Source organism: Conger conger, chromosome 15 (genome assembly GCF_963514075.1).
Source record: "Conger conger chromosome 15, fConCon1.1, whole genome shotgun sequence".
Lineage (NCBI taxonomy): Eukaryota > Metazoa > Chordata > Actinopteri > Anguilliformes > Congridae > Conger > Conger conger.
In genome coordinates this window covers 9,989,586-10,133,764 of record NC_083774.1, presented here as the reverse complement: position 1 = coordinate 10,133,764, position 144,179 = coordinate 9,989,586, and the positions used below count along the sequence as shown (strand labels likewise).

At 43.9% G+C, this 144,179-nt stretch overlaps 2 protein-coding genes across 3 annotated transcripts in view; both read left to right on the top strand.

The window, feature by feature from the left end:
• Nucleotides 1-63,092: 63,092 nt before the first annotated feature.
• rpgrip1l (RPGRIP1 like) lies at nucleotides 63,093-125,142 on the top strand. The gene is made up of 26 exons (XM_061221886.1): nucleotides 63,093-63,178; nucleotides 65,499-65,591; nucleotides 66,350-66,494; nucleotides 68,361-68,671; nucleotides 70,948-71,047; nucleotides 71,824-71,967; nucleotides 77,335-77,440; nucleotides 81,318-81,464; nucleotides 81,703-81,776; nucleotides 84,024-84,163; nucleotides 86,737-86,843; nucleotides 87,268-87,318; nucleotides 88,353-88,532; nucleotides 91,902-92,019; nucleotides 94,088-94,540; nucleotides 96,392-96,537; nucleotides 97,137-97,494; nucleotides 98,532-98,779; nucleotides 100,905-101,000; nucleotides 101,740-101,820; nucleotides 103,326-103,491; nucleotides 104,913-105,010; nucleotides 113,329-113,515; nucleotides 118,362-118,446; nucleotides 120,900-121,033; nucleotides 123,807-125,142. The coding sequence occupies exons 2-26, from the start codon at nucleotides 65,507-65,509 to the stop codon at nucleotides 123,929-123,931; spliced, it is 3,885 nt and encodes a 1,294-aa protein (XP_061077870.1). The 5' UTR covers nucleotides 63,093-63,178; nucleotides 65,499-65,506; the 3' UTR covers nucleotides 123,932-125,142.
• A 16,217-nt stretch (nucleotides 125,143-141,359) lies between these two features.
• Nucleotides 141,360-144,179, top strand: part of LOC133111698 (AKT-interacting protein-like) — a 6,684-nt gene continuing 3,864 nt past the window's right edge. Inside the window, exons 1-3 of one of the 2 annotated variants that reach the window (XM_061222242.1) lie at nucleotides 141,360-141,535; nucleotides 142,807-142,923; nucleotides 143,811-144,010. In XM_061222242.1, coding sequence (XP_061078226.1) covers nucleotides 142,882-142,923; nucleotides 143,811-144,010 — 242 coding nt within the window. In that variant the 5' untranslated portion in view covers nucleotides 141,360-141,535; nucleotides 142,807-142,881. Of the gene's footprint in view, nucleotides 141,536-142,799; nucleotides 142,924-143,810; nucleotides 144,011-144,179 lie in introns of both variants that reach the window. The other variant, XM_061222241.1, reaches the window with a different exon arrangement.

The window sequence follows — 144,179 nt, the reverse complement described above, 5'->3', positions numbered from 1 at the left end:
CAAACTTACAACATCAAGAAATTACAAGATTGCAAGATCTTTTCTCAAAATTAAGAGATCTTTTCTCAACATTATGAGATCTTTTTTCTGATTGAGGTATTTTCTCAAAATTTTAAGACATTTTTTTCGACATTACAAGATATTCATTTGAAAATGACAAGATCTGTTCTCATTATTATGAGAAAAAGACCTGTGCGTCATAGCCAGCAAAAAACATATATTCTGAATGAATGCCATATGCTTTCGTACTAGTACTGAGCAGACTACACCATAGCTGGAGTTGGATCCTTATCTGGTAGCCAAGCCTGAGTAGTTTGCTGTTCTCAGGGAGTTAAACACATAGCATATTTTTAATGTGGTAAAGGGGGTATCATTGAAAATTTTGACATGTTTTTTAATTGTCACAAACTGCCTGTTTTTCTTTACTGTGTCAATTTTAAAAACCAATATACCCAAGCCCAAAATTTTTTGGAAAAGTGTCAGAATGGTATTGCATTTACCCTGCATTGCATTTTCTATTGTTAATGCAGAAAGTCAAAAGGGGTTTGTCAATAACGACACCACTTCATTTTCAATCATTTGCATAGTTATAGCTGTTCCACTACCGAATGTGGTGGACCGGCAGGAGGTACGACCATGCTTGGTTAGTTTTATTTAACTTCTGACCAAAATCAAATCTGAGGTGATATTTTTCAAGCAATCTTGTATATTTTAAAGCTACGCAATGATGCCTCCCTTTACCATGTCCAGTCACTGATCGACGATGTCATGCTCCATTGCATCAACAGATAAGTAAGTGACCCTGCATGCCACTGCCTACCTTTGCTGCAAGAGGGAGGCAACTATATACACAGGCTAAACAAGATACAAAAGAAAACAAAGCAATAAAATGCGCAATATGTTTTGTATGACTGTGCTTGTTTTATTTTTGCCATGCTTCTAACTAAGCTGACTCAATAGAAGACAGAGATATAACAAAGAAGCCTGTTGGCATTGGCTATCAAAGGTTCTAGACTACCAAGCTAAGCCAAACTCATAATGTCACATAATGACCTCTGTTAGATCATGAGTAGGTAGTCATGAGATGTAATAATCACGTAATGAGTAGCACATGACATTATTTTATACTGTATGAGCACATAGTAACCCAGTGCCATTTAAACTCTTTGCAAATGCATTACAAGCTTTGTGAAGTAAAATGTTTTATGAGATAATGTGTTTATCACAGTGAGCCCCCCCCCCCCCCCCATTACATTAAATACGCCACATGTATCTCCACCAACTGTAAATCGCTGGGACAAAACTTCAACTGCTACTATTATTACATCCAATATCAATAGTCACAGCATTCATAATGATAAGTGACAGAATTATAAAAAGACAATAGTGTGTCTGGACATAATTGCATTAAATGGAGCTCAGAGGTGGTGTACATTGTGTCTGGCTGTTAAATATGTCCTGTCGAGAACCCAGCTGGCCAGCAAAGACGGATTCGCTTCAGCCCAGAGACCCCTGGACCTTCTGGGGATAAATATAGAGCTGGTTGGACCATCCCAAAAGCTTGGGTGCCTTATCAATGACATATTTAATCATGTAGAGATTACTGACAATGACCCTATTTTCAATGGCATTGGACTGCTTCCAAAAACACTCCCTCCAAACATGCCCACTCCTTTATTTATATTGGTGAAGCAATCTCCCGAGCAACCATCCCATAACGACTATGATCTCAAGAATATTAGCTAATAGTGGCTATTATGACTGTTATATTTGTTAAGATCATCTACTGGTCTTTGTTATATTTTTATGATGAGGTAAATTGCAAATACAAACATCCTTAGCTGCTTTGGGTTTTCGGTGAAACTCAGAAGCTTATTACATGTTTTTCTCTATTCTTCTACAACACCATTAGCATTTGAGCTTGTTCCAAAAGGCTTGTCTATAATGCATAAGCCCCTTTTAGGCTGTGTTTACCAGTAAACAATTTCCTACTCATGAAAATCCGTAGACGGTTTTGCTTAAATTGTGACACATGCAGTTTAAATAATTCAGTCACTCATCTCCTACAGTATGCTTAATTCAAAAAACCTTGGGTAGATGTTATCGTGGCATCCGGCAATGCCCAGCAGAAAATTAGTCCAATTATTCAAATGTCAGTTAAACCTGTCAGGCACCAACTCCTTGGGCAGTGTGAATATGTTGAAAAATTAACAATGCTTTGGTCCATTTAGACCTATTTGTGAATTTAATGGAGAAACCGTAGCCTGGACAAAAAGTTGTGGGATTTCGCGGGTGAACAAAAAAATAGGCACCTCTGTAGAGCATGCATAATTTACTCAGGCTTTATGTTAAACGTTGCTGAAATATACATGCAGCATATGCTAATTTGTGGTGGCGCGTTATTCCGCAGTGTTGCTGGAAAAACCGGGAGACACGATCAGCACGCATGGAAGTGCGGGGGGTCAGCGGGGGCTCGACGATGTCAGGGATTATAAATGGCGAGGAAACATCTTTGTCCCGAGTCTGGAAGTCCCTGGCTTTGGCCAAACTGACAACACCAAATCCCAACAACATCTAACATGCCCGCCCTGCCGAGCAGACAGACTGTTCTCCCAGCCTTAATTATATCCCATCTGACTCCTTCTCCCTGTGCCAAAAGCTCCGGCAACGAACAACACACCTTTACTCGCAATATGTTCCGCCTAACAGAGTGGCGGGGTGCGGTATCGGATAAAAACACGGGGACACACGTCAAGAGGGAGTGTTGGGGGACAAGGGGATGAGGCGGAGGACAGGAATCAACCCTTCGTCTGAGTTTCCGGGGGAACACACAGACAGCTTCACCCGCCACCCCCCCCCCCCCCCCCCCCCCACCCCCCCAGCACTCAAATAAAGAGTGTGCATCTGCCAGTACGAGGGTGTGCATGGCTGCTAACTGCCTCGCGCCAAGCTCTGCTGTTTCTCAAGCATGGCTTGCTCTCAACTAAAGCTCGGGAGATTAAATATTGTTAGCAGAGGCCAACCAAGTCCCACACTGCTAAGGCCATTATAATTAAAGAATAACAGCATGCTACAGTCTGTGACTGCAAATGGTATCATATGCTTTCCAGGCCAAATGGTAGAATGAGTGCTGTTTAACCATTTAGGATTTACTGTACCGGGTCCCAAAATGCTCAGCTTATCTCATAACAGTCTCATAAAAAGCAGAGAAGTCCCTTTCACAATAAATTCAGCTGTGGGTAATTTGAAACTACTACTTTATGACACAGCTGTTTCCTGTTCATTTTAATCCTTGACAAGGTATGTAGAATTAATGCCTGAAAAGTGGAGTGTTTTGATGTAAGTGCTGTAGGCCAATGCAAAGTTAATTCGCAAATGAAAAGCTTGACAGTTCTGGAATTTGGCACATGGCTGTATCAATCTTGCCTTTACTTACTTATTTCCAAGCAAAACGCACGATATGCCAAATTCGTTGGTCCAGGGTTTTGATATTGAAAATCGTAATAAAGTTCTATGAACCTTCTTCAATTCATGCAATTAATTCCAGTGCATTTTTTGAATTGACAGAAGTAAAGTGGAATTGACGCCAATCCTGGCTGGTACTGCTGCCAAAGTTCACAGATCAGAACATACTGTACTAGTAACAAATATTTGTATGATAGCCAATAAGAAGAAGTTATGTCATGCTTTTAAATCTTACAAAAATAGTCATAAAAGCTTTGATAAGGCTTTTCTCTACACAGTTTGGCCCGCAGGCCTGATAGGTGTTTGCACCAAGAGAATGTGCTGTGCTCCTCAGATGCTCCCATTTTTTAAAAGAGCAATTAATATGGGAACTTGTCAAATCTGTGCCACGTATAATTTGCTCCTCTTTTGGCACAAATATTCTTGGCCTCCGTCTGGTAACAGAGTGTTATCAGGAGCAATGAATCACTTTACTAATGAGAAAAGGCCTCTGTGCAAAACCAAAGATAAATATCAAGTGATAAAAGAATGTAAGTAAATACAGCCTATAATTATTGTAACATTGCTGGTTTAAAATACAGATAAGACAAATATCACCCCATAGGCTTTTCCAGGCAAACCTTCTCTCAGCAAACGGTACGTTTTAATCATGTTTCTGAGGCACATAATGAGGCAATACTCAGCCTGAATTATCTGATAGTACTAGTCTCTAATTAAAGTGATCAAAGTCCTTCATTGCAATGCTATTTTCCCTGGCTTGAATTGAATAGATTGTGTTCTTCAAGTGAGTGTTAATATGATGCTTGTGTTAACATTCTTCTTTTCTTTTTTTTTTGCTGCATGTGATCTCAGAACTTCACAAGCTGATAATTTTACCTTCCAATTTTCCAAGTAAAGAGCACATACTGTATACAGTACATCACACCAGAACTACACCGGGCTGTTTGGGAAAACTGGAAGCTTGACTGTGGGCCAAAGCAATATGTCCAGTACATTTTTTGATGTCAGTCTCACCATTAGCAAGTCAAAATACAGCATTTATCTGCATTCATTTGTGGCAATACCAGTCAATATCCATACCGTGTAAAAGACCTGAGCCCTACTTTCCACTATTTACGTATATATTAAACGTTGCATTGAAGAATGTTGTTCAAAAGATTCTTTCTCCAGTATCAACACTATTTCCACTTTTTTTTCTTTCATCAAGCGCCAAGTTGTGTGGGCTGGTTCTGAGCAATCTCACCTCACTAAGGATTGGGATATCCCTTAATGTCAGGGGTGTGTCAATTTGCAAAAGGAGAGGTAGAGGGCTTAACAGAAAGTTCTGGAATTGCCCTTTGGTATGTGCTTTGAATGACTAACTAAACAACCGTGATCCCATTTGAAATGCTTATTGAAAACATAATAATTATCTCAAGCTCAGATTAAATATACATATGTTGAGTGGTAATTTTCAGGTGAGCTAGAATGACTTGAACAAAATGACAAGAGGAGAGTCACGGGAATCAACCAGCAACCGTAAAGTTGACTATAATCGCTCTCTCCATCTTTGTGAAACGTAACCGCACCAACCAGCACACCTAATCCCCCTCTTGTTTGTTAGGAGACACCAAAGCGTTAGCTATGAGTGGGTCAAATGAGTCTGCACAGGCTTAGTCAAGTGAGGGCAGCAGACAGAGACGCTTTAATTAGGCGGATCGGCGTGGCTCTATCTGCGGGCCACAGGCACTGAACTAGAAACAAGTGCAAAGCGCCACTCGATACCGAACGCGGGCCAGAAACCGTGACAGTCGTTGGGGAGAGGGGGAGCTCCCCCTTTGATGGCGGGTCCTCTGGACGGCCGTGGCGTCAGTCTGGCGGTGGTTGCTCGGGACGCCGCACCGGGACAGGGGAGGTTTCAGTAAAAACTCATCACGAAACCTGTATTGATTTCTGCGTCCCAGAACCGTCTCCTGCAGCGCGATCGCGGTCCGCCCACCGCCCTATCGTATTTCCCTCTGTAGACGCGCAACCTTTGGTGGAATTTCTCTGGACAAGAGAAACCCAATGAGGTTTGGACAAGAGGGGGGGGGGGGGGAGAGGTTTATCTTTACCTGAAGTGTGATTGGAGGTCAAGGGTCAGGACTCACCAATGGAACGTGAAGTGGAGAAGTGCGTTATTGATGGCTGTCTGCCTGCAAAGATCAATGGTGCCTGCAGGAGGTCAGGGGGGCCTGTCTGTCACATTCAATACCTGTCACAGCATTCCTCCGCTTCTTAATGGTCACTTGTGCCCCCCAGAATCCAGTGTCCTAAGGCTGCCATTTTGCAGGCACTTGACCTGATATCCCAATGAGAAATACATGCTCATCCCTGTAAGGTTGTCTGTGTATTTTAGCTTTACACACAGGAGTTTGATTTGTTGAGGTTTTATGTGCAGAACTGTCAGACTCAACTTGGTTTCTTGGCATTAACTTAGTAAATGCACTAAAATATATCAGTGTCTAATTTAAATGGGTGAAGGAGCAGTTAGAAGAAGAAATTACAGAGGAGTTAAATGGCAAAAATGTAATTGTATAACACAGAGGCTTTGTACAGTACCGCTGTGGAGACTGTAATGCTGTCTCTTCACTAGGGAGAGAATATGACATCTCAATCTAACCTGTAATACCAAGAAACGTCGAAAATATTTAACTGCTCACAAACAAGACAAAGAGCACCGCCACCGCCAACTTCACTGCACCTGGATCCCACACCTGCTGCTTTGGAAAAGGCCGTCCCATAAATCAGCCAGAGATGTTACACCTTGACTAGTTCCTACAACTCCACTTTGTCAGCGTGTATGGGCTGTGAACTTCCCACTCTGATTCTGCTCAGAGGTGTCTGTGTACGTGTGGGTTTGCAGCTGGCTGCCCGCCACAGCTGTAACCTCGGTGACGAGCAGTCATCTTCAGTCTACAGCTGGAGAGGGCGTGGCCTTCCTGCCCTGGCGTGGCGTGTCCTTGTCCTAACGTACTGTGCCTTGGGACCCAGGGACTTGGGGACTTCAGTAGTTTTCAAATTGCAGGACGTAATAAACTCACACTGATCCTGGATCTGGAGCACTATCTTGAGAACAAGAGGTGATTTACCCTGTTTGTCTTTAGGCGGTAATGCCTGGAGGCTCTCTGTTGTTGACTTGTTTCAGAAATGTGGTTTGGCCCACAGGAGTCACACATACCCACACACACAAACACCGCACACACACACACACACACACACACACACACACACACACACACGTGCTCATGTACATGCACACACACACACACACACACATAAACACACACACCCAGGCTTAACCAAATAATTAGCAGTGGACATCACAGGACATGGACCCAGCCAGTGAGTTCAGTCTGCAATAACACCTATTTATCCTCACCTCAGTGCTCACGCACCTGTGTCGATTCTGGACCCCGCCCAGGGTTTAGCAGGGCTGGACAGAGGTGTCCCTGGACAGGACGGCCGGTTCATTACGGAGGAGCCAGCCAATGCCAGCGTACATCACCAGACGGCATGTTCCTGCACAAAATTAATGATGTTCGGAGCTGCAGCCTAGCAGGTGAAAATGTGCTGCAACAATTATTCTAATGCCGGAATACCACCGCACCAAATGTTGCTGTCAGCCGAGGGTTTAATTACCTTGGCACCCGTGCCACTTATAATCACCTGTCATTATCAACAACGGCTGCATCTGTTTACACGTCTGTCAGAGTTGCCAGGACGCGCACGTCTAAAGAGAAGACAGCTTTCGCTAAGACGGGGACCCAGACAGGAAAGGTCATCTTCCCCTCCTCTGTCCCCTCATTGAAATCTGTCAGGAAGAAGAGGTGCTGTTACATAAAGAGAATTTCACACAGTGGCATCAGCAAGATTAAATTACCATCAGGGAAAGATTTACAAGCTATTTTTACCACCTTAACCTGCTGTATTAAGGAAAGGCCTACTTTTTTTTTTGCTCTGCATGCTTGGGATGATTTTCAAAAAAAAAAAAAACATTTCCTTGTATGGTTTCTGCTAGGCAAGTCATAAAAATTGCTTTTGCACAGAACACGTCATTGGAACATAAGCTTGGGACAGTTAACTTGAGAGACATCTAGTACAGAATAAAAATTAAGAGCAATTAAATGTTATGCGTATTCGGATAGTTTTCATTTCTATTTTATAGTGCACACAGCGTTTGCTTGCCTGGACTTGAAAGTGCAGCAGTGAATGGCACTGAGTGTAAGTAAGTAACAGCACTCATCTTTTCATTGGTGAAACTTGCTTTTTGACAGGCTATACCTCAGGCAAAGTAAATTGCACTTCTTCAAGAAATAAAAAAAAAAACAGCATAGGCCATTATTTGAGCGGATCACACTAAAAGTGGGGAAATAAGTTAACGAGAAAGAAAGCAAAAATAATCAGACAGCAGGACCGGTTTCCTAAATTGCGCTCTATTTTGTGTCAGCGGTCTACTGGGGCACGAGGAATCCTCCAGTGCTCTCTCTGGCGCGGCTGACTGAATTAATTGACTGACTGAGGGATTGACTGTGCGGTAGAGACGGGAGGAGAGACGGTTTTGTTCTACCAGGAGCCACATGGGTGCCGGTCTCCGGGGCAGGCGTAAAGAAGCGCTTCTGCCCGGTGATGTATCGCTGCGGATGGGCCGCCCAGCTGTCGGGGGAGGCGGGAGCCAGGGGGGTGTAAGGTGGTTGGCACCTGTGCCTACTGACCCCTAATGTGGATCGTTTGCGGAGGGGGGAGCGGGTGGGGAGGGGCTGAGCGGAGGAAGGAGCGCGCCTGTGAAAAATGAACAGTGTCGGGAAATCAGGGTCTTAACACCGGGGCTCCAAAACTCCCCACTACGTCCAAGCTAACAGAGCATCTATTTTGTAGCAGCACGCCATTTGTGTTCAGTTCATTAATTACTATTCCTAATGAAGCTGTCCAGGTGATGCCTAGCATTACCTTTCCCTGGCCAATAGCAGGCGAAAACACTGATGAGCCCTTGCTTTAGCCTTTGTACTGCAAGGGTGCAGGCTTTTAACAAAAACAAAAAAATTACACAAATGACACATGCAGTACAATATGAGGGAGTGGAACTTTGTGAAGCTTCAACATTATCCTAAACTATTGCCTGGGTCATGTACTTGCATTAATTACAAGTATTTGTGCTAATCCCGAGACGATAAGAGAGTCATGACTTCCTAAGACATTTATCGCTTCTGAATTGATGACCCATTTAAAACTGTGCGTTTGTGAAAAGGAAGTGAAAACTAAGATGTTTCTCTATCCTACATCTGTAATGAAGCTCTCCATTTGTCAGAGACGCCGTCGTTGGAATTGTAATTAGCGGCCGCAGGTTTCTTGTAATAGAATTCTGCAGAATCCGCACATCGACGCGGAGAGAAAAAGTCTCGCAGACTAAGAGCCCTTTTCTTTTTTCTTTTAATTGCAAGCCTGAGCTGAGTGATTAACGAGAAACATCTCAGGCGTGGGAGCGGACTCGGTGACAAACAATAAAGCACCCGCTTCCCGCACAGGTAATCCTCCTCGTACAGTGCGCTCACCACACCGCACCTATCGGGCCTGTGCTCACACACCCACACACCCGCACACACACACACACACACACACACACACGTGCGCGCGCAGGAGATACCTCAGCTGATGACAGTGGGAGAAGACGAAAGGTCTCGCCACCTGCCTGCCTTAGCCAAGTTTAAGTAAAGTAATGAACAGAGACAGCTTGGGGCCCTCCCGCGTGGCTGCTGGCCTCACACCAGAGCCACAGGGGAGAGCTGCTGGAGAGGGGAAGGGGGGCTGGGGAGGGTTGACAGGGCCAGGAGAGGCATCCTGTGCGCCAGTGACAGGCCCTGCCTGGCCCCCCAGGCCTGACCCACTGTAATTCCTTCACTATACCGACGCTGACAGGAGCAGCTGCAGCGCCTAAGCGAGATGGATGAAATTTTCATAACTATTTCCCCTAAGTTACATTTCACCTTCAAGATAATTTATGACCTGCTCGGGAGCCTTGAAGAGACAATATGCTTGCCATAAAATTAACTGTAACAGTCTTGTAGGTTATAATTAACAATGGTGGAGGGGGTAGCGGCAACTGGATGGGAACACATGGCATAATTGATGGTGATGCGAGGTAAATTAAGGAGAGCTAACAATATCATTACCACACACGTCACTTTGGTAAAGTCGAGGCTTCTGAGTGTTAATTACAAATAAGGCCCCCCCCACCACCTCCCACTTCTCCCCCTAGGCCCGGCCCCAGTGAAACTTCAAACACTGTGAAGCAGGCGGTGGGGAGGTGTGGAGGAAAGGAGAAAGGCTTTCTCTTCTCTGGCAGGCCTGCTCTCCACCTGGACAAACACACACTGAGAGAGAGAGTGTGTCTCAGCTGCTGCCTGGGATGGAGAGAGGAGGAGGAGAGAGAGGGTGGGAGGGAGGGAGGGAGGGAGGAGGAGGAGAGAGAGGGCCCAGAGACGTCATCACCCGAACATCTGTCCACAAGCCTGCCGTCGCCCGTGCGGCCTTGCTCTCTCATAAAGACAGGGCCTTTCTTCTCCTGCTTTCCTCGGGCTGTTCTTAACCCCACTTTAACACTGCGTAAGCCACCAGAAAATCACTGTTATTAGCTATCCCATTACCAATAAAACATAAAACCCTCCATATCTCTCCATCCTAAGATGGGATTTGCTCCAGAGCACGGTTTTACTAAGTGCACACTGCAGGTATTTTTTTTCGTTTTGTTTTCGCCTGTTATTTTTTAAACAAGATAAACAACCCATTTCCACAAATGTGCACTTTTCAGCAGCAGAGACCATTTGGTTCACTGCAAGTTTAATGAGTCAATCCATATTTGCCACCAGGAGCCTTAAAAGTTAGCAGACTCTCACAGGAACTTGCTAGAAGGCTTACTGAGTAGTATCATGCGCATTTACAACAGTATTACGACATTAACACCTAAAATGCTATAGGGGAGTGACGTTTTATCTTGATTAAACACATAAACTTGCTGTTGCCCAATTCTTTCCTTCTACCGCTTCAGACATATCCATTCCAGTGCAATCTTCATTCATTCATCACAAAGAAAAATTGTTAAAGGGTAACACCAGTAATTACAGTTTTTTTCAGTATCGTCAACATATCCTATGAAAATACCAACATTGTACCGGACCAGTATTTTGTGTCATTTTCCCACCACATTTAATCAATCATGAAGCACATTAATTACATTTGTATGCTTAAGTGATTAAATACAGCTTAAAAATATTTTTTTTCATAAAATGTAACCTATTATCATCACAAGATTAGTTTTTACCAAATTTATTTTAAAACAGTAAATAGTTAGTTTTGATGGGCATGGGCGATGGATCAGCATGTACGGTGTCTTTTCAGTGTGTGGTGTTACTTTTCATGCAGTAGTGAAGAGGCAAGCCAAGGGTAGCCTGCAGCTGTTTTGGATGTTTGTGTAACTGAAAAATACAATATGTGCATTAGTACACAACGGTGTGCAATTCTCAAACTTGCCCATTGCCTTCCTTACCGTGTCCGTCTACCTGAAACAGAAATACGTTTTATATATGCCGTTTTATATTTATACATTGTTTTAGCTAATAAGATGTTTCTTTTTTCTCCTTAAAATAGCAACCATAGCTCCATGTAGTTGGTAACTTGTACCATGAATCAGATCGTGACAATCAGAGAATTTATGTTTTTCTTCTTGCCTACTCTTATCTCTATACATACATAAATACCAGCACTCAACCCAAAGGGCTTCATACAAAACACTTTCCCACACACAATCCATGCTGTAGTTCCAACCCCTCAGCCCTCTGAGGTGCTCATACAAGTTTAAAACAGTATTGAGTGTCATCCATAACTTGAAATGATTGCAAAATTGTAAGGGGGGTAGGCTTGTAAATCAAACCTCAAATATCATGCCTGCTGGCCTTACTGTTGCAGACAATTTGAAAGACCACACATGCCTCTTTCAGTGAAGGCTGACTAATTAGATAAGCATGTTTTCTCAACCACCACTTTTAGGGCAATTATATCTCAGTAAGGATGAAAAGTCTCTTGAGCATTCCATCTATTTAGTTATCTATTTAGAGAAATAAATAAAGTTGTGCAAGTGGAGATGTAAGAGATGCCTTCGCCATGACTCAGGAGTTCCAGGTGTAGCTAATTTACACATCTCTCCACATACTGTTTATCAAAACCACCAAGCAAAAACACCTCTGCTGCCAAGAAAAACATTACTGGAGAATTGCAATTGTAATCTAGGAGTGTCAACATGTTTGCACCAATCATCTGTCCCCTCCCCTCGGTGATAAAAAAGACCCGCTTTATTACATTTAGACACACCACGTGTGAAAACCAAGTTTTTTCAGTCCTGTTTTAATTTCTTTGCCCCTTTTATCTATAATTATAATTAAACTAGCGCATATACTAAGATCCCTTGTCCCGGTAATAATTTAAAGGATTTTTATACAGATTTTTAAAATTCTGTACGTAAATGCTTCGATTGATTGTATGCTGTTTATTGTTATTTGTTTGCCTGAAGTGTATCTGTCGGCCTCGATGCCTGTATGTTTTTTACCTATGTATATAGGTCTCACTTGAAAAAGAGATTCCTATCTCAATGTGACCACCTATTAAAATAAAGGATTAATACATTTAATTTGTATTATCCAACTCTATCTGACATAATTGGCAATGAATGAAATAAATTGATTTAGCACCAGCAAGCCGGTAATAGTGATGATGAAGAGAGTCATATCGTCCACCCAACCACTGTGTTTTTTTCATGGAAAATCATTCAGAAAAGCTTACGGGATCTAAGATACTCTATCTGGTGTAATGTCACTAAAATGTGCCTATTATATATTATATAATTGCTCCCAAGCTTTGATTGGGTAATAGATGACTTTGGATATGATGCAAAGTAGAGGGCAGTTAGGAAAGTTATCTCTATTGCAGACATTCGAAAGTGGTCCACAGAATGAGAAGGCATAATGGATGGCCTACAGCATACAATCCTTCTTTGTCCCCCGCTGTCATAGTCTGAGGCAACTTGGTCAGGTTTGGGGTTGTTCCCGTCTGTAATGGATGGATGTGTACAATCTTTTAAATTCCCATCAGGGACGAGGAGGAAGCCATTGTTCTGGCCTCTCTGCTCGGAGGATGCAGCCACGGCAGACACAAAAGGCCTTGTCATTAAGGAGGGACCCTGCCTCACCAAAGCAAGGGCGCAACTGGTGGCTTTCAAAATGAAGTGTTTAATCAAACCTGCACACATCTGCGAGCCAGAGCCCCAGTCGTATTGATCCCCGGGTTTATGGACTCCACCGCGTTTTATTCTAGATGAGTCTGTGCAGGTGAGGGCAGGAGAGGTCTGGGAGACGAGCACGGGAAATAAAAAGAAATGTGGCCCACGCTGGGGGTCAGAGGTCATCCTGAACAGCTGAACAGAGAACGCAGCTGTATGGCTAACGTCTTTACTTCGGTTGTGTCAAGGAGGTGGCACAGGAAGAGGGAAAGGGGGTTCACAACCACCTCACACTGACCTTAGTATCAACAGACTTTCTGCTGTGTTTATAAAAAAAAAATAAAAGGTACCAAAACATGAAGGCAGAGGTGTGTGTGTGTGCGTGTGTGCATCTGTGTGTGTGTGTGTGTGTGTGTGTGTGCGTGAATGTGCGCAAGTCCTTGTGTGTGTGTGTCAAAGGAATGATTAAGTAGGGCACCCTTAATTCAAGTGAGCAGAGTTTAAAATGAACTCTGAAATGTATGGTATTCTTTATATAATCCAGTAATATGGGAAGTATAGTACTTTAAGCCTTAGAGTAAATCTTGATTTATGGCAGGCTCTGTACTCTCCTCATCTTAACTAACAGAGCCACTAACAGAATCCCACCCAAATAAATATGTCTTGTGAGATGTTTGGCAGATATCAGATTTATGATGAAGAAACAGAGGTTTTCTGACCTGCTGCTGACCGTGATTCCAACCTTGGGTCATTAGTCTTTTTTCAAACATAGATCGAGATTTATAGATTCTATGAGGGTTGGATAGCACTTTTTTTGTAATACTTCAATATTCAATAATATAGTAATATTCCCAACACACTAGTTGCTAATTCTGCTGAAATTATAAAGCCATAAATAGTACATTTATTCTCCACTTATTGTACGTTTCTTAAAAGCGTCTGCTAAAGAAATGCAGTGTAATGTATATTAAATCTTAAGCTAATGAAATACAGCATTCATTGTCGTGCTCACTCTGTCAGACTGCTTCCCCTGTCAAAGGTCAATGGATTCCCGCTTTCCTTCCTCTCTCCCGAAAGGCCTGTGAAAGGACCGGGTTGGCATAAAACCGCCATGAACTCCCGCTGCCAGGACCTCTTCTGGTCTCTATAGCAATCCAGTGGGCTGTGTCTTTAAACTGTTAATCTTTCACTGAGCTCCACTTTACAGACCCCCATTCCTGCACCTTTTACAGGGGCAGAAGAAAGGGAATGAAAGAGAGAAAGGAGTGAAAGAAAAGGGGGAGGACGAGGCCAGATGGACCTTCACAGTCCATTTATCAAGCCCAATACTCTGGGCCCTCCCTGCCCCCTTCCTCCATCCTGCTCTCATGTCCTAAACCCCTGTGTAATTTGGTAATAATTTTCATTATCATATAATGACCTTACAAAGCCTACAGCAGTTTGCACGGCCAGTACAAAACTCGCAGCTGTTCCTTTTAGTGTTTGCTCGCCGCTGCGGTAATGCACATATTTTATTGGCCAAGACGCAACCTTTGCTTCTGGCAGGTCAGGGCAGGGTCACCTCATGGGAGGGTGGGTGGATGGGGGCTGGAGTGGCCCCCTTCACTGGTCTAATAACCTGTTCATCAGGTGCCACCAGCCAGTGAAAACAAAGCTAATCCTTTCGTAAATGCGCTCCTCCTTTGAACACTCGAGCACCCTCCAAACGCCGGCCCGCGCCCCCTCTGCTCCCTGCGGCCCCCCCTCCTTCCCGCCCCGCAACTTCCTCCCAGGGATTTAGCCAAGGAACTGTAGATCATTAGGGCACAGAATTAAATTAATTTCAACCCAAAGGAGACCGGTCCAGCCCAGGTCCCCCGGGAGGCTGGTGCTGGGAAGGGCTAGACGCCTGCCCGGTATTCATTTTAAAAATTGCAGCACATTGCACCATCATGTCACAGTATATTAAATCACTGGGATGGAGATGCAAATGATACTGCAACATGTTTGGAGAGCCAAGATTTATCCCAGCGACAATGGTACGGAGGCGGTAAATCTAAGAGCAGCAACTGCAGAAGGTAAACACGCTATTAGAAAATGAGGAATAATAAATGATGATGATGATGATGATGATGATAATGATTATTATCATTATCATTATTATCATTAGCATTATCATTATCTTTATCTTTATCTTTATCTTTATCATTATCATTATTATTATTATTATTATTATTATTATTATTAGTAGTAGTAGTAGTAGTAGTAGCAATAATAATAATAATGATAATAATATTCAACCTATATTTGGAGAAACTAAAATCATGAGGAACTAAATCAGTATTGTTTTCATCTGTTCAATGTTCTAAGGACTCAAAAGATACAGTGCAAGGTCTCACTAAAGACAAACCTGTCTTCAAATTGAAACCTACGTATTACTTAACATAGAATAGAAAATAAAAATAGATTACCAATTTAATTTCCAAATATCACATTTCAAGGAATGTTTAGTGTAAATAAATGTACAATATATAAAAAGTTTCAAACTCAATTGGTCTTCTCATGAACTAATATCAGTCATCTTGTTAAAATGAGTGATATTTGCCATTTAAGTTGTCATTTCTTCAGTCAAGCTTTGAAAAAATGACACTTTCATGTATTTCTTTTAATGTCAGAGAAGCTATCTTCTTAAGAATTGCATTTGAACATCTTATCAGAAGGTTTCCTAGCAGTGTGTGAGGCCATGTGTTTCTTTTCGTTTTATGTTTCTTAAAAGTTGCCTGTTGACAGGTACTTCACAGACGACCCTCAATCTTGAAAAAAAGAAAAAAGGAAAACACATTATCTACATGCGGAATCCTGGAGAGCAACGTGAGTTCAAATGCATTATCTACATATGTGCTGGGGGGGGTCTTACAATCTAATCGTTAGTCTCCTGCTGATGAAAGTAGCACAGAATAAACTATGGCCGCAGTGTTAGACAAGGACTAATTATTTCCTGTCCTGGACTGTGTTAGTGGCTCCTCGATAGCGCGCCTCCCCTCCTCTCCGAGCGACTCGGCGGGGTAGGATGGTTTCTGCCTTTCAGCACTCCGTTCTGGAATGTCCCAGCAGACCCTACACCAGAGCTGCGAGGCCCAAGCGTCAACAGGGCCGGGCCGCGTGTATGGCAACGCTCTGTTTACATGGGTCATCTGGATGGGCTTTCCTGATGGGCTGCTGACGGGGAAAACATCAAACATGGAAAGGAGGTGGTTTGGGGAAGGGGGTGGTGGGGGGTGTAAGGGGGTTTCTGGGTGTTTGGCAGGGCATTAGTTTATTTAATGCTCTTGGGACGTTCCCCCTTTTCGTGAGGAATCCGCTGTCGTGAAACCTTCCTGCGGGCGTTTTTTAATGCTCTCTTGCAGGGCCTGGCTCATGTCTGGCTCCCAGGCAGCTCCGAGTGGGGCCCGGGCGGGCTTCGGCCAGACCGAGACTCGGCGCGCTCCAGAGTTGGCTCCGTCGCCCGATTAAGCCGCCTGCAGAACACAAAGGTCAAACCCATTTGTAGACCGGCCTCGTGGAAGGTTTAAGTTTAAGTCCTCTCCGTTTACCGGAGGAGAACATTAGGACCTGGGTGGACAAGTGTGAGGAGCGGTGGCCCGGGGCAAAGGCGAGGCCTTGGATGAAGAAGTCAGAGCAGCTAAAATAACATGGTGCTGCAACGTCTGCTTTATCTGACTGAGTGGGGAGTGTTAAGATGTCTTGTCACTCAGACTGGGCCTTATCTATCAGGAAGGAAATGACTTAGAGTCAATGGGGGCAAACTTGTAGCAATGATCACTGCCAGGCCCAAATCTTCTGCTCCAGCAAGAACCATCAATCCAAATCAGTGTCTCTGTATTTGTGTCACTGTTTTTCAGTTGTGCTCATATTGCATCATCCTATTTTTACATGAAGACATCCCACCAATAATTCATGAAATACATATGTTTTCTGTTTGTTTCTGCAAAGACACAGAGCAATAATTTTATAAAATACATTTTCAAAACTCAATTCTTAATTGGGCACTTTGCTATGCTTATACACTGAATAATTTTTTCAAACCACCGTATTATGGTTGTACAAGGGAAAATGTGATATACTTGATATCGTTAAAGGTATAAATGATGTACTGTAGGATTTGGCAAATAAATTATGCAAGTCATTTTCAAATTCATTCTGTCCCATTGGCAAAGTATGACATGACTGTTGGAACAAATGTTAAAAACTCAATATTAGGAATATGTAATAAGACTAAATCTGCCTCCACATGTATAGTTCTTGCTGTGAAATACTAGGGGGTTTAGAGGAAAAAGAACTATGAAGACCCTTTCCATATCGATGTTTACAAGAAGGCAATATTTGCGCCAAGTGTACAGTATGCTGCTTCAAACTATATTGGATGTGCAAGTCAATTAAGCGTGTAGGAATATGTAATGTCAGAGTATTTCCATATTTAACATGAATTACCCAGCAGATGAAATGGGAAGCCCGTATGAATGCTAATCTCAAGCTGGTTCAGTGAGATGGAAATGAAGAGGAATTTGGCAGCACAAATGAAATGCAGGCCTGTCGCTCCCACTCAAAGCCCTCTTCTCCTTCCATCTCTTTCTGCCAGTTGCATGATGGATCTGTTACTCTGCTTGTCTCTGATGCCTTGTTAAGAGCAGTCTCGTTCTGTCACATCCACAAGCGAATCACTTTCATTTCTACCCATTACACATTACTCGCCTCTTCGTTTCTTAAATCTACAAACTATAAGGTTTCTATCTATTTCCGACAATCCAGCTGTCTGTCTTTCTTCTTGTGAGGACAGCTGTGAATGTGCTCCTTCTGAAGGCAAATAGCATGATTTGAAAAGCTCAATCATAGTCATTTCCAGTAAATCCCCGTACCTTCCCCCGTATAAGTGAGAGATGAGACAGATGTCAAAACATTTGATAACACGATTTGGGCTCCACCGATGTACTGCGCGGGGAATCAAGCGTCACATGAAGGCCTGACTGGGAAAGAGCAGCCACAGCCTGCCTGCCACCCATCCCCCAAACGAACAATAACATTCATTACACCCAAAGTCCTGATAGACAAAGTGATAAACAAAGTGATTGACAAATGTAGCAAATCAACACACAATACACAATTATTGAGATTATGAGTTTATTACTAACACATCGTTTCCTCGTATTGCAATTGCCTTTGTCCTGTGACGATAGAGTTAACGCTGTTTGAAACAGCAGGGAAAATAAGCTTTCGAATATTTCTAAACTGTTGACATTAAGCTTCGGTGAAGGACATCTCAGAAGTCAACCAGCAGTTACCTGAGCGCCAGGAGTCACCACTTCACCCTGGAGGAATGAACTTAAACACTGGAGGGGACATGCAGGTCAGAGGTTCAACTGGGTGCGGTGAGGATGCTGTTCCTTTTGTCCAAGCTGAGGAACAACAGCATGCAGAGAGTGCTTGAAAATCCCCCCCAAAAAACACAAACACTCCCCTAATAGCATCTTGTAAGCCCTGGCAAATATGATCAAGATGACTTCAAGAGAGGTTCTGTCTGTAGCTCTTTGTGACTGGCTCTGTCTGTTTGTCGTGCGGTATTCTGGCCTGGTGCTGAATGAGCCTTTGACGTTTAACCCGGTTGTGATCCCCGGGCCCTTTTGACTCCTGCCTGGTTGGGTTGCTCAGTTGGCTGAGTGGTCAACGAGGCCTTTGCAGAGCGTGCCTGGCTTATCTCAGCCTTCTGTTAGCGCTGGCCTTCCTGGGGTCACTGTGTTTACGGACAGATGACAATTCCTGTCCTCGGTTTCCTGAAACCGTCGAGAAATGTCCCTGTGACCCCGGCCACGACGTCAGGGTGAAAGAGGGGGCAGGTATGACCCAGCATTCTCAATGTGGTCCAGGTTGTATATTTTCTCAAGCACAGTCACCCATTTTTCCTCCTTCTAAAAGGCATGGATAGTAAACAAACACAAACACAGACAGGCGCTAGAGGACAATCCCAGGCACCAGTGTTGATAGAGCCTGGAACCTTCTAGATCAAACAAATTACTCCCTTGTTCCAGACCCCAGTATCGCCTGAGGCATTTAGCCTAACCATCACATTTGCTCCTATTCAGCCCCATCAACAGGGCAACATTCCAGTACCTGCCATGACCCCTACAGTGTAGTCCTGTGTGTGCTAATTGACCTCTAGATTATGGGTGGAAGAAATATTCAGCCTCATTTTCATGGCTCAGCTTTTCTTGGGAGAGATTGTATATTTCCTTAGGGAAGGCAATACAGTTTGAGCTATGGAATCTAATTGTATTTCAAACAATAAATATTTAAACTGAGGGGGCACGGATGGTGCAGTGGGTAGCACTGCCACTTCACAGCAAGGAGGTGCTGGGTTCGAATCCCCGTCGGCCGGGGCCTCTCTCTGGGGAGTTTGCATGTTCTCCCCATATCTGCGTGGGTTTCCTCCGGGTACTCCGGTTTCCTCCCACAGTCCAAAGACATGCAGGTTAGGCTGATTGGAGAGTCTAAATTGCCCATAGGTGTGAGTGTGTGAGTGAATGGTGTGTGTGCCCTGCGATGGACTGGCGACCTGTCCAGGGTGTATTCCTGCCTTTCACCCAATGTATGCTGGGATAGGCTCTAGCCCCTGCAACCCTGTTCAGAATAAGCGGGTTAGGCCAATGAATTAATTAATGGAGCACACATTGAACGCTACGGTTATCTTTCACTCTGCAGTCCATCAGCCATTAGCTGGGCTTAAGCATGGTCCAGGTGGCAGTACACAGTGAGGGACGGGATACCCTGCTCACTGAAACGTTCTATCTTTGGGGGCCACCATAGATAGTTATGCATCTCCCTGTGAGACTTCATAGGTAGCACTCACACATTCAATGCAGAACATAGAGTGCCCTGTACACTAGCACATCCTAGATTCAATCCAGACCATAGAGCGCATGTGTAAGTATGTAGCACAAGCACAACCCAGATTCAATCCAGACCATAGGGCACATGTGTAAACAGGTAGGAATAGCACAGCTTAGATACAATCCAGACCATAGAACGCATGGGTAAACAGGTAGCACTAGCACAACCCAGATTCAATCCAGACCATAGAATGCATGGGTAAACAGGTCGCACTAGCACAACCCAGATTCAATCCAGACCATAGAATGCATGGGTAAACAGGTGGCACTAGCACAGCCTAGATTAAATCCAAAACATACAGTAGAGCACTTCTGTATACAGGTGCCACTAGCATAGCCAAAATTCACTCCAGACCATATTGTACCAGAGCCAAAGCAACAAGGGCTTCAGAGGAACCTTTTAATAGACATATATGAACTATGTATTCCCTTGTATTTTGTGGGTCTGATTTTATAGATTTTTCAGCAAATTTATACTGGTATGTAGCAGTAGTGCTATACACTCAGCAGGTTGTGTGGATTAAAAAACTCAAAGGGAGGATTCAAGCGGCACGGATGGTGCAGTGGGTAGCACTGCCGCCTCACAGCAAGGAGGTCCTGGGTTCGAATCCCCGTCGGCCGGGGCCTCTCTGTGCGGAGTTTGCATGTTCTCCCCGTGTCTGCGTGGGTTTCCTCCGGGTGCTCCGGTTTCCTCCCACAGTCCAAAGACATGCACGTTAGGCTGATTGGAGAGTCTAAATTGCCCGTAGGTATGAGTGTGTGAGTGAATGGTGTGTGTGCCCTGCGATAGACTGGCGACCTGTCCAGGGTGTATTCCTGCCTTTCGCCCAATGTATGCTGGGATAGGCTCCAGCCCCCCTGCGACCCTGATCAGGATAAGCGGGTTCAGATAATGGATGGATGGATGGATGGGAGGATTCAGATGCAGGTACAGATCAGCAGCGCAGCAGAACGGATGGGGGGAGTTTGCTGCCGCAGGCTGATGGCTCCCTGTGTGTTCCCGCGTCTCGCGGACACCCCCGACACGGGCTGGGAGGACCCGTGTCCCCCATCACACCACGGCCACAGGAGCCAGTTCCAGAGGCGGTCTGGCGACAGTCCCTCTCTCTCATTGGACCGCCGCTCCCCTGCTGACCCCCAGACCCCTGGCACGCCACCGACTCCCGCTCTGGCTCCAGCGCTTTCCGGAAGCTCTCCAAAGATTCCCTACATGATTAACTGCCAACAACATGGCTGCCCATATGGAACAGAGGCAGCACTGAGTAATCCATACTCCTGTTTACAGTCGCTCTGCCTGTCCTGTTGTGTAATGGCTACACGCTGGAGCCCGTGTTGGACTGACCAAGTGTCTCAACCTTCAGATCCCCAAAGAAATCTTCCCTGCCAACATCCCATCCCCCTCCATAGACATGCTGTAACATCCATTTTTGTCTTTACAGATTGTGGCTCCCCCATACTAGCATAGCCTCTTTCTTTCTCTTTACATTGCCATTCCACCAAACTTGTAATTGCATTGACCTTTTCAGTAGGTTGGATAATAAGCAAAATACTTTAGATGCTAATGAGTGAGACATGAAAAATACAGAAAAAATGAGCAAGCTCCTTGCCCAAAGCTTTTCTGTCTATCATATGATCAGCAAGGGGGCTGTGATCCTGTGTAAACTACTGAAGTTACAGTTTGGAGAGATTACATCAGGGCTGCCCAACCAAATCTAGACATCTACTGTGCTGCAGGTTTTCACTCCAACCATTGCAAAGCGTATCTCAATCAACACCTAGAGATCTTGTTGACATGTTTATGAGTAGAAACGGGTATGCCAAATTAGGGCTAAAATGAAAAAAATGTCAGGATAGTAGATCTCCAGGAACAGGGTTGGGCGGCCTTGGATTACATAGTTTACTCAAATTAATTTTTAATTTTTATTACACTACGAAGTAGAAACTTTAAGAAGAAACAACAAATTCTCCTGGAATCAGATTTGTCCAACGAATAATTAAGTGTATTTATGTATCACACTGTAATATGCTGTAATATACGTTGTTTCTTATTATTTATATAGGTTATTTGGTTTTAAAAATGTCAATGTCACAGGAAAAAAGTTTTAAATGTGAAGTATTTTAAGGGGTAGAAACTAGGGAGGGGGAAGTGTCTTTGTAACCTTTGGCAGAATGCATTTATCACTGCCCTGACTGGAGAGGTTGAATTTTCCACTTTGAAGACCTTTGGCTGTTGACATGGCTAAAGCTGTCCAAGCATTGAAGCAAGTAGCCTGGGGGCAGGGGGGGGGGATGGGTTAAAGAAACAGGGCTTCTCTGAAAGAAACAGGGGGAGATGTGTGCCCCTTTAAGGGGTTCTGGAGATGGGGAGGATAAGGCTTGTGTGATCTCTGAGTGATTGAGGGGCTGCCTTTTCGGCCTGAGTTCCCCTTATAGAGCCACTGAAGTCTGCAGGACAACATCAATTACGTCAGTCATAAAGCGGGCCGCCATACAAGGCCAAATTATATGTAGTGTAAAACATTAGAGAAATGTGTTTGAAACGTGGAGGGGGCTGGGTGTGAGGTGGAGACACACAAATGGCACTCGTAGAGAGGGACAGATGACAGGGCCGGACGCAGTAAGTGATTACGTCGCACAATGCTGGGCACGCCAGCAATGGGACGGGCCTTTGTCTCCAGAGCTGTAGTCCATCTTAAACCCAACTGTTGCCCACATGGCTAGATGTGTGTATGTATTCAAATGACTTCAAGCAGAATGTGAAGGCGTTGTCATTGTTCTTTTGATGGGCTAGCGGGATGGGGGGGGGGGGGGGGGCGGGGGATGAAAATCTGTTCAGTTTGCAATCAAACATCCCCCATAAACAGTTCACGCTCGTAACACTTAGGTGGAGTCCAAAGGAGGAGCTAATATATTTTGTTTTTTTGTTATGGAACCACATACTTTGTCTAAATGTGCTTTACAGATGTCACTGTGGAAGCCCAGCTTGACGCTTGACCATTAGCACAGATATTCACGTCCATATAAAATCAACACAATGTCGTTTTTTGTTTTTATGTTGTTTTGGTGAACAGTAAAGTGAAAAAATACATTTCTAGAAAGGCATAGTTTGTCAGTGCTATCCCATAGATAGATGGTGTGCAACTTGGGTCCTGCCAAAGAAAGCTCTTATACTGGCAGAGTGTACTGAATTAATTACTCATTTCACAAAATACCTCCATTCTTCTTTCTTAGATGTAATATGAAAACTTGAATTAATCAACTGCGTATTGCTAAAATATTTCACAGAAGGTCTAGATTTCTGAGGGTTATTGTGTTCTGGCACCGAAAATGGAATTAGTACATATTATAATACCCTGCCACACTCAACAGGAACTGTTACACAGAGAATAAGAAGGCTTGAACTCAAGACATTGTTCGGGAGAGGGAGGTATGCGTTATAGAAAAGCTCAGCCCGCCAACCAACTGACACTGTTTTATAGGTTACAGTGGAGGGTCAGAATGCAGAAACATAGCAGGTCAAAAGAGTGAAACTGTTCTCTTCCCTCTGCACTCTGACCATTGTCGAGCAAATTAAATCGAATTTGCGCTCGGTTGCACAAGGCTAATGCTAAACAACTGTTCTATGGAGCCTCCAATGAGTTTCTTCTGTGTCTCCCCTACAATAAGCTATTTAAGCAAGACAGGGGCCTCTGTCCCATGTACTCTTTCTTGTATACTACGTTACCATACATTAACACAAATGAAAGCTGCCGCCTTTAAATTGTAACCATGCAATGGGGTTATGAATGTGACCCCCCCTTCCCCCCACACCCACCCCAAACACACACACACACACACACACACCCCTCCTCCCACTTGTCATACACACACAAACACACACACACACCTCCCCCTGGAGTACTTTGTGGAGCGGCACTTGACATTAAGAACAAGTATCAGCGCTGCTCCAGAAGGGAGGGGGACAATTCAGAACAACCCTGGAGTCGTGTCGCACAGATGCTGGAGGCTTAGGCTTCTGTGACCTCCAGGGCCACCGTAGCCGGGCGCGGCGTGATGAAAACCTTGATATATTGGGGGGAGGGGCCACCGCTCCGATGGCCGTGTCTTACCACAGCCGAGCGAAAGAAAGGCCCTCTCCCCTCTCCATTGATGCAGGTCTAACCTCCCGACGACGCGGGCTGGGACGGGCATTAATAAAGCCGTAAATGATGAGAAGACGCTTCCCCGCAGCTCCTACATAAATGAAAAAGTCATTCATCAGATTTTACATGACCCTCTTATTAGACACAAACTAGGAATAATGAGAGCTATATCAGGCAGCCCCAGCGGAGGGTGGGGAGCCAGCTACGGGACCAGCCTTAATTGTTTTGTCCTGAATCTAATTCCGTTCACATCTCTGTTGCGTTTAAGCATCTTTAAGAGCATGTTCACTGGATTGCAGTTGAGATGGTCTGCAACAGAGGTGAAACCACAATGTTAAAATTGTGTTGAATGGTTCTCAAAACTCAGTTGTCTGTGTCAAGCACCTGAACAGGCCCCCATTATTTGAAATGCACAGCCCATACAAAGCTCTGCACCCCCCTCACCCAACCAAAACAAAGATACGCATCACCACAGAGCTGTTAAATACGTATAAGGATTGTACTAGCCACATGAGTTGTTAGCTTGGAAATTCCACCCATAATAACCTTTCATCAGGGAAAATAGCCTAAAGGCATATTTCTAACAGTTGTGATTGAGGAAATGTAGTATTTGAGGGTTCAGTTGGCACATCCAGCTAAAGCCACTGTTTTCAGAGCAGTGAATCACCCACTGGTTGGGACCTAAAATTCTGACCTTAAAGAATCCACTTAGGCTTTGCCATAGCCGTAGTATCAGACAATGCATTCAGGAGGATCTATGTTCTTCTCTCAAAGTAAAGTCATTAGAAAAACAATGGAAAGGGGCTATGCTGTATAATGTAACTGGGTATTCAAAATTGGAGAACAAAAACATGACGACGTGATGAAAGTGACACATAGGTTGTCAAGACTCTGGGTATTGGCATCATCCATCTCTGGCACAAAAAGAATGATGTCATCACATTGATTAATACTCGAAAGGTGAGCCAATACTCTGTGCCTGCATGTACAGGCACGCACAAGTACTGCGTGTTCAAGATGTACGTGGATGACCTTGTGGTTCAAAGGCCCTCTGATCCGTTCAGCCGCAATGACATGCTGTAGCATCCTGTTGACAAATGGCAAGATCCTTTCCTAATTTCTCATCCTGTGGAAGTTTTCAAGAGAGAGACAAAGAGAGGGGGAGAGAGAGCAAGAGAGAAAGAGAGACAGACAGAGTGTGTACTGTGTACGTGTGTGCCTGTGAGTAAGTAAGTGTGAGTGTCTCTTCCTCCGTTAAAAATACGGGGGAACTGTCCTTTGTTTCATTGATAGGAATGGCACTTCCATCTTACCCTCTGATCTAAAGATCTGTCCCCTCTACACACTTCCTCTTCCCTTGCCCCCCCCCTTTGGTCCTGGTGTATGATATAAACAAGCTTCTTGTGCTGAGCAGAGAGGAATGCTGGCTAGAATAGATTAGCAGCAGCAGCAGCAGCAGGATAGCACACAACACACATGGACAGTGTCTTCTCAGCTTTTGCTTGTTCATTCCCAAGTACTTTCTGAAGAACATGTCACCCACCCTAACCTACACACTATCCTCAAAATAAAAACTTTGGTAATTCCTTTTTTTTATTATTGACCTAATAATAAATTCATAAATAGTAACACATGACTATTACATTCTTACCTTTCTTCAAGTGTAAATTGCATATTGCTTATAGACAGACATTTCAACATAACCAATGCTTGATAAGAATTTTTAAGTAATTTATGATGTCTGGTTAGTGTATACATTTAGACAGGCACCACACACAAAGCTGTGTGTATATAGCTTTACTGTAAAATGTGAATTGTAAGGAAATATGAATGCATTAATGTGTACCGTAATTAATAGATTATCGGGATGTTCACATACATATTAGAATGTCCTCTTCTAAAACTGTATTTATTATTCAGTTATTATGCTTTTAATTAATTAAGCATTTTTTAAATGTTGAAATCATGTAACTGTTTCCAAAGAAAAGTCAAATTTGTGACTTAAATTATGGTTTCCTACAAATATATGCTTCTGTTTCAGTGCAGGAGAGGCATCTGCTCTCGTCTCCAGTGGTGCTATCCACCACACATTCATCATCGAACCACATCTCTCCCCATAACTCCATAAGACAGCATCTGAAAGTGGCCCCCTGCAAAAAAATAAATAGAATTAAAATAACAAAGTTATGACGCTGAGTAAAAACAAGTCCGAGAGATGATCTGGGACAATACAAATAGCGGATTTCAACTCCTAGATATAAAATAACATTTCAAAACATAAGTTTTAAACCTGTGTACCAACCCCTGCCGCCTTGGCCGTATATAAAGTCAACTGTCGACTGTTCCATCACCATTTTCCCTCTTGCAGATATCCAGATATAGGTTTTTGAACTGATTCGAACTAGTTGAAAGGGATGTAATAATCACACTCTAAGTGCGCTATAATGACTATTGTCAGCAGTAAAAGGTACAATCTCTGCTGGAGAATTAGTCTTTAGTAACAGATGTCTTTGACTTTGGGCTCTTGGGCCGGCTCACCAGTGGCAGTTCTGAGGCTATGGGGCCTGTAGAATGCGATTAGTGTGCACAGTGATTAATCTATGCTGGCTTGTAATTCTTTTTACCACTCTAATGGATGTTATCTTCCTCTTCGGGAGACTTATCTTGCTGATAATTGGGAAGTGGAAAAACAACTAAATAAATAAATAAGACGAATAAAACAGCCGCTAAACAGACAAAGGAGATCATTCACTGTAAGGCATTCATTTATTTCCAAGAAAAATAGACAGCTGACTTCAAAGAGTGCTGATACAACATTAGAAATGCTGTCAGCATCCAGGTTCCAAAACAAACAATATTAGATCCATACACATCTGTCAATAATGTTCCTTTGCAGATAATGAAACCTATTGTGTGTGTTTATAAACTACAATATATAATTGACACCATAACAAGTGGTTATGTGTTCATTTGTAACTGTTAATAACAGTCAAAACATACTCTTCTACAAACATTGCATTACTGAGGATGTATCTAATTTATTCAGTCCTAGTTAATACGTCTTAAAATCTTATGGATATTGAATTAATCACATGCAACCTCATTCTGCACCAGCAGTGACCCAATCATTCAAAAACAGTCTAAATGAAAAGTTGCAACTATGGAATAAGATGCAATTGACAGGCAGAGATTATCATCAGGTCATTAAATGAAATGATAACAATGGTTTTATGAATGTTCTCTATGTATACTTTTTTCCTGCTTTTGTCTACTCTTCTTTATCATTATACTTATGATTCTGATTATTAATGTTATCATTATTGTTGTTGTTGTTGTTAGTATTGTTGCACTTAAGCGAAAATGTAAATACCAGTTTCACATTATATCTATGAAGCCTGAACTTCGCAATGCATACATGTGAATTTCATGAGATATTATGCGCACATTAAATCTTTTCATAACTGTTTAATATGTGCTTTTCAAAAAATCCATACATATATGGATGAGCTCAGCCCGGGCATGCACTGCAGCAGTGTGCAGTGTGGAATTGCGTTACCCGTGTGTGTAGGTGATTTGGGGGTGGGCGCACTAACAATGCTTTGAGGTGGTGTCCAATGACAGGTCCGTGGCAGGACACCGGGGCATGAGTGGGGTCTTTGTTTACCGCGCCGTGAGCACCGGTGCTTCGGGACACAGCGTGAAAGGGTTAAAAAACGGAGAGTCTGGCCCGCCGCGCTGTTTTGATGCTCCTGTAGATATTGTCACAGGATGTATCCTCGGTAGAATTCCATTCAATACCTCTGTCTTAAGGTACAAAGCTGTAGGCTGTAGTGGCTTTAGGAAACATAAGTGTTCTTTTTTTCACTGCCGCTGTATCTGTGCCTGAAATTCTCCAAAGGGGTTTAAGTATTTACCCAGAACACTATCAGGCACTTCCTAAAATTCTGCTTATCCTGTTGAATAAGTACTTCAAAGAGAATTGCCAATACATTTGCCCGCGACTTTTGCTACATCTTCTCTCCTCTCCTCCTTTTGCTTTATGTTTTTCAAGCGCAAACAGCTTCATAATGTAAAATGTGTTATCAGCTGCATGGCTGGTCTTAAAATGAATAACAACTATAATCTTAGAGTAATTTCTATCTTATGCACAGCAGCCTTAATAGGAAGCCGTACCTGAACTAATAAAGAGCTAAAAGTAAACACTGCCTTGCAATAATTAACCTTGGGATTAAACCTCTCTGCTATGTTACCTGATAAAAAAAAACTGGTTTTGCTACCAAGCTCCTGCTTCAGCAAAGTGTGACAATGAAGGATAAATGATTGTACATTGTTGCATTTTTCCACTCGCAGAAATACACATCGCTTTCAAATATGCGGGCTTGTGATATAAATACCGGAAAAAGAAATGCTCTTTCAATAATTTATGGCCTAATTCACGCTCACAGTTGGTTTATCTGGTGTGCACATGTGCACATAAAATTAAATAAAATATAGATGGCATACAAATGGAAAAAAAATACTGAAAATGCTGCCAAATTATTCTCTTCTATCCATTTCTGAACCCCCTCCCTTTCTAACAAGCCAAAAAACAGTCATCCTTTCAAATAAAACATTCCCCAAAAACATTTATGATGAAACGCACAACAGAACTGTAACATTTATAACATTTTACAAACACATTAAAGAAGTGGGTTGGGATTAATTGCCCCAGCCGACCTTAAAATAATTATATAGAGAGAGCAATTCTAAACCCCAATGAAATTGATACACTTTAATAATTAGAATCTTGGCTCTGACCCACTGAAGTCAATAAAGGTTATTAAGGCCAATTGCTGTCTAAATACATTATAGCTAGAGTAAACTGTCTGTCAGAGGCCAAGTATTTCATCGCCAATATGATAATTCATTCCCTGTCCTGGGGATTTTCAAGTCCCGCCTGTGTCTGCACTCTGCCATACAAAACCAGATTGGATTTGCTTAACCTTTCAGGCTTTGATCAAACGAGCTCGCATTGCAATAACATTTACATTGACCCCCCCCAGCTCGGTCAATAACCTAATCAGTTATCGATGCCGACCTTGCCAGCCAGTGTGTAATTGTGCTCGCACTGCCTGGGAGAGTCTGAAATTGTTCTTGAAGATTTCTATTAACACGGGGGGGATGAGCCAGTCCACAGCCACACATAAGTCACATTTCGTCCCGTGGCACGATTGCGAATGTGACCAAAAAGAACACGAGGAAAGATGATGGAATGGCTGCACACAGAGCCGTACATAATAATCTGTGCGTCCCTCTGCATTGTGTACATATTCAACTATATAAATATATTCAAGTGTACATTATATCTACTGTGAACTATATTTGTTTACATGCTGAAAGGCTTTAGGTCTTTTGCAAGGCGTGTTCTGCTGTCACTGAAAACCACTGAAATCTTTTTAAGTTTGAAGTCATGATTTGAGCAGCCAAAGAAATAAGGGAAAGTGACAAATTAACAATAATGAAAGTGGGAAATCAAAGTTGTTGTTTTTTTTTTTTTTTTTAAGTCACATAGAATGCATGCATCTGGGCAACAAAATAGGGCTAAATTTTGTCTATTATTTTGGCATCAAAAAAGAAAAAAATTAATAAAATAAAATAAAATACAAGGTTGTCTGCACCATTGTGTATTTAAAATACTGTGCATTAGCCTGACTCTCTCCTCTTTGTCAGGGGAGCTAAAGGTATTCATTGTTGGTAGTTTAAATAAATGTCACTTTTGTAAGGTCTGTACGATAGCAGACCCTGGGAGACACAGGCACGATCCACAGCATCTGCAAACTGCCTCTCCAAGCCTCCAGTCCCCATCATCAGAGACCACAGCCTTTATGCTTGCAGCCTTTTACCCCAAAAGCCAAGCATGTGCACCCCCTTTCAAATGGAAAACCAAGAGTCGGAAATTCACTCTGCTCCTTATCTTGATGTCGGCACCCCTGATAACGCCGCAAATTCCATCCCTCCGTTAAACAAAAAATGCGACCATTTGAATAACCTTTATTTTCCCCTTCCCTCTCTCTGCATCTCTTCACTTTTAAGTTTCTATTTAAGAGATCATCAATTCATCGGGTAATAGTTTGGGGGGAAAAGTAAAAAAAAAAAAAAAGACTGAATGTTTTTTATCAGTATGTCATTCAAATGGAAGGTTCAGCATTTCCATCACAACAGAGTGCGCAGGAGAAAGTGCACCCAGGGGAAGACACGGCCGTCAATAAACAGCTGCATTAGAATACACTTAATACAAGAGGTCTATTTAACCCAAATTTAAAGGACAATAATCTTCATATCAGGGCCACCGTATGCACCTTTCAGGGCAAATATAATCACATTGTTATGATATTAAGTATTTCGCCCTCAGTTAACATGAGAATGTAAATGTAAGCAGTGTGTTGCTCATTGTCAGTTATATTTTGTGTATGTGAAATAAAATATTCTGAGCTGTCTGATTGAGATGTACATTTGTTGTTCCATTTGGGTTTTCTTTTCTGGGGTGGAAGAACATGAAAAATATAATGCAAATGATTTCCAGCGAGAAACCATGATTTTTGAAAGTTGGAATTCATGTGAAATATTGACTAAGAATATATATTTTGTTTTTATGTTAAATACAGGGCCCAGAGGACTGTAAACAGGATATACACATTTTAGGCTAACTACCAGGAAAGACATTTTTGAGCGATAAAGTGGTAGTTTAGTGTGCTTAGTTTACAAAAGCTGAAGATAAAAATAAATTTAACTTGAAGGTAACAGTACCTGAACATGCGTCAACACATCGAGTGAGACTACAGAATCACACTAGAATCACAGTTTTTCAATGAAAAACGTCTGGTGAATTATTTTAAAATGGAATCATGAATACAAAATAAACATTTTAAAATGTGTAGCAAAATCCTATTGCTCATTATTGCTCAATAACTACAGTATATTTATAAAAAACATTGTTGTTGCTTGTTAATGGTGTGATGTTATTTTTGCGTTTTAAACTGAGAACTTAAAAAATATCCCAAAGACCCAGCTGTATGTTTGTGTCCAGAGTGTTAATTTGGGAAATTAGTCAAACACACATTTTGGTCAGGAAAACTATTCCTTTACTAGTATATTCAGAAATACCAAATGTCATTATGTGACCAGTTCAGCTAAGCCCCAGTTATAGGAAATTTGTACTGTAATGAACACAAACATGTAAAATGCATGGTAAACAATGATAGTATGTTTTCCATGCAATTACGAAAATGCAAATTAAATATTTATTTACAATATTGCAGGTGAGAACTGAAGTCAATCAGTGTATTGACAAAAGCAATGCAGTTTCCATGTTTATCAATCCAGTACATGCAGCAGAGGAACTTCAGCAGTGCACATATTTCTGTTCATTACTTTGGACAGTCCCCCTGACTTTGGCCAAAGACTGACGCAACGAAAAGGACAGGCCCAGAAAGTCCCCTCACTAGATGTTCTCTTTTTCATCACACTTATTCTCACTTGGAAGAACATTTTAAAGCCATTCGCTTAATGCCTGTAAGTTGTTTTCACAACACAAAGGTAAGGCTATTAATGAAGGTCAAAGTGGCTGACCCCTAAAATGAATGGGAGTAAATCTGCAAGCCTGTGCGCGCCGGCGCCTTAGCAGAGCGGAGCTCTCTCCTCGGATCCTCAGTGGCCCAGGCACTGTGATTACAGCTCGCCGGAGCTCTGCTTCCAGGACACATTCCATCATCCTGTGAGCTACAGCAATACAAGAGTGCCCCCTGCTGCTTTCTTCATCAGTGCTGCGCCCCTCACAGCGTGTTCACACACACACAGCCGTGGCCTTCCGCACTCTCCCGGATCAGCTCGCCTAACCTCACGGCCCCAGACCCCAAACCCCAACCGCTAGGCCACAAACCATCCTACTGATCCAGGATCAGTGATGATCGACATGCATTCTACTGAATAAATGGTGGGGTGAGATTTGAAGAAGCGATGCAACACAGTCAAATATGGCAAGACCTCACACTTCTGGATAAACTGTCTCCATGTCTCCATAGAGGAATCCTTTTCACCTGTTTATGGAACCCTCTATCGTATGCGTGAAGAACCATTTTGCCGGACAAAGAACCCTTCAAACTAGATAGGGTTCTTCTATGGGATCACAAGGTTCCTTTTGGAACTATTTCTTTAGAGTGTAGGCAGTGGACCTGGAGTGGCTGCAAAAGTGATGTAACCTTTCACAGATGTAATGGCAAGTGACGTACAGCCTGTATGGACTTCACCACCCACCAGCACCATGCCTCAGACTCAACAACTTCCATAGATTACATGTGATTGGGAGCATCCCTTCTCTACACAGTCAGACAATTTTGATATAATGTCCACCTCATACATTAGACAACCTGTGAAAGCCCTCGTTTTGCTGTGATATCCCAGTCGTGATGCTAAACAAATTACATATCCTGCATGCCAACATCACTGTGGAGAAATAACAGAGGCGTTGTTTTAATAGGTGATATTCTAAAGTAATTACAATATGAGTCAGAAGTAAGTAAAGATTGCATGCTCTCACGCGGTGTGTAATCAAATCAAAGGAAGACAATCCTGACACGCGGTGTAACGCTGGAGAAGCATTCACTCTCAATTAGCGCTGGAAGCTGTCATCCGCAATAGCCGAAACAAATGGTAACGAACGTGCTAAATGGAATCGCAAAGCTTAAATTAGGATCGCGGGCGGCTCCTGACTGCGGAGAAGCTCCGGGTTCCTGACAAGCGTCATCGTGGGGCTGGAGGAAAGCAGCGTCTGCCACGGCAGCCCCCTCTAATTAGACACACATGGCGATGTCACACCAATCACAGCCAGGGCTCCTGAGAGCACTACCCTAGGCCTGCTTCCACTGCGCCTTCCCTTCGCCTTGATTCTTCGCTCCATATTCAACGCAACGCGCGCGCCGTTATTAACAATGCTGCCCTTGAACCGCTTTCTGTTTCCAAGGAGGGCTGCGGACGTCCCGTTGCGAGTTTGTAATCAGATGAATATGACAGCTCAGATCACTGGGGAGGGGAGGTGCTCTTACCTATAATGGGTTAATAATGGACGGAAATTGTTCTTATTTACTGCAGTATATCTACGTGGCGGAAAACATTAGAATGCTTTATTGCTGAAGGGAGATTTTTTAGACAAGAAGCAGATATATGATTCCAAAGAAGCAAAATGTCATAAGGCAGCCATTTTCCAACCCATAAGTCACCCTATATGTCATATTTTTGTATGGTGGGAAAATATTACAAACTAGGGGGAAATGAAGAACACAATGAAAAGCGCTCTTTTGATCCAAGCAGGATTCCAAATTCTATCGCAAAGGACGGGGCAGTTTATCTGGTGATGACCTGCAATGCTACGGAAATAAAAATAAATATATTAATCAGAAAGCCAGAGCAGGTGTTAACTAGAAAGTCAACTCAGCCTTGGTAGCTTGGTGGCTGAAGTAGGGCTACGTGAAGCTGAAATTGGAGACATTTTTCAAATCTAGTTTACCAGCTAGTCAGTTGTTTTGTTTACTCTGCCAGAAACATAACCTACCCTGCTGGGGAAAAAAACAGGTCAGTGATGGTGATTATTCTGGTGGTCAGGGTTGTACACGGTGCTAGTTAACATACCTAGCTAGATAGCACTTATGTCTGCTTTCCTTACCTACAGTAGTAGGCCTACATTTAATCCCACAAATTTGGTTAGCCAGATAGCATTAGCTAATGGTCAGTAACTTTGGTAATCTTCCTAGTTAATAGTAGCCTGATATGATATGGTAGACTACTTACTTTGTTTAGCTACTTAGCTAATGAATTCTAGTTAGCTAATAGTAGCGCTACGTAGTTACATCTACACGTCTGATCCTTTTGAGCAAATCTATTAAATTGAAATTTATATGATTTTTTTTTTTGGGGGGGATGGGGGGTTCTCTCTGTTATCCAAATATCTATTTATTTTACTCTTATTGCTTGAACTACACCAGCTTTTCCCATTGGTGCCATCGATGCACAAATATCTTGGCAAATAAATAACTATATTTCTCAGTACACATACCAATATGTGATTACTTCAGTTTAATATTGCTGTGGATAATAAGATCAACTAAATGTAAATGTAATATTTATTCATGGTAAGTATTCATGGTAACCAACCTATGCCAGCCTCATAACGTGGCCCCCACTTATGGGGTGTGAATGGCACTGAGCTTCCTGTAACATCCAGAATTACCACCTGAGGCAAGTGGACATCATGAGAATTGCATGGGTTGACACTGTTGTTTATTCATATATACTGTATGTTAAGTCCAGTCCACAAATGTCTCTGTACTCCAGCCCATTGGATTTGAAATAAAGCATATGACGTGTAAGTGTGGACTGTCAGTTGTAATTTCAGGGTATTATCATCCATATTGGGCTAGCTGTGTAGGAAGTACGGCTCTTTTCATACATAGTACCCCCCATTTTAGGGGACCATGGCCAGCTAATAAAAGGTCTGGAGTTAACCTATGCAGGCATTCGCATTTGAAGTCATAGGCAAATCTTAGTACAAGCCTGGCAGAACTTCACCAGGGAAGATACCCAGTGTCTGATGATACCTGGCTTTGGGTCGCAGATCTCAAGCAGTCATCAACTATGAGGGATTTACACCCAAGCACTAAATACAACCTTTATTTAAGATCATGTTCATTTGTCCAGTCACTTTTTACACCCTAAAATGGAGGAGCTATGCATTAAAATAGTTCCCTACACAGATCACCCAACATGGATGTAAATACCCTCAAATTAAAGCTGACAGTTGGCACTTTAACCTCATACTCCTCAGTTCATGTACTGGAGTACAAAGCCAAAACAACTAAAATTATGTCACTGCCCAAATACATAAGGAGTCAGTGGAATTGACAGATTGGCTTATCAGATCCAGAGGGAAGTGGGGTTCCCCAGAAAACTTCCATTGTCCCATTTGATCCTGGGCGCAGACAAACCTTTGACTGTCATGTCACTTTAATGATAGGCAGTGATCGCTTTAGAAAAGTGAGCAGCCTTCCTTTTGTTCTGTCTAATTCAGGATTTTCTTCTCCTTGAACTTGTGTACAGGAGTAAAACTTTAGGGAAGAAAGCACTTCAAAGTGTGTGATTATTTCTTAATGAGTAGTGGGTAATGGGGTGGAGCCCTGGAGCTGGGGGTGAGGGCCTTCCCCAGAGAAAGCTCCTCGTTTTCTCCGACGTGCTCACGGCTGCTCCACTGAGACCCGGCTGTTCGCTTCCCAGAAGCCCCTGCTCTGACACCTCCCAGCACTGCCCTTCAGCTCGCTGTGCCTCCTCTTTCTCCCCTCATTCCACACTCCTCCCCTTTCCGCTGGCATCTCTCACTTCTCTGCCCTTCATCTTCTCCTCCTGCTTTCTTGAAAGAATGACAGTTTACAATATTGAACAGTTCACCTTTTTTCTCTGGTGGAATCATTTTGATTTCCCCCTTTGAAGTGCTGATTAAATTCTCCAAAGGATCCTTAACATCCAGGTGTGTGTGTGTGTGTGTGTGTGTGTGCGAGCGGGTTTGAGAGTGAGAGTGAGAGAGCCTGATACTATATGTGTATCATGTTTAAGAGCGAGAAAACAAGATTGCCCCAAATAAGAGATGAAAATGAAAGAGGCTCCAAAATTAGCTGATAAGATGTTGAGACCCTCCCCCAACAACACTGTGCCTCGGAACCATCCCCCAAACAATGCATGCCCCATTTCATTTGACAGGAAACATTACTGCATGGAAAAGTACAGGAAAATTACATGGCAAATCACATGTGTACAAACACAATTTCTGATCTTTTCTCTTAACAGCTTTGTTAAATATATACTTCTAGTATAGGTTATGAAATTTAGCTTATTTTTTGGCCTAGATATGCTATTTTAAGATTTCATAAACCAAGCCATTACTTAGGAAATAGTGGTTATATATTAATGCGGTGTCAGCTGCGGAAATAGTTTCATTCTCTTTTATTTAGATCCTACAAACAGACACTGATCACAGTGAATAACACCCAGGGACTGGCAAACACGAGGATGGAAAGATGGTTCTGAGTACAGATTAGGTAAAACAGATCTTACGAGACAGCCATGAAAGAAATGTCAGGCTTTGTTGGCTTTCAAACCACACAGTTGTACTCCCCTGGCCTGTGTAGTTCAACACATAATAGAGCAAGGGTACAAAGTCGAAGAGTCTCCCTTTCAAATCTTCGCCCTCACTGTCTCATTGTTTATTTCTCCTTTAAAGAATGATTACAGTTTAACAAATGATTACAACCTTTGGATTAGCTTCAAGCCTATGGAGGCAGTGCGTCATGCAGAGTGGACCAATAGCCAGCACAAAGCATGCAACAGCATGTCTGGCATTTGGTGTCACAGTTGCACTGTGAATTATTTAAAAGGATTGGTAACTAAATGCCACCTGCCCAGGTAAAGAAAGTCTATATTATTGTCCTTCTGTTCTGGCGTGTGAGGTTGCCCTCCTGTCATGTCTGTCATCTCACTGGGTGACGTGCTAACTGCACATTAGCCCCAGCATCGACTGCGCATTCACCATGGTGACCCAAGAGTCAAACTGAACTAACCCCTTTCAATTTAATGAGGCAAGATTTTTCTCCACCTCACAGTGTTCCCTGGCCAGGTTCAATCAATTTCCGTCTTGCCCCAAGGTGGGAACTGATGAGGGCCAAATCAATACATGGCTGCTTTTTCAGTTTCTTTTTCTCCGTACGACCCCATATCCCTCCCAGCCCGCCCCCCCCCCCCCCCCCCCATCCTCTCCCTCCCTCGCTCTCCACCCGAAAGCTGCTCAGGCCAGGGCTACAGCACCTCTCCCCCCAGCAAGCTCAGCAGCCCAGCCATCAATCAGTGCTGTGCAATCATATATTTCTCCCTGCAAATTGCAACTGACCAAACAATCATCTGCTGGCGCGGCCCGATATCTTAATTTATTTGTGAGGTGAGGTGGGCTGGGAGCGCACGTTGACCGGCCGGATCCGGCCTAGGAGGTGTGGTAATTGCATCTTCAGCAGCGCCGGGGTATTCGGAAATGCCCGTTCGCGGACCGCAGAGCCCCGCAGAGACCCCGGAAAGAATCAGCTCAATAAAAATAGGACACCGGAGGGTGTGTGCATGCGAGCGCTCTCTTCCCCCCTCTTCTGTTCTGGAGAAATCCCCTCTCTGAGCGTGCAGGGTTTCGTCTGCCCCCCTCTCCAAATATTTACTGTGTGACGGCGATCTGCCTGCAGGGAGATGGGAGCGCATCTGCCTGCGTAGCCACGGCCTAGCTTTATTCAGCCGGGGATCCGCATTTCAAAACCCAACACCAAACTTCTTGTTTCTCGCTCGCGCCCTGATACATTACCAGGAAGACTCTCATCTCGGGGAGGCACCAGGAGATTAAGGAAGAGAGGATAAGTACCATAAGGAGAGCAGTGAAGGTGGCTCTCCTTATATGTGCTACCGAATGACACACAGACTTTGCACGCAACCCCCCAGCTGTTTTTCCAAGGTACACTCGTGCCCTACACAATGCTGAACACAACCCCTTTAGATAGAGAACATACAGTGTTGCCAACACCAGCAGAGCCTGTCCCTGCAGTACAGAACAGCAGTCACTGTGAAAACCTCTGGGGTTCTGCAATGAAGATGTACAACAGACCATTTTTGAGGAAACATCCAATAAGCACTGGTCCAGTCACAGTGGCTTTAAGTCATTGCTTGTTCATTATGTGCTGGTATGTGTCAAACAAGACCTGCACGAAATGCACCGGCCAATGGAAAAGCAGGGAAAATAATAAATAAGTAAAACAACAATAAATCATTGAAGTATAGGCTAGGCCCTCGTGGGCAACTTGAAACAAATAGCCCAATCGATCATCCTAACACCAGGTAGAGCCGTTGACCTCCCAGCTGCATTTCCCTGCCTTTTATAAATAGTGTCCTGTTTTTCCAAAATAAATGACAACAACCCCCAACAATGGTTTGTGCCGTAATCCTGCGCGATGTGTCGACCTCATATCGAGCTCTGTAACCAGCGAAGGTGGTTGGGTGTCAGTGATGGAGTTGTTCCCGCAGACGTCCATTCCTTTTGCTCTAAATTATAAATACCGGGTACAACCTTTAAACAACCTCTCGCCAAGCTCATCTGTCATAACACCTGGTTGCTGCGTGGCGAAAATTTGAGCGCGGTTTCCTTTCGCGCAGGTAGCGCGTCCCGCGGACTGCCTGCAGAGCAGACTACAGCAGCTCTTTAGCCCTTCACCTTGTGCAGGGCACCCCGGGCTGCCTTCAGCAGCCATGCCTCAGCTTTCAGTGCCTTCAGACTGGGTCAGGCCATTTATCTGTATGATACAAGTTAACACTGTGCATAATCTTTAACATAGCAGGCCTGGGCGAACTGAGTCACCCTCCCCTTCGCTGAAATGATGTGTGGCGCATTTGTACAGTGCCGTACGTGCCTGCTGTGTTTTTATACTTTCCGTAACTACAAATTAAAAGAGAGTTGTGAAATATTACAGTGAAATTCTGCAATACAGTAACATATATACAGTAGTAAATTTGTGTCTTAACATTTACACATTTACAGAGGCACTTATACATATAATATGGGGTTGAAATAATAGCACATCAATAATGATAAATGACTGTACTGCGTTTTTTCCTTTACGTAGCTGTATGTTTATCATGACATCACACATTTAAGGATGTATGGCTTGCTGAATTGTGGTGCCAACAGTACATATATAGGTGGAGGGGTAAAACCAGCATGAAAGAAGGGAGAATGACCGAAAAAAGCTACTGTGCTTTTGCTGTTCTTCACTGTTGGGTTTCTGACGTAGGAAAGGTCAAAGGTGTGGGGTCACAGGTCATGGCTTTTCACATCTAGGATCAACATTAGGCTGGGGGGATGCCAGGCCCTCTAATCTGAGATTTACAGACAGTTCTATCCTCCATCTGCACTTGGCCATACATTTTTGTCTAGAGCACAGATAAAACACCATCCCGTGTAAAACACAATCAAATGCTGTGCTTCAACAATGACAGGGGAGCAAATGTTACAGTTCTTCCCATTTCTCCTGGGTTAAGAGAAGATTAGACAGGCTAAAACATGTCATTTTCTATAAATCTACATCTAGCATCTTGAAAGGAGCCTGAAAACAGGAGGGGGGGGCAACTTGGTCTCTTGAAAATATGCAATACATGGGATGACTTTACCGAAAATGTCTTTAAACACAAACGTCTTTCAACTCAGAAATAATACATTTAACTGATACACTACATTTTACCTCTGTTTGGCTATTTCAATTCTGCTGGAGTTAAATTAAAAATTCAAATGTATTTTCCTTACTTCTGAACGAACTGTCACAGCTTTCCAAAATATTAGCTGAATGAATTGTGTGTCATTGTAAAACCCTGTGAAGGCAGCCGCGGGGCAAAGTGCTCATAGTGAAAAGCACAGCTGCTTTCATAAAGGGTGGAGTTAAGTAGATAATCAGGGGGTTGAGTGCCCCCCCCCCCCACCCCTGTCTGCCCTCTCTCACCTCACTCGCTCTGTGCATGGTACTGAAATGCCCCATCTCCCCAGCCAAGACACAGTGCTGTTCAAATCATCTAAAGACAGATTAGGAGACATCCCATAATCAACTTTAATCCAACATGGGAAAAGATATTAAAGATGAAATCTAATCTTCCAAGATAGGGCTGCCTTATTGACAAAAGCTTGAACAAATGTCATAAGCTATTTAAAGAACAAGGATAATCTCCTTTTTTTATTTTTGCCTTTGTGTTTTTGTGGTTGTTATTCTATTCTGTCATTTTCTTGACATTTTGCTCATCACTTCAAGAAAAATATTTATCAAAAAGTCTTTCTTGTTTTACCTGGGAATGGCACAGTCAGCTAAAAGTGCTGTTAGACGTTTCATACAGTCTGTGATTTCAATATGTTCGAGAAACAAAATAAATTCAAACTTATCCTGTCACTACTTATTCTGACTCTTAGGGATTATACCTCATGGTAGAATCATTCAGATATTTTATACCAAGCAGTATATTATCCCCATCAATCTGTCCCTCTTCACGTTATGGTACAAGCAATAAAATGAACTAAATTCCTGTAATAAATATTTATCTTTCCTGCTTATGCCACCTGCTCTTTAAAAAGTGAAGGAAAAAAAACATTTTATATTAGGTCAACTCTTTCTTAAGTCCCTTTGGTATTCTTTCTGGAAATGTTATTATTCAACAATCTTGGTTTAGGGCTTACATTGTTCTTTTTTAAAACCACTAAAATTCCATTTGGTACTAACAGAATGATTCAATTTGCCAATAAGCGCATTAGATTCAGTTCAAAGGGCATGACATTGGCAAATGGAGCTAAAATAACACGTAAATAAAGTGTATTGAAGGAAACGCTCAGAATAGTATTATTTGGAAACTAGTGATGAAAGATCATGACAATTGCAAACATCATAGTTATAAATAAAGCAAAACTTTCATTGTTTTTGCTGAGTCACACAAACTGTCAGGAAAATATATGTAAATATATGCTACATATACTGTATTTGAAGAACAATTTATGAAGGCATCTCACTGCTGTAGTTTTGGCCTTTTGATCCTAACAGGCTTTCATCAACATGAACTGTTGACTTAGCAGAACAGTGAAGGTTTCAAAAGAGCTATTTTCAGTTAAATTTTTCCATTTCATTTCAATGTACCTCATTATGTCCAGTCAGTAATCTTAATTCCTACCAATTCATTTTGGTCAGTTTCCTTTCAAACCACATCCATAATAACACTATACATTTTCAATTATTGCCTACAAATTGATTATTCTTCCCTATAAGTCAATTCCATCAGTTTAGACTTCAGAATGACTGAGGAAGTGCTTGTATGTTGCTGCGCTGAAAGGAAATTATGGGTGTATGGAGTCACAGAAGTCTATGGATCCTACACAGTTATGTACAGTATAAGTGAGCCCACAGACATATTTATTGTTTTGGGGGAGAAAACAGCCTTCAAAGCATGTGGTGAAATATGTCTGAGGTCTGAAAATAAGTCAGTAAGTAAATTGATAATAGGAAATTAAGCAGGAAGAGGCATTGGTGAGCCAGTAGGGGGCACTCTTCTCTGTGGCGCAAATAGAAAACCAATGCCCTGGCACAGTGATTGTGTGGTGAGCTGTAAACGGTGCCATCCTCTTGGTTTTAAACCAAGCCAATGTCTCACTATGGTCACTAACAATCCTATGACACATTTTGAAACAGTAGGGGTGTTAACCCTGGCATCCTGGCCAAATTTCACATCTGGCCAACTAATTACCCCCTGTGTCTGATGGACCACGTAATTCCTTTCATTCCCAACCCACATCGATTCCCTAGCTCATCAGTGCAAAAGAGAGCTCAGTTCTCACTTAACTTACCTTGTTGAATAAAAACAAATAAATAATGAGGTTTGATGTGCGGAGGGGCTTGCTGGGGAAATTACCTGCTGGTGGTAACGGGAAAGCAGTCTGCTCTGGACACATCAAATAGGCCACACGAAGGGGGCCCTCAACGCGAACCACGTGCAGTACAAGTCCACGGGGGCCGAGGCATCTGCTGGAAACATCAGCATAAAGGCCTGATTTATGCCCCGTGTCCGAGCGGTACCTCTGCCTCTGCCCGGCCTCGCGTTTCCATCCCCACACCGTGGAGGCGAGGTCGCAGAGCTCAATAAAATAACATTTGGTTTTCTTAACCTCTCTGACGCAGGCCATTTCACGGGGCCCAGGACTACATGTAAATACAAGCCCCAGCCCCGTGTCCTGGGAACCGGGGTGCTTGTCCAGCTCAGTGTTGCACACGCACAGATGAAAGGCGCTAGTCAGCACAGAATCTAGCCCTGATACACGCCCGCTTCCTCTGGGACAGAATAATCCCAAACTGAAGTATCTGACAGCAGCCCAGCCGGTTCTTTCATCTCACTGAAGTAATGGAGTGGAAGTGTTTCTGGGCATTCTGAATAAATGTGTGTGTGCGCGCGTGTGCGTGTGTGCGTGCGTGTGTGTATGTGAATTACTACATTCTGATATCTGATTGGTAGTACTTGGGGAGAATGCAGAGATTATTTTCAGTTTTGTTGTACTCCTCATTATTTTGGCTGCTTGGCAGATTGAGCGACAGGCTCTGGTTCAGATAGAGTTGGGTTCCCCACACAGCAGCTCAGTCTCTGTCTGTGTGTTTGAAGGCTGGCAGAGGACAGTGCCTCACAGGTGTAGTGGTGGCAGTCTCAGGCTCCAAACAACCTACCCACAGGCCATGACTCTGTTCCCCCTTGTCCGTACAACCAGCATCATAATTCACACTTTAGTCTGTTAAATCAGGTTCAGAAAATACAGCAAAAAGCAGATTATAATGCATGGTAAATGCATTATACTTTTTACAGTATGTCCATGACTAGTCATGGTGGAAGATAGTTATGAAATTAGATTAGATCATACTTTATTATCAACTCCCATGGAAACAAATTTCCTCAAAAGTAGACAATTAAGTTTCATGTAATCTAAAGACATAAAATAATGTGTTAAAGAAGTAATTTGGATTCATTAATTTGATCCATGAAGTGCAATATACAGGTACATTACATTACATTAATGGCATTTGGCAGACATTCTCATCCAACGTACAGTTGATTAGACTAAGCAAGAGACAATCCTCCCCTGGAGCAATGCAGGTTAAGGGCCTTGCTCAAGGGTCCAACGGCTGTGCGGCCCTTTGTGGCTACACCGGGATTAGAACAGGTACTATGTATGTATGGTATTGCCGTTGTGATGTAATGTAGAGATGTACAGTGCGGTTGCGTGATGTCACGTGAGGGCACACAGATTGTGTAAGATCTGAGAGGTCCTGAAGACAGTGGTGTGTGAATGACGGCCGACAGGGAGACGGAAGAGTAATGAAAAGTCTGATCCTGCCCTGCTCAGTACCCCGGGTGTATTACGCACAGAGCCTCTTCTCTGGCCTTCTCTATCATATGCTACACAAATGAGAAAACAAGGTCTACCCGACACCCTTCAGCAAGATCAATACTAAAGTCTTTCCTCGGCTCTCTCCCGCCTGCCTTTTTCTTTACTCTGCCGCGATAAATTGTAACTTAATTTCCCACAAATTCTCTCTGAAAGCTGTAAATGACATTGCTCCCAGGGTGTAATGGGGGATGAAAATTCAAGGGAAGTTTCCATTCCAAGCGGGAGCGCCCCATCCAAATGGGCTTCAACCAGACTCTAACAGCGTCGCCATGTTTAAAGAGGCAATTTGGACAAAAAAAAAAGAGACAAGAGGGTAAAAAATGGAAAGGGTGAAAAAAAAAAAAAAAGCCAAGCAGACACAGATATATTACTATTTGATTGTGGGATTTAGAGAACATTTGTCAAAACAGATGTGTAACATAAAGTCTGTGTAAAAAGGGGAGAAGAATTGTTCACAGTCTAGTTAGTGGGTCCTTCAGTGCAGTGAGGACTTCAAAGAAACACGCAGCCAAAGTGAACACTGCTTTCTGAGAAATGGGCTGTAGCTAATTCCATTAAGTCTGATCATTTATTCTTCAAAGAGACTGCGGCCATGAGGTAAGCGGTGTTTTTTGAAGCACAGCTGTGGAATACATACAGTACACGTCACGGTCACACGGACATTTGAAGTAAGTGTTGTGCGGGTCAGAGTTCGACTGGGTCAGGAGTCCCGGCAGACCTTTAAAGCAGGTGTTTTCCTTTATCACGTCTCAATGTGGTCTGCTGTTCCCATAAGCGCATCGGAGATGGGATGAGAGGACCGCGTAGGCCGCAGGGCTTTGATCAATGGCGCTGTTTCCCTATTTTGTTGAGATATTGGCACCTTAATGAGACTGAATGTGCTATAATATGGAGGACTGAAATCTCTTCCAGTTGGCAAACTTCCAAAAGAAGACCTAAAGAATGGTTTGATCTGTTTTGATTCTGCAAAACTGATGGCAGTGATTCAGAAACACTCTCTCACTATGAAAAACAAAACATCTGAGAGGACACAATTTTAAAATACAGCACCAATATGTAAATTAAGCCTTACCCGATGAGGTTTCTGATTGGTCCCTCTCCCACCCATCTGCTTAATCCTTGGCGTGGGTCCTTGAGAAGACAGTGTGATGATTATATTTCACTGTGAGCAGGATTAAATGGCCGTCTCTGTGCTCCAGTAGGTCTCTGAAGCCCATTTTAAGTGTTTTCACTCTGTACCCATCACCGCTGCCATAGATCACACCGCAGAAGGAGGGCATCCAATCAGTGCTCCCACAGGCTACGAGGCCTGAAAGGCATGAGCCAAATATACGTTTTTAGGAACATTCATTTTACTTGTCAATAATTCATATTTACAAGTTTTCTTTAATTCTGCCTCGTCTTTTATTATGTAAAGAAGCATGCACATTCCCACACATACACTGAGCACTGCCAAATTATATGTAACTTCAGATGACATTAACCAAATTCGCTTGAATAAATATAGACATAAGATCAAGATACTTCCATAAACAAAAAATATATTTTCGTCCGTAAGGCCAGTTCCGGGTTCATTGCATTCAGATCACAAAGAGAAGGGATGTTTGTACAGAACTGCACCTTCCCCATACCACAGAGCACCACTTTAAACCCTCACCATAACAGCTAGTGATTTCTCACCTTGCCTGCGATAAGAAAGTTTGACTGACATTGGTTGTGATGACATTTTATTCCAGTCCAACTGTATCAGACCCAGATATCTGATACAATATCAAACCTAAACATGTGTTTGAGATGAAGGAACCGCCGTGGCCGTGATGGAGAAAGTCCCTGGCATCCGATATACCGTATACCTTCGAAGCTAAAAGCCGTCTCGGTTCCGTCGGTCCTACAGAAGGGGCTCAGAGTTTATGGCGCAGGCAGCACAACGTTTAAGAGAGCACGGGGGGGGGGGGGGGAACAGACGGGGAGGTGCTGGGCGTGACACAGGTAACCCGCCGATGACAGAAAGCCCGCATAAAGCAGCGCGCAGGGACCCTCCGATCAGGACGTCCCCCGCCGGGTCTCACCGGATCCCGCCGCAGAGTAAACACGCCGGGGCCCGGCACAGCAGTGCAGATCCGGGGGCGGCGGGCCAGTCCGCCTCGCTGCCAGGCCGGAGCAACCGGACTCCCCCGGCACAGAGAGCCAAGACACACTCTCCACAGCCACTGCCTTGTATACTGCGCCCCAGACAGGCTGTGCAGATGGCAAGCAGCTGCCTTAATGCTCGCAAATTAATAAATAACCCTCCATACACTAAATACCGGTAGTGTGCTGAGCTGCTGGAACCCTGCCTTGGAGCTGTGAAGCGGGCTCTGCCACCCAAAGCCGGCCTACTGTGGGTCTCTGGTTCTGGGGAACAGGAGAGATGCTTGCAGACATTTTGATTCACAATTGAAACATTACATGATCGTGACATATGGGACAGGAACATTGTGTTACATGTCTTGTTTTACCTCGCTGATCTTTGCTTGTCAAACACTATGCGAATAGAAGTTATATATGCATTGTTTTGTAAATAAAGACAACATTTACTTGAGAAGCATTACATTTGAGTTTAATATGTGAAATTGTGTTCTGTTATGAGTGACAATATGTAAGTAAATTATGCCTTTTAGTGAAGAAGACATTCTCAGGAAAGTGATGCTTGTTCGTGTATGTTTGCAGAATAAGGAGTTGAATTCCATTTGAAAAGCAGGTTGTCACTCATATTTGCTTTTATTCAGCAGTCTTTTCGACACTGGGGGAAATTATTGTTTCCTTAATATATTACATGTCTAGTGGATGAAAAAAACACACATTTACGTGACACAAGAATAATGCGATTCGCAATTTTAAATGTTGACAATTCCACAGTCCCCTGTATTGTCTGATTTTTTTTTTTCTACTTGCAGTAGGGCTTCTCTCAACCTTATAAAATATGTCCTGTGCTGTACGATGTCCTTCTAATAAAACAGGATCTGGCAGATGGATCAAAGCTCTTTTACAGGGGTGCATTCCATTCAAACCTGTAAATCTAATAAAAAAACAAAGTAAAACTGTGATACTGAAATAAATTCTACACGTGTAACTCTTCCTGTAGTCCACATTCTATTCACGCAGGTGCATAAAGACTGGATGCCATTCAATTGACTGCAGAGAGCACACGTCAAAGGCCCATTCTTAACCATAAGACCTTTCCGTCTTTTTTTCCCCTTCATACGACAGTGAGAACTGGTTACTATTTTTATATCAGACCGAATAGCGCTCTGATGTTTAAAGAAAGCATGCCTCATATATAATGGCAGACATTTCCAGCACACATCTCACATTTCTGCGAGCTTAATAACACCAGATAATGCATATGGGATGCTTTAAGAATGAGAGTGCTCCCTGCCAGAAATATGGCCACCCTTTAAAAGCGGATAAAACGTGTGGTTAATAACGTGAAACTGCAAACATACAAAGGTTATATCCTGATTCAGAAACATGAAAGGGCAATTCTTCTACCAAAGGAAAGAAAAAGGGGCCCATGTTGTCACCTCTCCCATTTTCTATTTTACATCAAGACGATCAAAGACATTGACTGCTTTTTTACCTAAGTTTTGTAGATTTACTTGTAAAGGAATTTTCTGGCAGTCTAGCACATAATAATAATCATACTACTACTAATAATAATAATCACAATAATAATATGTATCAATAATATGTATATTCTAAATAATAATGTCAATAATGCTAGTGATATTTATAATACTATTCATACATATATTATTATATACATTATATATTAATAATACTAATACTACTACGACTGTACCACTAATAATAATAATAATAATAATAATAATAATAATAATAATAATAATAATAATAATAATAATTATTATTATTATTATTATTATTATTTAATCCCTTTAAATGCTTTTAGAAAAATTTTAATCACACCCACAACATTGAACTGAAGCTAGAAAGGAAGGCTGTTAACATGCACGGCCAAAATCCACAATATGCGATATATTCGTGGCCAGTTGCTACTCAAAGGCCGAGAGGAAGAAAACGAAACAGACAACCTGACACTTATTCATTGTCGGTGTCAAATGTCAGATCGTGGCAAAAAGTCAGTACATTAAGCCAGGCTCAGGAGGAAGCAGGGGCAGAGGAGGTGGGGTGGGGGGGGTGGGGGGGGAGGCGAAAGGAGGCTGGGCCGGGGGGCTGTCAGCCTTGGCTAACTGCGGCAGCTCAGTCTGATGCGCAGACAAATACACACAGCTGGGCCGGGCAGCACACTGCTGCTACTCCACTTGCACACAACGAAGCTGTCACGCACATGTCAAATACATCAAGCTGCTCGCAAATTCCACAAAAAACCTCAGGCACACCATAACAGATGGGCTCTGTAGCAATATCAGAACAGTGTGTCTTTAAAGGCAAAACAACAATGCATAAGAAGGCTGTCTTTCATACCCATCAAATAATAATAATAATAATAATAATAATAATAATAATAATAATAATAGTAAATTATAATAACAGATGTTTTATTGTGAAGATGGCACCCTTCTGTACAGTAAGATCTGATGTGGTTTTTGATCTTTTTCCTGTTTGGATTACACCGTCCAACAGACAGTGTGTTACATACTGTATATCAGCATTTCTGCTGAGATATGTACGATTGGGGCTTATGTTGCATACAGTGACAGGATTGAAGCTACGTATTTGTCCTGTTTTGCTTGTTTGCTAATCATACCACTTTATACGATGATCACTTTTCATCTTTTCTCTTTATTGTGACACATTACAACAAACTGGATTACAATCAGAAAAATCACAGAACTGTTATTCCTTTTCTTCAAAGCATTCCTGTGGAGATTGATGTATAGCCTTAAGATACTCTGCGCTCAAAATAACCCAAGTTGTGTTATGTTTTCTGCAGGTTGGTTCTGAACATTTTCCCTGTAAGTCTTTCTTTGCCTCACGCACTTGTACTGGCAGACAATGGCCCTGTGCTTGGGGACTCGCTGTGAGAGATGTGACCGGATGCTGGGATACCGCTAATCTAGTCCATCGGTTCTCCAAACGCAGTTCTGGAGCCAGGGGAACGGACAGATCTCTGTCCAAGGTTAGAACATCTGTCCGGCCGATGCAGGGACCGGCACCAACGCTCTCCATCCTCCTGCAAGGCCAAGAGTTACGACCCCTCCCCGCCCCTACCCCCGTGGTGGATTGGTAATAGAGCTCCTTGTTTGTAGAGCAAACTGTCCATATTTGTGTGACACCAACCTCACAAACGGTCCACTCACGTTAAAGAAAAAACGGACAGGGAATCAAATATTTTGACAAGTAGCCTGTAAAACATCAGACGGCCGTGGCATTACCAGCAGGGGCACGAAAACCGTTTCCGTCCGGCCCCGTTTGTCTCTTAGTCGCAAAATGTGGGGAGTGGGTGTCACGGGGCTCTGGGAAAGCGCTGCTAGACAGTGACGTGAATGGCTCCCTCATTTCTCGAGGGGGGGAGAGAAAAAAAGATGGATGACCTTCACACCTGAGCAAACAGCCCCACTTAGCAGAGCCCTGAGCTCAGACAAGGCCCCGGCTCTCTGCCTCTGACGCTCTCTCCGCGGCTCAAGCAGAGAGGCTATGTCACCCCTTCACTGCCACCACAATGAGATGGAACAGTATACATCACACACTGTCGGGCCGTCTTCAAAAGCCAGCACATCACACCGCATCAGAGAGGTGCGACCGAAATTCTGCACTACTTCCGCACGCTGTATCAGCCTGCCAGGTTACTGATGCACTGTATATCAGTTAACCACGGACGATACTCGTTTTGGAATATATTAGGTTCCCGTCTACTAAACACCAACAAATACAAGAAATCCCACAGAGCTTGACTAAGTTCTGTATTGTTTCCTTCATGTCATTTGAGCTTAAATTAGAAATGCTGTATATTTTACTCATTACAAAATTATTACTCTATATTCTTGTTTTGAAAAGAAATACCATCTGAAAAATTGTGGCAAAACAAATACGGCCAATTAAAAAATTAAAAAATATATTTAAAATAAAATACATTTTAAATAGAAACATTGAAAGGTGAAATTTTTTTACTTTATGGAACTCAACATAGCGGCACTTATGGTTGTAATAATCTGAAGACGGATGGTAGGGGTGAGGGTGGGGGTCGGTTGGTGATAAGTAACTTTTGCTATCAACACCCTCTCATAAATGAATCACTGATTAAAACACCTTAAAATCGAGCAGCGTGACAGTAGTATTCTCAGGGAGGCAGGCTATTCTAGGAAGCTCTCAGAGTGTGGAGATGCATATTCATTCCCCTGTGTGAACTTCTTGGCACTTCCGTGGATGTAGCCATTAGCCATCTCCAGTAGATTGGTCACTGTTGTTACATAAACAATGGTTACCTACGCCAGCCTGTGTCAATAATTAAAAACATCTTCAAGGGACAGAAATGAAAAGCTTCTGAATGCATAACAATAACAACAAGATTCCTGTTGGCCATGTTGTATTACGCACAAGTAACAATTAACTCACTGTTGACAAACCCAACATTAATCTTACACCTGCTTTCTATTCTAAAGCGCCAAGCTGCAGCTTGCTTTTGTGCTGGATCCGAAACCTCAGTTAGCCCTAGCTATAAATCACAGGCTTCCCTCTGGCCTTCCCACACACACACACACACACCACACACACACCACACACACTCGCACACACACGCACTGGGCCCAGCGATCAGCAGCTGCTAAAGAGCTCATTTCTGTTAAAAAACAAAGCAGGCCGGGTGTGAATAATGGCTTGGCGGACAGCATTCCCTCTTACAGGCGAACAATGGGAAGTTAAAGGGCCGCTAATTGTTGTTTCAGTGTGGAAGGGAACATTGTTCATTTCTCTCCACAGTAGGTGCGTTGGTGGAAGGTAGGACCATTAATATGAAGATCTGTCTATCCATCTTTTTACGGATGTGGCCTATATTTTACAGGTGGTCTTCATTAAACAGACCTGTCCCGTCCAGTTTAGCATGTTTTTTGAATCACATATTGTGGACTGCAGAGTTCTATTGATGAATAATCACTTACTCCAACACAATTCCTTTCCCATAAGACACCAGGAGCGATTTTCCAAACCCTCACACTCTCACACACATACACATCCCTTACAGCGAGCGTGACTCTGTCAGCTATTGTGATTGAAGCAGGAGTTTTCTAAATTAGATACAGCAAAGAATGGAGAAATATGGCTCCCACCTCCATTCCACTGTTATCCACAAAAAATAAATAAATTAACAATTCAATGACCTTTACCATGTGTCAAATTCGAACTTGGTGTCGCAAAAAACTTGGCGCTGTCCCTCAGTATCGCCATGCCGCCTGACAATGTGAGAAGCGCATTGATTAAGAGACGGTGATTAGCAGTTTTAGCGGTACAGGCAATCTGTTGTTCTACAGCGGAGCGCTACCCCGAGGTTGCAGTCAAGGAGATGTCAGGGCTTTATAAAGCTTCCTTCGGAGAGGGGGACGAGAGCGCGCCGTTCGGCTGCTCCGAAATCAATATTCCCGTGCAAAGTGCAGGGCGTACAGTGGGACTGGGAGGAAGTGAGCTGTCCTCGGAGCCAGTCCCACAGGCAGTGTCAAGGACGGACCCCAACCCGGGCCTCCGTGCTCCTGCCTCTGTCCTCCTTACCAGCTGCACGCTGGATCAATAAGCAGCCAGAGCATTAAATTTCAACTACAGTAGCTGCCACGCTCTTTAGCCATGTGGAGACAGCCTTTATAATGGTTGCAAGTTGACATTTTCTTCATATGGTGAAGGATTTCAAGTTTTTTCTTCTTTTTTTTTTTTTGCCAACAACTGAATAAGGCTTTCATGTACAAATCAATTGTGTCTCTTTTCCTTGTGTATTCCTGCCGTCCTTGCAAAGAATGAGCCAACAGCAAGCAGATATAGCTAATAAACATTTATATAGCTAATAAACAAAACATTTTTAAAAGGGTTTTCATTATATACATGTGCATTGAATTACATTATTTTCTATTTTAGGCAGTTTTCAGAGGAAAGAATCAGATTGCTTACCTTTATTTTTATGCAGTATATTTAGTTGAACTTCATTGTAAACAATAAAATTATTAATTCATAATATTGACTTGTTTAGATAAAAGACACTAAGTAAACTGAAAACATAAATATGTGTGTATGCATATTCCATTGATAAAAGAAATGAATTATAAGTTGATTTTAAATGATTCCAATGTACATTTTTGACACAGCAGAATAACTGAACATAATGATTCCATCTAACATAATTGCATGTGTGTTCCAACAAAATATTATAGTTTTGTTACACATACATTCCATTTTATTGGATTCATATGTTGTTCAGAGCACCACACCTACACACACACATACAAACACACACACACACACACATTGCATACAGTACAGTCCTATTGCTCCTGTTAGAAACATTTCTCTGCAATTCAAAAGATAAAATTTGTGGCATGATATTCATATCAATTTTACATCGTTTTTAACATGATGACTATGTTTCCCGGAATCTGGCATTAAGAAATATGTTATGTATTATTTGCATTAGAAAAATCCAAACACAGCAGAAGGAATTTAGTTTGTTTCAGATATACTCAATTTAATGTATTTCTCCTTCAGCCCTTTGGAACAAAAGAAAATATCTACCAGGAATTTAAAACCATAATCTCCTTTTGGCTTTTCCCAGTAGCACAAATCGTGAAAGATTAACAGCGAGAAGGTTTACAAAGGCACTATAGTAGGCTGATTTGAAAATGTAATTGTTTGTGCTGCAATGAGCACGCATGCTACAGTGAGGGTTAATATGAAGCCACTGAAAACAACAGCAGCTCTGATAGGCAGCGTAGAATCCTGATTCTGTCACGTACAGAGATGCCACCAAAATAAAAGGCAGCTGCTGCTAAACACCTCTGTTAGTGTTCAATTCCACTAATTATTACACCAAATCACAACAGTTAACAGGGCAGAGCCAGGAAAGGGCATGTTCTAGGGCATTTAATGGCTGGTTGGAACGGAGGTGAATATATTACACAATGCCCTTTAACAATAAAATAAATACTGACATCTGAAGTTACTCAGCTGAGAAGGGAGCGGGGGAAGGAGAGAGCGTGTCTCATATACAGTGATATCCAAGTGCCACCTAGTGACAGTTCAGTAGTTTCTCTTCCTTTATAATCTATCAGAGGAAGGGCGAGTGCAGAGCATTCAATCTCATTTCCTCACAGCATACCTGCAAATGGAGAGGGTTGGGTGCGGTCTCAGCAAGAAGGGTTTGTCAACATTTGGGAAATTAAGCCTGTATTTATGTCCTCAGGTATGGCCATCCTCAGTGTAAATTAATAAAAATGTATAAGAAAATTCATTAGAAAAAAGCCAAACATTTCGGTCGGATAAAAACTAGGAGCCGGGAAAATGTATTGATAGAGGTTACTGCAATAAGACTGGCATAAGAGTACAACCCTGTGAGGAAATTAAAAATTGGGATACACACTAGTTAATAAAAGAAGAAATAGTATAATTTCTTCAGAACACTCTTCAGAACAAGAATATCAGTTAGCTGCAGCTTCAGCACTTTTTGTCAGATTGTATGAACACCTCTAAGTGTCAGCGCAGTGCTTTGGATGTCCTCTGTCAGGATAAACAGTGCGTTTAGCCTGCCTGCTGCTCTCCCCTGAGCCTGTGTGGAAGCCTAATGATAATGGCACACTGAGAGCCTCCCTGGAGGGAAATAATCAGAGCTGACAGTACCCAGGGAGCTGAGTTTCACAAGCACACACATGTGTGCACACACACATATACACACTCGCACACACACACATACACACACGTACACACACACACATACACACACGTACACACACACACAAACACACACTCACACACACACACATGCTTGCACACAAACACACACACATGCATGAACACACACACATACACACATACACACATACTTGCACACATACAAACATACACGTGCACACACACACATACACACACACACGTGCACACCCACACACACAAACACACACATGTGCACACATGCATAAACACACACACAAACACACAAATGCATTGTCGTTTACCTCCGTTGTCTCAATACAACAGCATGTATATCATCCATTAACATATGAACATATACTCATGTGCACACACATACACACACACACATGCACACGCACACCCACACACACACATACACATGCATTAACATAAATTAATGCACACACAAACACAACAGCACCTGCACATGCACACTTCTCACACATGAAGACTACAGGACACTAACTCATGATGTCATGAGACTGATGCTTGTGCCTGTTGCTTCACATTGATATATAATCTGATGAAACGCCAGAAAAAGACAGAAGTTGGACAAAACACAGTGTCTTTCATTTCCTGTTGCTGTGCATGAAGGACACAACGATAGCTTGTATTAGGCACAGTTTTAACTTGGATGACTTCTATATATACTAACATAATAAAACTAACACTTAACTCTTTGTATTTAATAAGCATTTCAAAGTTGTTAACTTTCATTGTGTGATCTATGCACTTGATTGAGCATTTCAAAAGGTAGGCATGCAGAGGATATGAAATGTTTATTTTTATAAATCTTGAAAAGCAAACATATTAATGAGCCTACCATGTTTTTATTAACTAAGGAAAGAAAGCTATGACTAAGGGGAGACTAAACCCTGTATCTCTTGCATATGATGGAAAAAACATTCAAGTAATTGTACCTGAAGTTTTCCACTCTGAACTGCGGCACTCTCTACCAAAGACAGGGGGGAAACGCAGGCAAATATGACACTGCAAGGAATCGCAAATTTAATAAGTAATGCGCTGTCTGCTACGTCTCAAAATATTCAATACTTGGACTTCTTTGAGTGTTCCTTTTTCAAATTAGGGGGGAAACATCCCTGCTAGGCAAGTCCTCCGTGCCCCCCTCCCCACATTAAAAGTACCCCCATCCCACCCCACCCCTCTGCAAACAGAGCAGAACAAATATAAATCACAGCCGCCCATAGCCCAGAGGTGAGAAAGATGAGAGCTGGGGTGAAATAAGAAATAATTCTTAAGCCAAGTCGGGTCAGCCCTCCATTATAGCCGTTTCAAAAACTATTAATCTTACTTGTAGTCAGTGGCCTAGAAATAATTACTTCATCTAACCTATGTAATACAGCGTGACCAGCAGTTGGGACAGGTCAATTTTGAGCTTGGGTGGGAAAGCTACAAATCACAGGCCCAACCTCCTTTGGCTACGTGAGTGACGTCCCTTCTCAGGCCTATAACAGTATGTTCCTTCCCATCCACCTGCCCCCTCGCTCCCCCTCTCTCTATACACACACACACACACACACACACACACACACAGACCCACACGTGCACACACACACATACATAAACGCACACGCTCACATACACACACACACACTCACACATACACGCACACACACACACGCAATGTGCACATGTGAATGGAGAGTCTATATGCAGTACAGTACACGTAGTGGCCAGACACACATGTTTAGCATATCCGTAAAAATGTCTGACACACACATGGTGTGCGTGTGTGTACAGTATATGTGTCGCTAAATTGCGAACCAATTTTGTATTCCATTCTCAAAAGCAAATACTTAGGTCAATATCTACGACATTACCACCAAAATAACCACATTTTTAAAATTGAATTAACCACAAAATACACAAATTAGTCAATGCTTTGACCCATATTGGTCAAATAAATATTTTTTATTAGTTTATTTTTATTTGTTTATTTATTCTGGTCTACAATTTTGGTATTAATATTTATTTTTATATACAGTATGTACTAGATTACTGATATCATATATTCAGTAAGCATGTATTATATATTAGGCAATGTTATATATTTATTGCAATTTTATCTTTGTGAATTGAAGATCTGTCTTGGCAGAAAAAACACATCGCACTTCCTTGCAACCCTCAACCCTGAATACTCCCTCAAATCTTAACACAATGAATATGATCATAGATGGAAACTTTGCCAAGCCACAGACTGATGCAAGATATATATGTGGCAAATCAAAGTAAAGCAGGATATCCAGGCAAGAGCGCGCAATACTTCATTCTCAGATAGGCAATATCAAACATTTCTGCTTTAGAGAGCCAATTTCTTTGCTATTTAGCAATTGAGCTATTTATGCATTAAAAATAAATGTCCACCATGCAGTTAATGTTTCCCTGACCCTCATGGCTACAGACAAAAAAATAAGTCAATGTGAATATTTATTTATAAAATAGATGGTTTATACAACTTTCATACTAAAAGACGTACATTGTACACAGTGTACATTCATAAATGCAAGAGTGAGTAGGCAAGGAACAACAAATAAATATACTCCTCCGGTTCTTGTCACAACTGGTATACCAGGTGCAGATTTAATTAGTGGAGGTGAAGTCTCCCTTGTCTGGGGGTCCTACATACAGGCAACTGTAAACAAGCGGTACGTCCTAATCAGGTGTCACCGGCTCGTTTGATCACCACGCGAAATGTGTCACAAATCCCGGCAAAAAGTGGGTCGGCGGGGAGAACAAAAGGGAGAGGCTGTCAGAGGACGAGGGGGATTGTGCGAGCAGGCCTATTAGCAGTGTCTCCCTCCTCGCTCCTGTCTCCCACTGCCCATATACAGTGTGACTACTCTGACAGACTATTCCAGGGATCTGTTATTTGATGTACGGTAATTTTACTAGAGTAAGCAGAAATCCCCGGAACACCTGATCAGCGGCAGAATCAAAAGGCTTAACAAAAGATGCCTACAGTTCACTTTTCAAAACAAAACTACAGGCTTCAGTTTGCTTTTCAAACAGCTTAAAGCACTGATATCCTCCCACTGCACTAAAAGTATAGGTTGCCTGCACTCCTGCTCCCTCTCATACAGGGTACAGTGCTTATGCAGAACTCTATATGCAGAGTATTAAAGCGTTCTGAAATACTCTATACGTTTTACTTCTCTCACATTTGCCAGTTTAACCACATAATAGGAAACGAGTGACAATAAGGAACCTTCTTTGTCAGTACAGAGGAAATGGAGGTAATTAAAAAAATAAAAATAAAACGATGAATACATAAATTAATTATTAAACAAAAAAGAAGAAACCAAATAGAGAATTAAACTCAGAACATCTGTCATGGACTTAGCTTCACACGATAATACTGGTGTTAGAACATTCATACTCTTGAAGTTAATGATCCCCTTTTTAATTGACAGTCAAGGAAAACTGTAGCGGCAGCATCCTGTAGTAGCTGATAAGAGAGCATTAACTCAGCTTCCCCCTCCAAAAAATGTTTCAAGAGCCATCACGTTAATCCCTATTGTTGTCTCAGTACAGTGGAGACTTACTTATATGTAACGCCAAAGAAGCTGTCTGTTCCTGAGGAGTTACAGAGAGAAGCAGTTGCACATGTAGAATCACTTATTCAGATTAATATGATCCATAAAGACTATCATTTCAAACAAGACACAATTCTACACTTTCACATCTGTACCGTATGCATTGAGCTACTGTTTAAATATACACTTCCTCATTACAAATGGTTGGCATATTTTTTTAAACTGTAAAATGATGCAGGCCACATGCATGATTTTCATTCTGATGTTGGACATGTGTGTGGTTTACATGTGTCATTCTATAAACACTTTTCTTCAGAGTATTCAATATTTGTTTAATTTAAAAAGTACACACACACAGAAAGGGGAGGGAGAAAGGGAGAGAGGAGCTCCACTGTCACGATTCTGTTACACACCTAGATCAGAAGGAACATCAACAATATTGTTCAGAAGAGATTTATGCCCCAGGTGTACATAGACTGATATGTCCATACTGACTTTAAACACATTTAATAAATCAGTTGCAGCCAAACACCAGCACTTTCTGTAGTGTCCACCAGCGAGGGACTTCTAAGGGTGTTACTTAATATTGCAGCCCTCCCTTCTGCTTCCGCGCCTCACGGCCGAGCCTGCAGCGCATGCCTCCGAGCTTCATATTTCAACAGTTCTGCAACAAATGACAGTGGCTGACCCCTCCCTGGCCCTACATTACAGGAGCAGCTCGCAATCGACACCGCGGCTGACAGCTGACCCGAGCCTGGCAGGGTCCTTCCCCTCACAACCCAGGGCAGCCCAGACAAGGCCGGGACCGCCAGACGAGGCCCAAACTGCATGATTCATTCTCTGCCACTTCCCCCCGCTCACTCACTCTCTCGCTCCCTCACCAGAGAAAACAGTTCCGTTTCTAACCATGGCAACGAGATCTGACCTGCTGGCCCCGGTAAGACTCATGTGAATAAATTGAACGGGAGATGAGAAGTAAGGCGGAAATCTGCCTATATTATGATAGGAGGAGGAGGTAGGGAGGAAGAGGGGGGGCTGTTCAGCCAGGGCTATTTTATGCACTTTTGATCATGTGGTTGACAGCGCTGGAAGCTGGAGGTATGGACTGCTGAACAAAAGGTTGAGAATGGTGATGAAACCCAGTGGCAGTCGACTCTTGACAGTCAAATAATGACAAGCACGCTGCTGGCCGAAGCCCGTCATTCAGAGCTACCGCAGCCTGCCCGAACCGTTGCACAGCGACTAAGTGGGGGGGGTCAAAGGTTAAGCGCTAAGAAGACAGCGATGAAAGGCAACTGTCATGCACCAGTGCCCGCAGCGTGGCGGCGCGGAGTGCTTGTCTCAGGGAGAACATGCAAAGTGCACTCATTCTGTCCAGCCAGGCACATATCTCAGGGCCCTAAATGAGACCATTGCCAATTCATGAAAAGCAGGAGCTGACAGCGTGCCAGTCAAACTGCCGGCCGGAACTCACACTCCTTACCCGTCTCAAATCGCAAATATATGCAAAGTTTAGGCTTATGAACTATAGCGCAGGCATCCTTAAAACAGAGCTCGGGTAGAAAATAAGCCCAGTGCTCTCACCAAAGAGAGACAACAGGATTCAAGTCATATTTCATATAACCTCTGCAAACTATCGCAAATAAGTGAAGTTGGGGGATCTTGAGAAAGATACGGCTTTTACAAGCCGTAAATTAGTGTTTCATAAATAAAATTAGCCAGCGCAATGAGGCATTCTTTACACCTATGGTCGCCCACAGCAATGTGGTAAGTGGCAGGTAATTTATAGATAAACATACAAATTAATTCATCGTAAATATTTACAGTGGCTTGTGAAATGGCCTTTGCCAGATTTTGAGAATGGAAGGCTAGAACTTCTAATCAAAAACAGACTTTAGGCAATGTGCCTGTTAGGTATTTCCTATTTTATTGGGAAGGTGCATAATTAATTTAATCCCAAAAAAGAAATTACAGAAGCTAGTAAAAGAGCAGGTGGTAAACACAATGGCTTGTGTAATTTCAGAACCTATTACCTGTGCTTGTTTGTGCTACTTTCTATGTGAGGGCACTGTACAGTGCAAATACCTCTGATTTACTGCCATACAATTTATTTACATTGTTGAATCCTTCGTCCTCGGTCATTAAATAATCTTTACACAGCACTAATAATATAAAATCTGTAGAAAACATGTTTATGCCCGACATATGTCCTATTCATTCACATTAAGTCCTATTCATGATCCGGAGAACTTGACAAGGGCCTTGGTAACGATGTCCCCAGCCCCATTGTTGTCCTGTGTGTTCCCCAGCGCTGTGACAGATGGCCCTTTGCCTCCTCAAACCCTGGACAGGCAACATTGGGGACCACCAGCCAGCTTGTCACTGTCTGCATCCCGGCTGTCTGAAATACGGCACACCAAACAAATTCAAATGAAAATAATGACCTCCCCAGACCTTAGACTGCAATAGTTAATGAAATCCCCGGGGAGTTCACCCCTCGTCTTGAGGTTGCGAGGTCATGCACATGTTTATTCAGAAGAGTGTGAGCACTGTTTACTACTGTAGCCCTGCTATGGATTATTGATTACATTGATCATTTCTTACACGCAAGTAGTGATAGGATGTTGCCTGACAGATGAACTCTGCAAACCCAGGTCAACCAGAGTCACTAAAATGACCTTAGCTAGCTAAATTATATCACAGCCAAGTAAGAGGCTGTTACCAAAAACAAGCGTTGCATCAGGTTTCTCCAGATGGTTGGACTGCTTTCACTTTTAAAGTAACAGGGAGAAATATTGTGCAACGGGTATTAATCCCAAATTAAAACTCAACCTAATGTATTTCAGAACGAACTGTGTAAAAGCCAGTATTCGATGGCATCGTAGAAACATTTAGATGATAGCATCAGCCCACATTGGTGGCAGAAACATATTGTCACTATCATCAAAGTTACAATTATGTACCTAATTCACATAGAGCACTGTCCAGTGGACATAAACTTGAAGGGCCTAGTGGACAAGAAAATGACTACTTACTGCCCAACGAGTTAACATCAAGTATATACAAATACAATCCTATTAGACATGATTTCACAAATAAAGTGCCATGTAAAATACAACAGAGATGGGGAGAAATACATTAAGGGCAAAGTATGGCTGAGAGAAGCTCATTCATATAAGGATACTGTTTCTCATATTACTGTATTACTGAAACACATTATTTAAAATCAGTAGGCATGAACAAGTACCCTATAACCTTTATTCACGGAAAGTTGAATCAATGCCATACGCTGTATGTTCTGTTATGGCAGATCCGTGTGGTCAACCACAAATTCATGTTGAAGGAGGGAGAGCTGGCTCTCACAATCGACTAATCAACTCACATCCGATCAATGCAGTAGCAGAGGCCTCGGGTCGTAGAATATTACTACAAACTTCATATTCATTCATTGATTTAGGTTTCAGAATAGTATATCATTGAACTCCAATGGGAACAAAAAGGGGCTATTTGTGAGGTCAACCACAGCATGGACTGACGCTACCACGATATTGATGGCTAGGCAGAAAGAAATGACCAAATACCTAGATCAATACCTAGTTTCACTGTTACGGCCTTCTGAAGACAGAAATATATATCTTTACAGCCACAGAAATGGTAATAATTAAAGCCAGAGATAAATGTTTCCCTTAAGGTAAACTATTTGATTAGCTGAGGGTAGAAGTGATGAAGGATATGCTGATGAGGAAACGTCACATCTTTAAATAAATGGCTCGAGCACGGCAGAAAAAAGCCACAGAAATGGCAGATGAAAAGTCCTGCTCATATAGGAAGGCTGGATACCCTTTCCTTTGAATTGATTTTTCATTTATAGGCGGGTTAACCACATAGTTTGCGATCTTGCAGAGGTAATTATTTATGTCTGGCCTTACTGAAAAGCATTTGATTACATGCTCCTCATCTGTGCATCTCATTTGTCCATATAGTTACAGAAAATGTGAGGTTGTTACACCTGACATGGATATAGACTTCAACAAAATAAAATATACTGCGCCAGATATAATATACATTTATTATTTATATAATATGAATAACTCCACTGTCTAATAATCCAAACTGTCTGTTTCATACAATGCTCTATGTCTTCAGTCCTGAGGCATACAGAAAAATCCCAACTAAATTCTTGAGAAAAATTACATCCATCATTAAATCTGCTGTGTGCTCTAATCAACAATGGCACCAACATTGCTCTGAGACCTGTAACAATCTGCTGATGACACAAGAGGGAAAGGCTCTGCTTAATTTCCAGTACAGCTCAATTACACACACGCACACACGCACACACACACACACACACACACACACACACACACAACCTGCCACAGTTTTTTAAGTGTCCAATAGGGGCAGTAAAGCAAGTGGAATCAGATAATTCCCTATTCCTTAATTAAATGAAAGCTGTTGCATTTTTTCCCTGAAACAAAGAGACAGGAGGGAGTAATCTGTCCCGCTGAGGACACCATTCCACACCGTCCTAAATCACAGCGACGTAAACAGCCAAACAGGCCTCTCGCTCAGCAGGCCATAAAAGGTCCGGGGCACAGGCTGTGGCTGGATCGACACTTCCTCTGTGATAAGTCATTTTATAGAGGATTAGTAGCATGACGGCTTGATCAATACTTGGTACTCTGGCCATTACGAATGCAGCAAGGAAATGACCCCCTCTGGTAATAAAGCACTGTGTCTGGGCTCTCTTTCATTTGCGGGCCCCATTAGTGTAATGGTATCATTATCAGCCTGAGCAGTATTTTTCTCCCTTTTTTGAACCAGCGGGGGTCTGATGAAGTCAGGAGTGGTGCGCAGTGTGCTGCCATTTATTACTGGCCTCAAAAGTAAATACACTCCTCATGGCTTCTATGTTGCCTGCCGTTGTAGTCCTAAGAATGCTTTATGTGAGCAGCCCGCTCTATTTCTCAATTATTGGCCCATCAATAGTGCTTGCAGCCCGTACCGTAACTAAAACAAAATGGCTGGTGGCAAATAAGGTGCTGATTCAGCTGAAGCAGACATCCTCGCTGGTTTAACACCACGCCTGACATGACAGGATGATTGTATTAGTCATCATAAATTGTTAGGTTTACACTAATTCACACGGCAGCATTTCGCGAGGGAAATTGATTAACCCTGTCTGGAGGTGTGGCAACATAACCAGCTCTTGCCTTTCTAGTTGTTAATTTAACAGAATTACCCAGGGAAGCACAAAACATTTTAATGAGTATTAAGTAATTACATTCCAAACAGCTTGTGCTTTCACAACCACAGAAAACAAATTATCCCCAACTGAGTGATATTTCGGATCTCCAAAAGACCTTGCAGCATCTGGTGACCTTATGTGATCATTATTTGGACTGCGACTCATATGTTCATTTTTACTGCCACCCCATTTTAGACATACAGCACCAGAACTGGACCAGAGCTTTTATGTTGTAAGATACAGACATATCAGGAAATCACATTCTCTTGCAGTGCAGCCACCGAAGACAAGGAAATGCCAGAGGGGATCTCTGTGCCAACCAGAGAATGATTCAAATTAGAAGAATATATCCAAAATTAAATTTTTAAAAATGAAAGCCAAATGTAGGAACTTAAAAAAAACTGCAAACACTATTGTTGTTGGATCATGGTGCAATATAATTAACATAAAAGATCTGCAAGGAACTGTATTGCTTCCATCATCAGGGGTTTTAAAATTGTAATTGTGGTGATAATAGGCTGTAAAACCATTATATTAAAAAAATATGGAAAAATGCTCAAATGTCAGAGCTGGACTTCTTTCACTCATCATAATGTGTTTCTTAACAGTTCAAAATAGCAATTAAAAGATTTTTGTTACAGTAATTGTGATGTTTACTTCTTCACCTGAAATTGGTGCATGCATTCATTAATACTAAGAATAAGAGTACTTTGTTATACTCTCTTTACATTGGAAATTGAAAACATTAGCTTATTGACTGTAAAGTGCAGTACTAATCCAACTTGCCAGATATATTAATTAGCCTATCATACACTACATAGACGGATTACATAAATGAAGGAACTATGTGGGTCACTATGTTGCCCTTTCATCCTTTGTCTTTCCTTTGCTCTGAAGAAAGTTAGTTCATCTGCGATGGCCAGCTGGAAGAAGTTCTCTCTGTAGCTCATATGGTCACGGCAGCTCCCTCAATAAACTGGAGGAACCACGTCCTACATAGTTTCTGTGCTGTCTTACATGATCCAAACGCATGTGCTATTTGAAGCCGTGGCCAAGATCTAGAAGGGAACTGCGGCACAAATGTTTGCCAGTGCCTCTACAGTTGCTACCTATCTAAAGTCCAGATTCCTATAAATGTAAAACAAAGACCATTGTAAAATGCGTAACGTAAAAATGCACTACATTCGATATTTTCTCGCTTTCTAGAGCACAGTTGGATGCACAGTGAGTACAAATTTATACAGTAATCCGTAGTATACAGTAGTAGCCAACATTTTGCGTTTTGTTTTCTTGATGTTCTCAAGGGAAATGTAGTTTTATTGGGAGCTACAGCCACCCAGGTACCTATACAGATTCGCTACACTTGGGAGCTATTATTTGATATATCCCTCACCGCTGAAATACTCGCTGTATTCATTCGTCCCATGATTTAAAGTTTGGTTCAGCTGCAGAAGCGAACAGTTTCAACATAAAGGAATGAATGGAGAACTACATGTCCCACAAGTTTTCCTATCGGAAGTGGTTTCGCATAACGGAAAACGAGTTGTTTGTTAGCAACGGTCGCTGTGGAATGGTTTTCTGTGATTCTGTAAAGGTAAGGCTAAGATTGCTAGCTAGCTAGCTAGCTATTAGCTTGCGTGTCTTACAAAACGCGTCAACACAATAATAATAACGAATACATATTTCAATATTCATATGGTGATTAATCACGTTAGCCAGCTAAACCGTTATATTCTGTAACCATCCAGCATCAAGCAAGCTGGCGAATAGCTGGTTAACGTTAGCTAGCTATGTGTCTTATTTAGCGAGCTCTAGTCTGCTACTGTAACTAACTTAGCTTGCTAAACTGTTACTTAGCTAGACAAAGGTAACTAGTTGGCTATGTGTGGTAGCTAATGTAGCCTTTCTGCTTGCATGCTGACAGACCTGTGGCTTGCTTGTAGCAGTTGCAACAAAGCTTGCCTAAATTAATATCACCTTACTTCTCTATCTGACTGCACTGTAAACGATGCTATCTTTACATGATGTAGCTAGGCCTATGTCATTGCAGATGCAACACTACTCACTTGTGTGTTGGGTAACTTCAGAATGTCGATTCTGCAACTTAAGGATTATACATTAAACAACGTATTCATATAGAATGTATATTGTCTCAAATTAGTGTTACATTAGACTATGTGCCCAGCTCTAAAACATAAGTGTCTTAACTACGTTATTTCAAAATTCCCCTCACCTCTCCATGTGTACATGTTATATGTTCATTGTAAACTAAGCTTTGTCATTAGTTTAACATCCTTTCAACATTGTTGTATGAAATGGGATATCATGGGCTTGTTTGTAAAAAGGACAATCACAAACGAATTGAATGTTCAGTTATGAGTGTTCAGTTATCTCCAAATTATTTTTGATCTTGGATGTACTGTGATGAACATGTTTTCTCCAAAGTCTTTTTCACATTCAAATATTTTTTTCTTGGATATGAAAATATTGCATTTAGCAGATTCAGAAATAAAATAAAAAGTAAGCCGGTGTTTCCCATTCACCGGATTATAGAACATCATTTTGATGCCAGTGCCATTCACGGTTCAAAGAAAAATAGCTGAAACAACAACAAATCCCATTTCTCAAAATATACCCTAAGCAGCCTAATTCCTGTCAAATGACAGAACTATCCTTCCAAAGACCCCTATGCCACTCTTTAAAACCAAGTGAACAGGGAAGTTTTGTGAAATATCCTGTTATTAAAAAAAAGGATACAAATCTAATGGGAGCAGCAATGATTAGGTGCAATCTAAACTAAAGACCGCATATGATATTAAAACATCAGTGTGGAAAACAGTTCTCCATTGGGATAAAATCATAGATAATTGGTTTTGTTAAAGGGAATCATCAGACATTAGATATCTCAAACAGTTGAAAAACAGTTTTGGGAAATGTTTCCCAGTTCATGAAGGCTTGTCAGTGTCTGTGCTTGAATCTGAAGACTAGAGGCTGTGTGAGTTTAGCACAGTCTTTCCTCCCATACTCAGTCATACAGCATCAAACTATTTAAAATACGCTTGCTAACATTAAACTGCCACACTGCCATGAATTTAAAGAAATCTTACTTGAAACAGAAGCCCATAGTTAATGATTGAATGAATGAATGAAATTAATACAGTAAGCATTAAGACTGGTTCATTCAAAGCCTTGAACCCACAGAACTAAGGGGGCTTATATAAGGAGTCTGGAGCTTTAGTGGAATGTCTTTTGGATTATGGTTAAATCAGTCAACTGATTACAATAATGTGTCAAATGAAGATTTAGAGAAGGTCCTATGTGTTTATTCAAGGAATGATTTGCCTCCCCAAAAGAAACTACTTGAGACAATAGTTATGCTGCTGACAAAATGACATCAACATCAAATAACATCAATGTTCATTCTTACCATTTATTATCCTACTATTCTTAGCAACATTGAAAATGTATACGTCTTGTGCGTTGGTGTTGTTACTGAAACAGTTCCACTGTAATTGTGTATGAGGTATGCAAGAGCAGCCTTTTTAAAGTCTGAATATTTTATAAGCAACACCTCACTTCTCTGGTGTTAAAAGTGAAATCAGCTCCGAAATCAGTTATGCATGCTCTAAATGTCAACAGAGCCAAAATCCTCTAAACTCTAGCATGTTGGGTGAAATGAAAAAGTCAGGGACATTTTGATGAAAAGTACGTTTGAAAAAAAGAATGTAGCTATATCACTTTCCAAACTTACAAATTGCCTACCGCAAATGGAGGTATACAGGAGAAGTAGTCTCCTTTCTTTTATGTTACTCTCATGCATGAAATAACGTCTCATTAAGGGCTATTGGGAGACATGGCGTGGCCCTGTTGGCTCAGAGAGGCGCACGGTGAGGCTCCTTGTCCCTGCTTTTCAGATAGAGCCATGTCGACGGCAGCTGATGAAACGGCGACGGACGTGCCAGTGAAAGATATAAGCTTGAACCTCGCCGGATTCGGGGGACTGCAAGGTTTCAAACACCTGCGATTTATTACCGTTACACACTTTGATCAGTGTCTTCATTAGCTGCCTTTGTAATCTCCTTTCTCTTATGGCAGGGCTGACCCAATCGAGTCTCTGCAGTGATTGAAGACACGTGTGCCTTTCACCTGTCTTGTAAAATCTCTAAATTTCTCTCATTTTCAAAGATTTCTTTGTCTCTGACATCCTGTTGCCATAAACAGAAAGTCTTCTTTGATTTCTATTTATAACCTACATTGACTCCCTTCCCTTTTCTGTTAAAAAGGCTGAGAAAGTAGATCCATATGCGTCCGTTGTATAAAAATATAAGCATATGGATTTAAAGGTATCATGAGATAAGCAAGAGGAAATTGTTAGATTATTGTTAATATATCTGGAAATGATATTGAGGAGGATATTATGTCTGACTTTCTCCCTTTAGATGACATTTTCAGCTTTTTATTTTAACATTTGTCATAATCTGTTGTCATGTTCCATGCTGCTATCAGTCTATTGTTGTCCTAGTAGACTTTTATCTTACTGAATACACGTTAAAATAATTATGTTAATTTTTTTGGGTGGAAAATGTTTGTGCTGCAATATTTTAAGAAGCATGTTATTGTGATTTGGGCTGACTATTAAAAGGAAATCTGTGAATGGACAAGGAGAATCTGAGGAAAAGGGGAACTCGGTAGCTGGAAAACGCTCATAAACCCAGGCTCTGCGTGGGAAGGGGGGCCGTTAAAGATGTGGGAATTGTGTTGGCAGAGCCGTCGTCAGCGCAGAATGCCCGGGAACGCCAGACCGTGTCCCGGATCAGCCGCGAGGACCTGGAGGACCGCTTCCTGCGCCTCCACGAGGAGAACCTGCTGCTGAAACAGCACACCCACAAGCAGGAGGACAAGATCAAGAGGTGTGTGTGTGTGTGTGCAGCAGTCAGTCCCATGCCTTATGCCTGTACTGCTGTGTCCTCCCCAATACTCAATATTGAAAGAACTGTGGGCCAATTCTCTGTCTAAAAACATAGCCTAGTTTAGACATAGATTCCTCATGCTTACATGTAACATCATCAAGCCACTGGGGCTTTACCTTTTGTCCTGTGTGCTTAAGTAACAAATTCAAAAAAGGTTTTCATGCTTTGTCTAATCAACTGGGAAGTCGCTTTGGATTAAAGTGCCAGCCAGATGACATGTCATGTAATTTCAATTAATTGAAAACATAGTAGTAAGATGTCAGCAGTAAGATGAATATATTTTCTGCGTATTATTCAATTAATGTTAGGAAACTGCTTATAATTCCTGATATTAGCATTGCTGCTAGCACTACTACAGCTACTCCTGCTAACTTCCAGAGTGCTTCTGTCATAGCAATGCAATTGTGGAATAGGAGAATACAGTTCAGTTCAGCGGTCTGACTGAATAAAGTCATGTTAAAACCATAACCACATGAAGAAAAATGACAGTTTTCATGCAAAATATTAAACTGACGTTATGGTTTATGTGGTCAAAAAAGAAACTTTTAAAAATGAGTTGCATTCAAGAATTTGAAAGGGAAATGTTAGACCTCCAAGTCATACATCAGGTGGGGCAATTTTTTTATTAACTGGTAAAGAGGCAAATTATTAGTTCTTGTGCTTTGCAGTCCTCTTTAACTTTGCCAACAGTACACTTCATTCACTTACTGAATATCGCTCCCCTTCTAAACTGAATATGCATTCCCCATTTCCGACCTGGGGATTTTTATAAACGGGCAGTAGGAGTTTCAGAGCATTTACAAGATTCTGGGATGAAGTACACAAATAAAATTTCCGGACAGCTTGGTCAAATCGCCTGTATAGTACTCGCTTCCCCCTAAAAGCTCTGGTTCCAGTGACTGTTGGGCATGTTTTGTATTATTCCACATTGCCTCAGCTCCGGACGACCCTTTGACAAGACTCTTTTTATGATATAATGAGAGAATAAGAAAAGCCTGGCAGAAATCAAAGGTAGACAGAACTCTGTGCCAAAAATACAATAGAGAGCATTAAACAAAGACAAGACCCATTGCGCATGGTCTGCATTAAGCACAAGACCCAGCCTTAGCCCCCACAGTCACTTTTTCCTCAAGCCTTTTAAATCATAAGTTTAAAGATAGGTTCCTTTATGAAGGAGGATGTGTTTCCTATTGCAGAATTTATATTGGGCCACCTAGACATTGTATTGCATTATCAAATTGTAGTGTGGTTTCTACAGGAAGGGTAAAACAAAAGCCACTAGTGGAAGAAAGAACTGCAAACAATAGTCACGGAAAGGTCTCTCTCACCATTATGAACCTTTCTTTTTTACCATTAATAATAAAATTGCGAACTGTACATTTCACTCACCACATCCTCTGCCTGCAACTGTTCTCAGCATTATGCCCTGTGTTCAAATAGAGGAGTAATTTTGATTTGTTCTTTCTTTCTTTTTTTTTTTTTTGGTAGTCGATGAGCATATGGAGCAAATATGTGCTCCCCCCATGATCTACCCTTCAACGATAAGCCCAAGGAAAGCATTATTTGTCAGTGCTATAAAGCAGATTGCTGCCCAGTGGTTTCCATTAACATCAAAGGCCTCTTCACAGGCAGTAATAGTTATATCAAAACCTGAAATGTATTATTCAGGTTCCATACTGGAGTCTTTGGGAGTGATTATGTCTCCTTTCAGATGAAATTTTTTTTCCCCTGGTGCTGAGTGTTCGCATTCCGGCTCTTTCCGTGACTGTGTCCCCCCCCCTTCCCTCCCCCCGGCTCCCGGGGCAGGATGGCCACCAAGCTGATCCGGCTGCTGAAGGACCGGAAGCGGGAGGAGCAGGCGGGCGCGCGGGCGGCGGCGGCGGCCGGCGTGCGGGACGTGGAGCTGGAGGAGATGGTGGAGGAGCTGCAGGAGCGCGTGCGGGAGCTGGAGAAGCACAACGAGGGCCTGAGGCAGCGCCTCCTCGCCGCCCGGCAGCAGCTGCTGGTGCAGGGCCGCCGCGGCGCCCCCTACGGGCACGTGCAGTCGCGCATCAACACGGGCCTGCGCCGTGTCCGGGAGAGCAGCCCCGCCCCGGCCCACAGCAGCCACGGCAAAGGTGCTGTCCTCACCCCTCACACTCACGTCCCTGTTCCTGTCCCCCCTCACACCTTCTACACACACACACACACACACACACACACGTCCCTGTTCCTGTCCCCCCTCACACCTTCTACACACACACACACACACACACACACACACCTTCTACACACACACACACACACACACACACACACACCTTCTACACACACACACACACACACCTTCTACACACACACACACACACCTTCTACACACACACACACACACACCTTCTACACACACACACACACACACACACCTTCTACACACACACACACACACACCTTCTACACACACACACTCACACCTTCTACACACACACACACACACACACACCTTCTACACACACACACACACACACACACACACCTTCTACACACACACACACACACACACCTTCTACACACACACACGAACACCTTCTACACACACACACACACACACACACACACCTTCTACACACACACACACACACACACACACCTTCTACACACACACGCACACACAGACACACACACACACACCTTCTACACACACACACACACACACACACCTTCTACACACACACACCCCCACACACCTTCTACACACACACACACACACACGCACAACCCCCCCCCACATACACACCTTCTGCATACACACACACACCTTCTACACACTCACACAACCCCCCCCACCTTCTACACACACACACACACACCTTCTACACACACAAACACACCTTCTACACACACACACACACACACACACACACACACACCTTCTACACACACACACACACACACCTTCTACACACACACACACACACACACACACCTTCTACACACACCCCCACACACACACACCTTCTGCACACACATGCCCCTGTCCCTGTCCCCCCTCACACCTTCTACAAACACACACACACACACACACACACACACACACACCTTCTGCACACACATGCCCCTGTCCCTGTCCCCCCTCACACCTTCTACAAACACACACACACACACACACACCTTCTAGACACACACATCCCTGTCCTCCCTCACACCTTCTACACACACACACACGTCCCTGTCACTCAGCTGTCTGTAACATCCACCGCATCCTTACGTTACGATTACAGACCACCTAGAGCCGCTCTCTCACTAAATCACTGTCCCTACTGTTATCATTTAGCACGTAGACATAACTGCAGTCTGAAAGAGGTTCAGCAGTCTGGGGAATTTAGTAATTACCCCATGGAAATGAGCCCCTGGTCAACTGCTCGTTTGAATGTACCCAGCCCATGCCAAGCCAATGGCACATGCAAAGTTATAGCAAACAGAGCTGTTTCTCTATTTACTGCGGTCTTCTAAAACCAACTTAGGTGCCTTTCTAACCAATGTCAGTGATAATTGTTGCCAGGAAAGTCTCATTTAAGATCCAGCATTCTCATTAGAATCCGAGTTTGTCCGTGTATTTTAAAACCTCTTGCTGAATTCAACATTATTTTCCATGGTCTGTGATCTGTAGTCTCTGGACAGAAAAATAAATAATATAGGGACTATTTGCTTGCCAATAATTTCTAATAAAAATAACTTTGTGGATGGAGTGGTAAAGATCAGTAGCTTGAATTGCCTCCATGCCAGTGTAACCCATTTCATAAAGGTTTTGGAACATGCAGAGATCCATATGACGGTTCGCAAAACATACTGTATTCGCCATTTAATACATTACAATTATGCTTCTCGAGATGATCACACGCCACCACAAGAGAAACGCACATGGTGTGCAAGCCGAGGGAGCGTGCAGCCCTCTCTCAGATGTGGCGTTCCCCTGCCACGGGACGCTGTCCAAGCCCAGCACAGAGGAGGCACGGTGCTACGTCTGTGCTTTAAATACCGCCATCACTGAGCGCTTTAATAGGAAGTCCGTTAAACACACAGGGCCCTCTGTTCGAATGTCACACGCAGCGGTGGGCTGAACAGACGCCGAGGCGGACGGTATATTCTCTGGGATTTCTGTCGGGGCCCACCGGTCGGAGGGAGGGGATGGTACGGAGCGGGCCCCCTTTACCGCACCGCTGGTGCTGAACCGCACTTTCATTGGGCCCGGGTTTATTGCAGGATTATGTTTTCTCATGCGACACACTCTCCTCTTTTAACCCCTAATTGCCGGGGCCCTGGTCGTCCGTCTCCATTGAGACGTAATGTGACCCGGCAGCGGGGCCGTGGCCGTCTGCCGTAGGACTCTGAGGAATGTTTTCCGCTCCCTTCCCAGGTTCCCGGAGCGTGGAGCTGGATGGGAGGCCTCCCCAGTCCCAGCAGCCCCGATACGGACACAGCCTGCTGGACGAAGCCAGGGCGGAGATACGCAACCTGTACGCACCTCCCATCACCTCCCCAGACCAGCTCCAGCTCAGACGGGTTACTGTTATGGGCGTTAGATCTTCCCTCTTAGGTCTTCCATGCTGACTCAGGCAGAAATGGTCATTCAGGTTTAACTGCTTTGACCAAGTTTGACTGCATGCAGTCAAACTTCCCATTTGACTGCATGCAGTAAGCAGCCGGGGTTATCACGGAGTATGAATACAATTATTTTCTATTGTTTTAGTACTTCAGCAGGCTTATTATTGTTAAATGAATGTGGAATGTGCGCTAAGGACAGTTTTATGCCCTCCCAATATCTATTACCAAATCACTGGTCTTCACTATTTCACTATCAAAAGTTTTTGTGGTTAGTCTGAAATCATCAGAAAAACTGTAATTGGCTCTTAGTGACTTAACAATCTAATGCTTTGTGCATGTGTGTGTGTGTTTGTGTGTTTGTGCATATGTGTGTGCGTGCGTGTGTGTGTGTACGTGCGTGTGTTTGTACATATGTGTGTGTGGGGCGGCCTGTAGCGTAGTGGTTAAGGTAAATGACTGGGACACGCAAGGTCAGTGGTTCTAATCCCGGTGTAGCCACAATAAGATCTGCACAGCCGTTGGGCCCTTGAGCAAGGCCCTTAACCCTGCATTGCTCCAGGGGAGGATTGTCTCCTGCTTAGTCTCATCAACTGTATGTCGCTCTGGATAACAGCGTCTGCCAAATGCCAATAATGCAATGTAATGTGTGTGTATATGTGTGCGTGTGTGTGTATATGCATGTGTACAGGGAGAATGTGATCGAGTCTCAGAGGGGGCAGATGGATGATATGGATAGAGGGGTGGTGATGCTGCAGGAGGAGTTGAAGCAGAAGGAGAAGGAGTCTGAGGAGTTACTGTTACAGCTGAGAGAGCAGCAGACCAGTGGACAGAGGTAACCCACCATCTCCATCTAACGGTCTGTCTCTACGCCACACTTTACTACAGCCCATAGTCCTTACACTACAGTCTCCATACAAGCCACTGTGTCTGCCGTATACTACCCTGTACCCTTCTGAAGATCACTGTCTCCACCCTGTACCCTTCTGAAGATCACTGTCTCTACCCTGTACCCTTCTGAAGATCACTGTCTCTACCCTGTACCCTTTTGAAGATCACTTTGTCTCTACCCTATACCTTCACTGATGGCCACTACATCTCTAGGCACAATATATAGAGTCCACTTATTTTCATCATTCCTGAGGTATGACATTAGTAGTTGAGAGTTCAAAGAGACAGCTTAGGAGCAATTTGTGGTGTAAATATAAAGTGTAAAGTTTCTGAAGTTGGCTGTTTTACATTAGCTGTTTGCATAGGGGAGTTTGTGGTCTTTAATGATAATTTGTGCGTGCCTTCCCTCTGAGTTCATGTAAGCAGGTTTTTAGTCTTTGGCTTTTGTTCCTTAATGTTCAGTCAGAAATGAAATGATGTGGAGAATACTCAGATGAATAGCACATGGCAAGTGAGCATAAGTTCACTTTTAAAAGGCAAGCACAAGTAGATTACAGTATGGTATTGAAATTGTTGTCTATTTGCCCAAAGACATGCAGGGGAAGCTCTTATATCCTCGCAGCAGAAGTGAATGGTAGGCTTCTCACGGAGGCGAAAGATGCTTCATTCAGCTGGCAGAGGGACAGAGGAAAGCTGGGATAGATGTGGGGACTTGGCCTCCGATGAAACGCAGTGACACACGGGGGGGGACCAAACCAAGGAAGTGCGCAGCGGAGAATAATGTTTTAGTAATACAAAACCTGGACATTACCGAGGGCCCCCTGCAGCCTGGGCTGTGAGCAGATCACGCAGCATAAAGCCGGCATTTAAAACAGCTTCAGGAGCAACGCTCTACCAACCCCCCCCTCCCCGCACGCGTTGAGTGGCACTGTCGCACCCTCCCGTTTGAAGTCCCTCCCCTGGATCTTCATAAAATCACTCCTGGAGCCAGGGCACTTTAGGCAATTGTGAAGATTGGAGGGAAAATGAAACGACTACTTTTGTGAAGGTGCACACCCAACACCAGTTCTTCTGGAAGAGGGCAAAAAGAGTGTTCCTTCTAAAGCAAACTGTTCATTCAAAACAAACCCCTCTTTCACTGACATGCTTTCCCATTATTTATGTGTTCCTGAGTGAGTTTTGAAGTGTGCTCGTGGAAAATCAGTATTCAACCTTCGAATTACTCGCTGCTGCGGCACTACCGTACCACCGTTATGCTACTGTGTTTAGTCTGAGTGAGTGAAGTCATGAGGTGTTAGCGTTCTCCGTTATGCTGCTGTGTTTAGTCTTAGTGAGTGAAGTCATGAGGCGTTACCGTTCTCCGTTATGCTACTGCTGTGTTTAGTCTTAGTGAGTGAAGTTATGAGGCGTTAGCGTTCTCCGCTATGCTGCTGTGTTTAGTCTTAGTGAGTGAAGTTATGAGGCGTTAGCGTTCTCCGTTATGCTGCTGTGTTTAGTCTTAGTGAGTGAAGTCATGAGGCGTTACCGTTCTCCGTTATGCTACTGCTGTGTTTAGTCTTAGTGAGTGAAGTTATGAGGCGTTAGCGTTCTCCGCTGTGCTGCTGTGTTTAGTCTGAGTGAGTGAAGTCATGAGGCGTTACCGTTCTCCGTTATGCTGCTGTGTTTAGTCTTAGTGAGTGAAGTTATGAGGCGTTAGCGTTCTCCGTTAGGCTGCTGTGTTTAGTCTTAGTGAGTGAAATTATAAAGCATTATGCAGAGCGTGGATATGAGACAAACCTCAGCCGTTTGCATGAAAATTTGAGAATTGTCTCCAGAAGGTCTCATACGATGGCTTGGATGTCTTTGACTCGTAATTGGGGGACATAACATATGCATATTGTTTCATTCCTTCTGTTCTGAGGTTGAGTACAGGTTCAAACTAGCAATATGTGGTAACAATCAGTCATGACCAATGATTACAAACCCCTCGTGGCATGTGCTTAACCGGTCGATCGGTTTGCTTTGGGATTAAAATGACCCCAAACTTTGGCTACCCATACCCCTTTAATATCTTTGATGTGGAAACGCAAGCCTGCTTGCTTTCATTAGTCATGGTCCTTTATTGTTACTGTGACCAAAATGCTTGGCTGTGATTTGTCCATGTGCTCCTTACAATCCATCGTCAGTTAAAGACATACACATGTCAGGAATACTGGATTGACTAGGACATATATTTGTCTTTTTCTCTTGCTGCAGCATGCATTATTAACCCTTTTGGTCCCAAGCCCAATATGAAGTGGCTTTGGTTGAGAAAGGTGAGAGGGTAGAGTAGGGTTTCAAAACAATAGTATAGCGGTCATTTTGATTGGTTGAAAAGGGTATCAGGTCTAGAGTGTCATATGGCACGTTTTACAGTAGTTGTGGGACTCAAAAGGGTTAAACAGTGAACAGTATGTGCGCGTGTGCACACACTCAAGTGAATGTAGTGTGGAATTCTAGGAAGCAAGTGCCATGTTTCGCATTTTCAGCTACAAGTTGTGGGATCGGCTGAAGCGACGAGCGTCGTGTTTACTCTAAAGGCATAAATTGTGAGATAAAACAGACAAGAGTCGTGGGCCCTGAAATGTGTGTGACAGAAGAAGTAGCAAAATGTGGGACACGAGCTCAACAAAAAACAGCTTTCGGTGCTGCCTCCAATTGAAACGGAATAAGGACATGTCTGTAATGCGAAGCGTATTGAGAATTGGCTCGTTTGTTTATCTGAGCGCACAAACGGCACCCCGAGGCCAGTGGTGACGATGCTGGATGTTTGCAAGGCTGTCACTTTATTGGTTCAGATAATTACTTATTGCACCCTGTGGTCCCACGGTCAAGTGCTCGTACCATGGGAGAAACACTGTTCCTCAAAAACCCTCTTTTTAAGATGAAACTGATTAGGGTCATTTCACTGAGAATATTTATTGTACATAAATCTGATGTCATGAAATTGCAACCAGAAACCATTACGACAGTTTTAAAAGAGAAAGACTTGCTCATAACTGTATTTTTGTTCTTGTTGAATTTGTATCGGCTTTTTCAGTTTTCTCCTGTCAAAAAATATTAACTTACTGCACGGTCTTTCACACAGAGACATATATTTTCTGAACCCCATAATTTATACTGATTGTGGAGTGAAATATGTATCACCATATTCTGTATATCTAGTCCCCAAGATTCAAGCAATTAAAATTGTTTTTGTTAAACGTAAGATTCGAACACCAGCGAGCAAAGAAAAAAAGTGATGGTTTAAGTTTTAAAAGTTTTAAATGTGGACACTTTCTGTCATCTTCTAGTCTTTCCGATGATCTCAGAACCCCACTTTCTAAGCTTTTGGAAGTACTAGTGTGCGTGCTGTTGGTTGCTTCTCATAGCCCAATTTAGGTATGACATCATACGTGCACCTTGTGGTCTCGCTAGGCAGGACGGGGCCTTTTTTGTCTCGAATGTCACATCAGAGCCATGTCCCGTATTGGGTACTTCTCTGATTTCTCTCTCGGCCAGAGAGTAACCGTAGCTAAGCATTGTTATATTTTTCAAATCTCATTGTTTTTCCGCAATGTCATCATGTTGTAGGCCTATTGTAGAACTGTTTTGTTACCCAGTACGCTTACACTGAACTGAATCATGTGCTGGATGAGTTTCATTGCATATCGCATAATGGGATTTAAGAAAATTTTCACATGGTTTAGAAAAATCCTTTGCACTCGACACCAAAGAAACGGGGGAAAAATGTGTTTCTCCTGCTGTGTGTGGGTTCATGCGTGTGTGTTTTGCGAGAGGGAAAATAAGAAAGGAAATTAACATCGGTATCGCTCAATCTTTTCCCGTAATGGAAGAGACACTCAGTGACAGAGAGGCCTGGCGTTGGTGAGTCCATTTAAAAAATATTTTTGGCCGCGATGCCTTCAATTTGGCCCCATCGGTTTCAGTGCTTCTCTGAAACCACAATATCTTAAAAATGTCTATGGTACAAATTGGTTTCATTCTCACTACAAATAATAATTTGTAAGGGATGACATTGCTTTCCTTGTACATTGTCCTTTTGATTTGGCAGCTGTTTTTTTTCCCCTTTCCAGCGCTTGAGACCTCAAAAATGTACTTTATGGGACACGAGCCCTCAAAGTGGATCAAAAACAGTTCACATCGTGTGTCGTTGATGCTACGAGTCAGTGGCACCATGGCTGCATTGTATCTCCTCATATGCCATAAATTATAGCTGACAGCATCTTATAAAATGCTTCATAAATTGCGCAGGTCAAAGTGTAAGTATCTGTTTGTGCCTTAGCTGTAGCACTCATGGGGAGGTTAGTTTAGCTATAGAATTGGCTAGAATAATGGTGGCCATTAGACCATTGCCAGTAAATAATTTGTTTTCGTTCAGCGTGTGGGCTAACATATTTATGGCGGTATAAGCTCATCAGGCAAGCAGAGAGCTTGACCTCTGTTCAAGTACCACACACCTTCTGCATTAATGTTTCCCGTACTCCTCTCTCTTCGCAGAAAAGCGTTCCCAAAATGGCTTCCAAGCCATCGAGCGGTTTCATGAATACCAATGTTCCACGTTGGAGCGCTGAGCCAGATTAATGAGAAAAGTGTGACTGCATTAGTGTTCCAAAAACAAGCATCTTGACAATGCTTGTCTAAGCTCACCGCAGCGCTTTAATGTATGATAACATGTTGGGGAGCCAAGTTCCCATTTCAACATTGTGTCAAAGACGGCTTTTGGATAGCGCCCCAGGTTTTGTGCTTATTTGTCTTCCCTAAATGGACAAGCGCTCGGGCAGTGCCAGAGCGCCCCTCGCTCTTTGATATCCGAAGGCATAAAAACCGAGCCGTTCGGCGCTCAGCTGGGCCGCAGATGTGGGGCTTTTGGACGTCCGCTGTCTGAACTGAATGCAGATGACTTTTCTCCCTTGTTGAGATTCCTCTCAACATATACATTGTGATGCACTTACATATGCAAGACAGTTTTCTTCTCTTTTCTAAAAAAAAAAAAAAATCTGTTTTTCAGTATCGCTGTGGGTAATATTCTAATAGTGACTTTACATAATTGTCCCAATCAGTTTTGGCTAGTAGTTAGATTGGTAAGCATGGTGCACATGTATGGAGTTTCAAATAATTACTTTTTGGTTGAAACCACAAACAAGTGTACCCCTTTTCTGGGAAATTGTCTTGATTTTCAGTTACAAGTTTTGGACGATTATAGAATAAGGGATGGTTGTACTGTTTTTTTTTTTTCAGCATTTTTTTCTTCAGAAGCTCCCCCTGACATGTTTGTGGTGGTCTATCTTAGGTTAACCATCAAGGACAACGTGGAGATGATCAAGCTCCAGAAACAGCTGGCTGAGAAAGGCAATGCATGCACTGTGCTGGAGGGAAGATACGTCCAGCTCCAAGAGGTGACCAGGCTCAACGTCCATGTTCTTGTCCTCGTCCTACTCACAATACGCCCCTGGGTTTTTATCACCTTCCTCTCCTAACGTAATGCCCACTTTCACACAGTCTTTCAAGGGATTCATGGGACACCAGAGTAACTAGCTGTGCTTTTGACACAGCAAGGTGTTCATCAGTGCTACAAAAGGTGTCTTTAAAGGAATTGATAGAAGCAATTAGATTATTCATTTATTTACTAATTTGTTCATTAACCATTGTGCCATCATCCACACTCCTCAATTAGTTTCCTTCCTTTTGTTTAGCACTTGGATATTTCTGGAATATTGGATGCTGTAATCAGTAGTTTTTTGTTTTTTTACTTCATAGTAGGCTTCAGTTCCTACCATCCCTAACTAATTGATATGGCAAGACCTTTTGAAAGAGTCTCTTCAGGGTTCTCTTAACCAAATGATGAAGCTCATAGGAGGTATTGCACTAAAGGTGCTGTGGCATAACAAATTGCTTACTAATTTAAATGCAAATACATTTCTGTTTGAAGAGAAAATAGCACTTACAACAGTGCTTAATCTTAGTATCATTTATTTAATAGGGCTATTAAATTCCATTTAAACACTCCTATTCTGCTTTCTAGTGGTACGTCTGAGCATTCTAAAGAAAGTGTAATTACAGAATACATTTTCAGTTTAATATAAGTGTATTTATGGGTCCTAACTAGATGATTGTGATTGGTGGTCATTGTTAAAGACATATTGGCGGACCTTTTTTTTCTTTCTTTTTTCTGGCTCTCCAAAGAACCTTCAGATTTATTTAACAGCCTCCTTTTGTTAAGTGCTGATGAGCATGATCATGGAAGGCTAAATGCACCTCCCTGAACTCTCTGTATCCAGTCTCAACCCTGGGTTAATAATTCATGCGTCTTAAAAGTCCGCAAGCCCTACAAACCCAGAACGACATAAAACCATAATTTAGTTCTTATGTCTCCGGTTGCTTGTTTTGTATGGAGCCCATTCCTGATAGTATTGTCAGTTTTTTGCATTGGGGGATGAGAAGTGTGATCGTACAGGGGGGGAAAAAAAACATGAAGATAGCAGATTGGCGTTGATTCATAAATTCCATTCGGAGACAGGAGTCTGTCTGCGAAGGCAGCACTTGATTTAAAGTGGTGTTGCAGTAAATTACGTGCTCTTAGAACAGCTTGGGATATTTTAATGGCTGATCTGCAGTGACGGGGGGAAATTGCTGCGTGTGCATATATTTAAATGGAGACAGTCTCACAGATGTGTCCCTGCCTGCGCTGTCACATGACCCACCTGTGGGCCGCGTGCTGTAACCCAGCCAAGGTCATCAGTGCACAGGGCTGTTTTTCTGCGGCGTTGTTGTCATTATTATACGTAATTGCCATTATTATAGATTTTCAGAAAATTGACTGAACGGCAATCCTGTAATCAGAATCAGAAAGTGTCTTTAATTCCCTTGTAGCTATCAAGGGATTGCTCATTAAAATTACATTTCAAAAGTGTATTCATGACACACTTTCCACCCACAGTATTCAGAATTCTCTTGTGTCAGTTTTTTTATTATTTTATTTTTTTTATTTTTTTTATTTTTGGAGTAAGGGGAATCCAATTCTGGCCATTAAAAACCACAATGATCCCCTAGACATAATTCTGGCGCATCCATATTTAAATAAAATATGCTTGTTTTTGTTTTGCTTTTCGTACGTCAGTCTTTTAATATATGATGCAATTGAACTCACTATATCCCTGTTTGGGTGGTAATTCTTCACAGAAACACATATTGGTATTTCCCTTGTGAATGCTGTAGTATTATTATTTCTTAGTATAGTATAGTTATTTCTTGGTCATTTGCGTAGTGTGTTGTGCTGCATTGTGGGTAAGCGCTGTGTAACGGCAGAGGTAACGGCAGGGTCGCTGCCCCCTAGCCTGCCTCGTGCTGCGGTAAAAAGCGATCTGGGAAACACAAGCCCTACAGCTCTTAAACTAGTGCGTGGTGCTCTGTGGTGCAGGGGCAGAAACACGAGCCCTACAGCTCCTAAACTCGTGCGTGGTGCTCTGTGGTGCAGGGGCAGAAACACGAGCCCTACAGCTCCTAATCGAGTGCTTGGTGCTCTGTGGCGCAGGGGCAGAAACACGAGCCCTACAGCTCCTAAACTAGTGCGTGGTGCTCTGTGGTGCAGGGGCAGAAACACGAGCCCTACAGCTCCTAATCGAGTGCTTGGTGCTCTGTGGCGCAGGGGCAGAAACACGAGCCCTACAGCTCCTAATCGAGTGCTTGGTGCTCTGTGGCGCAGGGGCAGAAACACGAGCCCTACAGCTCCTAAACTAGTGCGTGGTGCTCTGTGGTGCAGGGGCAGAAACACGAGCCCTACAGCTCCTAATCGAGTGCTTGGTGCTCTGTGGCGCAGGGGCAGAAACACGAGCCCTACAGCTCCTAAACTAGTGCGTGGTGCTCTGTGGTGCAGGGGCAGAAACACGAGCCCTACAGCTCCTAATCGAGTGCTTGGTGCTCTGTGGCAGAAACACGAGCCCTACAGCTCCTAATCGAGTGCTTGGTGCTCTGTGGCAGAAACACAAGCCCTACAGCTCCTTATCAAGTGCTTGGTGCTCTGTGGCAGAAACACGAGCCCTACAGCTCCTAAACGAGTGCGTGGTGCTCTGTGGTGGTGGGGCAGAAACACGAGCCCTACAGCTCCTAAACTAGTGCATGGTGCTCTGTGGCAGAAACAGGAGCCCTACAGCTCCTAATCGAGTGCGTGGTGCTCTGTGCTGAGGGGCAGAAACACGAGCCCTACAGCTCCTAAACCTGTGCTTGGTACTCTGTGGCGCAGGGGCAGAAACACGAGCCCTACAGCTCCTAAACCTGTGCTTGGTGCTCTGTGGCGCAGGGGCAGAAACACGAGCCCTACAGCTCCTAAACGAGTGCGTGGTGCTCTGTGCGGAGGGCCAGCGTCTCTGTGGCACGCGGCGACCCGCTCGCACATCTGCGGCCGGACTCCTGCGTGCCCCCCGCTCGTCACGCCTGCTCTGCGGCCCGTGTGCCGGGTCCCGTGTGCCGTGGTCTGCTCCCCAGATGCACGTTGAGGTCACTTCTCAGTAGTGAGGCCGGCTGGGTGTGCCGGTCCCACCCACTGCAGCTCTGGGGCTTGGCCCGGCGCCCGCGTGTGCGTGTGCACTCTGTCACGGCCATCGCCATCACAGAGCCAACACCGCCTCCTGCTGGCTGGCCTCAGTACAGCCCTGAAGGCCTGTGTCACATTTTCAGCCTTTGTCTCGTCCTAGTGTGACAATGTGTGAATCGTTCAGACATTTTTAGGCAGTAAAAGAACCCTCATGAATCTTTAAAACAGCAATTATGTTAATGCTACTTTATTGTGTCAAGTGGTTAAAGGTTTGAAAAAGCGTGCGTACTGTATCACACGCACGGACACACATATAGCCTATAGGTATCAAATATGCATAGTAATTGCCGATGAAAGCCTGTGTTCTAACTTGTACAAATTATGAATTAGATGTCCACACCTGTGATGTTGGGGAAATGTGAAAGCACTGCTGCCATGGGGCTGGATGTGATGGTGGCTAAAGCTAGCACTGCTGCCATGGGGCTGAATGTGATGATTTCCAAATCTAGCACTGCTGCCATGGGGTTGAATGTGATGATGGCTAAAGCTAGCACTAATGCCATAGCACTGAATGTGATGATGGCTAAAGCTAGCACTGCTGTGATTGTGATGGTGGCTAAAGCTAGCACTGCTGTGATTGTGATGGTGGCTAAAGCTAGCACTGCTGTGATTGTGATGGTGGCTAAAGCTAGCACTGCTGTGATTGTGATGGTGGCTAACTCTGTGGCTGGTGTGCTGTGCAGAACCAGAAGAGCCTGAAGGCCAGCCACAATGCCCTGATGGCCAAAGTGGAAGAGCAGGGCAGCCAGCTGAAAGAGGAGCGCCTGAGGAGCCTGGGTCTGGAGAAGCAGGTTCAGAGTAGCTCTCTGGCCCAGCGGCGGGTGGAAGAGGTAAGGGAAAATAAGAGTAAAACCTAATTATTATGAGTCTGTTTGAGCCTTCAATTCAAAACCAGAATACACAGAGTCTCCTTAGGACCAGAACACCCCTACTGCTTACAGTTTAGAGGTGGCTGCTACACAAATTAAGATTTGGGGATTTGATCTGTATTCTGTGAATGTGTGAGGTGCCTGATATGTGTGGTGTTGGCCATGACCTGAGACGTTTGCCCTGTCCTGCTCTCCTCAGCTGCAGGAACGCATCCAGGACCTGGAGAAGGAGAAGGAGTTGTTGAAGGAAAACTGTGATAAGCTTTTCAACAGGTGCACTTTTTATCTTGTTTTCTGCATTTTTGTGGTAGTTGAATGCTTCTGTCTATAGGATGAGGAGTACTGTCCTATCTGTTCTTACAAGATTACATTAGTGTGAAATAATTAGGGCACCCCTGGCCAAAAAGCCTTTTACAATTAATATCTAAGTGAGCAGAAGTAAACCTGGCTTCTAAATGGTACAACATGACACATTTCTTCCAAGTTTTAAAACAAATTACTTATTATTTCTTATTTATTACATTTCACAGTTTCAAAATAATAAAAAAGGAAAAAGGGCCTGAGCAAATGTTTGGGAACCCTGTCAGTTAGTAGTTTGTAATTCCTCCTCAGGCAACTATTACAGCTTGTAAACCCTTCCTGTAGCCAGCTAAGTGTCTTTCAATTCTCGCTTTTGGCATTCTTCCTGGCAGAACACCTCTAGAACACCTTCGAGGTATGCTTTAGATATTCTTGCTGGAATACCCGACCTCTCTTCAACTTCAATGTCTGGATTGACCTTTGAACAATAGCCTCTACAATTATTTTTTAAACCAGGGGTGCCCACATTTTTGTACCCCACTGTACCTCAGGTTTCTTGTACCTGACTTGAAAAACAGAAATGTTCACAAGAGTGAACTTGGTGACTCCCTCCTATTGAATCAATGTTATTTTTAAAAATGGCTGCCATAGAGGCACATTTTTGATGCTTCCATATCTGATTCTTTTTTTTCTTTTTTTTTCGATCATGGAGAGCTACCATTGTACCAACATTTTTCTCAGACAATGCTCAACTAGACTATCCTACTACAAGCAAAGATGTGGCTTGTTAGCCCCAGGCTAGACATCATACTAACTTCATCTAATAAGGACGTAACCACAAAGGTTCACTCCAGAATTTCTATGATTTTTGTTTAAACGCCCACGCATGCACACACAAAAACCTCTAAGGGCTGACATGCATTCAGCAGCATCTGTATTTATCACTGTATAAGGATCTGCTCACTATTTCCGACACTATACATCAGTGTTTCTGCTGTCACTATTCTAATAAAGAGAGCCTTTGTGTATTAGGGTGTAGTCTTAGTACTGTGTTCGTGTTGGTTGTAGACCTTTAGTGCTGTAGTCTTGTAGAATGTAGTCTTTTAGTGGTGCAGTCTTATAGAATGTAGACTTAACACTGCAGTGTTGTAGAATGTAGTCTTAGTATGGTAGTCTCGTAGAGATGCACCGGGGCTGGAAGGTACAGAAAGCATGTGTGCCTGAGTGATGATACTATATTCCATCACATCATAAACATAAAGTACAAGTGAAGAAAAATATGTGGAAAACACTGTGAGCTAAAGTGTTTATATTCTCTAGGGGTGGAAATTGGAGTTCTACAAAGTTGTAAAAAGCTCATCTTAGAAGTTAATCTTTTCTTCCTTTCATCAGCTGTCCAGTTATTGAGGAAAAAAAAATGATGTATAAATAATTGGAGAGATTATATTTTTAAAAAAACCCAGTTCCTGCTTAAGGCTCATGAAGTTCTTACAAAAGGATCTTTTTGCCCTTTTGCATTATTCATCGCAGCCCTGGAGAGCTGACCTAGTGTAGCATCTCATGTGTATATAGTCTTAATCGGCTGCAATGGAGAGACAAAGGCTGCTTTGATTGTGGCCGGGTAATGTGGGGGAGAGCTGCCAGCCTGACAGTGGCTGTGACTTCGGGCCGCGTCCCATGGCTGAGCCCCGCTTCCCCCACAATCCCGCAGGCTCCCTGGGGTTCAGCTGGGGGCCCGCCCCGCTCGCCGTAGGAGGCGTTTGTATGCGGAAAGAATGGTTTTGTCAGCAGCCTGTTGCTTGGGTTTGTTTAGGACTGCGCTCCCCGCTGGAGTATGTAACCAAATTCCTCTTCCCCCGTCCCACACTGGGAGCGCGCTGCCAGGATCCCTGGCTACGAGGCTTCAAATTAAGGCCAGCCCTCCTGCTCATCCCACAAACGCTTTCATGTTCCCAAACCGCACCCCGAGCCAGGCGCCTCGGTTTCAGCAGCAGCAGACCGGCATATGTTTGCCTAATTCCTGAGACATGATGACAGCGGTCTCTGAGACACGAAAAGCTTGCCGTTTTCTTTCCTTTTTTTTCACCTCTTTTTTTTTTTTCTTCTGTAATTGTTCTTCTCTGCTGTTAGTTGAGGACTTCCAATAGTCACACGCCGCACATTTTTTCATTACGGCTGTTTTTTTTGTTTCTGCACCCCTCGCCCCCCTCTCCCCCGCAGCGCTTTCGACGTGACCCAGGAGCAGCGGTGGAAGACCAGGGAACAGCAGCTGAAACTGCAGGTCGCCAACCTGGAGGTGGCCCTCAAGTCCGATCTCACCGACAAGAATGAGATTCTGGACAAGATCAAGGTGGAGCGAGGTAGATGCTGGCATCTCTGTCCTCGTGTCACTTTATGGAAGAGCCGCAGATTGTAACTGTGATATGCATTCAGAGGTGACCTAATCCCATTTATAGGCAAAACACTTACAGTATATGACTTCAACTTCATGCTATGTCCCCGGGCTGCATGTAGTTATCGAAGTCTCAGTGTTTGGCCTTAGTGTTTGGCTAAGATTGGGCATTCTTGAAAAGTGAAACCAATACATTCCACTTTGTCTACTGCTATCATGGGCCATCTTTCATTCTTAACCCCTTGCTCTCAAACCGCTTCAGCCAACAACCGCAGCAACAGTCGGCCCATTCATCCTGAATTGTGACACCAAAGCCACAAAGCAAAAGAGCCTTTCGCGCGTTTGATACGATGACATACGTTGATGGTGGAAATCTGATTTGAACTAAGATTGCTATGAAAGATCCCATTGTTCCCATATGCTGATGCGTGCTGTAAATTCACAGTAGCTTGGAGTTTTCCTTGCTCTGGTGTGGTCGTGCAAAAAAAAAAAAGGCCAGCGCTCTACTCCGTCGCATGCCCGTCAATTACAAAACTTGTTCGTACAGCTTAGATCAACAGTCAGGGGCCTGTGGTCAAACACGAGCCGTACCAGAGAACTGGATCGGGGTTTGGTTAACATGAATGTCACACAAACTGCTGTTACCCGCAGAAGGCTGGTGCAGAGGGACACGGACGTGGGCGGAGCCTTCTTGTCCAGTTTTTAGGGAAGAAAGAAATGGCAGTAGTTTGGCACCTCTGACATGGCCTTAGCCTCCTCAGACATGTCTGTTCCTGGCCACAAAATGCTTTGGGCGGACGTGCGTGAGGCCTGCTATTTCCTGTTCTCCATGTCGTCAGAAAGGCTGCATTCCCATCCCCTGCAGATCACAGTGGCTTCTGGTCCGGCTTAATGCTGGCTCCAGCCTTTCCTTGCCTCAGTTCCATGGATAATACACCCGGAGACAACATCGTAACGCTCCCTCCAGTACCCTTAGTGGAGCAGTGTTTTTTTAGGCATCACGCTTGAACTTATTCATCTCAGCTGGGCAAGGCTGTTTAAATAATATTCTGCAGTCTATCAGGGTATTTATTCACTTTCACTACCAAAGTCCCATTCCAGCATGTCGCGTGGCGTGCTCAAATCCAAAACAAATCTGTCAGACCAGAACCCGTTTCACAGCCTTCTGTATATTACTCATGTCTAGCTCAATATCCTAAGAATTTTGGAGACTTTTTATGTTGGGTTGGGTTTGTTTTTGTTTGTTGTTTCTTGGTGTGTAGATTTGACCATAATTGTAAACCAGAGAATACTCTGTTGTGTACAAAGATATGAATAGTTTTTGATTCTTAAGTTCTCCGACAGTCCTGTATATTACTAGAAACTGTCAGGAACTAGAAATGTCAAGGCCCGGTCCATATGTGACATTCTGACCCCTTCCATAAACACAATTATCTGCTCTGCGAGATTTGTCTGTTTTATATGAGCACATTGGGACCTTTTGAAGTCTCTCTCCGAAGAAGGTGGGCAGCAGTTGGAACTTACAGTAGTATTCGACTGAAGTCAGACTGTCAGCATACTGTCATTTTAATCATAGCATCTAAAAATGTCATCTTTATACGTGACACCAGAGGGAGGCTAAATTTAACGGGGGTGTGTTTTCTCCATGGATTTGCCACCATGAAGTCATTATAATGCTGCGTGCTTTCCATTGACATGCGGTACATGCTCATGCAGTCATGCCTAATTTTGCCCCTTATTTCTGAGAGGACCCACTTACAGAGTATGTGGATGTGCCAGCAATGCAGTCAACTATTAGTTGTGGCTTTTGCCTCGGGATGCGGTGGTGATATAGCAGCATATGTACTAGATGGGGCAACAAGATTGAGTCTTTAGGCAGTTCAATGGTTTGACAGATTAGCACAAGATCGCCAGCCGCAGTCAAATTTACCCTATTCGAAAAAATCGTTCCGGTTCTTCCTCTTCTTTGGCTTCACAGAAGGGAGCTCCCATTTTAATATGACACTGCTATGAGTGTGGGTGGCCAAGACTCAGAGGGGGACAGACTGGAAGGGGACCGGTTCGGCTCAGTGACTTTGTCATCATTGTGTCCCCTCGAAGCCACGCTATCGGCAGGTATCGGGTAGCATGAGAAACGGGGGAAGGGGAAGAGTTAATTATCCGTACATGTCAAAAGGGCTCGCGGGCTAATAAGGGCTGGAGACAGCCGATAACTCTGCGGGCTCCGACTAGGGTGGTCTTCCCTCAGAAGACAAGACACCCGCTGACACTGATCCTGCGGCCTGACCGACCGGCTCTGCTCACTGGAACGGCCCTCCCCGCCCAGCCCTCATCCGCTGTTCCCTGGAAGCGGCCGTGGGGACTGGGCTGAAATCCGGACTTTAAGTCCCCCCCCCCCCTCCTGTAACTCTCCGGCATTTCCCAATGAGCCCCTGGCCTTTTCATCACATTAAATCACATAAAAGCAATAAGCTAATTACGTGTGGCCCCTGCGCACGGGCGCTAAACGCGGGCCTAACGTAATTGATGTTATCATTTCAGAGCTGAATGAAAAGTTGTCGCAGCAGAACGGAGATTTACAGCTCCGCTTTCTGGAGCAAAAACAGCAGCTGGACGAAATAAAAGATCGCATGAAGTTCTTCACCAAGGTAAAAACCGCAGCAGAGCTCCGTGCCAAAACACACACTTATCACAGGCTTCGCTATTCCACTGAGGACACAAAAACACAGCCTTTCTATTCCACTGAGGACGCATCTAGATTAATGCATATGTTTATTTCTGTATATTTCGTAGAGGGTTTTGTGTGTGTCGGTGTGTGTCAGTTTTCCTTTAATCATTCATTGGTCTTTTTCTGTGTTGAAAAGAGTATTTGCCGATGTTTTATGCATGATACAATATGCATCTTAAAAGCGAAAGCAGCAGGAACGGGAGGAAAATGCAAAGAGTACAGCCGACATTTACTTATTCATGACATTCCAGGAAGAGCTCCCGTGTTTAGAGCAAATCCATGTTATTTCTGCCGCGTCTCCCGGATTCCATCCCCTCTCCTCACTGATTGTTTTTTAATTTCAGGAGAGCGATATCGACATGGCCGAACTGAGTGAGGCGCTCATGCTCATAAAGGTAATTCCGAGACGGCGGTCCCCCACCCTCCGATCGGAGCCGGGCGCTGTCGTTTTAATATCGGGGTGACCCCGCCGCCGCCCCGGATACAGCGGCTGCCATTTCGGGTGGCCCGCTCATTTGTGTGCCCTTAAGTGGCTAACGCCGACTGCTCATACATGGGCAAATGTCAGCTTATTAATATGGTGAAAGCGCAGGGGAGAGGGACGGGGCGGGGAGATGAGATTTATTTGGGCTCTGTACATATTTCATTATTACCACCAAAGTGAATTACTCCAGACCCGTGTTCACTGCACTTCATTTTTTGTTCTTTTGTCTTTGCAATAATAATGAGCTGTCCTTTGCCTGGCCTGGCCTCTCTCTGATGTCGGGACGGTAGAGACGAAGAGACGGGGTGTGAATATCTCAGAGAGAGAAATGAGACGCCGCATACTAAGCGATAGTGTGAACAGCTAGGCTCCTAGTGAACTGATTTCTGTTTAGCAGGGCCCTGTTAAAGGAGTGTGTACGGATAGGGCACCAGCTGTTATTTGCGTAAGATGCAGCGACCGTATGGGTTTTGTTTTCAGATGAATATCGAAACTATTGGGAGTGTCTTCATTTTTTTGGGAGTGCTTATTCTGTGGTAGCAGGAGACCTCTTCGTGACCTTTCCGATGTCAAGCACTCCCTTACTCTTGTGTTTTATGATGAAATGTGCCATTGCCTCTTTTTGATCTACAGTCCAAACCATTTTTCTGGCAACCAGTTTTTGCTGTGCAAGTCAGCCATCTAATGGACGATTATAGAACATGTTTTGAGTTCTCTGTATGGCAACACATTTAAACATGAGTTTGTGCATTGTCTTCTAATTTTCACATTTCAAGCTCAAAAGTACTCTGAACCAAATGTCCTTTGTTCATTTTGCCATTCGTGTTTGTTTTTGTTTTTTCCAAAACAACGGACCGCAGTGACCGCATGCGATAACGAATGTTCCCTTCAGTAGCTTTCTCCAAGACTGCGTGAGAAGTGAGGTTCTCTCCTCTCTCTCTGCAGGTTAGGAACACGCAGAAGAACAAGGACCTGGGCTTCCTGGAAAAGGCGGAGGCGGAGGTGCAGAGGGATCTGGATCGCACCTTGCGGGAGCTCCAGGCCACGCAGGCCGAGACGGTCCAGGAGCTGGAGAAGACCCGCAACATGCTGATTATGCAGCACAAGATCAACAAAGACTACCAGGTACCCCAGTGCCATGACAGGGCAACCAGGCTACAGATCACTGCCTCACCCTCGCGCTTCAGCCACAGTGAGAGAGAATCTCCAACTCATCTATTTAGTGTTTTCTGTTCAGTTAGGGTCTTTTATCATCCATCAGATGATGTAAACCCTGCTGTCCTTTCTGGTGAGGCTGAAAACAGAGAACTGTATTCTTGCACAGTGGGCCTGGGACTTATTAAAGCCTCATTTATCATGTGTAAATAACCTCAAATTATCTATAAAAAATGAAAAACATTTTTCCCCTCCTTCATCTGGGTCTGATTAATATTTTATGGCACGTAATTAAATTTTCTGGATGCTTGAACGGTACACGAGATGGGGTACGGAGTATTTGCTCTGTTTACACATTGATGTTTCTTTTGGGAAAACTGTCAGTGAGTGCAGGTTCCTTTTTTTCCTCCTCCATTTTCTCATATGTCTTAAATCAGCGTGGACCTGTGATGGGAGATGGCAGCAGATGATACAAATTAAACACACCTCAGTTAAAACAGACTCTGCCACAGAAGAGCCTCGCTGTCTTACAACTGCCATTTACATTTCACCGCCGTCGATGCGTCCATCACTCAACTGCCACTTTAACTTTACTTAGCTGAGAGCTGAGCTGTGGGCACCAAGCGCAGCCTCTCTAAATAGACTCTGAAATTCGACAGCACTCTTTATATCCAAGTCAATTTGAAATTGTTTGAAAGAAGAAAGAAATTAAGGATTTTGCAAGTACATTAACCAGAAAGTAATTATCCGACATACGGTTAGTTTTGTATTAATACTTAAACTCCGGCGCTGTAGTTAAGCATTTTATCTTCACTCCAGCTGTTCTCTTGCTGACAAGAACATTAAAGGGACTTTGTCCATAATGTAGCACATCCATATATAGATACCTCTATTATGAGCGGTTCCTAAGGGACCATGGCAGCCTTACATACAGAACTTCATAAAGGGCCTATTTCTTATTCCTTTGGTTTTCTCCCTGCCTTCTCTTTTTCATATGGCACACGCCGCTGTACTTCTCAGGACATGATTTGAGAGAAATTGTAGTAAATGCATGTTTTCCGGTGCGAAAACATTGTCAGTTGAGCACATTCCACTCTATTACCATCTCACTTGGGTGTAGAGCAAGGAGGAATCTTCAGTACTGTGAATCGGGGACATACTGTAGGGGTTGGCCTGGGAATCTTTTAATTTATTCTCGGATATTCTGCCTCATTTCAGGCTGTCAGTTGTGGAGTCACAGACGTACTGCATTTCACTAAGCAGCCAGGCGGGGGGAAAAATAATGAATTGAATTTGTTGTTTTATTTTGCGGCCTCCTAAGAGCCAAGAGCTTTTCAAACATTAAGATAATTTGGGCTCTGTTTATATTCCTCTGAAGCGAATGCACTTTTTCTGATTGAATCATGGGATAAGCGGCACCAGCTTGCAGTCGCTGCAAATTTGTCAAAGCGGCCTGCCAAGAAGCCGTAAGCCCGGAGAAGCCGCCGGTGCCACATCCGTCACGCCTTGAAGCAGCTTAAACCACAGGACGTGTACGTGCCCGCCAAAACAGCTGCCACGCCGTGCCACGTGCCCGATTGATCAGCCCAACGTCACGAGCGGAGCATTGACAAGCGGGCGCGCTGGAGAGCGCTTCCCCCCGCACGTTACAGCGGGAGCGCCGAGCTCTCCCCGGCACCGCACGTCCTAGTTATCCGCTCTTAGAGGAAGCCGGGCAAATTGGAAGCAGGTGTCATCCCCCGCTCTGCCGAACGGCTCCCCTCGTCCTCTCCGGAGTTTCATTTACCCTTTATTACTGCGCGCGCGGGTCTCTCTATCTGCGGCCTCCCTGAGGTTCGCTTGTGTTTCCAGTGATTATGAGAAAGTAAATGCTTTTGAGGGGATGTGGTGTCTAATGGGCCGGGCCTGCTTCTCGAGAGCCAGAGCCTGAATCAGAATCAATACATGCAGAACAGCACAAATATCCACCAGGGAACGCAGTGCGTGTTTTAATACATTCACAATCAATTATTCTTACTCAGGGCCTGCTCCTCTGCACGCAGCCCGTGTTCATCATATGTACCTATTCCTCTTAAAAGTGCCGTGTGCCTCGCAACACTGTACCCTTAAAGCAGGGGCTATTAAGAAAGAACCTTTCTCGTGTATTTTTTGCTTTATTTATTGCATATTTGGCAGATTTTTTTTTAAAGCTGTTTTGATATTGACGAACGATGTGAGATATTGGTTAAATGATTAAGTGTTTTTCCCTGTTATTCCCTGTGGTAGCTCTGGTTAGAACCCTTCGGAAATGTGGAACACGGCGGTAAAATATGACCTTCTCAGGTGGACTGTTCCTTTTCACAGCTGATGCCGGTTCCACATCAAAGTAACACGTTCCCTGATTTGAAATGAACCTGTCAGAGAGAAGGTATGCAGTCTGTGTTAGGTTAAAGCTGCTGTGCCATGCATACCGTGCAGTCCTTCTGATATGTGCAATATTTCCATTGTTGCCTGGATACTAATTGTTCAAAAAGATAGAGGGTACGCAACTACGAGATGCCTTGAAGTTGCCGTACTAAATACGTGGCGAAACGTTTTTAAAATCGACGACCATAAAAATGTTAATTTATGATTACGGCCTGTTTGCAATTTGGCCAGGCTACTGCATTATTACGTGAGCCTGAGTAGGACCATTATATTCAGGGACACAGCTAAATGCAATTTATGGTACAGAATAAAAGAAATTGAGAAGAGAAACCGTAGCCCGGTACAGTAACTGCCTGCTCTCATCTCCAGTTCAGCTCCAGATGTGGGAAAGAGAACTAGTCCTGTAGGTTTTCCCTTTAAACTCAGTGGGAGGGAGCCCCGCTCTGTGAAGTTACACAACAAGGCCCGACTGAACGAAGGGGTCAGGCCGTCTTGCGCTCTGAACATCGTGATCAAACGTCTCCGAGCGTGTCCTTTGTATTCCCCCGCACGTGTTGGCTGCAGAATGTGTCTGATGGCTGATTGTTTAAGAGGACGGATGGAAAAAGAGAAAAGGAAAAGTGGTCGGGTTCGCACATGTGCTGGTGATATACTGTACCCGAGTCGGAATCTGCCTCGACGCATCACCTGACTTCACCCCGTCCACGCGTCCGGGCCGTAGCGGTGTCGGCGGTACGACCCGCGGACCCGCGCACCGGTCATCAGCGCACTCAAAGGGGCCGGTTCCCCCCCGCTGGCGGTGTCACGCGCTCGCTCCCGCGTGCCGTGCGCGGTCGAGCGGCGTTGGGCGCGGCGTACCGGCCCGCTCGGGGGGCGGCCAGGCCTACGGGACGCAGGTGTTCCGCCCGTAATCCCTTTATTCCCCGCTTTCAGACGGAGGTGGAGGCCGTGACCCGCAAGATGGAAGACATTAAAGTGGAGTACGAGCTGAAACTGGAGAGCCTGGCCCAGCTGCTCGACATGAGGGCGGCCCGGATCAGGAAACTAGAAGGTATATCAAAAGCCCGGCTCCCCATTTATAAGGCCATTTTCTCATTCCACCCCCTCTAAGGGGGGAAAAAAAACGCTTTAAAGATGAAATTGTCCTGAGAGAACATAAAAGTCTTGTTTTACGTTGACATTGATGTTGATGCTGATGTTTTATCAGTGCGAGGCACGTTTGTGATTTATCGAGCTGCGCGTTACTTTTAAGTCATGCGTTTCACTACTCTTAAGATGTTCCATTTTATGTCCCTTTGTTTAACATCCCCTCGGTTGGCTGCTGAATTTACGTCTGAACACTGTTGTAAGAAAACTTTAAATCCCCAGACAGTTCACAGTGTATGTGCAACTGCACAATGTCTTATGACACTAGTTACAAAGCCTGGGCCCATGAACATGAGCTTTTTGGGGGTATTTATTGCAGTTGTAACAAGCATTATTTTGGTTTGGTTCGTTCAGTTAGGGTTACGAAAATGAAGCCGCGTTTGACAGGAAGCATTCCAGAGCGGTTCGGTTGTGGAGTCCCGTTGCCACCCACTCCTGCTGACAGCTGTATCCCACAATGCACCCTGGCTCACTCTGATGGTGGCCCTCGGTCCTCAAAGCGTGTCACTTGTAATAGGTTTAAATGGCTTATAATCTGAGCCGTATGTCTGCAAATTTGAGCGCAACTAACCGCTACATTGCGCTCCTCTGACAGTGGATCCGCAAGTCAACACTGTCTTAGACGGATTTATCTGCCTTATGTGAAATAATCTTTTTGTAATTCATATTTGACTCATGAATTCGTGGCTCATAGCTAATTTCAGTGTTCTGTTTTAGCCATGGAAATTAATGTGGCATGAGTTTCTGGCAGTCTTAGCAATACGTGTACCTCACAAAGTACGGCATGCCAAACTAGCATGTAGGAAGGGTGGCTGGTTCCTCAGGGCTATTTTCCCCAATAACACACATTGTTTGGATGAAGAGAATCCCCCTGGCATGTATCCAGCATCGTGTAAATGCACACTAAACAGAGTTTCTGTTCTCCTCTGATTTACATGTTGCTCTCATCAATGGAAAAAGGGAATCTTCATAATAACAAGCATATGCAGCACTCTCTGTCCTTGCGGTTTTCCCTCCGCTATAAATCGGAGGTATGAGGCCTTTTTTTTTTTTTTTGTTCCGGGTGACGTGTAAGACAGGTTTAAATGGGTGTAATTTCGCTTTTAAGGGACTTTGTGACTCATTAAGTTGCGCTCATTTGCGTGTAGGCTGCCACAGTCCTGGAACGTTAGGCCCTCCGAACAGTCAGAAGTCTTTTTGTCGTCAGCCTTCCAGACATCTGGTGCCGGTGTTGCCGGGCGAGCGCATGCCAACACGAGCGCATTAGGCCCCCGACCGTCGCGTCCAGCCCAGATCCTACCCTGAGAGCACCATAATCAAAAACTCACGGAGCATTCGTACTTCATACGGTTAGAAAAGCCTCTTCCTCCACAGCAGCCCAGCCCTGGTGGAGTTATGAGGCAGACATGAGGCAGCCACATCTCAGACCTGCTTTCACTGTGGTCCAGATAGCATAGCTGCTAATTTTTACAGTACACAAAATGGCCGCCCTGTGGTTCAGTGTGGCTTATTGTTAAATAACTGCGTTGCACAAACTGTCTGATTCAGTTTCAGTGCTTGCTGGCAGATGATAATGGCCCATTACAGCTTAGCCCTATAGAGTCAGGCACAGTATGGATTATGTAGGCGAGAGCCCCACAACTGCAATATTTTCTGCAGCTACACTGAGTGGCAGTTTTTAGATTCTTCTTGTCAACAAGTTTCATAGCATCTCCCTGGGCTTGTAAATAACTCCACTTCCATAAATGCTTCTCGCAGCTTTATTGATCTGCATACTTACCGCAGAAGAACAGGCCTTGTGAAATGTTTTACAGCTCCTAACTTTGCTAAATGCTAACACATCATGCGAATGAAGCAATGGTCCCTCGTAAAGTCCTGCGGCTGCGTGTTGTTATGCCTGTTCATGGTTTTTTTTGTGTGTGTGTGTGTGTGAACGCTAAATGAAACCATTCTGTCACCGGTCCTTCTAACAGCCCAATTAAAAGACATCGCCTACGGCACCAAGAGCCACGTGTTCAGGGCAGAAGTCACCGAGCAGGACGTGGCGGATGAGTTCGATGAGACCGTGCACCTGGAGCGGGGGGAGAACCTCCTGGAGATCCACGTCGCGAAGGCCGGCCTGACCCCGGCGGCGCTGCGGGCCCTGGGGGACCCGGAGCCCTCCACCTTCTGCACCTTCGCCTTCTACGACTTCCAGCTGCAGGCCACGCCGGTGGTGCGGGGCCCCAGCCCGGCCTTCGGCTTCACCTCGCAGTACACGGTGCGCGTGGACGACCTCTTCCTGCAGTACCTCCAGAGGAACAGCGTCACCCTGGAGCTGCAGCTGGCCCGAGGCCTGGACTACCAGACCGTGGCCGCCTGCCAGCTGCGGCTGCACCAGATCCTGGAGCACAGCGGCAAGGTGTTCGGCTCGGCCCCGCTGGTCGGTGAGCGAGACCTCGACGCCGCGCTCTCTCTGTTATTGAGGCCCTGCCGATGCGGATGCCGCCGTTAGCTCGGCTTCTCTGCGCTCAGTGTGTTCTCCGTGCATTTCCCCTGAGAGTACGACCCAGGCAATAGATATTCAGCAGGTTAATATGCACGTACAGTGCAAAAAAAGAAGTAAAAGTTCATTAAGTAGCCACTGTGGGTCAAGCGGCCAGTTTCGGTGTTATGGAATAGCACTGCGCATTATTAATGTTCGAGTAATTATACACTGCCAGGAGTTCACATGCTCCTGCACCTTTGTCCAGTTATCCTGACGTAATTGTAATTGTTAAAATCTTTAACTTGCATCTGGCAACCACAGTTTGCGATTAAATCTTCCCACCCTCCCAAAGCTCTTGTTCATAGTGGCTTGTTTCTAATTAACAGCTGTTGTGTGAAATATAACTATTTTCTCCCTGTGGTTGCTTTTTTCCTGGCTTCATGTGGTCTATCTACATTTTTTCTGTGATTTAATTTATTTTGTTAACTATTGAAAACAATTGAAAGCATGTGATGATATTGTATAAGTGAGCGCATTTCCAGATTAATATTACTATTAATATATTAATATTGACCACAACTCTAAATCGTCTTGTCCGCATTGGAATAAGAATTTAAAATACGGCTTTAGGATTAGTCCTGTTAAGAGGTTTCCAGTCCTTTCCCTTGCTCGAAGGTACACTGTGAGTTACTTCCAGTGCATGGCCTTGCTGGATAGCATGGAGACGTTGGAATGGAATGGAATTATATTGCCATGGTCCATAGAAAATGTCATTAGCTCAAGCCAAAGTACCTGGGTCTCAAGCCCATTCCTTCGTTCTTCTTTTAAATTGCTTTCTCTATTTTTAGTGTTTCATTAAAGAAAAATTAAAGTGGCTAAAGGAACCTCCTTTTGCTGGGGCTTGGGTAGAAACCAGACAGATTTCCCATTGGGAAGAATGAGCTTAATGCATTAACTCAGCCCCTGGTGGCATTTACCAAATCAGTCCGGCCCGAAAAGGCTTAATTCAATTGAGTATGCAAGCATAAGTCAATAACATTTAAATAGAGTGCGCACAAGTGGGAGGCGCTTGTGTGCCCTTCGATTGCGTCTCCGCAGATCTTTATCTACCTCACCCATCCTCCTCTGTAAATTGTCATTCAGTTCTACAGGTTACACACATAGCGTACACCCTTTCTCTCTGGGTGCCTTTTTATTTATAGAATGTTAGGTTTTTTTTTTGCCCCAAAGCATTTTTATAGTCGTTCGTTTTGGACGTTCTTTTTGGCCGCAGAAGTTGATGCCTTGCTGGAGTCAGCACTAAATCGGGGTGCAGTCCCTGTGGACAGCCTTTCTGCCGGCAGCAGCCGGAGTCAGGAGTGCACAGCTCCGAGTGGAGCCGAGAACATTTAGTTCATGATGTTTTGTGTTGAGAAAAATAATTCCTTTTGCCAGCCAAGCTGTGTTTTACAAGCAGAAACTCGACTGCAATTAAGCCTCAGTGGTTTGGTTTGGCTGCGCGCGATGGCAGTGTTCTGCCCTGGCACTCTGACTTGCTCGTGGCCCTCCGTAATTAAACAAGAAAGCAAACAAACACACATATAACCCCAAAGGCCTCGAAATCTGTGTGATTGAAGGGGGGGGAAAGTGAAGGAATGATGACTTGGCAAAAGGTGTGGAAATGTTTTCCGCATTGGCTTCGGAATGGAGAAATTGATTTGTCTTGGAAAAATGCTGGGTGTAATTTCAGTGGAGTTGTGATTGCAGAAGCTTGGCCTTCGCTGACAGTCCTTGTAGTTTATATTTCTTTGCTTTGGTGCCTGTTTCTCAGGTGTGGTAGGGGAGGTCCAGTCGTTCGGCACGCTGGAGTACTGGCTGAGGCTACGGCTGCCCATGGACCAGGCTATCCGCTTGTACAAGGAGCGCACGAAGGCTCTGGGATACCTCAGCTTTAACCACAGAGAGGAGGGACAGCAGGTACAGTAAAGCACAGCTCAGCTTTAACCACAGAGAGGATGGACAGCAGGTACAGTAAAGTACATCTCAGCTTTAACCACAGAGAGGAGGGACAGCAGGTACAGTAAAGCACAACTCAGCTTTAACCACAGAGAGTTAGGGAAGGACCAGCAGGTACAGTAAAGCACAACTTAGCTTTAACCACAGAGAGGAAGGGAAGGACCAGCAGGTTCAGTAAAGCACAGCTCAGCTGGTGGTGCCATATGAATCACAGTTCAGTTCAAAATGCTGTTGAAGGCCTCTGTAGGGTTTCAAAGAATGCATTACAGAGAATTGCTCATTTGAACATAACTATTTTTTTGTGATCTTGTGAAGTAACGAGGCGAGGTTTGAGACCAAAGCAATGAGACATTTGACCTAAAGATGTCAAATGGATGACAAACTGATGTAAAGAGAATATTGAATAATACCACAAAAGTGATAATGGAGTATACATATGCAGTATGAATAATAACCATAAAGCCATAAAGCAACAACAGAGAATGTATAAATGATAGGTTCCGGATAGAGCAGGTGAAATGGCGAGTGATGAGATGATAGATTTCCTCTCTGTTCCCCAGCCTTCAGCGGTCCCTCCCGAGGCGTCGGTGGACGATGGGCTGAACGAGCTCCACGTGACGCTGCACTGCTGCGGCGGCCTGAGGGCCCGTGAGCCGCACTCCCAGCCCAGCCCCTACGTGGTCTACAAGCTCTTCGACTTCCCCGACCACGACACCAGCATCCTGCCCAACAGCAACAGCCCGCAGTTCGACGACCACGTGGCCTTCCCCGTGCCCATGACCGCCGACCTGGACCGCTACCTGAAGGGCGAGGCCCTGCTGCTCTACGTGTTCGACGACAAGGAGACCGACAGCCACCTGTACCTGGGCAAAGCCAGAGTTCCCCTCATCTCTCTGGCTCACGACAAGTGCATCACAGGTTAGGCGCCATGCGTTCTGTTTCCCAAGCCCGCCCACTATGACACCACTACAGCCACAGTTAGCAGTGACCCAATCAGGGCCCGGTCTGGACCGTGGGCCACAGCGCTGCACTGAGAGCTAGTCAGTTCAGCCGGATACGCACTACCTCCTTTGAGCCCTGACCCATAGCTGATTGTATGTGAAGCTTTTTTTGTGAAGTCCCTGTGAGTTATTTTTAATGTGGCACTTGAAACAATGCCCCGGCTTGCACATCTAGAGAAAGGAAAAGTCATTCACACACTCATTTCTGTCCGGACACACCTATCTTTAATAATGACTTACTTTCCCATTTAGCCCTGTAATGCTCATTTGCAAAATTAGAAATTAGCCAATTAGCCCAATAGTTAATGAGTAACATATTTTTTGGAAATCTGTGTGAGTAATATTTGGCTGGCTCAGCTTTGTTCTGCCTTTTATTATTTCTTATAGGCTAATTAAGAGATTAGCCGTTATAGAAATTCCTCGGTCCTCCCATTACACGTAAAAACCTCTCCTCTTTTGTACGTCCAGCTCGGTTCTCGGGCTGAAATTGTTGTTCCATTACAGCCTTTTCCCGGGGTCTCTGGTTACATAGCTCATTGGCAGCATTGGCACGACTTCCCTATTAAAGTGCCTTTGATAGCATGTTGTATGATGTGTGGAACGGGCTTGGAGTATCGCGAGCAGGGTTGACCTGTATCAACCCGTATCATGATATCAGCAGAGTCGCTTTTACCCTGTGACGGAAAATGGTTCTTATTGCAGCATAATAACGGTCACAGTTAGTCAGCGCACTGTAGGTAAGGATTTGATATCAGTGGTGCACGTTAGCCTGTGTGAGTTGTGTGGCTTGTGCTGAGTGCTGTTTCCCGGTTAGCGTAGCGATCTGCTGTGATTGTGGCTGAGTGAGCGCTGTTGGGCGTTGGCTCTGAAAGGTGACATTGCCGCAGTCTTGCCCCCTGCCCGCCCGCTCCCGCCTGCAGCCACCGACCTTCCCTCCTGTCCCCCCGACCGCAGGCACATTCGAGCTGACAGATCCCAGCGGCCAGCCCAGCGGCACCGTGGACGTGACCCTGAAGTGGAGGGGCACCTACCTCCCGCCCCCCGGAGCCTCCATGACCGTGGAGCAGGCCAAGTTTGTCGCCAAGGAGACGCCGGAGAAATTAGTCGAGCCGGAGCCGAAGGCCAGAGGACGGCCTCCTGTACCGCCTGCATCGACCGCGCGGACCACAGACCACAGACACACCCCTGCGCCGGCCGCACAGGTACAGACCACAGACACACCCCTGTGTCAGCCGCACAGGTACAGACCACAGACACACCCCTGTGTCAGACACACAGGTACAGACCACAGACACACCCCTGCGCCGGCCACACAGGTACAGACCACAGACACACCCCTGTGTCAGCCGCACAGGTACAGACCACAGACACACCCCTGTGTCAGCCGCACAGGTACAGACCACAGACACACCCCTGTGTCAGACACACAGGTACAGACCACAGACACACCCCTGCGCCGGCCACACAGGTACAGACCACAGACACACCCCTGTGTCAGCCGCACAGGTACAGACCACAGACACACCCCTGTGTCAGCCGCACAGGTAGAGACCACAGACACACCCCTGTGTCAGACACACAGGTACAGACCACAGACACACCCCTGTGTCAGACACACTGGTACAGACCACAGACACACCCCTGTGTCAGACACACAGGTACAGGCCACAGACACACCCCTGTGTCAGACTCACAGGTAGAGACCACAGACACACCCCTGCGCCGGCCACACAGGTACAGACCACAGACACACCCCTGTGTCAGACACACAGGTACAGACCACAGACACACCCCTGTGTCAGACACACAGGTAGAGATCACAGACACACCCCTGTGTCAGACACACAGGTACAGACCACAGACACACCCCTGTGTCAGACACACAGGTACAGACTACAGACACACCCCTGTGTCAGCCACACAGGTAGAGATCACAGACACACCCCTGTGTCAGACACACAGGTACAGACCACAGACACACCCCTGTGTCAGCCACACAGGTAGAGATCACAGACACACCCCTGTGTCAGACACACAGGTACAGACCACAGACACACCCCTGTGTCAGACACACAGGTACAGACCACAGACACACCCCTGTGTCAGACACACAGGTAGAGATCACAGACACACCCCTGTGTCAGACACACAGGTACAGACCACAGACACACCCCTGTATCAGACACACAGGCAGAGAGCACAGACACACCCCTATGTTACCCAGAGGTCGATTGGTTTGCACCCAGGGTAGGTTCATTCATATTTACTTCATCATAATCTTTCACTGATTGACCATTATAATGTCAGTCAGGTTTGACAGTAGCACGACAACAGTACACTTTGGGAAACTCATCTCACCCTTTCATCATTGCTGTCGCCAGAGCTTGTAGACTTCTCAGGGATGGGGATTGTGCTGGATTCCTTTTAGTCTCTGAGTGACTTGTGTAAAAGTTAATATCTGCACAGTTTACATCTTTGGAGCGTGCCCATTCTGTGGTTTTCCCATGCGAGTTTGCAGAAGTACACTGTCAGTGTGCTTGTCATTAGTCCCTCTGCTAACAGTCAGAGGGAAAGTTAATGAGAAGTATTGCTCCAGCAGATCTTGCTAACATTACTATGTCAGCAACTTTATCTTGCGTAAATGTAATTTATAGCATCAGCGTGTTTTATGTGTTGGCTTTGAGTGTGGGATTGTTTATGTCTCACTGCAACTAAGATGCTGTGTCTGTACTTTTTGACAATAGTTGTTTTTTATTAACAAACATCACATCACTGGCATTCGTGTTGTCACTCCAGTAGAAGTGCTCTTGATTCATTTTGTGTATTGGGACAACTTCTTAGCCAGTTTTTTTATATCTGTAGTTGTTGGGACACAGGATTATTAGAAGATAAAATATAAAATATTCAAAAGTTCCCACAAGACAACGGGAACAGCTGCAGTGCTTTTGCATTGTTTTGACCTGACTGTTCAGTTTTCTGTGGTGCAGAAGCTGTTGGATTTTTCTCCTGCTTTGTTGTGTCTGACGCCTGTTATCTGTGTTGTTTCTTTGAATAGGCACAATGTTTATACAGTAAAGTTGATGAGATGAAAATGCTGAACCTGTGTGAAGTATATCTTCTCAATTATTAACCATCTATCAGACTCTGGTTCCCTGAAGCTTTGTATGGTTAGTGTTTTGTTGGTCTTCGTGACATTCTCAATTTTTGTGTTTGGTGTCAATGTAGCATTACTGGGCGGTTTGAAGTAGCGTGTCTTTGTTATATATTCATTATTTTTGTCCTCATTAGTGTTGACCGGTGGTGAATTGTCTTATTATTTTCCCACAGGTACCACAGCCTAAGCCCAGACAGCGCACCACTATAAAGGAGAAGGTTCCCAGCAAGAAGGTCTCCTTCATGGATAACTCTGCATCAGAGGGTGCAGTAAGTCACACCATCATTTCATGCATGTAGACTTTTCTGTTGCAAGAGTGTGTTTTTCCAGATAATGGCATTAAACTGACTCCATAGTGGAAACTGTGCCATCCTTCAGTCAGCCCCATATTTTCTCTCTCTCTCTCTCTCTCTCTCTCTCTCTCTCTCTCTCTCTCACACACACATATACACACACACACACACACACACACACATATACACACACACACACACCCCAATAAGGAGCATAAGAGCAAAGATAGTTGCTACATTTTCCTACAGTGACATTAGAGCAAGTTGGCTGTGTGTTCATCTGGTTTTATCCAGAAAAAAAAAACACGTGGAGCCCTTTCATTTGGCCTGGTTGGTTTGTTTCTTGTTTGTCTCTACAGCAGTATCACCAGGCAATTGTCAGACTGTGTTATTAGGTCTGGACGCCCAAACCTCCTGCAGATCAGAGGCTGCCAAAGTTCCCCGGATGATTTATTATAAGCGCACGTCCCCCGGGCAGTGCTACAAGCACCCCAAAAAAAACACCTCGTCAATGTTAATTACACACACTGACAACAATGAGCAATTAGCAGAATTGTTAGCAAATAATTATTTGTAAGGGCTTTACAACTTGGCAAGTGCGGAGGATGGATATTGCAGTGCTAAGCAGGATGAGCTCCATATTGATGGTGCTGCCTGGGGCCAGAACCGATCGTTATGCAGGAGAGTAACGAGTATGTGTTTTCTTCTCTGAAAGGTGGAGGAGAGTCATCTGCCCCCTACTGGCGCACATGACACCGCACAGGAGGGGCCCTCAGGTCTGGTGCCCCAACAGCAGGTAACGTACGCCGTAGAACAAACAAGTTTGACCTTGCTTTTTGGACATCAATACTTTAAATACAATGGTATGGTCATCTGATATTAATCTGGACCACCGCTGTGTTGGACAGTGGAAGGATCACTCTTAGTTATGAACCTAGTCTTCCTTCACAAAGGTGTATTCTTTTTCTGCCTGCATTTAAAGTAAATATTACTCATAAATCTGTTGTTTAGTTTTGCTGGAGAAAATTGTTACACCTCTTTTGTTGTTCTTGCCCATGGCCATAGTGTGTCTTTGTATGTATTGTTGTAAATTATATGGCCACTGTCTAAAAATAATTGTTACTTGTATTTATATGTTTAACATGGCTTTAATTAAAGTACATCTATTATGCGCTTTCTTGCAGCAGTTCACCAGTTCCTGAACTCTTGTTTCTGTTTCTTCTCATGATGAAATGATTGTAAATTGATGGTTGACTCATGGAGCGCATTCTTCCTGTCGTGCGCGCCGGTTAGCGCAGCCTGCCGCTATGGATGGCAGCGTTAGCGTAGCCTGTCGGCTCCTGAGGCTAGAGGCCGCAAGCAGATGTTTCTGGCTGCTGAGAATCAGCGGCGAGGCGCTGGGCTCTGCCGTGCGATGTTCCCCCTGAAACCACAGAGCCCAGCGCTAACGGCTAACCCCGCTTCCCCGGGGCCTTCAGCCCAAATGTGACAGTGAAAACCCCTAACCTCAAGACTTCCACCGCCTCCAAAACAGCACACTCTAGCTGCAGGGCTCGCCTCTCTGTTCTATTTAAAACAAACAGTTTTCCAGCAGCGTTGCCCACACTTTTACCCCCAAGGCTCGAATCAACCGCTCCTGCAGTCTGTTTTAGGTCATGAGAAATGGGCCTTTTCATCTGCACTGACAATGCGAATCCACAAAAGAACTGTTGATTTTGGTTCATAATACACTATTTGTTTATCATAATACATGTTATAACTTGGTGTTTAGCAGTCATTTGTTTAGTCATATGACCCTTAAACCCCCAGTTTGTTGACTCGCTTGGCAATGTAAATTGTTTTTCTCTTCCAATTTCACAGTCTTGGATAGAATTTGGACCTTGCCAGCGCTAACCGTGGCCACTAGCTGCGTAGGGTTCAGCCGGTTATGGGTCCAGGTTTCATAATTCTCCAGCCGTGCTAAAGCTACACGCTCAGTGTCTACCTCCGTCTCTGCTGTGTGCTAGCTGAGCTGCAGCCTGCGGTGTGAAGAGACGGTGGTGAAAACCTGTGACACCGTGTTTTAGCGGAGAAGCAAGGCTGTATGCACTCAGGCGAATGGGTTCACGCATGAACACCGCGGCAGCAGCAGACAGTTTGCCGTTCTAAATTACGGTGCGAATCGGACATTCTCGGCCCTGCGTTGGGCACAAAATTTATATTTAAAAAAAGAAACAAAGCGCATATTGTAACGGTTTGTAATGATTTGTAATGTCTTTAAACAGCATTTGCGAGACACATCTCGATTCCTGTTTTCCATAGGCTGTCAGAGAGAAAGAGGCGGAGAAAGCGGAGCAGGTGACCTATGAGGAGGAAGCGGATGAGGAGGAAGTGTCACACTTCTCCGAGGGTCAGGTGGCCTCCGCCGGATATTCCTCCAGCTCCCAGGAATCAGATCTCTCCGACCACCTGCCAGTTCTGGATCAAGGTGGGCCAGGTCACTCAAACCCATCTCCTTCTTACACCTAAACCCCTCCCAACACCTCCCTGCGTCTGCTTCTAAGCCAATAGAGCCCATTTCCTAGTCCTAACTAAACTCTGTGTTCAGTGGTGGCTACTCTGTTTGAGTGATGTGTACTATGTTCAGTGCTGGCTCCACTGTTTGAGTGGTGTGTACTATGTTCAGTGCTGGCTCCACTGTCTGAGTGGTGTGTACTATGTTCAGTGCTGGCTCCACTGTTTGAGTGGTGTGTATTATGTTCAGTGCTGGCTCCACTGTCTGAGTGGTCTGTACTATGTTCAGTGGTGGCTCCACTGTCTGGGTGGTGTGTACTGTGTTCAGTGCTGACTCCACTGTCTGAGTGGTGTGTACTGTGTTCAGTGCTGGCTCCACTGTTTGAGTGTTGTGTACTATGTTGAGTGCTGGCTCCACTGTCTGAGTGGTGTGTACTGTGTTCAGTGGTGGCTCCACTGTCTGAGTGGTGTGTACTGTGTTCAGTGCTGGCTCCGCTGTCTGAGTGGTGTGTACTATGTTCAGTGCTGGCTCCACTGTCTGAGTGGTGTGTACTGTGTTCAGTGCTGGCTCCGCTGTCTGAGTGGTGTGTACTATGTTCAGTGCTGGCTCCATTGTTTGAGTGGTGTGTACTGTGTTCAGTGCTGACTCCACTGTGTGAGTGGTGTGTACTGTGTTCAGTGCTGACTCCACTGTCTGAGTGGTGTGTACTGTGTTCAGTGCTGACTCCACTGTCTGAGTGGTGTGTATTATGTTCAGTGCTGACTCCACTGTCTGAGTGGTGTGTACTATGTTCATTGCTGGCTCCACTGTCTGTAACATCTTCAGTCCTCTGCACTGTAGAGAGACAGGAAGGTAAAGGATAGCAGCAGAGAAGGAGCTCTCCCCGCTCATCCTCCAGAAACAATGAGTAACTGTCCTCACTCTCGCTTTCATGTGCAAATGGCTGCCGTTTCTAACAGGCTGCCATCGCACAAACAAGTGATAAATAATGAATAGCGCCGTCAATAATGCAATCTTCGACTCAACACAGCAGTATTATAAAAGCTGATACAAGCTGACCTTGTACAAGAGTCCAGCTTTCAAGTCCGGCCGTAATACATCTTGCTCCGTGCCTATAGCAGTGGAGTTCTCAGATAGCGGCCTATGGATAAAGCAATAAAAAGTAAGACCCAGACTCCACCGAGCACACAGTCAGTCCCGGGCATGTCAATATTCATCGACTGGGCTCTCCGCGATCAGCTCAAAGTAAGTGCTTAAGGATCGGGGGGGATGTCTGACTCCATGCTTCTTGATCTTGACAATTTGTAACGAGTAGTGATCAGCTTTCCCTCCGCCCCTCCCGAGGCTGGTAATTATAATTGTTTTTAACACTGTCAATCTCCTGCTTTTCCCAGATGGGGAGGATGCGCTGGCTACTGATCTCAATGAATCGATACAGTCAGACAGTGATGACTGCATCGTTCCAGGCCAAACGGACAAGGGCAGAAAGCAGGTTGGTCAAACTGCGAGCGTGTGGGACTGGGGGGTTCACTCTCTGAATCCACAAGGTTACACCACTGGCACTGCGAGCTGTTCAGCCTCACCATAATGGCGACACTGAACAGTAACACCAAGGAGACCCGCACAAGTTGTTATTTTCTGTTTTTTTTACGTCTTCTGTTTGTATCTTTGCTTTTGGTACGGTTTCTTAGCAAACAGATTCTCACCATGCCCATTGTACTTAGATCAAAGCCTCTAAGCATTTAAAGCCACTTAAAGCACAGTTCACAAAAATACTTTTTGACTTTGCTAAAAATATGATATTTCCGTTTTTTTCCGCAGCAGTCACAGATATTTCACATCCACTTTGTCATGAGCTGTTTTTTTTCCCTTCATCAGCTGTTTTTTACTCTATATATAAATGTAGTGCTACTGCCTGCATTTTATTTTTCACACACACATTTTATGAATGTCAGGTTTGTCAGGTGTCAGGTGTGTGTGTGTGTGTATGTGTGTGTGTGTGTGACAGAGAGAGAGCAAACCATTTACCTACTACCATGGTGACATAATTGGGCCACCCAGAACACATTTGAACAGTCTATGGTTTGTATTGACCAATATTATTAAAATGGAAAAATATAGCAATGAAAAATTCCCCCACCAACCCAATCACAGCCTTACTTCCAAGTTGTAGAAAGTGTCAACATTTGTCTTAGCTGGTAGCCATTTTGTTACTTTCATTGTTTCATACTCACTGAATTGATAAAGTGTAGAAACTGAGATTTCTTAAAAAACAGTGTTAAAAATGATTGCTGTTAGCCATGTAACGCGGCACTGTTCAGTCCAATTAAAAAGGAGGGCGATCGCTAATGGCGGAGTGAATGAGCGTGGTGTCAGTTACAGCATTGATGTCCTGCGGGTCAACCCCGCTGATGACCTGCGTTTCTAAAACCCGGCCAGAAGCAGGCAGAGTGTCAGGTCCTCCTGAGCTCCGCTTTACATACAATGCCTATTGTTTTATGTCTGGAGACATTGCTCAAGTACTGACAGGGGTTTTTTTTTCATCTCTCTTTCTGCTTTATTTATTTATATCCTTATCCCTGAGCGCCTCTATTGTTTGTGTTTGTGTTGTCTGACAGGCTGTAGCTCAAAGAGTGAATGTGAAAGTATTATTCCCTGTCTTTGGTGTGTTTCCATGTGTCTGACTGCTCAACCACTGCAGCTCAGCTTCTGGATATAAATTTCCTGGTCCGGCTTTATGGCATTTTGGGCATAAAGCTGTTGATTAAAGATCTAGTAAGTCTGGGGAAAAGGTGCCCCTGGCACAATAAGATGGAGAGCCGGTGGAGAGTAAATTCAATAAAAAGGATATTTCACATTTTATTTATGCCGTGATAAAGAAACCGGCACTTTCCGACCCGCGACACCCCCAACTCGGAAATTGTCCTGTCAGAACAGTAGTAATGTTATGAGTGTGTTATTCTGTGCAACCTTTTATTGGAGTTTCAATTCATGCCAAGAATGTGTTTGGATTCAGTAACAGTCAAAATGGATAGAAACTTAATTGGACATTTAGGGCCAAGTTTGGCTTTTTGTAGATATTTTTTTAAATATAGGATGAATGCATGTATATGCATTCTCGTGAGCTCAGATTTTCTGAATAGTCTGAATGACCCTTGGCCGGACGTGTGCATTGCACGTGCTGTTTGGGGTGTGGGTAATACGAAGCGGGGTCGTTCTGCTCCTTTAAGTGATCGAGCAGTGCCCTGGTCTCTCGGCTGGCTGGCTTTGCCCTCTGCGCGGCTCGACTCCTCCCGGCGAGCCGGCGCGGTAACCCCGGCGCGGTAACCCGACGCATCGCCACGGCGACGGCGGGGCGGAGGACTGCGCGGGACTGCCGAGTGCCGACTACTCACCAGACCTTGTAATTCCGCACTAATTAGCCAAGCAGACAGGGCTGTACGCCGTAACCCAAGACAATTCCAATTTGAGGATCCGTAATTGAAGTGACATGTTAATTACGGGCTGATATCATCAGCTCTCCACGCCGGGGCCGTCTCCTCCTCAGATGTGTTGATTAAAAAACGGAACCCAACAGGTCCGCGGCTCGCCCGCCTTCCCCTCACCGGGCTTCTTTTTTTTCTTCTTCCTCTTCTTCGTTTTCTGCGCCCGCATATGATGTATAATTAAAGGGAGATAAGTTGGTTTTGTTTCATTTTCGTTTACAACATTTATGAGGCACACTTTGTCGAGGCGAGATGCTCGTCCCCTCCTCTCTCTCTCTGCAAAGCGGCGTAATTAGTGTTAGCATCTTTTTTAACGGGCTACATAAAGTTTAGTGGCTGGATTAAATCAAGGCATTAACATAATGTGCTGTACAATTTGCCCCTATCTCTCTGCCTTTCCACTACATCAAAGCTCAGCGGAGCAGTGGAGTAATTGGACCATGCCACCCTGTCAGGTTCAGTCAGCCTGACGGCTGCTCCTTTTGCTAAAAACCTTCTAGGCATGATAATTAATGGAGAAGAAAGTCAAGTGAATGTAAAACTTTGGACAGTTCCCCATGAATATTTTATGTATTTGAATAATCCGGAGTTAACATGATCAATTTGATGTATAATACATTGATTTAAAGCTTTCTTCCTGTCCTTAAGATAAAACAAGAGAAAGACGTTCGCAACGGACGTCTGCGTTAGACGCGTCTTGATGTAGTTCCGGCGCCTCAGGTTTTTTGTGTTCCCTTTCTTGCTTTTTTTGGTCTTTAACATGGGCTGTGAATGCTATTCTTCGCACGCCTGCTTTTCTCGCATTGTCCCAGTGTGTGCTGTGCCACTGCCACTGTCTGTCTGTTCACTGTAGCCCTGGAGACTCATACCACTCGCACATCCAGCCAGATGTCTACAGATCCTTTATTCCTCCACTAACTTTCCCACAAATATATATTAAAAATAAAGAAATAATAAAAAGGTTTGTCAGTATATTTTATTTTTGGAGGGACATTTTCAGAGTAACCACATGGCTAGGTGTTTAGATGCTTGCAGTTGCTGGGTGAGATTAGCCGGTAATGACTAAAGGTTGTCAATCTATCCGCCATTTTGGGATCCTTTAATGCTCAATGTCCCTGTAGGCATGGATAATAGCCACAGTGATATATAATACGTAAATAATAACACAAATATAATCGTTTTGGCACAAGTTACTGTGGCGTGCCACGGGCTGCTGCACCATCTATCACGAACAGAGTAGCATTAATCATAATTTTACCAGTGTTAACTTATTTAAAACACAAAATCTCAGAATATCTTTCTTACACCAAGGTATATTTGTCACTACTTTTCATATCCAAATGCTTGCCCCAGTAATAAGTGCACATTACTGTTGTAAATGGATCTGGAATGATGAATGAGCGCATCGGGAGCTTGAAAACCCCTCTGTTGCTCAGCGATACACCCTGACATTAATAACTCTTCCCGTTAGCTTTTCACTAAATTACCAATCACCTGTAATGGCGCGAGTGTTTTGACCAAGCCGTGAACGTCTCGGAGGATCGAGGCGTGCGTCTGTAGCGTCGCAGAGAGGCGCAGACATCTCCACGTCCCCGCCGCATACGCACCGCTATCTCCCCCCCCCGTTTTAGGCATATCTGTTTATTTATTCATCTCATTGTGGTTCTGACAGTTTAAAAAGCCCCCGGAGCCTTTGGGGAACCTCGCGCATGCTAAACTCTGCCTGCTGCCACAAACGGCTTTAAAAAGATAAATGGAGATGTGGCTCCCGTAAGGATAACACCACCTCCCCTCCATATATCTTCCAAGGCCCCCCATCTTAAAAAGGCTTTAGAATAGATGTGATGTTCTCCAGGGTGGAGAGAGTGGCCTGCTTTCACACAGTGTGCAGTTTAGCCCATGGCTTCCTTCCTCCTATATTTACATCTGAAGGGCCTCGTGTTTGCGGGAGCCTGCTCATAAACTAATAAACTGCCTAAACGGGTTTCACAGTCATATTTCTACGATATGAACTATGATATATGCTATGTCCAGGAAATACCTTATATTTGATGGCCAAGAAATATTGTTCATATTTAAATTTTAGCTGAAATGTCCTTTTGTGCTTGCCACAATTCAGTGATTTATTGTAATGCTGAAACTTTCGCCGAGCAGGCTGCGGTAGCGTTTAAATCTCCATGGCGGTCAAGGTTTAAAGTCGTTAGCGGTCACAGTTAATTCGCCATCGGTCGGCGTCACACCGTTCCTGTGTACGGATCGTCAGTGCATTCAGACACCAGCGGTGTACGAAAATAAAACGGGGGGCGGGCGGGGCGGGGGTGAGTGTCGCTGACGGGATATCGACAAGCCGCCCGGCACTTGAAAGCAGGAGCAGGGGGGAACGGCGTTCAGACGGCTGTCAGCCAGCTCGCAGATGAAGAGCGGGACAGACAATGGATGTGACGGCGGGGTGTCAGCGAGACAGCTGGCCATCCTCACGGTCCCGCGTCAGAGCAGCAGCGCTGACACCCCGCGAAGGAGCGGCTCGCTAATGAAAACAACGGGCCGGGCGCGGGGCGCTAACAGGGACGCGCGCGGAGCGCCGGGCTCTCTAAAGACCCCAGACAATGCCGCCGATGTCATCCGTCCCCCCCCCCTCCCCAGTCCGCGCCTCCTCCGCTCGCCTGTGTAGGGCGTCAGGGGTTGTTAGCTAAACCAAGTAACCTTTCCGTTCTTTTCATTTCCCTCCTCCTGAATTTGAATATGAAAAACCTTTTTTTCTTCCACCAGTCAAAGGACCATCACTTTAATGACATTTGGCAGTCATTTGATTTATTAGGTTTCAGAAGGAGGGGAGAAAAAAAACCCCCCACTAAATATTTCATATGCCATGATAATCCTTGTAATATTGCCAGCCGGAGCCATGTACCTGCGTAGCGGGAAAGTCAGCTGTGTGGATTTCTCTGTCAGATGGGTAAAACGCCTGCGAATCTACTGAATAATAAAACAGCCTTATTGAAATATTTAGACTTTGATTCTCATTAAAAGAATCTTTAAAACATGAGGTGACTTAATGCATCATTAAAAACGAAGGGAACAGGGCGAAACAAGACGAGGATGCTGTTAAGAAGAGGCTAATGCCATTCAGACAACTTTAGCAGCCGTGTATCTCCCGCTTATGTCTAAAGTGGGTTTGTTTGAGAAGACATTGGGTGGGGCGGTGAGCGAGGTTAGCCTGCTGCAGTGCTCTCAGATTGAGAACGGCGTGTGTGCCTCCGTGCGTTCACCCAGCGGTTTCCTGCAGCGGTCAGGTCGAACCGAACGCACCCCGTGGTGCAGCTGTTCGATCGGCGCGGTCCTCGCTTGTGTTGTAATCAGCGTGCGGAGCCCTGAGTCCCAGCCCCACATGGCAGGTTGGAGTGATCATTAAGCCATGCGTGTGGAGAATTAGGAGGCAGATAGCGCCAGCGTTCGCCCATGGAATGTGGAGAACCTGGGCCGAACACGCAGCGAACACGGGCCAAACACGCAGTGAACACGGGCCAAACACGCAGTGAACACGGGCCAAACACCCAGTGAACATGGGCCATTCACGCAGTGAACACGGGCCAAACACCCAGTGAACACGGGCCATTCATGCAGTGAACATGGGCCAAACACGCAGTGAACACGGGCCAAACACCCAGCAAACATGGGCCATTCACGCAGTGAACACGGGCCAAACACGCAGTGAACACGGGCCATTCATGCAGTGAACATGGGCCAAACACGCAGTGAACACGGGCCAAACACGCAGTGAACACGGGCCATTCACACAGTGAACACGGGCCAAACACGCAGTGAACACGGGCCGAACACGCAGCAAACACGGGCCAAACACGCAGCGAACACGGGCCAAACACGCAGCGAACACGGGCCAAACACGCAGCGAACACGGGCCAAACACGCTCACAGGCCGCGCACCGATCGAGCTGCTTCTCTGATCAATACCGGCGTGCAGGGAGCTGCCCATGTCCCGCTAATTATGGAGGAGGCGCCTCTGAACTGGGGAGACCTCCATTTTGTGCTCCTCTTCATCCCTGAACAGTGCCACGGATCAGTATGTACAGGGAGACCGCGCCTGTAGAAATTCCCCTCAAGATACTGCATGCATTGGGTCTGTATGCACAGTGAATGTGATGTCACTCATTTTGTTGGCATCTGTCTTTCTACCAGTTCCAGTTACTGTATATATTTTCCAAAACTGCCTTAAATTAGTCTTGTTTTTGTTTCCCGTAATGCTTTTCAGACCGGCATTTTTGGTATATAACAATGCATCATGGGCCCAGTAACGTAAAAAAAAAAAAAAAACACTAGTGGTTTTCATGCATTATCACGGCACTTGTAGCAAGTCAACAAAAGCCCATTTGAAGTTTCACAAAGAGAGAGTGTGTGTACATTGAGTGGTGTACTGTAGGTTGTGCTAAGTTCTGGTGCAGTTGCGTGCTGTGATGTGGTCGGAGCTGTTCCTCTTGAGCGTGTGCAGATGTGTGTTGAGCTGGGGGGCTTGTGGTGGGGCTGGGCTTGCACTCTGGGACGTGTTGGTGAGGGAATGTTCCTCCCCTGCAGTTCCTTGGCACGATTCAACCCCTCTATCCACGTTTGACCCCGCAGTGACGTTCCCTGCAGACAGTGATGTATTGCTAAAGTATATCTACGCTTATGGCTAAGAAATTGTTATGGACCACCATGACCGTGTTGTTAACAATGCTGAATACCACATTTTTTCAAACCTCTCTCTAATGCAAGATTATCACCTGAATAGACCGTTTATATCATTCAGAATTTTAAACGGCAGTGAATTCGCTTGACTTGGAAAAATGTTCTCTTCTATCTGGTGGGACCTAATATTTCCCAGTTTATTTAAAGTACCTCTCAATTCAGCGTATCCCAAATGATTCATATTTCTTTATTATTAAGCTGCTGTTCTTTATAAAACTAAAGCTGTATAGTGGGAATAGTAGTTGGCCCTTTACCTCAGAGTTGCTGGCTAGCCGGCGTTAGCCGCTATGCTCCCCGGCGTTAGCCGCTATGCTCCCTGTGTGCGTCATTGAGCCGGTGAGCAGTGGCGGCGGTCACCGGAGACGCTAAAGCTCACAAGCACGTCAGAACGGACGAAGCGCCGGCTAATCGGGCCGGGCGGAAAGACCCGATCAGCGGCGAGGTAGCGCGCGGTAACGACGCGGCCGCTGACGAGCGGGAGAAGCGCCCTGCGACCGGGCGTCGGCCGAGCTTGGCGACGGCATAGCGGCCCCAAACGTAGCGCGCGATCGCTCACAAATCACACACGTGTACAGCTAGTTAAGGGAGATCATCGGAGCTGCCTGGGATTTAATTAGACACAACAGGCGTCAGTTTCGCAGGGCAAAGCAGCAAGGCAGAGAGTCCTTGAAGGCGCTGACAAATAATTTGCACACGGTGATATTCACGCGTGACAACCGGAGGCAAACAAATTAACCTCCAGCAGCCGCGCTGCACAGCCCTGCTCCGCGGGCCCGGAGACGCCAATTACCGCTCACTCCCAAATTGTGAAGACGAGCAGAACTGACACCCATACGCCACACATCACTGTAATCAGGTCTAAATGAAGGCCGGGCACAGCGGACCCGGCACCTGAGCTGTGCTGTCAGCTGTGAGGGCCCCCAACACTGACACTCATATCCATACACATCATCATAACAATCACCCATATAACGCCAGACATATGTACCAACAGTCACAATGTCGCCGTGTGTATTAGCAGGTCTTATGTACTCCGACGTATGCGTCTCATTTGAGGATGCCCGATTGTTATTCTTGTATGGATCAGGACATGGATTGTCTGCTAATCAAAAGCATGTGTCACACACCGGGGTGAAACCCCTGAGACGGACAGAATACTTGAACACGGGATGTGCTAATTCGCCGCCATTTTATCAGCCCATAGAGAGAGACTGCTCGTTCAATCAACTGAGCACAAACCTTCTCCTTTCACCGTTACAGGATTCAGGTAAAAATAACAAACTAAAACTACGAAAACAATATAAGCAGCTTTTCCGTCGGGTTTCTTTCGCTTGGCTTGACTCGCTCTCTCTCTCGGTGTGTGGGTTACCGGTCTCCACGGTGGAGAGTGAGTGCACCTCTAAACCGTGGGCTGATTGGTCAGTGAAACCCCGGTGTGCGCCCACTTCACCTGTACCTTGCTTTGAGCACAAACATATAGAGTGTTTTTTTGGTTTCTGATAAAGCTTTTGGCACAGATGACTGCGTGTTATTGTCTGTAAAGAGGCTGAGTTGAGGTTTTAGGTGTGACCGCTTGTCTCCACAGCCTTCGGAGCGAATCCGCATCGAGATCGTCTCCCTAAGCCTGAGGCCGGACTCGCGCGTCACCAGAGACGGCAACATCGTGAGGCTGTTTGTGGAGTACCGCTTGCTGGACCTTCCCTCCGAGGAGACGCCCCTGTCTCTGCCCAAGCCACAGGCCGGCCAGAGCATCCACTACAACTACAGCAACGGTGAGACTCACGGCTACACACATATCACTCACCCTCATCCACTACAACTACAGCAACTGAACACATATCACTCACCCTCATCCACTACAATTACAGCTACTAAACACATATCACTCACCCTCATCCACTACAACTACAGCAACTAAACACATATCACTCACCCTCATCCACTACAACTACAGCAACTAAACACATATCACTCACCCTCATCCACTACAACTACAGCAACTAAACACATATCACTCACCCTCATCCACTACAACTACAGCAACTAAACACATATCACTCACCCTCATCCACTACAACTACAGCAACTAAACACATCACTCACCCTCATCCACTACAACTACAGCAACTAAACACATATCACTCACCCTCATCCACTACAACTACAGCAACTAAACACATATCACTCGCCCTCATCCACTACAACTACAGCAACTAAACACATATCACTCACCCTCATCCACTACAACTACAGCAACTAAACACATATCACTCACCCTCATCCACTACAACTACAGCAACTAAACACATATCACTCACCCTCATCCACTACAACTACAGCAACTAAACACATATCACTCACCCTCATCCACTACAACTACAGCAACTAAACACACATCACTCACCCTCATCCACTACAACTACAGCAACTAAACACATATCACTCACCCTCATCCACTACAACTACAGCAACTAAACACATATCACTCACCCTCATCCACTACAACTACGGCAACTAAACACATATCACTCACCCTCATCCACTACAACTACAGCAACTAAACACATATCACTCACCCTCATCCACTACAACTACAGCAACTACACACATATCACTCACCCTCATCCACTACAACTACAGCAACTAAACACATATAACTCACCCTCATCCACTACAACTACAGCAACTGAACACATATCACTCGCCCTCATCCACTACAACTACAGCAACTAAACACATATCACTCACCCTCATCCACTACAACTACAGCAACTGAACACATATCACTCACCCTCATCCACTACAACTACAGCAACTAAACACATATCACTCACCCTCATCCACTACAACTACGGCAACTAAACACATATCACTCACCCTCATCCATTACAACTACGGCAACTAAACACATATCACTCACCCTCATCCACTACAACTACGGCAACTAAACACATATCACTCACCCTCATCCAATACAACTACAGCAACTAAACACTCACTTATCACTCACCCTCATCCACTACAACTACAGCAACTAAACACATATCACTCACCCTCATCCACTACAACTACGGCAACTAAACACATATCACTCACCCTCATCCATTACAACTACGGCAACTAAACACATATCACTCACCCTCATCCACTACAACTACGGCAACTAAACACATATCACTCACCCTCATCCAATACAACTACAGCAACTAAACACTCACTTATCACTCACCCTCATCCACTACAACTACAGCAACTAAACACATATCACTCACCCTCATCCACTACAACTACAGCAACTAAACACATATCACTCACCCTCATCCTCAACTACGGCTACTAAACACATATCACTCACCCTCATCCACTACAACTACAGCAACTAAACACATCACTCACCCTCATCCACTACAACTACAGCAACTAAACACATATCACTCACCCTCATCCACTACAACTACAGCAACTAAACACATATCACTCACCTTCATCACTACAACTACAGCAACTAAACACATATCACTCACCCTCATCCACTACAGCTACGGCAACTAAACACATATCACTCACCCTCATACACTATAACTACAGCAACTAAACACATATCACTCACCCTCATCCACTACAACTACAGCAACTAAACACATATCACTCACCCTCATCCACTACAACTACAGCAACTAAACACATCACTCACCCTCATCCACTACAACTACAGCAACTAAACACATATCACTCACCCTCATCCACTACAACTACAGCAACTAAACACATCACTCACCCTCATCCACTACAACTACGGCAACTAAACACATATCACTCACCCTCATCCACTACAACTACTGCAACTAAACACATATCACTCACCCTCATCCACTACAACTACAGCAACTAAACACATATCACTCACCCTCATCCACTACAACTACAGCAACTAAACGCATATCACTCACCCTCATACACTACAACTACAGCAACGGTGAGACACACATGGAGTTTGCCCTGTCCATCTTTTATTTATTTTTAACCAGTCATATTATTTGCGTGTGTTTCTGCCTCCTGAGTCCAAGATAATGTCAAGAAGTATGCACATTATTTCTTTGGAATGAATTGAAGAAAGTATTTATGTATCTCTCTCGCTCTCTCTCCCTCTCCCTGCTAGGAGTAGAGCTAATTAGACACGTCTATGTGCTGTGATTCAGGTTGAACAGAATATCATCTTTAATAAAAATGAGATTTACCTGAAAGGCAGACTACATTGAAATTAATAGAGTCATCAGGTTCAACTGTGTCTGCAAGCAATAAGGGACTTAATATAGATACTGAGTCTTAAAGCTCATTCTTCCAATTTAATCCATCCATTATTTGGTATGTTTTCATTGAGCTGTTTTGCAACGGAATATAAATGTTTTTGTTAATAATCATTTTTATTTATATACAGTATGAAGTTAAATTAAAAAAACATTGGTGCAGTTAAATTAAAAAGCATTGGGACAGTGACACAATGTGTGTTGTTTTGGCTCTGTACTCCTTCACCTTTGGTTTGAAATATAACACTGAATATGAGGTTAAAGTGCCGACTGTCATGTAATGTGATGTGCTGTAATGTGAAGGTATTTATAGTCATATCTGGTGATCCTAAAGCATCAGTGCATTGTTCACTACTACAGCAAGCCAGCCATTACGATGACAATACATGGTGATATGAACATTTTAACTTGTATCTTTGTTCTGTTTCAAATAGCTGGTCTTATTAAAATTCTGTAGCATGCGATTGCAAATATTCCACTACCCTGTCCACCTGCTTAAGACATAGCCCGGTGGTTTATTAAAGCATTAAAACTGTGACATTGTCCCTTTTTTTGAAATACTATAATAGAAAAAAAAAAGATCAGTTTCACAGTGAAAAGAAAATATACTGTTTACTGTCAGTTCAGATACGCTGACAGTGATAGGTAGAGGTAGTTCTCGCGTTGGACTTCTAAATAACAGTAGGTTTGCCCAGTGTTGTATGTATTTCATTCCCAGTTCTTTGAATCTCTGAGATGAAACCCAGGACGGCGGATTGTCTGCAAAGTGAGGGAAAATAATGGTGTACAGCCACACCGGGCACAGTGCGCAGCAGCCAAACTAAATCAATAACCGCGCGTCCGGGGGACATTGTGTATTTCACATTTCTCCACCAAGGCCTCATGAATTATTTCCCTTTAAGGGGATGAAAGTGATTGTGTTAGTGCAGCATTAAACTGCTTCCCCTGGTTGGGCGTGAATCAACAGCCCACCCCGGGGCATTGTGGTCCCATCGTACAGACACCGGGCTCCCGAGCTCTCTCCCTCACACACGTCTGTTTCATGTCACACACAAGAGCTCTGTCTCTCATTCTTTAGCCAATTAGGCCGCGTGTATATTTGGGAAAACAAGCACAGCAGTTGAGAGAGAATACCTTATGTTGTCAGTTAGTGGTCTTGTTTTTGAACCTCCTGCATAGAGTTGAGGCTTACCTTAGCTTAGCTTGTCTCGTCTAGGGCAATTTATTTCACTCGCTAGAGTAGTAAAGATACTTTTAGAAATTAAGGTGTGTAGATGAAAGCTTGTTATCCTTTAACTTCTTTTTTTTTATGATGCATCCCGCTATGATTCATTATTCATTATCCTCACTCAAAGGATAATATTCCTTATATGCGCTATAAATACATTCATTTGGATTTGTCTGTCAGAATAAAGGATGCAGTAACACTGCTTTAACTCAGGAAGTTAAGGCCCTGCTGTCTCTGGTTGTTTGCTATGCAAATGCTCTCTCCGGGGCGAGCTGTGTTTTTATACATTTTGTAGGATCGCTTGTCTCCGGTGACTGTAGCTAAAGTTCATTTGTACAACTGTATCAATTACAGCCATATCTTACCGGCAGCGAGTGTTGTGGGAATGCTCTGAAATGTATGTTAGGTGACAGTTATGCAAAAGAGGCACATTTGTAAGAGAAAACTGCTCCCGCTCGTCACAAGGTCGGTAACGCCTGGAATACTTCTCTCTTGCCGGAGTTAATGACTCCAAAAAGGCGTCTATAGGACTGTGCTCTTTACCCTCCAGGGGCTCGTCATGTGTAACATATCTCTGTTGCGGCTGTCCGGCTGCCGTGTAAGTCTGCTCCACTAACATCTCACCTCGCATTGCGGCGCAGAGGCTGAAATGGGGGATTAAATTACTGCTGTTGTCAGAGAGGACAAGCTCCCTGCCATATAGCAACATTATCAGGGGCTCCTCAGGCCAGGGAAAGGCATTAAGTCCCCTGCAATGCCGCACGCCGTGACGACCGCGGGCCTTTCCTATTGAGACCGCCGCTGTCATTAACCGGGGCTGACAGTTCAGCGGCGTCCGCCCTGACAGGGCCCACATAAACCTGCCTGTTCAAAGACGCCGGCCCGCATGATAGCTGGATTTAATGCCACCCTGCCCTCCGTTCCAGCAGACGGACAGGTGCGGGGAACTGGGGGAGGGGGGGCGGGGGGGTGGTGTTGGCGATTCCCCGCTGCCTCTGCTTCCTGTCCAACTTCCTAAACGGAATATGTGAACTTTGTAATGTCAGATTGTATCAGGTAACGGGCTGCCTGTTGTGCTGACAGTGATCTACGTGGACGTGGAGAATAACAGGCCCAGACGGGAGCTCTTGAGGTCCGTGCTCCGGGGAGATAGCAGACAACTGGAAAGGTAAACATCAGTGACAATAAAAAAAAGAAATGTTGATATTTCTTCTGTGTTTTTTTTTGGTTTTTTTTCTCTCCCCCCCCGCCACCTGTCTGGGCTGTAATGAGGAAGCGCGCTTCAGTCCAGACAACCCTGGACAACGGGAGCGTGTGATAGGCTCCCGTCCCTGACCCCGCCCGCCCGCGCGCTGTCCGTCAGATCCGCCAGGCGGCCGGGAGAGCGGCGCGGGAGGCCAGGGGCTGGAGCCGGGCTGGAGGCGGACCGGGCCTTGTGTGGCCGCGTCTCAGCCAAACAGGGTTAACGCCCCTGCTTAACGATAATAAAAACGATCCACCGAGAACATGACCTTAAAGAGGATCAAGAATAAATACATTTTAGATTACAGGCCTCCGCATCAGTTCATTTACATACAGACTTCATTACCGGCCCTGGCGGTGGGCTTCTCCCTCCGTATCCGGGCATATATTGTTCTGCTGCGGAGGCTTTTTAAAAGGCCTGGTTCGGTGTGGACATCAGAGGCACTGAAATTGAAAGTTTCTCTCTCATCCCCCTGCTGCTTCAGTCACCTCCACGGGTACGTAATCCTCCCAGGCTTTCCCGTAGAAACGCGTCCCTCATCTTAGCCACCGCCCGCACTTCACGGGAAAATTACGACACGGCAAATTAAAACATGTATTTTTACATATTTCATTTGATTTATTATCTGTTGAAGCCTCGCAGTGCGGTTGGGGTTTGGCGTGCGTACGTGCGCTTAAAGAAAGCGTGATGTGTGGGTGCCGGATCAGTAGAGGAGTGCAGATATCTCGAGAGGCTTTGACCAAGCCTGTTTTCATCTTCGTGTGGCAGAAGCGTCATTACCGCTGTGATTCCCACACTTTCATACCACTCCGTCCTTGCTTCATCTATATATTATCTGACAGTAATTGGACGTTAAATTCATGGTTGACAACTGCTAAAGTGCCGCCCAAGAGTAATCTGGCTGCCAGAATATGGGGTTGGCGGAATTGACAGCTGATGCGAGTTGCTTTAAAGATGGGCGCTTTATTCAGGCTCCCATTTCCGATCCAGAACGCAAAGACAATTCTAATCTGATTCGGCTGTGAAGTGTTTCTGGGGTTTACCATCACTGGAAGCGGGGAGAACTTTATATTTAACATTTTTTTTTATTCCAGCTGTGACGATTTCCATCTCTTGTCACTCATTTGTTTTCGCTGCACCACAAGTGATGGCGCTTTGATCATTTTATCAGTATTTTTTTATATTCAATTATTAGCTTTTGAGTTTGGGCAGTGACATTATGCAAAATTGGATTCCATTCGGCTTAGCGCTTGTTTGACTGGAGTTGATCCTTATCAGGGGCTTCAAAGTAGCACGGCTTACACGCGTTCAAGGTTTTGGGAGCCCCAGCCAAAGCATATCAAAAGAGTGCGCAGCAATAAATTCCAGCGCTTGGGTCCGTCCAACTGTCTTGGCCATCGCTCAAGCCACTAATGCAGATCAGGCCCTGCGGATCACTGCAATTATACACAAAGAGGGAGAGGGCGAACCGGGCTGGGATATTGTTCGAGAATATGAGGTAGTGTTTGCCCCCTGGGTGAAAATTTTCCTTTATCAGTAAGATTTATAAAAATAAAAAACAAATTTAGACCAGATTTTTTTTTCCTGAGAAGTACAGTCGGAGAAGGGGGAACGCTGGCCCGGAGCCTCCAGTGGTTTATTTATCCCGGCGGAATGGCGGGAGCGGCGATGTCACCGTTGACGTTCGGATCAGAACGAAAGCGGTTTTGGCGAGCGCGAAAGTGCTGACCGCGACGGAGCGGTTGCGGTCGGAATGCGATAAACTCTCCCCGCGCGGGAGCCCCGGCGGCTGGGGCCTGTTGTGCGTGTGTTCACCGCGCTCCCCGCTCCTGTGTAAACGAGAAGGTCTATCGGCCGATAGCTGCCGCGGAGCTCCGCGCTGGGCTCCCCTACTGCTCTTCAGAAGAGTGTGAAACACGCAGCCTCAGAGCGGCGAGCTGAAGACTGCTTTAGCCGACAGCGCTGATCCATCGCTATCATTTTACAGATGAAAGCCGGGTCAGAGGAGACACTGAGGAACAGGTTCCCAGCACTGGGCATGAGGGCCCATTCGTAGGCCCTTCGTGAGCAAAAAATGGGCTCACAAGTCATGCCCATTAATGAATCACGCCCATTCATCAGTATCATAACATGTATTTATAACATTGTTGTTACATTTTACGGTCAAAAAAACATTGTGAACAGGTCACCCCACCACTTTTACACATGTTTAAAGCCAAAGGTGTAGGAACCTGGTGCCTACTCATCAGATAACAAACTCCACATTAAATCTTACCAGTACAATGTGTCCTGAAGCCTGCCTTGCCTTTGAAGCGCATAGGAAGCTGTATCATAAGGGAGTGTGCAGAGTAACGTTAGCGCTGTGGTTGTGTCGGCAGCATAAAGTTCACAGTGGTGAGCGACCCCCCGGAGGAGGAGCAGGATCTGGAGTGTGAGGACGTGGGGGTGGCGTTCCTGAGGGTTCCCCAAATCCTGGAGCAGCAGCAGGACCTTATAGACATCAACCTGGACAGTGAGTATCTGCACGTACACGGACATTAGCACAGTACTGCAGTGGCTTTACATTGTATATGCACGGCCATTAGCACAGTACTGTAATGCTATACATCACTCTATGGCGTAGAGATGCGGTCATTAGCATGTTACCGCATTGCTATAGATAGCTCTATGTCATAGATACGCGGTCATTAGCATGTTACCGCATTGCTATACATCACACTACGTTGTAGATACACTGTCACTAGCATGTTACCGTATTGCTAAACATCACACTACGTCGTAGATACACAGTCACTAGCATAATACAGTAGTGCTATACATCACTCTACGTCATAGATACACGTCATTAGCATCTTTGCATATTGCTATGCATCGCTCCACGTTGTCGATACACGGTCACTAGCATGTTACCGTATTGCTAAACATCACACTACGTCGTAGATACACGGTCACTAGCATAGTACAGTAGTGCTATACATCACTCTACGTCATAGATACACGTCATTAGCATCTTTGCATATTGCTATGCATGGCTCCACGTTGTCGATACACGGTCACTAGCATGTTACCGTATTGCTATACATAGCTCTACGTCGTAGATACATGGTCATTAGCATAGTACCACAGTGCTATACATCGCTCTACGTCGTAGATACACATCATTAGCATCTTAGCATATTGCTATGCATCGCTCTACGTCATAGATACATGGTCACTAGCATGTTACCGTTAACATATTTTGCGATAAATCACTATGTGAAGTAAAGATTTAAAATGAGCTGCAACAGAGAGATGCAAAATCTGTTTTTCTAAGCAACATCCTTACAGTCCAGTGGGGATTTCAAGGTTGAAGGAAAGCTGGTCCCAATGCACCCAAATATTGCATGTGAGGAGTTGTCATACTTTTCAGACAAATTGATTTAGTACTTGAGGGAGAAATGAACAATGGTAGAAAGCAGCCCTTGTGATGCGTCTGATGTGTTGAGATATGTGTCATATTACACTTCCAGTGCTTACTTTGTTGTGTACACGATCATGGCTCACCCTCCTCTGCCTGCTGACAGCTCAGCCTTTGTTGAGAGAGCTCAAACCAGGACATCATTTATTGAATGGAGAATGGCAGGTACTGCATCTGAGCCAGGCAAAGTGTCTGCACTAGTGCTTCACAATAAAATAATGATAACCATAATAATACAAATCATAAAAAAATAAGATTCGGTCGTGTTTAAAAGCCCCCATACTTTCATGTTTATTAATTCAACGCTGTGTTGGTTGTATAACGGGACAGTTGTTTCTGAAAATTGCAGTATTGGTCTAAGTGGAATGTGATGTTGGATCAGGGATGGCTTGAAAGGAAAGGTGGATGTGCTGAAAGTGCTCGCTGGGAGAAAGGAGAGGTGTGAATGTATGTACGACCACTCCGAGGTGTTTTAACGCTTCTTAGGAGGGAGCTCTTGTTTGTTCCCTCGTCAGGACGAAACATCAGACAAATCTCGGGGATGTTGGATTCCTCATCGGAGACGCTTTAATCCGTCCCTCCGGAGGATTCCTCCCACCTCACCTGCCACTGCGTTTGAAAAACACGCGTTACACGCCATCTGCGTGTGCAGTCGCACGGCTTACACGTGTGCGCGTTTAATGGTGCAAAATGAGAGGGAAAATAATTACGATCCGAACGGGAAGCGGTGACAGAACGCCGTGAATGGTGCACTCATAACTCATTACGCTGCCACCCCTCAGTGTGGTCTTAATAGTGCTTAATAACTCTGCCCGTTCCTGATGCTCATGTTTCTGCGTACGTGTGTTCTTCTCCTTCTCCCTCCCTCCTCCGGGAGATCACAGCTGTCATTTGCTCCCTTTATTCTCTCGGTTTGTGTGCTCTGGAAGCATTTATTCCTGTGTCAATGTAAATGAGCAGGTCTGGAGTGTGGCTTTTCACCTCCGAGCAGCTCTCCCTGTGTGCTGCAGTGTATGTCTGACTGAACTGTGTCTCTGTTCTGCTGTAGTGCAGTGTATGTCTGACTGAACTGTGTCTCTGTTCTGCTGTAGTGCAGTGTATGTCTGACTGAACTGTGTCTCTGTTCTGCTGTAGTGCAGTGTATGTCTGACTGAACTGTGTCTCTGTTCTGCTGTAGTGCAGTGTATGTCTGACTGAACTGTGTCTCTGTTCTGCTGTAGTGCAGTGTATGTCTGACTGAACTGTGTCTCTGTTCTGCTGTAGTGCAGTGTATGTCTGACTGAACTGTGTCTCTGTTCTGCTGTAGTGCAGTGTATGTCTGACTGAACTGTGTCTCTGTTCTGCTGTAGTGCAGTGTATGTCTGACTGAACTGACTGGCTCACTGCGCTGTAGTGCAGTGTATGTCTGACTGAACTGACTGGCTCTGTTCTGCTGTAATGTAATGGTCTGGATGAACTGACTGGTTCTGTTCTGCTGTATGTAGTGTAATGTAATGGTCTGGATGAACTGACTGGTTCTGTTCTGCTGTATGTAGTGTAATGTAATGGTCTGGATGAACTGACTGGTTCTGTTCTGCTGTATGTAGTGTAGTGTAATGGTCTGGATGAACTGACTGGTCCTGTTCTGCTGTATGTAGTGTAGTGTAATGGTCTGGATGAACTGACTGGTCCTGTTCTGCTGTAATGTAATGGTCTGGATGAACTGACTGGTTCTGTTCTGCTGTATGTAGTGTAGTGTAATGGTCTGGATGAACTGACTGGTTCTGTTCTGCTGTATGTAGTGTAATGTAATGGTCTGGATGAACTGACTGGTTCTGTTCTGCTGCAGTTATGGACGTGCTGGACAGCAGGGTGGTTCTGGGAAGCCTGAAGGTAACCGTGGAGGCACTGCAGGCGCTGAAGTGCATCATGGGAGAGTCTCCACTCACAGTCCAACCTCTTTCTCCGCCTTAACACCCCAAGCACAAGTCACCCTTTTCACCGCTGCGCATTTACATATTTATTTTTGTCTTTTACAGTCGTACGGTTTTGTGTGCCTTTTTAATCTTGTGCAGTTTCTTGTGGGCAAACCACCAAAGAGACGCGATTGGCCCATCTGCTTCTTATGAGTGTCAACAATGCACTTGATTAGCGTAGCGCAGCTGGGATTCGATACACCTTATTTGTGTAATGCGTCGTGTGAATATGCGTTCATTTTTAATAAAATAACTCTTTTCACCGAGCCAGCTCAGGATTTAAGCTCCAGCATACAGTTTGGAAAATAAAGTTTGGTGTTATCCCTAATCACTCCAGTAACTGAAAAGCCAGTTAAGCCTCATTAGGAGTTCTTGGCTATGACGATTTTATTGGAAGTGGGAGATGAAAATTGCCTGGATTAATGTGTTAATCCGCCTCTTTAAAATGCTAATGTCCATTTTATGCCCATTAAATCTCAGCATGCTTTTTCTTTGATGCGTGCAATTTCTATCAATTAAACACGGAGCAGTGAAACGAGCACAGCACAGATTAATTCTGCTGCTTCCAGTGCCCATTCTCTGGGTTCAAATTTGCCTTGAATGGGGAGAGGGGGAAATCATGCTAATATTCTCAACTGTTCTGCAAAATGTGAATTATCAGCGCGACTGTACGGCTGAAGCCTTAAATAAATGTTTTACTAAACAAACGAAATTAGTCTGTAGCTCCAACTTTGTTTTTGCAACCAAGCAACCAACCCCCATCAGACATCAAGCTTCTTAAAAAACACTGATTAAAACTGTTAAATGAAGAGCTAAGGGTTAAGCTTTGGGGCATTGTGAAATGTGTATTAGATTATTCTGTTATTTGTTTTTCTCTTTTGGAGTCTTTAGGAAATGGTCTGCGTGAGTGTTTAGTTGATTTTGTTCTACAGAGAATGTTCTCCTGTTAACTTTTTAGTGTACAGTGGTAATGTTTTGATAATACTTTGAATACAGATGGTACTGTAACTGCCTAGTAAGTTTCTGATAACTGTATTATACATACATTATATTCTTGATGGTTAGAGAGAGAGAGAGAACTTTGTAAATCAGCACTGTATTTTTCAGAGGTGTGATATAGATAGCAATGCTTTATTGTACATTAATAATTTCTCTGTTTTAATGTATAAGTCTATTTTATCATTTAGCTCCACCATGTTGTGTATTTGTGAAAAGAATTCCAATGTATTTTATATATTCATTTATTTATTAAATCAAATCTAAGGTGTGTGTGTTCAGAAACATTTCTTATTTGAAATTATACAATTTATTTGCCTCTTTTAAGCACAATACATGTAAACTTCAGTCAGCCATTATATTTTGTCTAGGGAACTGACATTTTCAATGTTGTATGTCCCATAAGGCTTGTGTACATGTCGGTGCAGCATTCACAGGTTACCGAGCCACCAGGATTGGTTCCAGGCTGAGCACAGAGCAGGTCTACCATTGGACAGAGAGGATGCCTCTTGTTTTGGGTGGAATTTCTCACCCTCAAGAGTGGTTCATTGTGTGCTTATGCACCGTTAACAGGACAGGAAGTGACATTGTGGATCTTATGGCCATACCTCAAATTCCTTGTGGTTGACCATGAGCTACTGCCACATTCTCCACCCTGGGGCACATTGTTTTGAGAGACACATTTTAAACAATTTAAATAAAACCATGTTTATTGTACAGACTATTTTTAATGTAGACTGAGTTTTTTTATGTAACTAGTTTACTGAAGGCTAATTCCAGCCTGTGTGCCCAGCCAAGACCACTAACACTATTCTAGAGAAAAATCTAAAGAAAGCTCCAATACTAGTGCCTCGCAGTCTAAATTCATGTACCGGACTGTTCCATTATTTAGCGTATTATACTCTAAATGATGTTCATCATAATGTGGTAAATTTTCTCTGTTTGCAAACATTTCCTCTTCCGTATATAAGCATATGTAAAGCCTTCTCTGGGATGAGTAATTTATTAAAATCTACCTAATTTTCCGTGATGTATTAAATCTCTGCTTCAGTAATCATAGCCCATTTCATTTAGCAAATTAGGCACCCACTACTTTGTGTGATTAAAGTCCTGGAAAATGAGGCCTGCGCTTGTATTAGCGAACATTCAAAGCCTGCTAATGGCCAGGAGATGGAATAGATTATGAGACAATTCATTACATTTCAGCAGCAAAAGAGCAGAATATCTGCACAGCGTCAGAACCATCTGTGTTCTAATGGCCTTGGTAATGGGCCACCATCTTGGGGAGGCTCTCAAATGACATCCATGCAATATTAGTCTGTTGATGTAAAGTGGCAGTCTGTTGGAAAAATGTGGCATTGTCACAGCAAGGGGACTGGAAAACAATGCTGGAGAATGAGGAGTTATTCTGTGGGGACCGTGTGTGACCGTTCCCAGTGAAGACCAGCACCCAGCTCCCTGATCCTCCAGCCAAGCACTCTCTCCCCCGTGAGGACCATCACCCTGTTCCTCCAGCCAAGCACTCCATCCCCCGTGAGGACCATCACCCTGATCCTCCAGCCAAGCACTCCATCCCCCGTGAGGACCATCACCCTGATCCTCCAGCCAAGCACTCCATCCCCCGTGAGGACCATCACCCTGATCCTCCAGCCAAGCACTCCCTCCCCCGTGAGGACCATCACCCTGTTCCTCCAGCCAAGCACTCCATCCCCAGTGAGGACCATCACCCTGTTCCTCCAGCCAAACACTCCATCCCCAGTGAGGACCATCACCCTGTTCCTCCAGCCAAGCACTCCATCCCCAGTGAGGACCATCACCCTGATCCTCCAGCCAAGCACTCCATCCCCCGTGAGGACCATCACCCAGTACTCTGATCCTCCAGCCAAGCACTTGCCTTGTCATGCATTGGCCCCATGCAGTCATCTACGAAGGCCAACCACACCTGAGTGTGTGAGTGTTGCTTTACTTCAGCTGCCTGGATGTTCGCGTCAGTCTTCTCAGGCTGGGTTCGGCTGTGTAGCTGCAGACAAACATCAATGGGGAAGAATGCCGTGGGTCTATGTCCCAACCTCCCCTGATCTTCTGTCCATTTGCAGTACACAAACCTACGAGAGTGGGTTCCCAGCCATGTTCTTTGCGCATTTAGGATCTGATGCCTGAGAGCTGTTGCTCTATTCTAAACTCGCATTTGCCGCACTACAAATGGACTTCAGAGATCTGCCACATCCTAGTTGTTGTGATTCTGAATGGCCTGGAATCCCAGGATCGCCTCTCAACCCAAGCCTGTGCTGGGCCTTCAGAGATGTTTCCACTGACATCTGGAGAAGGGAGAGTCTGAAGGTACCTGCCATGCAGGAGGGCCTCTCCATCCCGCTATAGCTGTGGCTTGTGTGCAGTGGAGGATTGTGGGATACAGATGTGCTCATTACTGATTGGGTTGAGGCGTCTGTGGCAGGAGCTGGGGTCCCTCTCCTCTCCCTCTCCTCTCCTCTCTCCTCTCTCTCCTCTCTCTCCTCTCTCTCTCCTCTCTCCTCTCTCTCTCCTCCATCTCTCTCTCCTCTCTCTCTCCTCTCTCTCTCCTCCCTCTCTCCTCTCTCTCTCCCTCTCTCCTCCCTCTCTCCTCTCTCTCCTCCCTCTCTCTCTCCTCTCTATTCTCTCTCTCCTCCCTCTCTCCTCTCTCTCTCTCTCTCTCTCTCTCTCTCTCTCTCTCTCTCTCTCTCTCTCTCTCTCCTCCCGAGGTGAGGATGGGGCGGCTGTCACTCCACACAGCTGGCAGAGCCGCACTCTGCTCCAGCGACTCCGCCGACACCGCGCGGGACCAGCCACTATTTATACCGTGTCACACTTAATATACTTTATCATTTGTTATGGAGCTCTGCCGCGGAGCCACATTCAAATGAAAACGGGGACTCCCCACTGCCAGAGAGGGGGAAAAGAGACAAATGAGCAATGCAAACTAGATCACCATTTTATTAGGAGTGTTTTTAGCTGTCCCACACACGCACCTACACACACACTGAAAGAAAAGGATAAAGGCATTACATATGCCCCCTGGCATGTCCATATAATGAGACAAGACCACACTATAGAGTGTGCTTTAGTCTGCCCCAGTAGATCTCTGTTGAAGCCACACAAACTATACCGGGACACACACAGTCAGGTCAGGAGAAAGGCCTCTCCCCACGTCTGCTCAGAAAATGCTGCACTTAAACTTTTTGTGCCTTTGATAAATGGAATTATTAGTCCAAATGGTACCCCTATTAAACGTAAAAGGATTTCTGCATGCGTTGGACACTAAAATTTGAGTGGCCCATTTGATAATGGCCTTGCAATAAAAGAAGAGGGAAATGGGAATCTGAACCTTATCTCTGGGCTGCCGAGGCGATAACGCAAATCCTGCTTAACGCCTGGCCGCTTATTTGTGCTCACGCTTCCATTGTGTTCCCTGCTTATTTGAAACAAAGAGAAAAGCATTATACACATCCCCTGAAAGTGTTATAACACCAGCGTCCATTTATTCCATATGTGCAAACACCAGATCTGAAACACACACACCAAGACCGGTTTAATCTTCAAATACATGGGAATCAGTGCATTTCTTCATTTCTTTTGCAATTTTGCCTTTGCCTTTCAGGAATATTTCAGTTGCAGTATTGAATGCACGTAATTCTGAGTACAGAAATTGTTCAGCTCATGTGTGCACTTCACAGTAAAGGATATCAGCAGCAGGAGTTTGTGGACCTTTTCGGTAGTGGTTTGGATTCATGCTGTTTATTTCCGTCTAAATGAATTAGGCATCAGATGTATGAATAGGGTATGAAGGTGGCTGTATTCAAAATCTATTAAAACCAAAGGGAAATGAGGGAGGACTGCTCGTATTGTGACTTCAGATGAATTATTAAAACACTGGCTTTTGTATTCATTGACCTCTCACAAGTGTACAAATTATTTAAGGGGCTGTCTGAGTAATATATTTTGAGTGAAGTCATGTGCTGCCATCTACTTCCGAAAAATCTGTGCCCTAAAAACGGACACAGGGCTGAATTATCTGTGATGTGGCATGCATCCGTGAAGTCTCGCCGGGTGTTCTTGCTTAGGGGCGAATGTCTCCGCAGCTGTTCAGCAGTTCTGTTGAAGTTGATGCTCGTGATGTCGAACTGATCTGGAAGCAAACAAACGGAGCTGGGGAAAGCTGGGGCGGGACACGTAGGGGCGAGTGTGTGTGTGAGTGACGAGTGTTCGGAGGGGCTCAGCGTCTTGGAGGAGTGCAGAAGTGTTGTCCCCTAAAGCCAGCCTCTCCCGCAGCGTGCTAGAAGAGAGCTCGCTGCTCTCTCTCCGTCTGTTAGGCCAGGACTGAGAAAATGGCAGATATACTCTGCATCCAGCCACAAGAAAGGCTGTTCGGCCAGAGCCAAGTTTCAACTGTACAATTACGGTTTAAGTGACTACAGGATCTTAGACGATTAACACTATCCTGGTTTATTCACAGTGCTTATTTTTCTGCTGTGTTACTATTTAAAGACATTTAATAGACGGCAGATTATAGCATTGCTGTTCACAACTATGAAGTCATTACTTTAAATATATTTGTTATTGCATTTGGGTTAAAATGTCACATTTGCATATATCAGTTACAGATTATCTAAATGTAATTTGATAGCTGCTTTTATATTATAAGACAATGCACATCCAAATGAGGAATTTTGAACTGTTCTACAAAAAAACAGCAGCAGTGAAAACTGCCAAATGTATTTTTTTCACAGAAAAAGTTAAACCTTGCCCATATATTTCTTGAGCCACCCAAGGCCAGACTACCCAAGACATTCACTCAGACAATTCTTCAACAAAAAACAAAATGAGACAAACATAATTTTCTCATGTGAATCATAGCTATGTAGTACCTTTATCCAAAATATTAATACACATATATAAATTCAGATTCATAATGACATCTATTACTGAATAAAAAAAGAAAACGTATGTTTTGTAGTAAAAATTAATTGTGTAGACTGAATACAGCTTCTCAGGACTACAGTAGTAGGAAAACAGTTATAACACTGATTTTATTGATGAATGAATTGATTTAAAATTTACTGAAGAGGCTTTATAATAGTGTGCTGGTGATGGCCGGTCATTTCTGACCCTGTGAACACGAGGTGTACACATAATATGAAGATTACACAAAAGGGTTCAACCAAAGCAGCTCTCCAACTATTGGCAATACAGTTATCTTTGAAGTTGCCCAAGGAATTGCTAGTCAGCAAGAAGAAATGCATTGTATAGTAGAGGCAAGATATAAATCTAACTACTAAGTGAAGCGCTTCTTTTTATTATTGCAGTGAGGTGGTAAGGGTATTCCAGAGGTGACTTCAGTACTCCCAGGTTTACCACCTCTTGCCAGCCTAGAGCTGCCAGGTAAAGCACTGTACTGTACTTGTACTGAGAGCCAGAACACACTAGCCCACCTTTAGGGTTCTGCTTATTAGATGACACATTTCGAATTTCCAGTTCTGTACTATCAAAAATCTACGTTCCTTGCTAGAAACAGCAACACTAGCCTTACAATTTATCAAACGGTATAAAACATGTGGAAATACTATACACATCAGTCCCAATCGTCCACTTTCTCTCTTTCAACTGTCATGTGTTGACCTTTCCTATCCTGGTCTATCTCTGCAGTGAGCTTGCCGCGGGATGCTAGCTGGGACGGGCCTGGCGGTGGACTGTATTGCCATGTTGTTGTTCTGTGGCCCTGTATCAGAATGCCATATGGTTCTCACTCGGTCACACAGCTGTGGATATCTCCTGCCAGGGCGCAGTCACAGAGAGGCCATCTCAGCACATCATAAACCCCCTCTGCTGGCCCCGAAAACAGGCCGCTCGCAGTAAACGTGTGGAAACGAAACCCAGGCCACGGCGATCCTGGATCCGTGTCAGCCATCCTCCAGCCTCCAGCTCGGTTCCTGACGTCTGTAAACTTGAGAAACACAAATGGGTTTCATTACAGATGGGAGATGTTTACATACGAATAGGTCCACAGTCTTAGGGGAGACAGTATCTTTCAGCTTTGTGTATGAGCTGAAAGTGTACAGGATGCGTGCACATGCCTCTTCTGTGAGAACACTGCACACAATGGTGGCACATTTAATGGTAGGAACTGACATGACATTATATTGAGCAGCCTGTTCGGCAAATAGATAGTACATTGTTAACAGTATTTCATCTTTATTCTATAAGGGTATTGCTCATGTCACTCCCGGTGATCCAGAGTGACTTGAGACTGACAGTATAACAGCCACAGTTCCTAAATAATGATTATAATAAGGGTGTGCCCATAGGAGAGAGGGGTGTTGGAGCACCGTGCTTTGATCATGGGAACAGTAATTGGGATCATTAAGACCTCACACTGGGCTGTGGGTGTAATTGGCTTTTGCTGAATCAGAACGGAGTGGCATGCGTGTGTTTGTGACAGCCTCCACGCCTATGCCTGTGTGGTGCAGCCACACTCACTGGCATGGGGTCCTGGCTCTGGCTATCTAATTGTTACAGCATTTGGTGTCGCTGCTTTTTTATTTCTTTAACAAGAATGCACTTTACAGGCACGGACAACCAGGCTTGGGTAACTAGCTCTTTATACAACAGAGATGTTCAGAAGTTCTGTCCAAGCTGATGCCTGTGCAAACAGTGGAGAAAGCCTGCCCCCTGCTGTACAATTACAGATTTATTTTGTTCTTGGAAAATTAAACTTAGACAATGAGGTTTGTTTGGGCGTACACATATTCATGTTTATGTTTTGCTCAGAGTCTTTTTTTTCTTCCTTTCTTGTACTAGTGGTGGTTATATTTACAGTTGTAATGATTTTTTTTATATGGCTATGTTAATTATGGCTGTAAAATATGGGCACGGGAACATTTAAAATTGGAGATGTTACATTTTTGGTATTGATCAAGATGATAACTTCAATTGACTGAGATAATGAAGTATATACGATGGGCTCACCTTCTAGGACTTTTGGTGATTACTTGGTTGTTCATTTTTTTATCTGTTTTTTTTTTTTTTTTTTTCCCTAATGCTTCTTTTACGAATAGTATGAGTTTTCTTCTAATTATAATTCCATTTTTTTGTTTGGTACAACCATCACCTCTTGTGTAAATGTGCCTGTGATAACTGAGAATGTTTATTTAACCAGAACCTTCCTCGTATATTATCCTGGCAGTTTAACAACAGTGTCCATTGATGTTGAATAAATGCATTTAAATGTGAGGAAATGAATGGCATGTGTTTTGGGTGTGTGTCACACATTCTCCGCGTGTTTTCGGGTAAGGAGGAGAGTTGAGTGGATGTGGTGGCAGCAGCCAGTCTGCTCTACTTGTCGAGTTTAATTTAATTCAATAATCCGGATCAATGAAATAAATCTCTTTTGGGACGCTCATTTTCTTGGTAAGAGAGATAATGTGGAATGAGGTTCACTGTGAAAAAATTAGGACATTATGGTTGATTGAGCTTTAACAAAAATGGAGAAATATTAATACTGAGATATTCTTTATATTTATAATTTCATTTTAATGAATGAATGCATCCATGTGGAAAACAATAAGAAAAAAATCAGTGTGTGAATTAATTAGCTGAAAGCATTTCCCTTCATTTCTATTCTGTGTTTTTTACATTATGTTTCAGAATAGCAGGAATTTCTGTCCGTACACATAAATTACTTTGAACAGAACATTATTTAAATAATTGGCAGGAGGATGTATTTAAAATGGTATTTAATTTTTTTCATATCTGCAAGATCTTTCTCCCTTGGTTCTTGGTCTTTTCTTTTTAAATAAAAGATTAAATATGTGTACAGTAAGTGAAAATTATGTTCATTCTAAAGCAAAAAGAAGTATTATTTCTAATGGCCATTTTCAGGGTTGAAATATACAGTAGTTTCCAGAATTATTGGCACCTCTGACTCACAATGCACAAAAAATAATTGAAAAAAAGAAACAATATAATTATTGAGATCATTGAAAATACTGTACTTCATTCATATTTTAATGTAAACACCAAAATCAAACATTGATTTTCTAAAAAATAGATTTAACTAAAATCATAGTTTCATATTTATTGGCACCTCTGGTTTAGTACTTGGTGCATCCACCTATGGCAAAGATAACAGCATGGAGCCTTTTCCTGTGATGCTTGACAAGGTTACAGAACACATTTGGTTGGATTTAGGGCTATTCCTCTATGCAGATCCTTGCGAGATCTTTCACGGTCTTGGGTTTGCAATTATCTACTGCTCTCTTCAGTTCAGCCCACAGGTTTCTGATTGGATCGAGGTCCGGCGTCTGAGATATGTCTGAGTGCAGAATATAGATTTTGTTGTATGATTTCGGTTATTCTTTCGTCTTGCTGGAAAGTCCAACTACAGTCAAGTCTCAGCGGTGGAGGCAACCTGTTTGTCAGCCAAAATTGCCTGATGAATCCATTATACAATTGATCTTAACCACAGCCCCTGGACCTCTGGAAATAAAAACAGCCCCAAAACATCACTGACTTACCACCATATTTCACAGTGGGTACGAGGTGCCACTCCTTCTATGCATCTTTGTGTTTATGCCAAACATACCAATGCTAACTCACCAAAACCTTCAATTTGGTTTCATCTGATCACAGCACCTTTTTTCAATCATAATTTAAATGATCAAATGAGACTAAATAATAATATTTTATTTTATTTTTTTGTGGCATCCGTCTCTTGGAATTGTCACATAATTGTTTATGTCTCATCAATGTCAGCTTCATACTTGGCCAAATCTCAAAGTAGGATGTATCCAACCTGTGAGGCAGACAGCAGAGTCAGGTTTTGAAAAGCGTCAGAACAGCTTTGCTGTCTGGAACCCCCTTTCCACAGATATTACCAGTGATCTTGTTAATTGAGGTAACACCTTTCACCTCTGTTACTGACCAGTGTAACTCTTGTTGCCATCGTATTATTCTGTGTCCAATAGGCCTATGTTTTCCGATGACATGACTTTGTCCAATAGACCTAGTAGTACTGTTTATACATTCCATTCAGTTATTTTTCGGTCACTTTCAATTGCGATGCTCATTGATGTTGCAGCAGAAAACCGATATTAGCTTTTGATATATGAAAGATATCTGTGTTGCTACATAATCAGCTGTGATGAGAGTAGATTATAAAAGTAGGCTTTGGGGAAATCACACTGCCAATGACAATCGCCTGCTGATCGTTGCCTTAGACTGCCCTCTGGCGTTCCCTATAATCTTCATTCAGTTTCTCCACCACTAATCTGCACCTGGATCTGACTATTAATTTAGTTTATTTTTTCATTTATTTAATTTATTTTATTAGTTATGCATACATCATCCTCTTGAGGAAGCTACTCAGTTGTGTTTCACATTAAAATGTAAAATAAATACACAGGCTGCCTCAACCCCCCCCTCACTGTTTCTGTAACAGTGGTGGCTGCACTAGGAAATGTTGAATGAGTCACCCTTGGACATCTGTTGTTAGGCCAGCTCTCCGAGGTAATTAAACTAATGGACTTTAAACTTATCTGCATATACATATGAGCACGTTCGAAAACGGAACAGGTCCCTGGCCAGCCGACTAATCAATTGTGCGAGTGCATCTGTTGATGAAATGTTGAGAAAGTGCAGAGATATACCTGCGGATCGATGTGTGGCAGCCGGGCTGAGTGACAGTCAGTGCTCCACCGGGACCCCAGGCTTCAGACGGGCCCACGGAGACCCAGGCGGTTCCTTCAACAAATACATCATCCAACGAGCACGCACACATATACGGGCATATATATGTATCATAGTCTACACACACTAATGCAAATATCACACGCAGGGTGCAAACATACAGTTCATCTGATCATGCAGACACTTCAGGAATTACACCTGACCCAAGGCAGGTGCGGTTGTGACATATCCCATTGAGATGCCATTCAGTGCCACTGTTTCAGGGTAAAGGAATACAGATCCGCAGGTACACTTAACTTCGACAATTTGCTGTAAACCTAACCTTTGACTCGCCCACCGTTCATACAGTACATTTCAACCCCGGTACTATTAGTGTTATATGAAATCAAGATCGATCAAAATTTTGTCATGGTCACCAGGTTTAGAGGTCAACGCAAGTATTTGGCTCTCAAAAAGGAGCATGCATGAGTGTAATTAATGCCGTACAGATCTCTGAATGCTGAGCATTCAGCAGCTATCTGAAACCCTGTCCTCGGAATGCTGGAGACTTCCCAGAATTCCACAGGAACTGGCATCTGTGAGAAAAATTCATTAGACATAAATATTTGCTTAAGTTATGGTGGAAGTGTGCTTAGCTGGCTGTTTTTAAATGGGTGTGTGAGGTCTGAGTGTCACAGCTCAGTCTGTCTCAGCTATATTAATGTTGCGTTGGCTGAACACCAGGACAGCTATATGACTAAATTACATTTATCTCAAAATGTATGCATAGAACAGTGTTTTAGAAAAGAAAGCAAAGGGTACATTACAACTATTAAATACTTATGTAGTGAGCTAATGTCATTGTAGTGTACTTTATATTGAAATATTGTTGATAAATCTTGATAATTTATGTCTGAGGAGTATAAATTTGGGACACAAATATTTATTGAACAACTTATGTTCTGGAGGAGGGAATTTGCAATGCACTGAAAGATATATGTGTCTCGCCATTGCTACAGTCATTTCGCTTTAAATAAACTGCATATCAGAGGATGTTTATATCATTTTATTTCAGCTGAGATAACCAGCTGATAATGTACACAGTACAGATGCCCAACCAATCTGTGAGTTCTCTGCTCCAATGACCTTTAGTCTGTGTAGGAGGTTCTTAATCATACTTTTAAAAGCAGGAAAAGTAAACATTCTTTCTTAAATGACCTATGTCCAAATGATTGGGAGTGGCACATTTCTTTGATTTAAGATAATTAAGACTTTGCTTTTGTCATGTGTTACTTACACAACACACTACTGTCCAGTGAATGAGAATGAGCTTGGTTCTAAAAGCTGAAGATGTGGCTTGTCTCTTTACCCACTGGTTAGAATCAGCTGCACAAGAAGCGTCTGACTGAAGAAGACAGCCAAGCTCAACTTTTTGGATCATTCCTCCTACAGAGCAATACTCATAAATTCAATTTCCAATCCTTTTATTAGTTTGGGTGTTATTAAATGAGAGTGCTTCATGCTAATATATTTCTGGGGCTGGGGAATGTGGCTGCTAGCTGTTATTCAAATCCAATAACATGCCTTGTATTTCGCGCGCAGCACTAATAAATGCCAGTGTGTGATGCATTTGCAGATGGCCCTCACAAATCTATCACAGCAGGCTACAACGCTCCTGGTGTCCTTCTGAGGAAAGCACCGGCTTCTCTCTCTCATCGCTGCCCATGCACAAGCCTCATTTCACAATATCTATTTATTTGTTTTAATTGTGTTTAACCGGGCAGGTCAAATGCGAACTGAATTGTTTTTTGTATAACTACCTGGGGATCTTTTAAGAGGGAATTTTAAGGAGACCAGGTTTAATGCCCCTGCTGTTTTGAAATGTACCATTGGACCTTTAAGGATAGTAGTCTGGACCTCAGTTTAACATCTGAGCCAAAGCACAGAGCCCCCATCACTGTGGTGGGACCTTGAATTATCCATTTGGTGTGCTCCGTATTGGCCCACCAAAACAAACTTAGTTTGCCCAGGTGGTCTCCCAAGTGCTAAACAAGCCCAACCCTGCTTGGCTTCAGCAGTTTGTCAATGATACTCATCCAGGTTTTACTGAAAAACAAAGAGGATTGATCAGAAAAGAGCTGGCTGGACTTATGGGACTGAACAGCTCTAATATTGAGCACAAAGGAAAACACCACACTTGTGGCTAATACTGAGCATAAACAATATCTGATTCTGACTACAGCTCAGAGCCAAGGACAACTGCCAATCACTGATACAGACACCAAGGAACCTACAAGCCCCGGCTCAATATGATAACCACTGTCCCGTCTTACACAGTAGACTTATCCCTGATATTTGTGAAATAATCTAAGGGTAAAGAGGAGTCCAATAATTACTGCTGTCTCTTCAACCATGGTGCACCCTCTGAGTTAGCTGGGGCCCCACATCAGGCTCTGCTACTTAGATGCATTTCGCCGATGTGCCGTTATTGATTGTACAAATGAGCACAGTCATTGCTGTCATTGGCCAGCAGTGAGAAGCTCAGCCATGTCCCCCCACACACTCCCTGACCTCTGTGCCCTGTTACGTAATGGCGCTCAGCTTCACGGCCAGTTTATAGTCCGGCATTACTCGACTGAAATCGCACAACGTTCATGAACTTTATTACGGCCCTACATAGACTGTGGTCATTGTCCTTAGCAAAAAGCATGAATGCGCTCCAGTCACCCAGAGTACAAACCAAATGTACACATCCATTGCATGTGACTGGTCACAGCGACACTCTGTCGCTGGACTATAAACTGGCCTTTACACAGAAGCTGCATCGGCAACCAAAGTCTTATTTCCTAGATTGCTACTGGTGCATCTCCCACAGCGGTGGAAGGTATCGAAATCCATCAGGAGCGTCTGTAATAGAAACCAACGTGTCAAAGAGGTGGCAGAAATAGCCAGTGTGATTGTGTTGCCCTCCTCAGCCACTGAAGGGCTGAAACATTAAGATGGCCTGCTTTCCCCCTGCTTTATCTCCACTGCCAGACAACTGATCATGCATAGGTGGTCGCATAAGAGGCTTAGCCGTCTCCAGAAATGGCCTTTCCCTCAACTATGAATACGTATATGTCATTATAAATATATTATGAATTCTATGCTTATGATCGGCCCAATGTATTTTTTATTAGTCCTATAAAATGGCAGGCGGTGAATGGAAGGGCCCAGCTCTGCCGCCCCACCGCCCACTCCCCCACGGCTGCGTACCCTCTCTCCCCTGCATTCGCCTTCCGTACTGGAGCTCGCTGACAATGGAAATTAATATGCGTTATATTCCTTCTCCTCTATTTACTCTGTGGGCTTTTTCTGGGCAACTTTATCAGTAGTAACATTATCAAGAGCTTTGACGAGAGCCTCTTCATCATATTCACATCTGTGCCTGCCCAGCACTTGTCACTGTCAATCACACAGCAATAATACACAGATGATTCTCTCATTTGGTTTAATAAAATCTCCGGGCTTATTTGCACAGCAGTCATTATAGCGCATAATTGCTGCATTGAGGTGTTAGGCGAGCTGTAGCCTGGGGATAAGAGAAGACTATTGCTATATGAAGGATTTGTTTTTTTGCCTTCTCCTCTCCCAAGTCGCTCATATTCCTGAAATGAATATTGCATTTGAATCTGGCTGCTGCTCTTCTTATGCAGCTTAACATTGTTATTACTTATTATCAGGACACCAAGTCATTCGTTCTTACTTTCTCATGTCTTTGCTGTCAAGGCAAATTTCATTGTGAGCTGCCATGTGCAATTTTTAACAGTCATTTAAACCAGATTCAGGATTTGAATTGGGCAGCTCAGGGTTTCCAAAGAAATGGACTGACATAAAATATAACAAGGGGGCATATTTCTCCCTGAGTTTAAATTTAAGAACCCGCTGCACAGCGGTAGTGTGTGTGTGTGTGTGTGTGTGTGTGTGTGCGTGTGAGCTTGAGTGTGTGCAAGCATGCATGTATGAGCACTTTTTTAAATATTGATAAGAGAAAGTTTCTGACACCTAGTCAGGTCGCACGAAATTTCAAATATACATACTATATTCCCATAAAATCTTCCATTATCTCAGATTTCTTTAGGGTAACACATTACTTTCACTGAAAAACTTTAGAAAATTATCTGACTCTTATCTTCATGTTTTTTTCAGACTTCATTAAATACCATGGATTCATTGTTATGCCAGGTAATGCACAACTTTCAAATCATTATAAAATTTCACTTTGTTTCAGACACATAGGTCCATGTCAGTAAAAAAACCTAAATATAATGAAGTACAAAACAAGGACAAACAATGCAGAGATATGTAAAAGCAAAAGATATGTAAACTATTAATACGTATATGTTTATAAATATATTAAATATATTTCAAAGCATTCCAGCCAGCTTTCTGCAGCAAGTCACAGCTGCTGTGACACTATGGTCAGTTTAAGTTTAAGGTAAAAATGACCTCTAGATCATAAGTTTCAAATTCCTACAGCATTGTATGAAAATAAAGGTCCTGGGTGCCACAATGCTAAATTTTAGGACCTAATATAACAAATAGACAAATAACCTTCAGATTGGAGGGTTAAACTAGATATCACTGAAGTGATGACATGAACACATCTGTGAGGTAATCTCTCGATAGAACTAGTTAGGCTATGCACATAGTCTTTAATATTTCCTAAGTTGTTTTTAATACAGAATGTCAAACTGGATTTGCTGACCAAATATATTGGTGTAATATCCAAAAGAGCATAGCTTGAGTCTCTAGTTTTCATGAACCATATGCCACAGTTTGCTTAGTAATAGTGCTGGGAATGGAGGCTGGCACAACCAATTTAACAATACTTATTAAACACTTCCATTCCAGAGAATACAATTAAAAATCCAAATTACTAATAAATTGCAATAATATGTTTCAATTTAAATGCCATATAGCGATAAAGAGATAATATTATCCTTTGTGTCTCCAGACCAGCAGTGCACAAGGACAGTATTGTTGGAATTCAGTCTTGCCTAGATGAAAATAGATGAAACAGATATTACAATATTAGCATAACCTATTGTCATTGAGCCATTTTTAATTCCTGAAAATTAAATGCAAGAATAACTATGTAATACAAATACAGTTTCAAATTGTGTACTCTTATTTATCTGACAGATAAATTACTCAACTCTCCTGATGTTTAGACAGATTCTGATTTGACAGTGGACAAACTGTTAGAAAATTATTGCAAATTGCCTTTGTCAATGAAGTGTAGAGGAAACAAAACAAAGCCAGATAATCAAGAAATAATTGAACTTCATAATTAGCTTTTACCTTCCAGACTGGACAATGTCAATTTCACAAATTCATCTCAGCAGTGAAGCACTAAATACAAATTATTTTAAATAATTACTGATACTAATTGTTTGGAAATCTGTCATTTTATATATTGTACCACAGTTCAGCTCAGGTGCTTAAAATTGTACCAAAGACACTTGACAAGTTATAGTTTTTCCTCTGATGGGAATTCAGTCACTCAATCTTCACAATATATTGTAGTATAATATATGTTAAAGAAGGAAACGTGAAACCCAGATGCAAATGTGGCATATATATCAAAACATGTGTGTCATAACAGAGTATTCCCTATCCCTATTTGTCTACCTGTGAAACAAAATCGATTTGCAGTCTTCTGGTGCAATGGCTATGCAGCTCAGTTGGTGGATACAAAGTTTTATAATGCAACAGATGGTTGAACATGCTTTTGAGGAACATGTGCATATGTACACTAGTCTGTTCATGGACTTAATGATGTTACTATGGGACCCCAATACATGCACAGCAGCTTCTAAATGTGATATTTCATCTATTATTTTCATTGTAATCTCATGTATCATACCTGAATATCGGTAATTAATTATAAGACAGTCAGTCCCTCAAAATAATGTTACGGTGAAGATATAGAGATAGTTTAGTAAGTGAATTGCCTGTTATGCATTGTCGTTTACTTAAGATACTAAGATACTAAACGTTTAGATGTTGGTAGAAATGGGGGGAGGTGGGGGGGTGGGAATGGACAATGTACTTAGGTGGTTAGTAGGGTTTATTTTGGTATCATTAAACCAGTAATCACATTTCATGTAGAACGGGAATTAACTTAATTGAACTGGGGGAAATTAATAATACAAATACAGTGCGTTCAATATGCCAAGAGGATTTTAAAATCATACGGATTATACTAATTATGTGGTAGACACTATCAAATACAAGCGCGTGTGCTATACTTTATGAGTAGAGAAGCCTAATACTAACTAGAATATTCAAGAATTCGGTATAATATAAAGCGAACCCCTATAATCAAATCATTCGTAAACTATTTCCGTTTCCGTTTTGTATAATAAACGTCCATACATATTATACCAAACTAAAGTATATCACAGCGTTTAGGCACGGCGTCCAGCAGCGTTTAGCTACTTTACGTCCCAGCAGCATTCCACACTTTCCTGAACTATTTTGATTGACCTGCGAGTCACCAATGAGAAAGCCAAGAACAGTCGACCTATCCTTTAAGAAATACATTATCCAATAAAAACTTGTTTGTACGGGTCAAATAATGATTGACGGTAAAATAACACAATAGAATTTCGCATATTGGTTATTCGCTCGTCTGCAAACCAATGACAACGTACATCTCATTCTGAGCAGCATATTTTAAAGGGGTTGGTCCCATGCCACAGTGTCCTGGTATTTTCCCTATAAAGATGTCTGATGGACATTCCTGTGGAATATTTATTTTCTAATTCCATGCACTGACAAGCGAAGCATCACAGCCGTAGAAGCTGGTCTGAAGTGCATCAATTATTCACTGTGGCGTACTATGCTTTAGGAAAAGGACAAGGAGGTAAGAATATGGAATTCTGTATTTGTAGCTAGCTTGATAGTTGACATTAGCTAGCTAGCTAACGATGCTAGCTGCTAGCTATCTACCTGAAACTGTCCTTGCCCCCTGCCTGACCTGGCTCATCACTGTTGGCGCTAGTTTGTGATGGTTACACGATGTCACGATGCACTTTTAATTTTAAGAACACTGTCCATTAAACGAAGAGTGTTTTTGTGTGGTGTCGATTGTAGCTAGCTACCCATGTTATTGGCAAAGTGTTTAACATTAGTGTCCAGCCAACGTCAGGCTTTAAATATCGCGGTGCTGAAACATACTGTAGCGTCGCCAACGCTAGCTAGAATACGTGACTGCAAATTTGGTGCAATGTTAGTGTTTGCAAGTTTCTGAAGTTTTCAGTTTAAAATGTTCATACGTCGACTGTTTAGCATTCGCTATCGTTTCGTCCAAGAATAAGAAACGCCCATGTCATGGGTTAGGACCGGATTAGGATCCCATTTCACACATTTCTGGTTGTATGACGCGTTTGCTTGCCAGCATTGATGGCTAGATTACATATCATTATACCTGTCATTGTATAGGTGCATGCCAAGTCACTTAGTGCTGCTGAGTAACAGGATAATGGGTAATAAGGACGTAGGTTGTAGGCCAATATCTGGGTTTCGCATCTCACGTTTCTAAATGTCGGTGTTTAATTGTAAGTATGAAAAATATTAGTTGGATACACTGGAGCTGACGTTGGGAATGCTGACAACGTTAACTATGAAGTTAATTTGAGAATAAATGAACTGTAACGTTTTTCTGGGTGGCTTTTATATTACACGAGCTAGGTAGCTATTTTGGGTTTATTGCCACGAATTGGGGAGTGCCCATTCATCACTGTTGCTGGCTGCTCATTTTTTCAGACGAAGCGTTTAGGTTGTAATGGATCGCAAGTTCACAATAGAAAATTAGCCATACGAGTCTCGCAGTCTGGATTGAAAACCAAAAGTTGTCGATTAATTTAAGCCCTAATGTGCCAAGCCTTTAGTTATGACTGTAGATGAACGCATGTTCACCAATTATACATAATTACCCGGGGCTAAGGGCAAGAGGGCACTAGTTGAGGTGCAGTCAGACAGTGACAAGCTAACATTCTTGGTCACCAATGGTAACCACACGTGCTGTGGACAGATCAGGTTTCTGACAGCTGTCAGTGCACATGGGTTTGCCTACTGGTGTGCAGACTCTTTGTGTGCTGGTAGCTTACTGTGTCCTAATTCTCCAGCTCCCAGTTACAGTGGATGCCACACGCCACACAGTGCCTGGAGCCGGGCAGGCTAAGACTACCTCTCTGCTGCCTTTGAGTAATGAACCCTTTCTGGAGCATGTCTGCAAACAACAGCCGTAAGGTAAGTCAAATGGTGCTGAACATTAACGTATTGACTATGAGCGATGACATGTGGTTAGTGGGCATTGCAAACCACAGGAATCCGAGGCCCAACATTCATCAAGGTATCAGGTGAAATGTAAGCACTTAAAGGATGGTAACAGAGCTGCACTGAACCCTGCCTCGTCCTGGTGAGGAGAGAAGACCGATATCACCGTAGTATCACTTTTTGTCAGTATTGAGCATGAGACTGGCCATTTTACTCCTCCCTTACAGGTGAGGTCTAACTCAAAAGAAACTACCAATTATAATGCAAGTGTGTGGCTACATATTTTTCATTTTGAATGAATGGTGCTTAGACATTCTTTGCATTGGAGATGGCTCTTGGTCCTAGCTAGCAGACTTAAACATCCTTGTCTAGTAACCTGGAATTTGACAGTAATATTTTAATTAACTAAAGATATTCATTCTTACAAACCAGATATAACCCCATTTAGGTTTTAATGGATTATATTCAATGACTCTTGGCAGTACCCAAGTAGGACATCCTGTCTGTAGACCCCCCTTGGCCTTTTAGGACAAACCATCTTATGGAGGACACTCATTGCTGCTAAAATACTTTTTGTAGTCCTATTCAAGGAGTTCCACAAGCCCCAGCTGTCTGCTAAATGGCAGACTACACACCTCTGTTTGGCCAGATACCTTTAGACATGCATTAAAGGATTGCTTTTTTATTTTATTTTTTATATATATATATTTTTTTCTTCTCCCCACTGCCCCTAGCTGGCTACCTTTCTCACCTGGCTGACTACTGAAAACCTTGGGGAACCCCCTGTGTATTGATAAAGATGCAGTGTGGCAAATGAACACACAGAATTGTAGCTCGGTGTTTTGTGGTTCGTGTTGCAGAGATCCGACAGTGAGGATAAGAGTGGACAGGCGGACAGACTGAGCTCACCTCGGCCTCACGGCAGGAAGCAGCTTCCTTCCATCCCGAAAAACGCAGTGCCGGTCACCAAGCCCCTCTCCCCCGCTGCGTCTGCACAGTCCAACGGGACACACGCTGCATACGGGCCTTTCTACCTGGAGTACTCGCTGCTGGCAGAGTTGTAAGTACACACCGGCTCAGTGCCATGTCATGAGCGATTGTATAGATGCCTTGACTGATCACGCTATGCGTTGGGCACCATGGTAACATTCTTCTACGCAGCAATATAATGGTTCTGAATGTATTCTGACTGTCAAACTGACCAGTCTAACTGTAATTATAAATGCTGG

Excerpts from the sequence above, each read along its gene's own strand:
- rpgrip1l (XM_061221886.1), top strand. The coding sequence starts at position 65,507 with ATGTCGACGGCAGCTGATGAAACGGCGACGGACGTGCCAGTGAAAGAT. Across the intron at positions 66,495-68,360 it reads CAGGAGGACAAGATCAAGAG|GATGGCCACCAAGCTGATCC; the intron begins GTGTGTGTGTGT and ends CTCCCGGGGCAG. Across the intron at positions 118,447-120,899 it reads GATAGCAGACAACTGGAAAG|CATAAAGTTCACAGTGGTGA; the intron begins GTAAACATCAGT and ends TTGTGTCGGCAG.